The 111,441-nt window shown below is 41.0% G+C and overlaps 2 protein-coding genes and 3 non-coding genes across 11 annotated transcripts; 1 reads left to right on the forward strand and 4 right to left on the reverse strand.

Annotated features, from left to right (window-relative positions):
• The first annotated feature begins 2,545 nt into the window (after window positions 1-2,545).
• On the forward strand, window positions 2,546-76,755 carry mpp1 (MAGUK p55 scaffold protein 1). Of its 5 annotated transcripts, none has more exons than XM_060832690.1 (13): window positions 2,546-2,951; window positions 45,824-45,898; window positions 57,675-57,830; window positions 60,065-60,143; window positions 61,289-61,374; window positions 62,420-62,488; window positions 65,825-66,018; window positions 68,239-68,348; window positions 70,296-70,376; window positions 70,715-70,795; window positions 72,088-72,293; window positions 73,993-74,076; window positions 76,293-76,755. In XM_060832690.1, the coding sequence occupies exons 1-13, from the start codon at window positions 2,823-2,825 to the stop codon at window positions 76,467-76,469; spliced, it is 1,527 nt and encodes a 508-aa protein (XP_060688673.1). In that variant the 5' UTR covers window positions 2,546-2,822; the 3' UTR covers window positions 76,470-76,755. The 5 variants fall into 5 exon arrangements, with proteins under 5 accessions (XP_060688673.1, XP_060688674.1, XP_060688676.1 ...); XM_060832693.1 differs by lacking the exon at window positions 2,546-2,951 and adding an exon at window positions 16,708-16,766; XM_060832694.1 differs by lacking the exon at window positions 2,546-2,951 and adding an exon at window positions 16,953-16,973.
• On the reverse strand, window positions 2,647-98,466 carry dkc1 (dyskeratosis congenita 1, dyskerin). 3 transcript variants are annotated; one of them, XM_060832688.1, is made up of 16 exons: window positions 98,389-98,466; window positions 97,504-97,556; window positions 93,970-94,056; window positions 93,406-93,497; window positions 93,023-93,207; window positions 92,581-92,645; window positions 91,491-91,617; window positions 90,630-90,760; window positions 90,134-90,277; window positions 89,166-89,286; window positions 88,824-88,942; window positions 86,886-86,989; window positions 85,921-85,972; window positions 81,535-81,678; window positions 80,707-80,808; window positions 79,025-80,061 (listed from the first exon to the last, which is right to left on the reverse strand). In XM_060832688.1, the coding sequence occupies exons 1-16, from the start codon at window positions 98,402-98,404 to the stop codon at window positions 80,002-80,004; spliced, it is 1,602 nt and encodes a 533-aa protein (XP_060688671.1). In that variant the 5' UTR covers window positions 98,405-98,466; the 3' UTR covers window positions 79,025-80,001. The 3 variants fall into 3 exon arrangements, with proteins under 3 accessions (XP_060688672.1, XP_060688671.1, XP_060688670.1); XM_060832687.1 differs by having other exon boundaries at window positions 97,504-97,562; window positions 98,389-98,458; XM_060832689.1 differs by lacking the exons at window positions 79,025-80,061; window positions 80,707-80,808; window positions 81,535-81,678 and adding an exon at window positions 2,647-2,724 and having other exon boundaries at window positions 97,504-97,562; window positions 98,389-98,460.
• On the reverse strand, window positions 90,347-90,480 carry LOC132820561 (small nucleolar RNA SNORA36 family). The gene has a single exon (XR_009645222.1). It is a non-coding gene; the product is annotated as a small nucleolar RNA SNORA36 family (small nucleolar RNA).
• On the reverse strand, window positions 90,902-90,977 carry LOC132820559 (small nucleolar RNA SNORD83). The gene has a single exon (XR_009645220.1). It is a non-coding gene; the product is annotated as a small nucleolar RNA SNORD83 (small nucleolar RNA).
• LOC132820562 (small nucleolar RNA SNORD17) lies at window positions 91,854-92,093 on the reverse strand. Its single transcript, XR_009645223.1, has one exon. It is a non-coding gene; the product is annotated as a small nucleolar RNA SNORD17 (small nucleolar RNA).
• Window positions 98,467-111,441: the final 12,975 nt, after the last annotated feature.

Consider the following 111,441-nt stretch of genomic DNA (forward strand, 5'->3'; position numbering starts at 1 on the left):
TAGTGAATTTCAACATTATCTGCCAGTCTATGGACTCCAATATTGGCCAAGTGATTTCAAGAATAAATCAACACCAGCTACTTGCCAGACAATGAAGACAAGCTAACACTGATGTCATATTCAAAAAAGGGAATGTAAAATCTGGCAGAAAACTGTATTGTGGACCAATATCTGTAAATGCTCGAACATATATAACATTCACATATCATGAAGCATCTTGAAGCTCACAATATCCTGGTAGATAGCCACCAGCTGAAGCATAAAGACTGTTCATGACCTAGTTTTCAAGTCCTAAATTACTCACATGAAATATTATTTCACAAAAACCTTTGACAAAGTTTTTCATGAAAAGCTCCTATTTAAACTTCACTACTGTGGAATCAGGGAACATTATTAAATTGCATTTAGCATTTCTTTTCCAACAGAAGACAAAGAGTGGTGTGTGATTGGGAATTATCCTCTCCTGGAGATAACCTCTTCAGAGTCCCCTGGACAACTGTGTCAGGATGTTTACTCTTCTTTACACCCATAAATAGCCTTCTCAACAAGATATAAAAAAATAAGGTATGTCCGTTTGCAGGTGACTGCATGGTTTGCAGATCAGTGAAACCTCAAGATCGAATTAATTTACGGCAAGATAATTTTCTGGAATTACAAGAATGACAAGGCAATGTGAGATTCAATGCTAGATCATGTGCATTACCGACAAAATGATCCACCAGCAGACAGATAGATTCACAAACTTCATTTCACTAACAGTTTTCAGCAGGGATTCCATATTCACAACATTCAAAAGCAGACAGAGTTCTGAGGAGGATTTCTTGGTATTGGAAAAAAAATCTCAGCATCATAGCTTACATATATTTGCTCATCCTTTCATGGAGTACGCAACATGGACATGGGATCCTTATATAATATCCATTGCAAGAGTTATAAACAAGATTTGAGTGGTCCACAGACATGTAGTATGGGAGAAATGCCAATGTCACATCCTTAAAGATTTGGATTGGGAAAGTGGGGTGGTGGGGGGAAGCGTGTGGTGGAATAGCCTGATCATGTTTAAATGGTGGGAAAAAACAGGAACAATTACCTGGTGCCCTCCAATAAGGCAATCATCCAAACTGCAAAGATTCTAAGCATTTATTTCCTGCACGGTGTATCAACAATCTCTCTTCCCATGACAATCCCATAAAGGGACTAGCTGCCGATTACAGGAATCAGTCATGGCTCCATACTTAAAATCATCATGGCACACCTTTAGATCATTTACACGTTCAGTGTGGGTTTTCATTCCTGGTTTAGCAAGTGTTATCCAAGGAAATGTTTGGGGGACATGGATATTGTTGTGCTGACACAACTAAAACAGAAACAGAATGCATGGGTTGTCTCTCTAGCTTTGTATAGGCTCACTATATCAGTTGACACTCATTCACATTGTACTATATAGCCACTTGGTTTAAATGACAGTGTGTGGACCCCTTCTCTGTGAAACTCTGGCAGCTTAGAACCAGGAGAGTGTGTTTTATATATGGATGACGAGGAAGCTGATTGAAAGCAGTGATTTGAACTTTCTTTGTGTGTACTGGGGGAAGCCTCTCTACTCTGACTGGATAGATCAGCCATGAACACACCCTGAAATGGCCCATCAACATTGTCCTGGGATTCTAGCTAAATGGTTAAGATTCTGACTTTCATGGTGATACGAAGCTGCTGCCTGAGGAAAATTGTCTGAGGCAGGAATCTAACAGAGTGCACAGCTTTAGTTTGATTTCACATTCCTTCATCCAGCTGATTAGAGGAAAGCAAAGGTTCCCCTGATCTGTACTCAGCACATGACCTCTTATCCTGACTATTGACGCTATCATTGGCCTTGTTTACAACTGTCAAGAGTGAAATTCAGTGTGAGGGACAACAACATCAGTGGTAGCATATTGCCCGTCCAAGATTGGAATTTACGTTCCTATCACTTTATCGTCATAGTCATAGTTTATTGTCTTTCAACATTGCTGCTATCCTCTATCAGGGCACTGTCCTTTCTCTCAGGGCACGGCTGCAGTCTTTAACTGGGCTATTATTGCCATAGTCTCTTGGCGCTGTCTCTTTACTCACTCTGGACATTGTTAGGGATACTGTGAACTTTCAATTTTGTAAAAGTCATCGCTGTCCTCATTGGGGAGAATCATCAGCATTCATTTCTGGGATTGTCACTTGAGATGCTCACCATCCATTCGGTCACCTTCTTATTTCCTCACTATTTAGTAAGACCCTAGTGCCAGTGTTTGTACTCCTTATGAAAGTCCATTATTGTTGTTCCCTGTTCTGGTTCAAGCTGCATCTAGCTTTGTATATAAAAAAAGTGACGTGATATTTCAAAGATGTCAGCTGTACTTTAAAAAATTGGGCTGATTCCACCATCTGACGCTGTCCGGAATAAGTTCTTGCAGGGGTGTATCACAATTTCCCTCAAATCAATTCCGTACCTGCCCTTGTTTTGAGAGAATGTTCCCCTGTTCGGGAGATTGGTGCAGTCCAGGCGCGCTGTGACTCTGTGACTGAGAGAGAGAGGAAACTGGAAAACCGCTCACTTATAACTGCTTCAGGCGTGACTGAGGATTTGTTGTACCTATCACATTCCTTGCAATCTGTCATCTGAGCTGCACTTTAGACTCTTGTGTATCCAGGAAGGGGTATATCTCCCAGCTCCGCACAGCCAGCTCTCTTTCTTGCTTCCAGTCTGTCAGAGTAACAGGCTGCATTGCTACTGCAGCCTTCCAGGGGGACTCTTTTGAAAACACTGCAGGAGAACTGACAGCTACTTCACCATGACTCTGAAGTCCAACAAGAGCGAGCCCCTTGGCCCTTTCGCTGCCTTTGAGAGTATCAATAGTTGCCGGACCCCGCTGTCTGATCTGTACTTGGAGCAGCTACTGCAGAGCAAAGGCAAGGCTGAGGTGAGTAGTCTTCGCGTTCAGGCCATTTCCCAACAGCTCCCCTGTGCTACAAACTGTATTCCTTTATTGTTTCCAGACACCCAGAATCAACCCTTTTCCTGTCCTCATCTCCAGCCCGAGCCGCTGCTTGTGTTTGTGATGGTGGAAACAGAGCGTGTGCTGCTCGCCTTTCCCAGTCGGTTGGGTAATTCCCTGCTCAGCTGCTCCATTGGTCAGGGTTAAGAATAGCCTGCATCATTAAATTGCTGTGCAAGCGTGCTGTTGTGGGCTGCTCAGTGGGAAGCTGTTAGTGTCTCGGTTGAGACTTGTAGGTAGGTGATTGATCAGAACTGGCGTTCTTTCTGGTTGACAAACAGTAAATCTCTCCCAGCAGGAACCGGCAAATACAGTGGCCATCTCACTTCATTGTAGACTACAGAGTATGTACATTCACTTCCCTAAGAATGGTGTCAATGCGTAGACTGAGAAATAATCAGGGCTTGCACCCCTCAGCTTGGGCTGTCTGGATAAGTCAGAACTGATTTGGCTGAACTCCTGTCCCGGACAGAAGTAACACTGTAATATTGCTTATAATTCAAAGGTCAGAAAGTACTTGATCTTGGCTGAGTGGTCGCGCAGCCTCCTTTGTGTCAAACAATGTGGTCTCTGTGTCCGATACTACAGGCAAGAAGAAAAAAAGATTTACATGATAATTTACCTAGTGTTTTTCACTAATCAGAAATCTCAAAGAGCTTCTCGGTTGTTGAATGCTTTGAATGTGGTCACTGTTTTATTTGGAGGAATAGCACATAATCTAGGGGCTTGAATCTTTAGTACATTACCGGGTTCTCTCTTTTTTTTTCCGGATGATTCGTGCTAATCACAGCCTCCACTCTCTCCAGTGGTTGTAAACAATCCCATGGCATTACGCAGGGAGAATTCTCCCAGTGTTCCAGTCCAAATCTGTGTCTGAACCAACATCACTGAAAAACGGATTATTTCATGTTCAGCTGTTTGTGGAATACCAGTGTGCGCGAATTAACAGCAACATTTTCACACATCACAATTGCAATTACATTTACAAAACCTTTCATTGGCAGTGAGGCACTTTGGGATATCTAAAGGTTATGGAGGATGCTCTACAAATGGAGGATCTTGGATTGCTTCAAACTGAAGTTATCATGGTCACAGAAGTAACAAAGAATATTTATAAGTGGTGAATTTATGCAAATATAAGCCTGGTTGAAATGGAATACTGTCATCAAAATGATGGCAGAAACAACTGAGCAGGGTATAAAAATAATAGAGGAGCTGGTGAGTAAGAATAGTTTTGGAATGGAGTTGCACTGAGGAGATTGCAGCAAACTCTGAGGACTACTCATCCTTTGATTGTGGTCTGTCCCAGGGGTTTTGCAGATTAAGGCCAAATTGCTAGGAAACATTAAGATTTGTGGAAATTTAGGGTTCAGAATCTTAATCTTAAAGAATTGAGGATACACATCTGAATTATAAATGAACAGTGCGGTCTGTAGTGTAAAAGTAAGAAAATATCAGGAATGATGTGCATAATTTTCATGAAGAAGGATCTCTATGAGGGATATTCAGAATCCAATGGTTTAACAGTTCAATGTGATCCTGGATAAATGCTGACCAGGAGGGGCTCAGGTTTGGAAGTACTTATTAAGTTGCCATAGCCACAGCTGGCCTTGTATCATTGGACTAAGTTTTGGGGAGGGCAGGTTTGAAAATCAATTAGAATTCTTGCTTTGGGTCAGCTAAATAGCTGAAAAGTCTGCTGTGTGGATGCCAGGTGAGAGAAAGGGTGATTGGAATGTGATGATATCCAAGGGAAATGGCCCACTGACACCCAGTTGACCCCACAAGAACATTTAGATGTGAAAAATAAGGGTTGGGTAAACAAAAAGCAACAAACATCAAAATGGGTCTCATTGTAAAAATAATGTGGTCACTCCTTTATTGGTGTTAGTGGCCAGATTTGTTCAGTGTCTCTATCATGTATTGTAGTAGATCAAAGCATTATGATATTATGTAATAGTGCAGCTAAATTGTATGAGATGCTGTATTTTTCATACTTTAATTTTAAATGGAAGAAACATCAGCAGTGTTCTAATGCAGTAATGTGTTTCTCCTCATCAGAGTTCCCTCTGATTGGTTGATATTTAAAGCTGAAGATCTATCCACAATTGTTCTCCTGTGTAGTTGGAAAGTGCCAGGAATGAACTGAAGTTGCTACTTCTTTAAATTTGTTTTGCTCCAGCCCCACACATAAATCTGATATAACTCGTACAAAAGAATTAGGATGAGAAATTGGGAACATTGGGAACCATTTTAGGGTACTGCAATTGACCTTCATGTTTCAAATTGTGATGCTGCTCATCATAAAATCATAGAAATGTTGTGATGCAGAAAGAGGCCATTCTGCCCTTTGTGTTTGCACCAGCCTCTCAGTATGCATTATGACTTAATACCATTTCCTCCCTTTTGCATATATTTTTTCACATTTTTTCTGTTTAAATAATCATTTAATGCCCTCCTGAATATCTCAATTGAACCTGTCTCCATCGTGTTGTCTGGTACTGCAGTCCAGTCTGAAAACACTCACTCAAAATATTTTTCTCACATTTTTTCATAATACTTCACTTGTGGGAGTAATCCATCACGATCTAATTTATTAAATTTTTCCTGATTTTGAAAACTCCTTTATGGAGATTTCTAAGGATGTTGCCAGGGTTGGAGGATTTGAGGTATAGGGTTAGGCTAAATAGGTTGGGGCTGTTTTCCCTGGAGCATCAGAGGCTGAGGAGTGACCTTATAAAAGTATATAAAATCATGAGGGACATGGATTAGGTAAATAGACATGGTCTTTTCTCTGGGGTGGGGGATTCCAGAACTGGAGGGCATAGGTTTTACAGTGAGAGGGAAAAAATTAAATGTGACCTAAGGAGCAACTCTTTCACTCAGAGGGTGGTGCATGTATGGAATGAGCTGCCAGAGGAAGTGGTGAAAACTGGTATATCTACAATATTTAAAAGGCATCTGGATGGGTATATGAATAGGAAGAGTTTAGAGCAATATGGGCCAAGTGCTGGCAAATGAAACTAGATTAGGTTAGGATATCTGGTCGGCATGGACGAGTTGGACGAAAGGGTCTACTTCCATGCTGTACATCTCTATAATTCTATAACTACACTGTCTCCGAGGAGGACAATCCCAATTGCTCCAATCTATTCACATAACAGAAGTTTCTCATTCCTGGAAACTTTTGTTGTAAACCTCTTCTGCACTTTGACCTCTTATGCTCACGTAATCCTCCAGCTGAGGTTTAACCAGAGTTTTGTATGAGATCAGCATAATTTCGTAAGTCTTGTATCCACACTCCCAATAATAAAGCCCAGGATACTATATACTTTACAAACTTCCCTATCTACCTGCCCTGCCACCTTCAAAGATCCATGGACATATGCACCCAGAGCCCTCTGTTCTGCATTTCCTTAAGACTTACACTCTTATTTTGTATTGTTTGTCCACTTTGTTCCTACCAAAATGCATCACGTCACACTTTATTACATTAAACGTCATCTACCACCTATCTGCTCACTTCACCAACTTTTCTATGTTCTTCTGCAACTCTCTATTCTACTCCTCACAGTTTACAATACTTCCGCAGTTCATGTCATTTGCAAATTTGGAATTTTCCACATGCATATCAAGATCTAGATAATTAATAAAAGTAAAGTCATCAAAGTCTTGCCAGACCATTGGGCCCCCTTTCATTAGACAGAGAGGGAAAAATAACAGGTGATGATTTACCCAGAAGGTCACCACCTCTCAGTGAGAGGAGAAGTTGAGAATGAAAGTCCTTCATGTGGTTATTTAAAATTGGGAACATTTAAGGGAATTGTGTGTCAAATGCTGAAGGATATTTTGCTGACTGCAAGGCTCCTAGACAAACTAGGTGCTCCACGACATTGCAGTATTAAGTAGCCATTCCTCTTGGAATACAGCACGACTTAGAGAATGAACAGAGGTATAAAGTGCAAGATAACTGGAAGAGGACAGAACATGGAGAAGATGTCTCAATAGGAGGGCAGTATCCATCAAATCATTAGGAGAGCAATTTACCTTCCCGATTCACAGCCACTAACATCAAATACATTGTTTTCACTTCAAGAAGAGAAATCTCATTAAAATCTACACCAAGGACTCCAACCTCAGCGTAGGTCAAGGACCGCTTTACCAATGACTGTGAAGGAGGCCACAATTAACTTTTATATGCCTACCTCCATTCAGGCTGAAGCTGGAAATATTTTGGTTGTGTATTCTCTTGCCAGAGAGAAACAGGCAGAGTCACCACGCAGCTTTGTTAAGATTGTTAATTCACTGACAGTGCAATGTACCTTTGAACTGCACATTGCTTTGTGGACACCATTGTCAACACTCACACTGTACAAGAACCAATAGGGATTCCACTCTGTCAATGGCTGGTTGGTTTTATGACCATTGGCAGTGAATGATGCAGGTCAATGACTGGGACAGTTCATTCTCATACTGTGCCAATTACACTTGAGTCACCATGACAAACAAGATGGTAGCAACTGGCAACACAATGTTAAGTTCCTTTCCCAATGTTTCACACACAAGATGCAATTCGCACACACCAGTTTCTGCAACCAGTTAACGTTTATTAAAACCTGTACAGGCTAGGTGACCCCCTTTTACACTCTTTGCAAGCGTGCGAAGCCGAGTCAAAGTGGGGCCCTGAACAAAGAAAACACATCCCCTTTATACAGGTCAGTTGGTCATGCTCACAGATGTTCTGGCCACTTTCCCATAGTCACATGCCACTCAAAACTACCCCCAGCCTTACAGTCACATGTTACCCCAGTACAATGGTAGGATGACATTATCCTCGGAGATACAGCAAATGCTAATGCCCTAATTCTGCGGACTCGTTGTGCAGATGATTTCCTGACTCAGTTTTCACCAAGACAATGCAAGTATGACATACCTAGCTTCAGGGGATGGCTACAAAGCATTTCTGAATGTAAGATTGAATGATAATTTAATTTGATAATAGTAGGGGAGTAGTAGCAGATGACTGTCGAATTGGGGTGTGGGTGATGTGCATTCCTGTATGACTGTCATCCCCAACTACTTCCAATGTATTCAGTCGTTGCAGTTTAACACTTTGATGTAATATTAATGTCCAGAGAGATATTCCAATTTAATCTTTTAACGTTACACTATCACATTGCTGATGTCTCCAGTGTGCTACCTGTGCAGACATGTGCCACGTGCATTCAAAGTAAAACTGTGATCATGCAGCCCATAACCATGTTGGAAATCTGCTTCTGCTGCCTGGACCAAGCTCTTAAGCCCTGGGTTACTGAGCAAATGGCTTGTCAAGACCCATGGTGATCTGTTGTATGCCTTGTCACCAACTATTTGCTAGACTGAGGAGCTCGAGGAACCATGAAAGCCCCTTTCTAGCCAGGTCTTCCCATGGAGAATTCATCTGAATCAACCAATAACCACAACTCCAATTCCAGTTCTCCAACAGCCTCATACCTTATCTTCTTTCTGTCACCGACCATCACAGTATTTATTGACAACAATGTTAAACCAAAACCCATCACAAAATAAGCATTCCAAACTAGATTTATAAATAAAACCATACACGTTGCATCTCGAAGTAAATGATTTAATTTTATGCATTTTCTTGCCTGATGGTCTGATGCAGTACCGCACTGGTGGCTATTAGCAGGACTGGCAGAAAGCTGCTGATTCTCAGTGGGAGAGCCTGTAGAAAGGCTTACAGGATAATCTTGAGCAGCTGTAGACCAAGAAGGTTGAAAATGTGTTGCTGGTTAAAGCACAGCAGGTCAGGCAGCATCCAAGGAATAGGAAATTCGACGTTTTGGGCATAAGCCCTTCATCAGGAATGAAACCAAGAAGGCTCAGCTTTAGACAGAAAGGGCAAAGTGGCAGTAGTGGGGATTACAAATGCTGTCTGCCTGAGAGGGGAGCAGGTGTGTGCTGGATGGAGCCACTGCCACTTTCCTGGGGCAATTGCCTTAATCAGAGTGTGCTGGAGAACAGACTGCTGGCTTTGCTGTAAGACCCTGCACACCCTATGGGCAGCATAATCTCTGGCCCAAATGACAGCCATTGGAACTTGCACAGCAAAAAGCTGAGCTTCCACTGCAGCAATTGGACATTGGAGGCTGCTGTTTCTGCTGTAATAAAAGCAGAGATATCTGTCATCAGATGCTGCTTTGTAGTTGGATCCACATGTGTGTGAATGTAGTTGACCACCACTTCCACAATGGAAAGGATAGATTCCAACTCCCCTCAAAGCCCTGTGTAAAGTTAGTGCTAGACATGTTGTGGTCATTGACTTTGAGCACAGTATTTCAGGTAAGTTTCCTTATGCATCAAATACTTCTCTGTGAATACACATCACACCTCTTCTGTGTGAAGTCAACTTCAGCCTCTCTGTCATCTTCCCGTCCAGCCAATGCCTGGCTAGGTTGCAGTTCTTAGGCATCTGAAATGAGAAAGATGCAAGTTAAAATTGTTGTGCAGGAGAGGAGGAGGAGGGAAGGAAGAAGTGAGCTCTTATACTATCTGCAACTCATAAATCAGAAGAGTCTGTGGAATGAGGGTGAAGTGGAATGAGAGGAATTGGGTATGAGGATTCTGTCATCTTTGATAGTTCCAGTCCTGCCACTGGTCACAGTTATGAGTAGTCAAGCAAGAGGCTGGAAGAACACAGCAAACCAGGCAGCATCAGGAGGTGGAAAAGTCAATATTTTGGATATAACCCTTCTTCAGGACTGGAGGTGGGTGTAGGCAGAGCTGTAGCTAAAGAGGGGGAAGGGGGTAAGGTTATGGATGGGGAGAGGGGCGGAGTGGTGAATACAGGTGATGGGTACAACTTGGTTGGTCGATGGGAAGGATGAATCTGCATGATAGCTACAAGGAAGGGTCGGTCAAAGGAATGGAAGGGAGGGGAAGGGGCTGGAAAGGGAATCGGGAAAAGCGTGGGAAGGTTATTTGAAAGTGGAGAATTCAGTGTTGAGTTCTCCAGGCTATAGGCTGCCGAGGAGGAAGATAAGGTGTTGTTCCTCTAATTTGTGGTCTAATTCGCTATGGCAATGGAAGAGGCTGAGGATAGTCATGTCAGAGAGGGAGTGGGAAGGGGAATTGAAATGGGCGGTGACTGGCAGGTCAGGCTGGCCCTTATGGGCCCAGCTGCGATGCTCAGCGAAATATATGCCCTTAGTTGACATTTGGCCTCCCCAATGTAGAGAAGACCATATCGGGAGCACCGGATGTAGTAAACTAGGTTGGAGGAGAGGCAGGTGAACCTCTGGCTGGAGGTGAGGGAGGTGGTGTACCAGCAGGTTTTGCATTTTTTATAGTTGCAGGGGAAGGTACCTGGTTGGGAGGGGGGTGCTGTTTGGAGGGGTTCCTTGGGAGGGTGGCACGAACTAAAGAGTGATGAAGGGAATGGTCTTTGCAGAAGGCAGAGAGGGGTGGGGAGGGGAAGATGTTCTTGGTAGTGGGATCTAGGTGGAGTTGGTGGAAGTGTTTGAGGATGATCCGTTGGATGGGAAACTAGTGGGGTGACAAGTGAGGATTGTTATGTTTGGAGGAGGTGGGGTTTAGAGCAGTGGAGCGGGTAATGGAGGTGGTGTGGTGGAGGGCTGTCTGGATGACAAGGAGGGAAAAGCACGTTGTTCAAAATAGGTGGACATCTGGGATGCTTGGGAATGGAATGTCCCCTCGTCAGACGGAGACGGAGGAATTGGGAAAACGGAATGGAGTTTTTGCAGGATACAGGGCGGAGGAGGTGTAATCCAGGAAGTTATGGGAATCTATAGGTTTATATGTGGACTGCCATTTACTGTCGCTGCAGATGGAAATAGATGATCACAGCAATGGGTGTCCGATATTGGCCTGCATAGTTTGTCCATGGGAGTGAGGAGATGTCACCTTCTGGTTACCTCTTGTACCTTCAATTGGGTGCCACTTTGTCCTACGCAAGAGGGAGAGATGGTGCCACGCAAACTGTTTGGTTGGTGTAGTTGTCACACTTGAGTAGCTGGACGCATGTGCTATTTATGAGATGAGCGTGAACCTTATAGCAGTGTTAACTGAAGGTGAGGTGAGGGGTATGAATGCCGAGTATGCAACCTGAATAGTAGAAACTGCTGGCGTATGAGTGAAGAATGCGCGGTGAATACAGCAATATGTGAAGCTAGTGGTCTCGTAAGCAGCATATGGGTTTTGAAGATGCATTCATTAACCTAGACCACTCCTGCAAGGTTATTGAGATCACTTTCAGGGCTTATATACTGGCATTTTCCCCGAGGGATAACCCCTGTGTGGACATTCAACCATTTGTCTGAAGGCTATTGGAGGCTAAAGTTAATATTGGGACTAAATTTTGATAGAACCCAAAAAAGATCTCTGTTGCTAGTATGTCAAACGTTTAGACCCATCTCACTTTAGACTGTGCGTTTGGTTTGAGCTCTCAAACTGCTGTGAACTATGGTATCAAAATAGTATGAAGAAGCCAAAGCTTTGTGGATACTGAAAAAAAATTAAGTGTAGTTGTGAAATGCTGATGTATGTGGATTTGGTGCAGGAACTACCATGCAACCCTCCCTTCCTGCATTGGCTCCAACTGCAACATAAACATCACTTTCACACTTGCCACTTTTCTAACTTGGGCTGGCCCCTAGTATTGCAAAAATTGACTTCCTTGTGCTGAAAATGTTTGCCAGCAGGATGAGGAATGAATTATGTAGACATTACCAGCAGCAGATAAACCTTAGTCTGCTATGTACTGAACTAATAGAACTTTACAGATAAATCTCCTTTAAATTTTGGTATGGTGACTGCTTTCCATTTTTCAATTTTTGCTTGTTATAAGACATTGAGGTTTGAGATTGAGTTCAGACGATATCCCTAATGTGCTCCACAATTTATAGAAATTCAATATCCTATTTGGCACCATAAGCTCCTTGATTTAGATTCTGTTTCAGAATCTAAATTTAGATTACTGTAAATTAGCCAGGTAGATCTCATACATGTGTCAACTGAGAAAGAAATGGGGGATGGTTTGGTACTGGTGGGCATTCTTAGCTGTAGTATTTTTCACGCATGTTGTGCATTGGTGTTTCTAGATGGTTCCACATGGCTCAGGTGTCAATGACTTGAGAATAGTCCTGATATCTTCTTAAGAAGCATGGTCTAAGATCCACATCCTGATTTGTAATGTTTTGTTCTGATGTCTTAGTGTTCTCTCCAGATCCGCTTGTTCAATGCAATGAAAACTAGGAATCAGAAAATCAAACACTTTATGCTATTAGTAATAATTATAAGTAAGTAATTATAATTAATCATTACTCAAGTCATAGAACCATAGAATAGTGTAAGAGAAAAGTTCATCGCTGAACCCATTAAATTTGCATTGGTTCTTTTACAGAACAATCCAGTTGGCCCATTTCGGCATACATGTAATTGTTTCTCTTTTTAAGTATTGATCCAATTCCATTTGAAAGGCTATTATTGAACCTGTAGCTTTCTAAGCTGTAATTTCCACATTATAACTGCTTGCTGCATGACAAAGGTTTGTCCTTATATCATCTCTGATTTAGTTGTGTTTCACTTTTAATCTATGCCCCTCAACCATTGGAAATAGTTCCTCTTAATTTCCTCTGTCTGAACCTTTGATGACTTGAAACACCTTTACCAAGTTTCATTTTAATCTTATCTGCAAGTAACCTCAGTTTCTTCAGTCCATCACAAACCTGTAATGTGATACTCTTATACCCTCACAAACAACTTCATAACCATGTCAAGATGAAGAGCCCAGGTTTATAAATAGTTGGAGATTTTCCAATGTACTTATTATGGATTACATATTCTACGTTTTGATATCAGCTAACAAGAACAATGGGTCACATTGAATAAAGTTTATATTGTTGGAAATGCCTGAATTTATGCAACCCAGGAAGCTAGGTTCTTTCTCAAAATATATTTTTACATTTTCCTCACCCATGTGCAGATAGCATGACTAATGGTAGGTTGAATTAAACATGCCACAAATGTCTGAGGTTACATTGGCAGTACTTGCTATGAGTCAATTTAATCATAGAGTTATATTTGACTATATTAGTTGTAATTATACCTTCTGCAAGTCCATGTAACAGACAAGCAAAAGGAGCAGTAGTTAAGTTTGTTTTCAGGTTATCCCTGCAAAGATTGGGCATGCTAGAGTTGCAATGTCTCGTGAATTTATCAAGTGAGTCTTTAAACGATACAGTTCAGAGTTAGATTATTTTTGTTGTGATAATGGTATCCTATGTGCTCGAGAAGAGATTGTAGTACATGTTCCAGTGATACTTACTGAATGAATGTGTATGTGGATAGCAGGTAGGGAGAATCAGACATGTTTCTGATGTGAGAGTGTGTTGCTGGAAAAGCACAGCAGGTCAGGCAGCATATGAGGAGCAGGAAAATTGATGTTTCGGCTGGAGCCCTTCATCAAGAATTTCTGATAAAGGGCTCCGGCCCGAAATGTCAATTTTTCCGTTTCTCGGATGTTGCCTGACCTGATGTGCTTTTGCAGCGACATACTCTCAACTCTGATCTCCAGCATCTGCAGACTTCACTGTCTCCATGTTTCTGATGTGATAGTGAGAACTGCAGATACTGAGAGTCAGAGTGGGGCTGGGAAAAACTAAAGTCAAATAGCATCAGAGGAGAAAGGAGTTGACATTTCAGGTCGGAACGTCCTGATGAGTTTATCTCCAGATGGAGAACAAGAGAGTTTCTAAAACAAATCCTTGGGATGCTTCATTATTCATATCAAGGAATCCACTAAATGTGCTTTTACTCCTAGTGATTTATTTTTAAGGTTTCAGCAACACTGCCAGTTTACTTTTAAGACCATCTTTACAAGCATCTGGAATAGTGCCCTGTTGGGAGGACTGTTTTACAGCTGATTAATCATTCCTTGTGAAGAATCAGCCCAAGGAAAGGAAACAAGGGCAACATATTCACAAGAGATATACCTCAAACCATAAAAAAAGAAACACGCCCAATTTGATATGTATTCGCGCATTGTTAATTTTATTACAACAGATAGATTCTCATGTAAAGTATCCACCCCTTTATTATCTTTTAAATCAGCATTTTTTTGGTGGAGAGGTAATATTACAAGACCAGAAATCCAGAGGCTCAGGCTAAACTTTGGGGAAATGGGATCAAATCCCGCTATGGAAGCTGATGAAATTTAAATTCATTTGATAAATCTGGAATTGCAAGCTGATCTCAGTAATGATTACCATGAAACTATTATTGTTTGTTATAAAATTCCATCTGCCTCACTAATCTGCCATCCTTACCTGGTCTGGCTGGCATGTGACGTCAGATCCATATTAATGTGTTTGATGAGGTGGCTTGGTGGCTCAGTGGTTAGCACTGCTACCTCACAGCACCAGGGTCCCAGGTTTGATTCCAGCCTTGGACGACTGTCTGTGTGGAGTTTGCACATTCTCCCCGTGTCTGCATGGGTTTCCTCCGGGTGCACCGGTTTCCTCCCACAATCACAAAGATGTGCAGCTCAGGTGAATTGGCCATGCCAAATTGCCCATAGTGTTAGGTGCATTAGTCAGAGGGAAATGGATCTGGGTGGGTTGCTCTTCAGAGGGTCGGTGTGGACTGGTTGGGCCGAAGGGCCTGTTTCCACACTGTAGGGAATCTAATCTAATCTAATCTAATGTAATCTAATTTGGTAGATCACGTGGGATTCAGGAACAGCTAGCCAATTGGATACAAAATTGACCAAACAGAGGCTGATGGTAGTGGGTTGCTATTCAGACTAGAGGAGGATTTGTGCTGGTTCCACTGTTGTTCATCATTTATATAAACAATTTCGATGGGACTATAGGAGGCATAGTTAGTATGTTTGTAGGGGACATCAAAATTCATGGTATAGTGGACAGTGAAGAAGCTTATCTGAGAGTACAATGGGATATCGATCAACTGGACGAGTGGGCTGAGGACTGGTAGATATAATTTAATTTAGATAAATGAAAAGGGTTGCATTTTGGTAAGACGAATCAGAATAGGACTTGCACAGTCAATGGTAGTGCCTTGGGGAGTCTTATCGAACAGAGAGACTTAGAGGTGTGGGTACATAGTTCCTTGAAAGTGGTGTCACAGGTAGACGAGGTGGTGAAGAAGGCTCATCTTCATCAGTCAGAGCATTGAATATAGGAGTTGGGACGCCATGTTACAGCTGCACAAGACATTGGTAAGGCCAAATTGGGAGTTCTGCATACAATCCGGTTGCCCTGCCATAGGAAGGATGTTGTTAAACAGGAAAGGGTGAAAAAAAAATTTACAAGGATGTTAGCACAACTGGAGGGTTTGAATTAAAGGAAAGGCTTGGATAGGCTGGGACATTTTTCCCTGGCATGTAAGATGCTGAGAGGTGACTTTGTAAAGGTTTATAAAATTGTGAGAGGCATGGATAAGGTGAACAGCCGAGATTCTTCCCCCAGGTGGGGGAGCCTAAACCAAGAGGCCATATGTTTAAAGTGAGAGGGGCAATTTTTTCCACGCAGAAGGTGGTGTTTAAATGGAATGAGCTGCCAGAAGAAATAGTCGAGGTGAATACAATCACAATATTTAAAAGATATTTGGACAGGCACGATTTAGAGGGATATGGGCCAAATGCAAACAAATGGGATTAGTTCACCTGGTCGACGTGGACGAGTTGGGCTGAAGGGTCTGCTTCCAAACTGTTAAGACTCTATGACTTTTAACTGCTATCTGAAAGCCTAGTCAACCATTCATTTTGAGGGCAATTAGAGTGGACAAAATATACTGGCTCAGAGAACCCCACAGTAAAATGGAGACAGGAGCTATTAACTGCAAAAAGGTAAGTGTATTTTAATGCTCCTCCCACTTCCTCAAGTTAATATTCAGCTTGTGTTTCTCTTCTAATCACTAGCTTTCTCTTCCCTCAACTGCAATTAGCAACTTCCCCCAATGGCTCAGGTAAGTGCATTTTAATGTTCCTCCCACTTCCTCAAGTTAATATTCAGCTTGTGTTTCAATTCTGATCACTGGCTTTTTCTTCCCTCATCCTCAATTAGCAATCTCCGCCAACAGCTCCAGTTTATATCTGCCTCATAATCTCCCAGCTATCCCTCACTGAAAGCCATCATAGTCTTAGTTGGGGACTCTCTCAAAGGGAGCTTGCCTGTGTTATCTTGCTAGGAGAAAGTAAGGACTGCAGATGCTGGAGATCAGAGTCGAGGGTGTGATGCTGGAAAAGCACAGCAGGGCAGGCAGCATCTGAGGAGAGGAGAATCATCAGGAATGAGGCTTGTGGGCCAGGGGGGCTGAGAGATAAATGGGAGGGGTTGGGGCTGGGAGGAGGGTAGCTGAGAGTTTGATAGGTAGATGAAGGTGATTGATCAAGATTGGTTCAGCAAATAGGTGGGAAGGACGATGGACAGGTAATAGCTTGCTGCCAGTCTTCCAGCTCACCATTGGCTGGCTGTTCATTTGGCCAGAAAGCAGATGAACACATCTGTACCCCTTACCTTTTTGAGCTTCCTCACATCTTCCGTGCATATATTTCTAAGTTTAATATTGTGGCCAATATATCCAGCCTTGATGAGTGTGCTGATATTGCTAAAATGTATGTGTTTTATTGTCTCTATTGCAGTTATACAGTTGCTGATTACATGGGATTTACAAGTACAATGGAATGGTATTGTTGGACAGGTAATACTTTATTGAGTTGTATCCTTACTGTGCCAAAGCAATAACTCCAGATATTTTCATGAAAGTGTGCACTGTGCCTTATGTAGAAAGTAGTGAAGGACCTTCAGACACCAGTTGTATTTTTGGTTTAGGAGGAGCAAAGTCGGAAATGGAATTTCAAGTTCAGATTCCTGCCTCTAAGGTCTAAGATCTCCCTGGGTTACATAAGTAAGTATCACACTAAGCACATACAGTGGGCTGGATTTTCCATGGATTTAGGGATATTGAATTCAGGACCAAATGATAGGTCAAGCTCACACTTGCCAGTAGTGACATTGGCCCATTGATGTTCTGGGAGGTGACCTCCTAATTGCTCACTTCCTTGCTCTCCAGCCAATTAAAGACAACAGGAAGATTCTCAATGCTTTAGTCCCAGTCAGAAGGCTGGCAGTACTGGACCCTCAGCAACTCCCAGGAGAGGTGACCACTACTGAGTAGGTTAGAACTGCAAAGAGTACCTCAATTTATAGGCATCCTTTTTGGCCTGCACAATAATCATAGAAACCCACAGTGTGGAAGCAGGCCATTCAGCCCATGAAATCTGTACTGACCCTCCAAAGAGCATTCTATCCAGACTCACCCCATCCTGTAACTCTGCGTTTCCCATGGCCAATCCACCCAAACTGCACATCTTTGGTCAGTGAGCGGAAATCTGAGTACCCAGAGGAAAGCTAAGCAGACACTGGGAGAGTTTGCAAACTCCACACAGACAATCACCTGAGGCTGGAATCAAACCCAGGTGCCTGGTGCTGTGAGATAGCAGTGCTAACTCCTGAGCCACTGTGCCGCCCAGCTGAATGCTGAAATTGTTACAACTCCTGTGAGAGATCCAGGAACCAAAGTAACCAGGTTTACTGACTGAAGCCCAAATGAAGAACTTGACAACAAGTATTTTCTTTTTGTACCCTTTTATTGAATTAAGAACTCCTTACTGTAATATTAATGTAAATTAAATATCAATTAACATCAAGTGATCTTTTAAAAAACGGTAAATCTCATTTAAGTTTCACTACAACAAAGATATATGTTGCACAACCTCAAACATTCCACACGATCCCTGTGCAAATCCAGCACAATTTAGCTCTGCAGCTCCACAACATACTGTTCTTCATTCATGTAGGACTGGTCTTGAGACCTCTCTGACAGCAGTTTTGCCTGTACTATTCAAAGATGATTACCATCAACCGGGCACTCTTCTACAAACCCTCCCAACGTTTGGCTCACAACAATTTAATGATGTAGCTTTGCAGAATTCCTTTTCAACTGATGACTCAAAAATGCCCTGGTTCATAGTTTGCTCACTTCTAGGAAATCAACTAACTGTTTATCATCTTTGAGCTATTCGTACAGATTTCTAGATTTTGAACATTTTTAGCGAGCTCATACAGTCCCGGCAAGAATTCCTGTCTCCTTTTTAACTAACAAAAAAATTCACTTCTTCCAGATTTGCTCCTTTTACTTTAAATATTGTGCATTTCTCGCATTGCTTCAGTCTGCTTCTTCTTTGTTTGCATTTGTATGTTGATCACCTTCGCCCTCCAGGTCCTCTGTGTGCACCTCTCCTTTGTGTCTATAGGACACCATATCTTAACATTTCCTTTTAATGGTGTTGTATCCAGGCCAAATGGTGCTAACTCACAAGGACCAAGGAACTGATCTCTTTTAAAATTAATGTAAACGCTTGCACATCCTTTTCAAACATCCTTAAAAACTAAAGCTTCATAGCAAAATTAATGAAAAAACTAGGCTGACAAGATTATTTTGGGTGGAGGGGAAACCCCTCCTTTTGGATAAGGATTGGTTGCAATTAATGGCTTTATGCCCATGGCCTTTTCATTGGGACATAAGACCCTTGGCTACCTCTATTGTGCTGGAAACCTCACATGCAGTGTGCTAGTTGCCAAATGCGAGTGAAGACACAAAATCACCTCTAATTGGTACCTTTAACTATTTTAATTGACTGCTCGTTTCAGTGGAGACAGTAGCCAGTTAGATTCCCAAGCTGCTCCTGGAAAACATCCCAATGATGGGGAATGCATTGGATGGCCCCCTCAACATGGCTCCTCCATAATTTTTCCAACTCTCCCACCACTAAGCCTACTTCAGGGCCAGGAAAATTCTGCTTATTGTTCCTGGGTTCAGTCCTGCTGAAGAAGAAAGGTATGTGGGTGTGATGTAAGACAATATACACCGATCAACCTATTCTCTTAATTTGCTTTTTATGCAAGGTCAATCTTTTAAGCTTGTGGGCACATTAAGATTTTCTTTCTAAGCATATACAATCAATCAACATACAGAGTTGCATGTTTCATATTCCAGTTGATTCTTTAATTTGACTGACACAAGAAGTTATCATTCTGGTGAAGGGCTGAAAGGCATTTGATGCCTTTTGAAACTGTAACACAGTACAAGTCACGACATTCAGGACTTTGGGAGTGGTAGGGAGAGAGGGTGAGTAATAGCATTGCATTGCCCCTAAAAGAAAACAAAATGGGGGTTTGTCTAAGTTTTGGTTCCCTTAACTGTCCTGCCCTGTATAGACCTTGAGCCAAGTTGCCTTTCTTCTCTGGCCCGAAACGTCAAATTTCCTGTTCCTTGGATGCTGCCTAACCTGTTGTGCTTTAACCAGCAACACATTTTCAGCTTTCTTCTTTGAATGTCAATAATCACCTGCTGCCTGACCGGCTGTGCTTTTCCAGCACCACATTTTTTGACTCTAGTTTCTGATTCGCCAGCAGGTTGATTAATTCAGGCTGTGAATACATGACAATGATAACAAAAGTAATTTAAGATTTTAATGTCACCACTGATTAGAAGGAACCACAGTTGGAATGTCATAGAATCATAGAGATGTACAGCACGGAAACAGACCCTTCCATCCAACTCGTCCATGCCACCCAGATATCCCAACCCAATCTAGACCCACCTGCCAGCAACTGGCCCATATCCCTCCAAACCCTTCCTATTCATATACCCATCCAGATGCCTTTTAAATGTTGCAATTGTACTAGCCTCCACCACTTCCTCTGGCAGCTCATTCCATACACTTATCACCCTCTGAGTGAAAACTTTGCCTGTAAGATCTCTTTTATATCTTTCCTCTCTCACCCTCTAGTTCTGGACTCCTCCATACCAGGGAAAGACTTTGTCTATTTATCCTATCCATGCTCCTCATGATTTTGTAACCTCTATAAGGTCACCCCTCAGCTTCCGACACTCCAGGGAAAACAGCCTTAGCCTATTCAACCTGTGCCAGTATATTAGTCCCCTTCCAATTTAGGTGCAATCCGTCCTTCTTGTATTGGTCACTTCTACCCCGAAACAGCTTCCAGTGATCCAAAAATATGAATTCTTCTCCCATACACCAGTTCCTCAGCCATGCATTCATCTGCTCTATCCTCCTATTCCTGCCCTCACTAGCTCGTAGCACTGGGAGTAATCCAGACATTATTATTCTTGAGGACATCCTTTTTAAATTCCTGCCTAACTCTATGTAATCTCGCTTCAGAATCTCAACCTTTTCCCTTCCTATGTCATTGGTTCCAATGAGTACATTGACCTCCTGCTGGTCTTTCTCCCCGTTGAGAACATCCTGCACCCTCTCTGAGACATCCTTGATCCTGGCACCAGGGAAACAATGCACCATTCTGATTTTTCCTGCCAGCCACCGCAGCCACGTCTGTCTGTATCTTGGACTAGAGAGCCTCCTAATACAATCAATCGTTTGGAACTCGGCGTACCTCTCATTACATTACAGCCAGTCTTAATATCAAAAACTTGGCTGTTCGTGCTATGTTTCCCTGAGAATCCATCACTTCCTACATTTCCAAAACAGCATACTTGTTTGAAATGGGGATAGCCACAGAAGACTCCTGTACTACCTGCCTACCTCTCTTACCTTTCCTGTAGTTAGTCCATCTATGTGGCAATCTGAGACTTCAGTTTGATGATGGATTCTCACATAATTTTCACAGCAGGGTGTTCAATAGAAAAATAAGCACTGATTCGCAGTCTAAGTTAATGTTGTTTCATGTGTGATTTGAGGCTGTCGAAATTTGCATAACCGTTTGCACATTCCACATATAAAGTCATTTGCCCTGAAAGCACTTGACTCTGTCCTCCTTAAATGTTGCAGACCCTTGATCACAGAGATTTCTCAATGTGGGTCTGTCCAAAGTTGTTTTTTTTTCTCTTCCGTTTTTGGAATTCAAGCTCTGAAGTTGGTTTTCAGGTAGTCTTTGGTTTGCTCTGGTTTAGTTTTCAGAGTGCTGCAGTTTGCAGCAGTATGGAATAGCACCAATCAGAGTGAATTCTGAAGTTCAACTCAATTTGTGAAGCTGAATCAATTTGCAGAGATTTCTAATCTTCAAGAATTCACATGTGGCTATTTGCATGTTTTGTTTTGCGTATTTCTTTAATCTCGTGCAATCCTACAACAGCCCAAGAGTTGTGCTTTTTTAACCATATCCTCTGGGGAATCCTCCCATTCTTTTCCTCCATCACTGGAGGTCATAACTTTGACTACAAAAGCCTTGAGCTCCTGATTTCCCTTGCTAAATTTAGTCTCTTCACTCTCTCCTCCTTTAAACCTACACCTCCAGTCAAACTTTAGGTCACTTGTTCTTCTCTCCCTTTCTTTGCCTCTGTCTTAATTTTTTAACTGATTTACATTTCTGTTAAGTGCCATAAGATGAATTACCCTATGTTAAAGGTGCTGTAAAAATACAAGTTATTTTTGTTGTATAAATTGAAGATTATCTGGGAAGTAACAACAAGTTATGCAGAGTCTGTTGGCTGAATTGAGATTGATGCAAAAAACCCTTCTTGACTTGGTATTATGAAAAGGCCAATTGTGCTGTTTGGTATGAATGCTGATCAGTCAGCTCATTTGTAAATGATTGGTTAACCTTTGTGTGAAAATGTATCTCATTGTATTTCTCTTTCATTTCTAATTGGTACCGTGAAAAAGCTCAGTTTTCTTTTCTCTATACTGAATTTTGCTCAATTATTTCAAGTTTCTACATACACAGTTTTATCCAATATATGATTACTGATTCCATGACATGAAAGGTCTGCTAACTCTTTTCACTCACTTACAGATAGAAAACAATAAAAAGCTTATCACCTGTAAACTGGTTTCTGTTTCAAGCTTCATTTCTCTGTTTAATGATATTATTTGGGTCTGTGTTGCTCTCTCCCCTCATTTCAAGTCAGAAACAATTCATCCTGTACATTTTTTGCTTTTGTTTGGAGGTTATGAATCGTATTTATTGCCTGTGCTGGTGTCATGAGTGGGTTGACACAGCACCCAAGGGACATTTTAAGACTTTAAAGGCAATTGCTAAATTGGCTATAAATAGCATGCTCCCTTCTTTGAAGAACGTGAATGAGTATGTTTATGATGATTTCGTGACTTCCACAGTTACTATTTTACAGCTAACCCCAAAATTATAAGATCTGTTGAAGTAAGTTTCACAGCTGACCATAGTGGGATTGCTAACATTAGCTTCACTTGTCTAGACTCCATCATCATCAGCAGTCTGGAAAACCAACAAGTAAATCACAAAAGTTGCAGCTGTTAAGTACAGGCTGAGAAAGTTTGCGTGAAGTATTGGCAAAGCTAACTGGGAATACCACATACACTAAGCTTACATTATCTGTACATTCCTTTCTACAGTGCTGAGACCTGGGCAACATCTATTTTGCAGGAGAAAAGGCTGAATAATTTTCGCCTCTGCTGTTTCAGGCATATGCTTGCTATGTCTTGACAGAACAAACATAAAAATCACACAATACCAGGTTGGACTATAACCTGATGTTGTGATTTTTAACTTGATCCACCCCAGAGCAACACAGCACATCTTGACAAGGACAAGTTCACCAATTTAGAGATCCTGATGTGTCTTAATTCCAACAGCATACATTCATCAACATGATGACATTTGCACGCAGAGCCATGCTCTATAATGGATGAACACTTTATACCAAACACCTTTTGTACAGTACTGGATTATAACCTCCTGGGTGTTGTTCTCTCCATTCAAGAATGCCTGCAGGCAAGTTATGGTGAACCTTGATACAGCCAACTAGGAAACACAAACTAATGTAAGTTTGACTAAAAGGGCTTTGGGAATGGCCAGGAGGAATGGACAGTTCAACTGGCTGTGAAGAGGGCCCAGAGAAAACAGAGGTCAGTTAATCCTGGGCCTTCTCAGCCTAATGACTTCATATGTGTCAAGTACAGCAGGAGACTGCCATGGTGTTCCTGAGCCACACAATGAGCTTCAACATGAAGTTAGACTACCCCATGGTGATTATCATCTCACATGATGAAAGGCTACCAAAGAATGACTCCACTGCAAGTCCAATACCAGACTACTAAATGCAGCTCTTCCTCTTTGCATTCCACCTGAACATTCTTTATCTAGCTACTCTTAATTTATCTTCCTCAGTACTTCAAAACAGTGGATTTCCTCATCTCTCTGCCTTTCCCATAAACTTTTAAATCTCAAGTTTAGTGACATTCAATCACTACATTCTGATTTATCTTTTTTTCTTTCTTGCGTTTTTATTCCAGCTTAGTGTCATGGCTTGCATACACCCTTTAGTTTGTCAATAAGAGAAATTTTTCACCTTTGTACATTTCTTCATTTGTTACGCCAGTCGGCTGATCTACAATCCATCAACTCATGCATTAGTCAATCCCAATCATTAAATGATCCAGTCATTTGTCTGTGATCTTCCACTACTTTGACATGGCTAGCGATGAATGTCTTATGATTCTTTTCAGAAAAGCTGTTTTCCACATAATTATTGATGATTAAGGAAGATGGTCTGTCTAGTTCTAGATTAATCACAGTTTACAAATAATGGATCAATAGCCTTCAAAAAGCTGTATATATCTTGAAGTGCAGAGCGGCGTTAAAATTGCTGGGGACTGTTGTGTGTTTCTTTTGGCAATATTTCAAAATGCAATGAGCCTTGTCAGGATTGAATAGCTGAGCCACCTGTTTACTGGGACAACTAACATTCATTAGAAGTTATGTAGTTCCTGCTATGGCCTTTTGTTGTGTTGCTAGTACAGAAATGTCGAGTGCAAGTTGCTGTATTAAAGAACTTGCAATAACAAAGACAAGGTTGGAAATTGTAATATGTGCATTTGAGGTAGAGGAAGACGCCATGGGAAAGAGGTAAGGGCACTACAGGTGCTGGGGCCACTTTGTTGACGAGTAATCACTTGGATGAGGAAATTGAATCTAAATGAACTATGTGTGTGGATGACACAAAAATAGGTAGAAAGGCAAGTGGTGCTGATGACACAGGGTTTGCAGAGGGATATAGACAGGATAAGCCATTGGATTAAAAAATTGCAGATGTAATATAACATCAGAAAATGTGAGATTATGCACTTTGAGAGGGAGAATGGTGAAGCTGATTATTATTTAAGTGGATTAATTCTACAGAACAGAGAGATTTGGGAGTTCTCATGCATGAATTACAAAAATCCTGTGTTCAACTGCAGTAGATCATCGGGAAGGCAAATGGAATGTTGGCTTTTATGTCACAGGGAATGGAGTAAAACAGGGAAATTTTGCTTAAGCTATGCAAGGTACTAGTCAGACCTAGAATACTGTGAATGGTTTTGGGCCTCTTATCGAAGGAAAGCCAAATTAGCATTGGAGGGAGTTCACTAAATGGATCCTTGGTATGGAGGTATTTTCTTATGGAATTTAGAAGAACGAGAGGTGACATTATTGAAACATACACAATCCTTAGTGGACTTGGCAGGATGTTTCCCCTTTTTGGGAAAGGCTTGAACCAAAGGAGAAAATGTCAGATTAAGGGGTTGCCCACTTAGCACAGCAATGAGGAGGAACAACTTCTTTGACGGTAGAGAATCTGGGGAATTCTTTCCCACAGAAGGCTGTCAAGGCTGGGTCATTAACTATGTTCAATGCAGAGATAGACATTTTTAAATTGTTAAGGAATCAAGGGTTGTAGTGTCCAGGCAGGAAAGTGGAGTTGATTATCAGATTAATCATGGTCTCAATGAATGGCGAAGCAGACTTGATGGGCTGAATATCCTACTTCTACATATTATTGGCTTGTTCTTTTATCAGTGATAGATCTTGTCTCTAAATGCTTCATGTGACATTGGGGATAACATAAGCACTGCTGCACCAGATAAACAGCATGTTGGAAGCAAAATCACATAGTGGCTAAATGTCGTGGCCGAGCATAAAAATAATACTGCAATACTTACTGGTAGATATATGGAAAACCAACTGAAGAACAACAGGATAATATCAAAGACAAATATGCAGGTCCCTAGACAGGGTACTAACCAGGATGAAAACAGTTTGATTACAGTATATATTATTACAAGATGCAAGAAATTTTGAACAGTGTCTTATTTTAAAAATAAAAGGTCAAAACAAATACAAGCATACTAATTACTATAGATCTGTATGGAAGCAGAATATATGCTATACCTCTCTTTCTTAAAAAAGACTACTGACCCAATTTTTAAACAGGCAATTAAGTGGTCCTGAAATCAAGCTCCAAAGCTTTTGTAAAATTTAAATGCAGCTTTAAAACACTTAAAATGTGAGATTCTACACCAAGAGTATTTACCTGTGACCAGAACTCAATCAGTTCTTCCATTTTTTTATTCCAAATTGGAATGAAAATGAAAAGAAACCCACTCATCATCCTCACTTGTTTTTCGGGGTGAATTCTGTTGACAAGCAAAAATCTGCAACTCTTAAACTGCAAATCTGCAGTTCTTTAAAAGAGCATTAATAGGGAAAAACACTGAGAAACAGAAGCAAAATAAATGGAAAAGTAAAAATGGACAAGCAAAAGGAATAAAAGAAATAAACTCTTCATTGCATTCCACTTTTTTAAAAAAATGCAAAGACCAGCAAAGAGAAAATGGAAGACAATCACTTAATTATGGACTGGACATCCAGTAATACCCTTACTGAATTATAACTGTGCAAACAAGATGCACTGTTCTGTTTTCAGATCTTATGACAGATGATCTTAAGAAAAGAGGTCTGGAAGTTCTGTGTGCCATTTGCATGGAGATGTTTCACAGAATCAAGAAATCTGAGTTCAGCTTCAGAAAATCCAGAAAAGACCTAAAAGTTCTCCAAAAGCAGCTGAAGATTAGAATTCACTTCAGGATTAAGTGTTGCATCTTAAGGATGATCCATTCCCATTTACTGACCCTTCAAAGAAGCGTATGAAACACTTACTCAGGAGAAATTTCAAGCAGAACTGAACCACTGAAGTAAAGTGGTATGATCTGGAAGATCAACCACGACATAGATTGATGTAGCTCCATCAACTACACTTTTAAAAAAAGATGGCACCATAAGAGTATGCTTAGATCAAAGATACCCCAATTCTTCAATTTAGGTCCACATAAAGTACCAATGCTGGAAGAATTAAATCCAAAATTTTCTGGAGAAAAGTATTTTTCCAATCTACATGCAAAACACAACAGCTCCTAGTTTGTTCGTTTAGTAGCAGAATCCCAATTACTCATAACATTCAGATGTGATTTGAACCACACTGTACCTAATGTTTACCATTGGCATTTTTAGTTATCCAAGACAATATTCCAGCAGCACATGGATAGGATTGTTGAGAATTTACTTAATTATACTTGCGTTATTGATGATATTGCAGACATGGATAAGAACAAAGGCAGCATTTGGCTACAACCTTCATCTGCCCATGAAAGCAGGGCAATAATAAGTACTGGCCTTTAACAACATGATGTTCCAAGTCAGTGTTAGCCAGATAAACCTCCTTTCATATATTTACTCCATCTGTGGAACTTATCTAAATCCAGTTAAGATAGAAGGTTCCTAATGAAGGGCTTATGTCCGAAACGTCAATTTTCCTGCTCCTTGGATACTGCCTGACCTGCTGTGCTTTTCCAGTGCTATACTTTTTGACTCGGTCTTAGATAATAGCCAACCCATCTGGACAATTTGCAACATTGCCTTGGATTTTCAAATTTCTTCTTGAAATATGCTCTCAGCTTTTGTGGACAAAGTGCAGGTCCCTAGACAGGACATTAATCAGCATGAAAACGGTTTGATTAGAATATAAATTATTATAAGATGCAAGAAATGTTGAACAGTGCCTTATTTTAAAAATAAAAGGTTAAAACAAGTACAAGCATACTTGAGAGATTTGCTCAAGATGGATATCCCCTAAATATGGCAAAACACTCACCAATACAAGTTTGTTTCTCTCGGGTTCGATCAGCAAAATATTGCTTACTGCAACACCACCGTCCCAGGACAGTAATGATTGTTGAAATGGATGCATCACAAAAAGGTGCAGGTGTGTCTCTTTAAGACAATACCCTATTGATTTCATTTTGAAATCCCTGTCATCTGCACAAGCCAACTGTTCCAATATAAAGCATGCGGCATTATTACTTTGGCATTGTGGTTTCACAATGCTTATTTGGCAAGAAATTCACTGTTGAAATAGATCATAAGCTACTGGGAATGTGTTGGAACAAACCACTAATTCATACACTGTCGCGTTTGCAGCATATACTTGTCAAGGCACAAGGAGGGAGATGTAAACCAGTTACCAGGAAGATTTTGTCTGACACTCTGAGCAAATTACCCAACCTACACTATGATCAAGTCATTCCTCCGGATCTCTCTAGATGCTGATGCTCTCAACTAAGAAATTGAAGATGCTCTCAAGTTCAATCTGTTATCATTTGTCCAGAACCACTGAACGGTTGCAATCAGCAATTGCCAAAGATATGTAACTAAGAGTTGCCAAAGACCCTAATCCAGTAAAGCTGACCGTATGGAAGAAGCACTGAAGAAGATTGGTTCCCTTTAGCAATACTGAGATGAATTTATTGTCGCACAACAAACCATTTCAAAGGCAAACAAGTTCAAATATCAAAATCATTATGCTAAGATATCAAGTCCATGTTACACCACAGACAAAGAGATTTTAGACTCTCAAGAAGGCTAGCACATGAATTTGTGTACTGGCCAGGGATTAATTGGGACGTTCAGTGATTCATGAATCACATCAGTCCCAGCAGTGGAAGGAACCTCCACAAACTGTTCCATCCACTCCTTGGACAAAAGTAACAGCCCTATTCACAGAACACAGGGAAGTTTGCATCATTGTGAAATTGTCAAATTTACATTTATAGATTTTCCATATTTTGATGTTGCAAGACAATGGGCGTGACCTTAGGGCATAAAGATCTCATGCCCCATTTAACTGAGATCACTTGAAACATGACACACCACTTGAGGCCTATTGTTCTTTGTCACTCCTAATGGTAGCCCAGAAACCTTTTCTATACAAACATTACATTCATAAGTATATAATAGCTGGCTGTAATAAATAAAGTCACAGATGTACAGTATGGGAACAGACTCTTCAGACCAACTCATCATTGCCTACCAGATATCTTAAACTAATTTAGTCCCATTTGCAAGCACTTGGCCCATATTCCTCTAAACCCTTTCTCTTCATACACCCATCCAGATGTCTGTTAAATGTTGTAATTGTACCAGTCTCCACCTCTGGCAGCTCAGCCCAAAAACGCACCACCCTCTCTATGAAAAGGTTGACCATTAGATCCCTTTTAAATTTTTTCCCTCTCACCCTAAACCTATGCCCTCTAGTTCTGGAGTCCCCCACCCCAGGGAAAAGACTTTGTCTATTTATCCTATCCATGCCCCTCATGATTTTATAAACCCTTATAAGCTCATCCCTCAGCCTCTGACCCTTCAGGGAAAACGGTCCCAGCCTATTCAATCTCTCCCTACAGCTCAAATCCTCCAACCCTGGCAACATTCTAGATATCTGTTGAATTCTTCACTATCATGATATCCACATTCCGCTTTGTAAATTATAAGGGATAATGTAAGCATTGCCACATCAGTAAAAACACCCTGCTGGAGGTGAAAGCACATTGACCAAACTGTTAAAGACAGATGTTTCTTTAAGATATAACTTTATAATTTTGTATAGCGTACTGAAACTGTGAGCCAAAGAATTACAATGACAGTCAATAAATGTAAAATGTGAGCCAATGTTTAAATAAGGAACAAAATCAGACACTTACAGTTCATTTAATAACCAATACTTCAGGTTCCATTATTGCACTGTGATTGAACCTGGCCTTTTTGCATGTCTAATTAAAATGTTTGTTCACTGTTATCATAAACTGTGATCAATTCTGAGGTGAGCCTTGGGACATGTTCTGACCATTTTGATATCTGAATTGTGTTGTGTAAGATTAACATGTTTGCAGGAGTTGCCCTCACTGACCCTATCTTTTAAGGGAAGGAAGCTTGGTTAGAACTCTTGTTGTTTATTGTTTCCAGTGACCTTCCGTAGCAAAAGCTTTTGTGTGGACAAAGAATGAAGAAACCATTGAACTCAGCTACAATGTGATGCCTCTCAGTTAATTATTCTGTCTTTACATAAAGACGGACACCTAAATATTTTCTAAATCAACCTGTTGAGGGATGTAATTACACACTGTCGGGGAAGGTGGAACTTGAACCTGGGCCTCTTGGCTCAGAGAGAAAGATGCTATCGCTGCATCACAAGAACTTTCAAAGTCTGTCACTTAATTGTTAACGTTTTTTAAAAATTTTATCGATTTTTCTCACTCTCTCGCTCTCTCTCGCTCTCACTCTCTCACTCTCATCAACCTCTTTAGAAATGTTATAACACACCTCTGAAGCAGGTGGGATTTCAACTTGGGTGTCTCAGTCCAGGGGCAGGGATATTACCAGTGCAACTCTAGAGGACCAAATAGTGGACTCTTAGACAAAGTCATATATGCCTGCAGACCAGTCATTTTTAGTTGTTACCTTCACAAAAGGAAAGATTACCTGAATAATGAGTGAGTTTAACAAAAGAACAGAGATGTCACTATCATGAAAATTCCGATTGTTTGAGGAACTAAGGGATATTTATCTGGTTAATACCAATCCACAGCAAGGTGGAGTGGCTGGCAAAGTTCCATCACGTAGCCCCAAAATGATCCTAGGGGCTATATTTATGGCTTTACCTTCTTCAGTTATTTTACTTTAATGGCAGGTTTGGGTTGCTTGGTCATAGTTCCACAGTGTAACAAAGCAGCTACAAAAGCTTAATGGGATCTGGGTTTTGATTGATTTGATTGTCACTTGTACCCAAGAAGAATAGTGAAAAGCTTTGTTTATGAGCAGTACAGGCAGATCATAGTAAGCAAGGACATACAGATCATAGGATGAAAAATAATGTGGACAAAGTAAGGCATACAGGTTACACCACACAAGGTATGCACCAGACAAGGTCAATATTAACAAGATCAACATTATATGAAGTTAGAGGGTCCATTCATCTGTCTAATAATGGTAGAGAAGAAACTGTTCTTGAACCTGCTGTTATGTGTATTCAGCAATCACACTTTCTGCAGCTCTAAAGATTCTTTACCCCAAACCCTGCCAGTTTCCTACACACTGGGTTGCAGTTCATTTAGTGCGTAGTTCAGATTGTGTATGTCCTTGCACTGTGATTGCATCTCGCCTTTTTGCCTAATTAAAATGTTTGTTCATTTTAATCAGGTAACACAATCAAGTCTAAGGCGAACTTTGTTATATGGAGTTAAAATGTACTGACCTTTGACGTCTAAAAATAATTCAAATAGGCTGGGTCCTCTGAACTTTACACTGCTGTGAAGTACCTTCCTAACTGTCTGCCAATTTCTCAGAAGTAATCTTGTCGTCAGCAGCTACTAGGTATTTACAACAGTGAGATAAGGGCCCTAATGTGGAGTCAGCAACTGAATGTGTACTTAACATTGTTCCAGCTCAATAACACTCAACGCACAAGACTTCAGCAGGTCTGAGCAGTTTCATATTTGAGTGGAAGCACAACTATCGATATTGCAAGGCAGACAAAGCACTACGGAAACCTGTTTCATGTACAGGGTGGGTTACTTACTGTTCAATCTATGTTATAAAGTGTCAGTTTCATTCCGTTCAATTGATTGGTATTGTTATGGAGGGGGCTGTTGTATTTACAACAAACTGAGAATCATTCCAGAATATATGCCTTAGGGCAATGTTTCAGGGCAATTGAAGAAGATTAAATTGTTTTCATTTTAGCATCGGATTTTAATAGCTTTTTGGGAACACATTTTACAATTGAGTTATGTTTTCTGTGGTATATAGCTTTTCTTTCACCTGCATTCTGTGTCAATATTACTTTCTATGTAAATTTGGATAGATAGTGAGTTGAATTTGAATCCCAGAGGACAAGGGAGAGTGACTATTCTTGACATTAAGGCAATATTCAGCTTATACTGAGCCCTAGCAAAACACTAATGTCATTGCTGGCACACAGCAAGGTGGAGTGGCTGGCAAAGTTCCATCATGTAGCCCCAAAATGATCCTAAGGGCTATATTTATGGCTTTATCATCTTCAGTTATTTTATCTTAATGGCAGGTTTGGGTTGCTTGGTCATAGTTCCATAGTGTAACAAAGCAGCTACAAAAGCTTAATGGGATCTGGGTTTTGATTGATTTGATTTTTTTGTCATGTGTACCTAAGAATAGTGAAAAGCTTTGTTTATGAGCAGTACAGGCAGATCATAGTAAGCAAGGACATACAGATCATAGGATGAAAAACAATGTGGACAAAGTAAGGCATACAGGTTACGCCACACAAGGTATGCACCAGACAAGGTCAATATTAACAAGATCAACATTGTATGAAGTTAGAGGGTCCATTCATCTGTCTAATAATGGTAGAGAAGAAACTGTTCTTGAACCTGCTGTTATGTGTATTCCAACTTCTGTATTTTCTGCCTGATTTAAGAGAGCATTACCTGGATGAGAGGGGTCTTTGATGTTATAATTTGGAGGTGTTGGTGTTGGACTGGGGTGTACAAAGTTAAAAATCACACAGCACTAGGTTATAGTCCAACAGGTTTATTTGGAAGCACAAGCTTTCGAAGTGCTACTCCTTCATCAGTTAGCTAGTGGAGCAGGATCATAGGACACAGAATTTATAATAATAGACTAGGTTGTACGTTTGCTCACTGAGCTGGCAAGTTTGTTTTTAGACATTTCGTCACCATGCTAGGCAACATCATCAGTGAGCCTCTGGTGAAGTGCCTGTGTTCTGTACTGCTCTCCACCTATGTGCCTTGGTCCCTCAAGGTGAGTGACATCTTCTCTGGCTCCTCCTCTGATGCTGGCAAATGGGGTCCAAATCAATGTGTTCACTGATGGAATGCCGTGCTCCCAGGTACTCCCATGTGTGTCTCCACCCAGCCTGTTCCAGGATGGATGTGTCACACCCATCGAAATGGCAACCCGCCCCCCCCGCCTCGTCCTCATGCAAGGACACCAGTGATAATGGGTCATATCCCCCGGTGGCCAGCTGGTGCCTGTGCATCCTGATGGCTAGCTGGTGCCTGTGCATCCTGGTGGCTACCCCTTGCCTGTCTGTCTGATGTAGTGTTTGCTACAGGCAGAAAACTAGCCACCAGGATACACAAACACCAACTAGCCACCAAAAGAAATGACCCACCATCACCAGCATCCGCACACACAGACAATGAAGAACACTACCCCAACTGGGACATCCATCCCAGAACATGCCAAATAGAGACAAGCACGGGATGATGTCACCTACCTTGAGGGACCAAGACACACAAGTGGAGGGTGAGACTGAGCACCGGCACTTCACAGGAGGCTGACTGGTGATGTTTCCTAACGTGGTGATGAAACATCTGAAAACAAACCTGCCAGCTCGGAGACCGAACTTTTTATAACCAGATCTTTTATTATAAATTCTGTGTCCTATGATCCTGCGCCACTAGCTACCTAATGAAGGAGCAATGCTCCGAAAGCTTGTCTTAATGTTGGCAGCCTTTCCACAGCAACGAGATTTGTGAATTCACTCCATGGATAGGAGTTAAACTTCAGTGATGGTTTGGACTGTGCACACCACCTACTGTAGTTTTTACAGTCCTGGGCAGAGCAGTTACCGTACAGGCTGTTATGCACCTGGACAGTATGCTTTTTATGAAGATATTGGATATAAAAGCTTATCCTAAACAATTATAAAACACTAGTTTGACCCCAGCTGGAGCACTGTAGTACCATGGTGTGGGAAAGACAAGAACTTGACTTATTGTTCCTGATTTTTAGATAGAGTGTCATACAGCACAAACCAGACCCTTTTGGTCCAATTTGTCCATGCCAACCAAGTTTCTCAAACTAACTTAGTCCTATTTACTTGTGTTTGGAGCATATCCCTCAACCCCTTTCCAATTCATTGACCTTTCAATTGTCTTTTAAATATTCCGACAATGCACTGCATCTACCACTTCCTCCGGCAATTCGTTCCACATACAAACCATCTTCTGTGTGGAAAAAGTTGCCCTTCAGGTCCCTTTTAAATCTTTCTCATCTTAAAATTAAGCCCTCTAGTTTTGAACTCCCAACCCTAGGGGAAAAAATCTTTACTATTTACCTTATCTATGCCCCTCAAGATTTTATAAACCTCTATACGGTCACCAATCTCTTATGCTCCAGTGAACAAAGTCCCAGCTTATACAACCTCTCCTTATACCTGAATCCTCCAATCCCAGTAGCATCCTGGTAAGTCTTTTCTGCACCCTCTCTGAAATAACTCCACAGGACAAGGTCGTTTCCCTGGAGTGAGGGAAGCCAAAACTAGAGGGCATAGCTTTACGGTGAGAAGGGAAAGATTTAAAAGGGACCTAAGGGACAACTGTTTCATGCACTGGGTGGTGAATGTATGGAAACAGCTACCAGGGGAAGTAGTGGAGGCTGGGACAATTACAACATTTAAAAGGCATCTAGATGGGTACGTGAATAGAAACAGTTTAGAAGGATAAGGGGCCACATGTTAGCAAATGGGACTAGATATATTTAGGATACTAGTCAGCATGGACAAGTAGGACTGAAGGATCTATTTCCATGTTGTGTATCTCTGACTCTAGATATACAGCACAGAAATAGATCCTTTGGTCCAACTCATCCATGCTGGCCAGATATCCTAACCTAGTCCCATTTGCCAGCATTTGGCCCATATTCCTACAAACCCTTCCTATTCATATACCCATCCAGATGCCTTTTAAATGCTGTAATTGTACCAGCCTGCACCACTTCCTCTGATAGCTCATTCCATGCATGCGTAGCAGTATGGCTCTATGATTGATTGATTTTTCCTCTCTTTTTGTTGTAAATTGACTTTCTATTTAAAACTTGGACTTCCACTTTCAGCTTTAGCATTCATTTCCTCATGCTTTCATATGACAAATCCATCTTCAGTTGCATGAAATAACCCAACTATAGTTAAATGCAGAAAAGCAGTGAAGTAAGGCAAGGAGAGTATTGTTTCTTTCTTTCCAGAATAATGTGTTCTGAAAGCATCAGTCTCTAATGTTACCTAATGTCAAAATGCAGTTGTATTGAATTCTGAGAACCAGACAGGCTGCAACTAGAGAGATTGGATAGCTTCAGAGCATTCACAGAAGAGATCTGTGAAAATGCTTCTCGAGATGATGGATTACAGTAATGTGGAGAAGCTGGCGTTGTTCCCAGCAGTGAAAGTAAAAGGACTTTTTTTATTAACACTGGCATCTCCAAATCATGACTTTTTTTTATAGAAGTGTTTAAACAATGAAGGATTTAGAGAGAGCAAATGGAGAACCTTTTCCAATGGTGGCATACCACAGAACACATTTGAAATGATTAGTAAAATAACAAAAGGGATTGTGACAGAAAAATCTACCTTTTAAGCAGTCGTTGATAGTATTAGAAATGCTTTGCCTGGTAAGGGGTTGAATACAAATTAGCAGAAACCCTCAAATTAAACAAATACAGGGCAGTGGAATCAGAGTCAGTGAGTGAGACTAATTGGATTACTCTTCAAAAGAGCCAGCACAGATTCCATGGGTTGGGTGGCCTCCTTCTGCGCTCTACCTTTTAATCAATCTATGATGTGCACCATCTCCCATAATGAAGTACTCAGTCTGGTGCCTTGGGCAATATTTTGCAGTAGGTCAACAACTCGAATGTAATGTTTGCTCGGTTAAATATCAGGTAATGACCATCTTCAAAAAAGAGACTAATCATTTTCCCCCCACTCACTGACTTTAATGAGATTTTCACTATCGTCATCCTGCAATGACTAACTCGTATCCTGATTTCTCAAAGTCTTTTAAACCACTTACAGGGATCTAATCAGGAGGCTGCTGGAGGATTCACTATTTGTCTCTTGTTTGGATAAGTGCAACCATAAAGATATTCAAGAAGATCAATGCTACCGCAAAGTGTTTTTTTAGTTGGTGTCGTGATCAAAGGACTCTATAGCATTTCACTTCACCACCACCTCACTCTCTCTCTAGTTGTAATATCCTTCATCGACAGGATTCATTGTCGCTCATTTTCACAGTACATAATGTTATACGTTGGTATTTTCAGATCACATTGTTCTGTAATGACATGAATGATATGCTCCTTGTCTGTTGCCACTGTCTTTCTGCTATTTCCTGTAGTTAAATGGGTTATTTCATGCAACTGAAAATGGATTCATTGTTTGAACATGCATGAGGTAAATGAGTGCCAAGGGTGAAACTGAAATCCACTGAAAGTTCATTGACAACAAAGGAGGAAGGAAGAATAATGTTATAATGTATCTAAATTTAGAAGTAAATCTATATTAAACTAATAATTTCATGCATTAATCTAATGTAAATTCAGTCTATTCTTCCAATACACAGTAAGAAATTGATTGGAAGAATTTTTTTTATGTTTATATAATAGTTCAACATGCTCAGCCTTAAAACACTAAAAAGTTCCTAATTTATCTGGATATCATGATTCTATCCACTGAATATTAAATAACTTGGCTGCCAATTTATTAATTAATATAAAACATGAAAAAGACAATGCTGAAAAAAAACCATGATTTGAACAGAACTTTTGTCAAAAAATTCTGAAGTGAAGCTTCAACTTAACATTTCAAACCTAAAGTAGCAGGCTTTTATTGTGTTGAATGCTATTGGAATTAGGGATGGTTTGAGATCTTTGTTTACTGAAGCAAGTTGTATAATTTTGAGCTTTAATTATAGCAAACACAGTCCTTAAGAGTGAAAGTTGAAAATGTACAAATACTCAATAGGTCTAACAGCATCTGTGGAGAAAGAGGAGAGAGTTAAGGTTTTGAAGAAAAGTCTGGATGACTAAAGAAACTGAGGGTTTGGTTAAGGAAAAGAAGGAAGCATATGTAAGACATAGACAGGATAGATAGAGTGAATCCTTAGAAAAGTATAAAGGAAATAGAAGTATACTTAAGAGGGAAATCAGGAGGGAAAAAAGGGGATATAAGATAGCTTTGGCAAATAGAATTAAGGAAATTCTAAAGAGTTTTTAGAAATACATAAAGGACAAAAGGATAACTAGGGAGAGAATAGGGCCCTTTTAAAGATCAGCAAGGCGGCCTTTGTGTGGAGCCGCTGAAAATGGGGGAGATACTAAATGAGTATTTTCCATCAGTATTCATTGTGGAAAAGGCTATGGGAGATATAGATTGTAGGGAAATAGATGGTGATATCTTGCAAAATGTCCATATTACAGAAGAGGAAATGCTGGATGCCTTGAAATGGGTAAAGGTGGATAAATCCCCAGGACCTGATCAGATGTACCCTAGGATTCTGTGGGAAGCTAGAGAAGTGATTGCTGTGCCTCTTGCTGAGATATTTGTATCATCGATAGTCACAGGTAAGGTGCCGGAAGACTGGAGGTTGGCTAACGTGGTGCCACTGTTTAAGAAAGGTGGTAAGGACAAGCCAGGGAACTATGGACCAGTGAACCTGACCTCGGTGGTGGGCAAGTTGTTGGAGGGAATCCTGAGGGACAGGATGTACGTGTATTTGGAAAGGCAAGGACTGATTGGGGTAATCAACATGGCTTTGTGCTTGGGAAATCATGTCTCACAAACTTGATTGTGTTTTTTGAGGAAGTAACAAAGAGGATTGATGAGGGCAGAGCGGTAGATGTGAGTAAGGTGTTCGACAAGGTTTCCCATGGGAGACTCATTAGCAAGGTTAGATCTCACGGAATACAGGAAGAACTAGCCATTCGGATACAGAACTGGCTCAAAGGTAGAAGACAGAGGGTGGTGGTGGAGGGTTGTTTTTCCGACTGGAGGCCTGTGACCAGTGGAGTGCCACAAGGATCAGTGCTGGGTCCTCTACTTTTTGTCATTTACATAAATGATTTGGATGCGAGCAAAAGAGGTACAGTTAGTAAGTTTGCAGATGACACCAAAATTGGAGGTGTAGTGGACAGCAAAGAAGGTTACCTCAGATTTCAACAGGACCTGGACCAGATGGGCCAATGGGCTGAGAAGTGGCAGTTGGAGTTTAATTCAGATAAATGTGAGGGGCTGCATTTTGGGAAAGCAAATCTTAGTAGGACTTATACACTTAATGGTAAGGTCCTAGGGAGTGTTGCTGAACAAAGAGACCTTGGAGTGCAGGTTCATAGCCCTTTGAAAATGGAGTCGCAGGTAGATAGGATAGTGAAGAAGGCGTTTGGTATGCTTTCCTTTATTGGTCAGAGTATTGAGTAAAGGAGTTGGAAGGTCATGTTGTGGCTGTACAGGACATTGGTTAGGCCACTGTTTGGAATATTGCGTGCAGTTCTAGTCTCCTTCCTATCGGAAAGATGTTGTAAAACTTGAAAGGGTTCAGAAAAGATTTACAAGAATGTTGCCGGGGTTGGAGGATTTGAGCTACAGGGAGAGGCCGAACAGGCTGGGGCTGTTTTCCCTGGATCGTTGGAGGCTGAGAGGTGGCCCTATAGAGGTTTACAAAATGATGAGGGGCATGGTTAGGATAAATAGACAAAGTCTTTTCCCTGGGGTGGGGGGAGTCCAAAACTACAGGGCATAGGTTTAGGGTGAGAGGGGAAAGTATTATAGAGACTGAAGAGTAACTTTTTCATGCAGAGGGTGGTATGTGTATGGAATGAGCTGCCAGAAGAAATGGTGGAGACTGGTACAATTGCAATATTTAAGAGGCATTTGGATGGGTATATGAATAGGAAGGGTTTGGAGGGATATGGGCCGGGTGCTGGCAGGTGGGACTAGATTGGGTTGGGATATCTGGTTGGCATGGATGGGTTGGACCGATGGGTCTGTTTCCATGCTGTACATCTCTATGACTCCATGACCCTTGACCAAAATGTTAACTGTTAGCTCTTTTATTTATTTAAGATTTCAAGCATCTGCAGTATTTTGCTTGCATTTTACTGTACAACCCTGAAGAGTGAGTGTGTGACTGACTGTAAAATTAAATAGTTTAGATTTATTTGAATGGGAAGTGAGCTTTATACCGTATAGTAGTCTTTCACTACTGGTGCCTGAATTCCAGTCGAGCCTGTCAGAACCCTTCCTCTTGGTGTACTCCAAAGTCAAGAAGGGGGAACAGTTATATTGAACATAACACAATCTTTGTAAAACAAGGTTTAAAAATCTCCAACTTTCTCTGTCAGGATCAGTTTTAACCAGTGTCCAAGTATACATGGTCCAGGAGGAGTTACTGGATCACTTTTGGTGGGAAATTAATCTGACTGTCCTCTGATACTCAGGGTTAAGGAAGATTGTTGATAATGCTAAGTACAATTTTAGCAGTTACTTGAGATTGTTTGAAATTGTGTTTCTAGGGTTTATACTCTTAATTATTTTTGGTAAATGACCTGTCTAGTTGCCTTGAAAGGTAATTAGGTTGCTCTGGGCCCAGCCTGTCTCAGCGGAGGTTTTCCTTCCTCCCTCTGACAAAGTGCTGACTAGTTTGGTTGCTCTCTAATACTGCAGTAAACCTTTAAACCATGTGTCATATGAGATTGTTAGACCAGATTATTGCATAACGCAGTCATGGTTATGGGGATGAGTGCTGACAGATTGCAGTCAGCAATGTTGCAACGTAACACAACTTCTGGCTAATGTTCCCTCTGTTCATAGGACAAGTTTGCAGTATTCAAACTGATTGAGTTTGACAAATGTTTTGAAGGAGGGGAATTTGACTTATCTTGCCCTACAAGTGCCTTCTGTTCAATATCACTGCAATTACTTTGACAATTTAAACTGCACCAAAAGCACATAATATGTCCAAACTCTGGGTGCAACAATTAAAGGCTGGTTTCTGTCTTAGCTGAGCTCCTTGCTCTGTTAGCAATTACACGGCACAATTGCTTGGACTGATTCTCTCACCATCTCTGGTATCAGGTTTTTCCCCTCTCGCTTTTAAAGGCTTTACCTCATTAAAACATAGGAACGGATCTATACAACGCAGCTTCTTAGAATCTTCTGCCTTGTGAGTTTTGTGGTGTGCAGAGTATTTAATTAGATGGGATGATTGGACATCTGATACCTTAACTGGAATTAAGCCAGACTTCCTGCCCTGCCACCAGTTGAGGACTTTAAATGACCAATTAATGACACATCAATTGGCCAGACAGCTGATTTGTGATGCAGAGTAATGCTAGCAGCATAGGTTCAATTCCCACACCGGCTAAGTTTACCATGAAGAACTCTCCTTCTCAACATCTTTCCCTTGCCTGAGTCTGTGTCTGACTAAGAAATTCAAAGTCAGGAAAAGGACGTCCAGTTGAGCGCCACCACCTTGTCAACCCTGTCGGGCCCCTGCAGCCCACTCTCTCTATCACCAGCTTGTGGAACCCCTCCTGACATTTACCTGTCTGTGGCCTGTGTCACTAGTCAATCCTGGGTGTCCTATGCCTGTTGTTCTAAAAACCTGGCTGCTGCCAGATATGATAATTAGCAGCAAGGCACGTCTTGAAATATCTTGCAGTCCCTCAAGACTGTTGTGATTTGAAGATGCTGAGATTCCCATATGTAACTCCTTGTTTTGAAATGGTTTTGTTTTGTGTAGTAAAATTTCTTCCCTTACCCACCACAGAGTTTCACTTCTGATCCCCCTCATTTCCTGCAACAAAGAGAAGACCAGTCCCTTGGAGACTTCTAATCTCTTCTTCCTGGATCACAGCAACAGCTCTTTTTTTCCCCTAATGTAATGTGAACTCCTGTGAGAGGTACTAGGAACTGCAGTCTCTCCATGGGTTTCTATTTGACTTTGTCTGTTCTCAACTGTCAGCCCCAAAGTGACTTGAAGTCACATGGGTGTTTTGGAACTGAGATGTTTACCAAAAATCCACCCACACCCTTTCAGAACTGTTTGTTTCAGTCTGAGCTGATGGGATCTTTGAAAAGATAATCATCTTTCAAAAGTTCAGTGTTAATTACAGGAGTGAGATAACCGTGTTACAGTTCAAAGTGCAGGTCATTCTGATTTCGTTAACGCAAATTCACTGTAACGCGATTGACAAATTGGGAATGCTGTTTCTACAGCTCAAACATTTAACATGTGTGATGGCTATAATGTGATTACAGCACCAATATTTTAAGCACCGTTTCTAAAGCGTGATTTTTCTATAACTCCAGGGTTGCGCAAGAACGTAACCATCGCGTTATAGAAGAATGACTGTATTTTTATATCAGAATGTCAGGGAGTGTTATAGAGAACACTTTGAATTTATCAGAGGGGGTTACAGTGAGAGATGCAAGTATATCAGTAAGGTACGAGAGGTCATTTGGACAGTTGATGAATATGATCCAATAAAAATTTTGCAGATTACTTTGTATCCGTGTAATATCTCATTTAAGTAAAGAGGTCAAAGACTATCCTTGTCAGTTCTGAAATGAAACACATCTCCTTTAAAGCTGCGTCTAAGATCCAGACTTTCTGATTACCTATGAAACGATGGGGGTAATCCTATTAAACACTACCCATTTACCTGTCAGTGATTATTATACTATATATCGGTCTCCAGGCTGTTCCAGATCCTACCATCATAGGAAGCTGACTAAGAATCCACTCAGCATGGGTGGGTAAGGCAATAGAATGGAAAGTGTGTGGGTGAAGGGATAGAGAGACAAGTAGTGGATGAGAGGGTAGGGTGGGTTAGGAGTGTCTGGTGCTGGGTTTTGTTGGGGGGTGGTGGGGGGGTGGGGAGGAGGTGGATCGTCTGTCCATGAGAGAGGTATTCTTTTTAGCTGATGATCACAATCACATCTCTGTGGTGGTGAGTTGATGTGAACGATTGGTTGATCAGTCTCAAACTCAACCAAGAGTTGGAGCAGGTTTTAGTCCCTTTTTTATTGGCCAACAATAAGGTAAGTAACTGTAATTCTGAATTGCAGATTTTTCCAAAGTATTTCAGATGTTCAGCAATTGCCCAGTGGAAGTTTAAGCTTTCCAGTGTTGTAATCGCAGCTGACATTATTACTGGACAACTCATGAAATCTGGCTTGATAGATCATTTAAAAAAATATATTTAATGAGGTTGCCTATATAGAGTCATACAGCACAGAAACAGACCTTTCAGTCCCACCATTCCATGACCACCATAATCCCAAACTAAATTAGTCCCACCAGGCTGCACTTGGCCCATATCCCTCCAAATATTTCTTATTCATGTACTTATCAAAATGTCTTTGAAATGTTGTAACTGTACCCGCATCCATCACTTCCTCTGGAAGTTCATTCCACAAACTGTCTTTAAAAAAAGCTGCCCCTTTATGTCTTTTTAAAATCTTTCTCCTCTCATATGCCTTCTAGTCTTGAAATCCCCAACCCTAAGGAAAAGACACCTGCCATTCACCTTACCTGTATCCCTCATGATTTTATAAACCTCAATAAGGTCATCCCTCAACTTTCTGTGCTGCAGTGAAGAAAGTCCCACCTCCTTATAACTCAAATCATCAATTCCTAGCAACATTCTGGTAAATCTTTTCTGACCCCTCCCTAGCTTTAATAACATCCTTCCTATAACAGGATGATCAGACTGGACTCAGTACTCCAGAAGAGGCCTCACCAATGTCCTGTACAACCTTAACATGACATTCCAACCCCTATACTCAAAAAGTCTGAACAATGAAGGTAAGCATGTGAAATGCCTTCTTAGCCACCCTGTCTATAAGTGATGCAACCTTCGAAGAACTATGTTCCTGAACCCCTAGGTTCCTCTGTTCTATAACACTACCCAAGGCCTTACTTTTAATGGCGTAAATCCTGCCTTTGCATGTTTTACCTAAATGCAATACCCTGTATTTAACCAAATCTGCCACTCCTCAGTCCATTGATCCATTTGATCAAGATCTCTTTGTAATCTTAGATAATCTTCTTCACTATCCACTATATCACCAATTTTGGTGTCATTCACAAACTTACCAACCATGCCTTCTGTATTCTCATCTAAATCTTTTATATAAATGACAGACAAAAGTGGACCAGCACAACCTCCTGTGGAACACTTTTGGTAACAGGTCTTCAGTCCAACAACCCTCCACTACCACCCGGTCTCCTACCATTGAGCCAATTTTGTATCCAATTAGCAAACTCACCTTGAATTCCATGTGAACTAATTTTACCAATTAGCTACTATGAGGAACCATGCCAAAGGCTTTAGTGAAGTCCAAGTAAACAACATAAACCACTCTGCCCTCCTCAATCTTCTTGTTTACTTCTTCAAAAAAAAACTCAATCACGGTTGTGAGACACTATTTCCCTCACACAAAACCATGCTGACTATCCCTAATCATTCCTTACCTCTCCAAATATATATAAATCCTGTCTTTCAGAATCACTACCGATGTCAGACTTGTATGTCTATAGTTCTCAGGCTTCTCCTTACATCCCTCCTTCTTCAAAGGTACAACATTGACCACCCTCCAGTCATTCAACAATTTATCGATAGTTTTAGGTAACATAAATATTTCTGCAATAGGCATTGCAATTTCCTCCCTAACTTCCTTCAACGAGCAGCACAGTTGCACACTGTTTAGCATTGCTGCCTCACAGTGCCAGAGACCCGGGTTCAATTCCTGCCTCAGGCAACCGAATGTGTGGAGTTTGCACATTCTCCCCATGTCTGCGTGGGTTTCCTCTGGGTGCTCCGGTTTCTTCCCACAGTCCAAAAATGTGCAGGTTAAGTGAATTGGCCATGCTAAATTGCCCGTAGCGTTAGGTGTAGGCGTAAATGTAGGGGAATAGGTCTGGGTGGGTTGCTCTTCGGAGGGTCAGTGTGGACTTGTTGGGCCGAAGGGCCTGTTTCCACACTGTAAGTAAGTAATCTAATCTAATCAATGTCCTGGGATACACTTGATCAGATTCTGGAGATTTATCCACCTTTCACTGATAGACAAACAGACAATGCTGTAGATTTAGTTTAAAACATAAACTTATTATGAAAAAGCCATGAAGATAAAGTAGAAAAAGCTGAGTTATTTACATGTAATACAATTTTAAAATTTTCAAAACATGCAAAACAAATCCCAAGATCACCACTTTATAGTACTCAAACACCAGAGAGATTTCAGTTCTCTGTCGCATCCAAAGGTTTAACTTAACCTTATTTCTTTCAGTTCCTGGTCTTGAGAGTTTGGCAGCCTCTTCTAAGCAAACACTTCTGGATTGGAGTCACAGTCAGAGAAATGTACAGCATAGAAACAGACTCCTTTGTCAAATAATTCTGAAGTGAAGCTCAATTTAACATTTCAAGCCTAAAGTAGCTTGCTTTTATTGTGTTGAATGCTATTGGAATTAGGGATGGTTTAAGATCTTTGTTTACTGAAACAAGTTATATAATTTTGAGCTTTTCTGTTTTGTATATGACTGTATATATGACTGTGTAGATATACAGCATGGAAACAGATCCTTCAGTCCAACTCATCCATGATAGCCAGATGTCCTAACCTAATCCAGTCTCATTTGCCAGCACTTGGCCCATATCCCTCTAAGCCCTTCCTAATGATGTACCCATCCAGATGCCTTTTAAATGTCTTTTTGTACCAGCCTCCACCATTTCCTCTGGCAATTCATTCCATACATGCACCACCCTCTGCATGAAAACATTGTTACTTAGGTTCCTTTTGAATCTTTTCCCCTCTCACCCTAAACCTTTGCCCTCTAGATCTGGACTCCCCCCATTCATGGGAAAAGACTTGTCTATTACTCTATCCAGGCCCCTCATGATTTTATAAGTCTCTATAACATCACCCCTCAGCCTGTGTTGTTCCAAGAAAAACCGCCCTAGCCTGTTCAGCCTCTCCCAATAGCTCAAATCCTCCAACCCTGGCAACGTTCTTGTAAATCTTTTCTGAACCCATTCAAGTTTCACAACATCCTTCTGATAGAAGGGGGACAGGAGTTGGACACAATATTCCAAAGTGGCCTAACCAATGTCCTGTACAGCCACAACATGACCTCCCAACTCCTGTACTCAATGCTCTGACCAATAAAGGAAAGTGTACCAAACACCGCCTTCACTATCCCATCTACCTGTGACTTTGCTTTCAAGGAGCTATGAAGCTGCACTCTAAGGTCTCTTTGTTCAGCAACACTCCCCAGGACCTTACCATTAAGTGTATGTCCTGCTCTGAAATGTCCTTCCAAACTGCAGCACCTCGCATTTATCTAAATTAAACTCCATCTGCCACTCCTCAGCCCAACTTTCAACTAAAACCCTGGCACTGATGTAATCTATTTCTTAACAGTTCTAATCTGTTTTTTTTCAGGAGAGACTGTGCCATATTCTGACTTCCACCAAGACCTCTACACACTAAAACCTAATGCTCCCCAGTCTATAGGTTTTCCCTCTGAGCAAATTAAAAAATCCTGATCCTTCTAAACTGAAGCCAAAATAATGCTGTTCAGTGTTTACTCTGCCCATGAGTAAAACTCTCCCAATGCGAACAAATTCCTATTATTAACCTGGGGACTCCCAGTCTCATACAGGTTTATAAAAATAATGGCTCAAGAAATACTGATGAGTTAATCATTAAACCCCTTTTAGGGCGGCACGGTGGCACAGTGGTTAGCACTGCTGCCTCACAGCGCCAGAGACCTGGGTTCAATTCCCGCCTCAGGCAACTGACTGTGTGGAGTTTGCACATTCTCCCCGTGTCTGCGTGGATTTCCTCCGGGTGCTCCGGTTTCCTCCCACAGTCACAAAGATGTGCGGGTCAGGTGAATTGGCCATGCTAAATTGCCCGTAGTGTTAGGTAAGGGGTAAATGTAGGGGTATGGGTGGGTTGCGCTTCGGCGGGTCGGTGTGGACTTGTTGGGCCGAAGGGCCTGTTTCCATACTGTAAGTAATCTAATCTAATCTAATCTTAAACACGCTGATCAAAATCTCAATGCCACTCATTCAAAATCCAATTCCTAAAGTAAATAATATTAACTATATATGCAAATCACACACCTAATCTCACCTGGCCATTGCTGCATGGTCAATACTTTGGGACATCTCAGGACTTTTGAGAGTTCCCAATGCTTATCTTTCAGGCTATGGTCCTGTCTCTGACTATCTAGAGACTAGAAGATCTGGACCTAAGAAGTATTGTTGGCTGCAAAGTATGTGTGCATTGGTATATAGAATGGGGTCCACACAAGCCATTGATTTGAAACCACATTCATATAATGTGTGTCATGAATGTTCACTCTCCGAAGCAAAACAATTCTACACTAAAACTTGCATGCTGCTTTATTTGCAAAGTGGCAGTTCTCCAAAGCTTCAATCTTCTAATTTTTCTATTTGAAATATTAATGTTTTGTTGATTTTTATTGCACTTTTGTGCTGACTCATAACAGACACCAATGACAGGCTTAGATTCCAACTGATGAGTCTCCGTGGTTTATCTATTGCCTGGTGTCCCACTGTAGAGATCAATGGATTGGTGCCTAGATACTAAAGCTATGACCTATTTTCAGTCTGTGTCAGAGATGCACAACTACTGGACAATCAATGTGGGATGTAAGGATCATGTGTGTGTTAAAGCTACATAGTTATGTTTCTTTAATAAATGACTTCTTTTTGGTTGCTTTTCAGTTATTTGAGAAGATCAACATAACAATGGCCTCAAACACCAGCCCCTTGCTCACTAATGGAGTACACAATGAAGAGGTTTTTATGTTTCACTGAAGTTGTTTTACAAATGTGGTTTACATGACAGCGCCTGACATTATGAAATAGTGTTCCACTCTGCACAGCTTTAGTACACAGGCTCTTGAGAACTACACCAATTACAAATCCATCAGGTCACGGTTTATGTATTTACAAGGAAAGTAATTAGATTTGTGTGAAAGATCTAATGTAAGAAAAAAGAATCCTGCAGAGAATTGGCAGTAAAAGCATGGCTTGGTATTGAACAGTATTAGTTTAAATCAGAGGTTGAAATGATATCATTGACTTTGGTGCCTGTAAGTTAGGAAGAAGGAAATCATCCAGGTGGGTCATGTTTAACCTGACCCTCCTAGCAGAAAACTGACCAGAGCAGTCCCAGCCACTTGTTTTACAGCCTGCCTGATTCTACTAAAATGAGAGGTGAACTCTACTGGGTGGCTAATCTCCTTTGAGGCAGGTTAGTTTAAAATTATCCCTGTGGTTCCTACTCCAGTCATTATCCAATGGCTGTTCATGCCTTTCAGGTCATGTATATGTCAAGTAAGGGTAAGATTAGAGGCAACTGTAATGCCATGCCAGGGGAATAATTATCTTCTGGCACTTACAATCCATGGTTGTATATAAAGAATTGACATTTGTGCTCTACTAGAGGACAGACTGAGTTTGTGTTGTATCCTACCCTATGTTAGTGTGGATGAAAGAAAGAAGGTAAGAAAATCCACCATTCACCATGGTTACAGATGACACTGAACAAATGAAAATCACACCTGGCAGATTTGTATGAAGGGATTCCAGTTGATTTTGATGGGCAAACTTTGGAAACAAGGTACACAGTAACACTTCTTTAAAGAGTGTCTTCAAGTAGCGAGTAGCAATTTATTGGAAGCAAGCATAAGCGAGATTTTCCTGCTGAAAGTCATTTCCATCTCCATGTGGTGACTCCTTCACTGGTCAGCTGACACAGACTGTCAAACTGTCATGTAAACCATAGGCTGCAAATGCCTCACTATCGACTTCAAATCAGAAATATCCCACACTCGAATGAAATTTGATTGTGATCGGTTTGCAATGTCGTTGATATCTCAACATAAATTCAGAAAAATAAGTTTGAATCAGAGTTTACAGTGGTGGCTTGATAATCAGACCGTGTTTGATGCCCAAGAAGTGTAATCCCTGCTCCATCATAAACACTATCTCTCAAATATACATAATTTTATTGGGACTATTTTGCCAAATCATTTCCACTAATACCTAATGTAGGTATCTTTCTGCATTACTATTTAAATACCCACTGATTTATTGGGAGCAAGCATACCTAAGTAAGGAACTGCATCATAAACTAGCCTCAGTTCAAATAGAATCCCAACCTCACCATTAAGCCAGCAGATAAAGGGGGCGCAGTGGTAGTCTGGCACACTGACCTCTACACTGCTGAAGCCAAACGCCAACTCGAGGACACCTCTTCCTACTGCCCCCTCGACCATGACCCCACCCCCCATCACCGAACCATCATCTCCCAGACCATACAGAACCTCAGCACCTCAGGAGGTCTCCCACCCACAGCTTCCAACCTCCTAGTCCGGGAACCCCGCACTGCCCGGTTCTACCTCCTTCCCAAGATCCACAAGCCTGACCACCCTGGCCGACCCATTGTCTCAGCATGCTCCTGCCCCACTGAACTCATCCCTACCTACCTCGACACTGTCCTATCCCCCCTAGTCCAGGAACTCCCCACATACGTTCGAGACACCACCCACGCCCTCCATCTCCTCCAAGACTTCCGTTTCCCTGGCCCCAATGCCCCATCTTCACCATGGATATCCAATCCCTCTACACCTCCATCCGCCATGACCAGGGCCTCCAAGCCCTCTGTTTTTTCCCCTCCAGACGTCACCAACAGTACCCTTCCACCGACACTCTCATTCGCTTGGCTGAACTGGTCCTCACCCTTAACAATTTCTCCTTTGAATCCTCCCACTTCCTCCAGACCAAAGCGGTTGCCATGGGCACACGTATGGGTCCCAGCTATGACTGTCTCTTTGTTGGCTACGTAGAACAGTTGATCTTCCGTAATTACACCGGCACCACTCCCCACCTCTTCCTCCGCTACATTGATGACTGCATTGGCGCCACCTCGTGCTCCCAAGAGGTGGTTGAGCAATTCATCAACTTCACCAACACATTCCACCCTGACCTTAAATTTACCTGGACCATCTCTGACACCTCCCTCCCCTTCCTGGACCTCTCCATCTCCATTAATGATGACCGACATTTTTTACAAACCCACCGACTCTCACAGCTACCTGGATTACACCTCTTCCCACCCTATCTCTTGCAAAAGGTATTCCAATCCCTCCGCCTCTGCCGTATCTGCTCCCAGGAGGACCAAATTCCACCATAGAACACACCAGATGGCCGCCTTCTTTAGAGACCGCAATTTCCCTTCCCACGTGGTTAAAGATGCCCTCCAATGCATCTCGTCCACATCCCGCACCTCCGCCCTCAGACCCCACCCCTCCAACCATTACAAGGACAGAACGCCTCTGGTGCTCACCTTCCACCCCACAAACCTTCGCATAAACCAAATCATCCGCCGACATTTCCGCCACCTCCAAAAAGACCCCACCACCAGGGATATATTTCCCTCCCCACCCCTTTCCGCATTCCGCAAAGACCGTTCCCTCCATGACTACCTGGTCAGGTCCACGCCCCCCTACAACCCACCCTTCCATCCTGGCACTTTCCCCAGCCACCGCAGTAACTGTAAAACCTGTGCCCACACCTCCTCCCTCACCTCTATCCAAGACCCTAAAGGAGCCTTCCACATCCATCAAAGTTTTACCTGCACATCCACCAATATCATTTATTGTGTCCGTTGCTCCCAATGCGGTCACCTCTACATTGGGGAGACTGGGCGCCTCCTAGCAGAGCGCTTTAGGGAACATCTCCGGGACACCCGCACCAATCAACCACACCGCCCCGTGGCCCAACATTTCAACTCCCCCTCCCACTCTGCCGAGGACATGGAGGTCTTGGGCCTCCTTCACCGCCGCTCCCGCACCACCAGACACCTGGAGGATGAACGCCTCATCTTCCGCCTCGGAACACTTCAACCCCAGGGCACCAATGTGGACTTCAATAGTTTCCTCGTTTCCCCTTCCCCACCTCACCCTAGTTCCAATCTTCCAGCTCAGCAGTGTCCCCATGACTTGTCCTACCTGCCTATCTCCTTTTCCACCTATCCACTCCACCCTCTCCTCCCTGACCTATCACCTTCATCCCCTCCCCCACTCACCCATTGTACTCTATGCTACTTTCTCCCCACCCCACCCTCCTCTAGCTTATCTCTCCACGCTTCAGGCTCACAGCCTGTATTCCTGATGAAGGGATTTTGCCCGAAATGTCGATTTCGCTGCACTTTGGATGCTGCCTGAACTGCTGTGCTCTTCCAGCACCACTAATCCAGAATCAGTTCAAAATAGTATAATCTCGGCTGAGGCAACAGCGAGACTGCCACAATTGACCTCAGTGCATTTGTGATGTAGAGGAAGAGCAGGTATAATCAGTGATTCAATAATTCCTGTCGGCAGGTTATCTATTCGAGATGAGGATAGTTTGTGTTCAACTACATTTCTCAAGATGAAAGAGCCTCTGACAGAGTATCTAGGATGATGCATAAAACACACGAAATGGTCTTCATCCAAACATGCATTCCAGTAAGACTAGATTAGATTAGATTAGACTTACAGTGTGGAAACAGGCCCTTCGGCCCAACAAGTCCACACCGACCCGCCGAAGCGCAACCCACCCATACCCGTACATTTACCCCTTACCTAACACTACGGACAATTTAGCTTCGCCAATTCACCTGACCCGCACATCTTTGGACTGTGGGAGGAAACCGGAGCACCCGGAGGAAACCCACGCAGACACAGGGAGAACGTGCAAACTCCACACAGTCAGTCGCCTGAGTCGGGAATTGAACCCGGGTCTACAGGCGCTGTGAGGCAGCAGTGCTAACCACTGTGCCACCGTGCCGCCCACGAGTCAAGAGTCAAGAAAAATGTAAGCAGAGGCAAAGGATGGAAAATACTTCCTTTTCCAAATTTGATAGCTGTGGGATTTCAGAGTAGCTTCATCAGAATATTCAATTTAAATCTTAGGACCTATTCAGGTTACCTACAAGAGGTTAAATTGGCTGTATTAGATCATCGCTGAAAATGTGTTGCTGGAAAAGCGCAGCAGGTCAGGCAGCATCCAAGGAGCAGGAGAATCGACGTTTCATGATTTCTGAAGAAGGGCTCATGCCCGAAACATCGATTCTCCTGCTCCTTGGATGCTGCCTGACCTGCTGCGCTTTTCCAGCAACACATTTTCAACTCTGATCTCCAACATCTGCAGTCCTCACTTTCTCCCCTGTACTAGATCATCTTCAGTCAGTGATGGTCAGAATAACAAGCCACCCTGTCATATTAACATGTTAATGATCTGATTTGCATGGGACTGCATGAGTTCTGATTTTGGTCACTACACTTTTAGATGGCTGGCCTAGAGACTAGGTTGTAATGGTGCCCTTCCACCTATGGGATGCCTTGATGGAGCAATTTGACAAACCCTTGCAAATTGAGTTCCAGAAGTCTACTTAGACTAATCCTAAACAGAATTATTTCTACTTCCTGAAGATGGAGTGATGCCTGAGCAATAAACGTGATTGAAGCCCCTTTGACTCTGAAATACTGTTTTGAAAACTCAATGTGCTGTGTAGTTGGCACTTGAGAAGGTATTTTGTACAACGATGCTGTGTGCAGTATTCTGAGAATTGTTTTCACTATAAGCCTGTACAATGTTACTGAAACATGAACAGACAGATGCTTAACATGCCATTGACATTCTGTTATGGGTAATCCAAGATGCAGGATGGGAAAAGTCTTTGGCTGTAACAGGCTGCTCCTTTTTTTTTGAGGTAATTAGGTGTTGGAGGTGATTTCCTCAAATTCCAGGAGCAGCAATGACTGTTTTATACGCTGTTGAATAGTTTTGAAACTTTGGAGAAAAAAAGTCAAAACAACAGCATCTTTAAATGGGAGAAACAGACAAAAGCAGTACAAGGTGAGGTCAGTGCAAGAGAGAGAGAGAAAGAGAGAGAGAGAAACCCACACTGTTCCCTGACAGAGCAGTGAACCTGTTCAGTTACTGCCTTTGCTGTTTGAATTCATGTATCACTGGACATCGGAGTGCGTCTGGGAAAATTAACAAACAGTAGTAAAATTCACAACTGATGTTGGAGGAACCTGTTTGGGAAAGGTCACAACACAGAAACAGATAAGTGAATAATTTAAGTGTAACCTTATGGTCAGTCTGCAGTAGTGAGGAGAGTGGGTTCTTTCTTGATTATATGTTTTATTATGATATGTCTCTTGATTAAACTTAAAAATGTAAGACATAAGTATTAAGTTAGGCTGGAGCAGTGTTTTGTAGAGGAATAAGACAGTACTATTTTCCGGGTCTGTAGATTGTGAAGGAGCAAAAATGGCTTTTAGTAGAGTGATATGCTCTCCTTGTCGGATGTGGGAGTTTAAGGAGAGTTTATGGGTTACTGCGGATTATATCTGCAAGAAATGCTGTTGGTTGCGAATCCTATCAGATCAAATGGATTGGTTGGAGAGATAGTAAGAGACAATGAGAAATTTACAAGACCAAAGGTATGTGATGGATGGCAGTTATAGGAAGGTAGAAAAGTCGCAGATACAGACACAAAGATGGGTTAACTCCAGGAAAGGTAAGAGAGGTAGGCAGCTAGTGCAGGAGTCTTCTGTGGCTATCCCCATTTCAAATAAGTATGCTGTTTTGGAAAGTGCAGGGGATGATGAATTCTCAGGGGAACGTAGCATGAACAGCCAAGTTTCTGGTATTGAAACAAGCTCTAATGCAATGAAGGATACATCGGGTTGCAAGAGATCAAGTGTGTGAAGGGACCCTCTATTCCGAGGCACAGACAGACGTTTCTGTGGCCAGCAGTGAAAGATCAGAATGGTGTGTTGCCTCCCTGGTGCCAGGATCAAGGAAATTTCAGAGAGGGTGCAGGATGTTCTCAAGGGGGAAAGAGACCAGCAGGAGATCATTGTAGACATTGGAACCAATGACATAGGAAGGGAAAAAGGATGAGATTCTGAAGGGAAAGCACAGAGAGTTAGGCAGGAATCTAAAAAGGAGATACTCGTGAGTAGTAATATCTGGTTTACTCCCAGTGTTGCAAGCTAGTGAGGGTAGGAATAGAAGGATAGAGCAGATGAATGCATGGCTCAGGAGCAGGTGTATGGGAGAAGGATTCATATTTTTGGATCATTGGAATCTCTTCTGGAGTAGAAGTGATCTGTACAAGAAGGACAGTTTGCACCTAAATTGGGAGGGGACTAATATACTGGCAGGGAGATTTGCTAGAACTGCTTAGGAGGATTTAAACTAGTAAGGGTGTGGGGGAGGGGCGGGGGTAGGGTGTATGGGACCCAGGGCAATAGTGAGGAAAGAGATCAATCTGAGATTAGTACAGTTGAGAAAAGAAGTGAGCCAAACATTCAGCTCAGGCAGAGACAAAGCAAAGAACAAGGTAGGACTGATAAATTAAACTGCATTTATTTCAATGCAAGAGGCCTAACAGGGAAGGCAGATGAACTCAGGGCATGGTTATGACTGGGATATCATAGCAATTACAGAAATGTGGCTCGGGATGGAAAGGACTGGCAGCTTAATGTTCCAGGATACAAATGCTTCAGGAAAGACAGAAAGGAAGGCAAGAGAGGGACAGTGGCGTTTTGATAAGGGATATCATAACAGCTGTACCGAGGGAGGATATTGTTTAGATTTTTTAAATTATATTCCCTACAGTGTGGAAACAGGCCCTTCGGCCCAACAAGTCCACACTGACCCTCTGAGCAACCCACCCAGACCCATTTCCCTCTGATCAATGTACCTAACACTGGGCAAGTTAGCATGGCCAATTCACCTGACCTGCACATCTTTGGACTGTGGGAGGAAACTGGAGCACCCAGAGGAAACCCTCGCAGACACAGGGAGAATGTGCAAACTCCACACACAGTTGCCTGAGTCTGGAATCAAACCTGGCACCCTGGTGCTGTGAGGCAGCATTGAGACACTGTGCCGCCCCATTCATGGAATTACATACAGAGAATTTATTTGGGTGGAACTGAGAAATAAGAAAGGGATGATCACCTTATTGGAATTGTATTACAGGCCCCCTAATAGTCAGAGGGAAATTGAGAAACAAATTTGTAAGGAGATCTCCGTTATCTGTAAGGGAAGGTGCAAAACTTGACCTACTCTTGAGAAATAAGGCAGGGCAGGTGACTGAGGTGTCAGTGGGGAAGTACTTTGGGGCCAGCGACCATAATTCTATTAGATTTAACATAGTGATGGAAAAGGATAGTCCAGATTTAAAAGTTGAAGTTCTAAATCAGAGCAAGATTAATTTTGACGAAATCAGCTGGTGCGTGTATTCAGGCTTCTGTATCTTCTCTTGATGTTAGAGGTTGTAAAAACTTTGCCAGGGTGGGATAGATCTTTGAGAATGCTGGCAGCCTTTCCTTGACAGTGGGCCTGGTAGACGGATTCTGTAGATGTGAGATGAGGTTGGTCATTATGATTGTCTGGACTGAGTTCAGTTGCCATTCCAGGTAGTGAGATATCTAGACAGAATGCTCTCGATGGCGCACCTGTAAAAGTTGGCAATCGTATTTGCCATCATGCCAAATTTCCTCAGCTGCCTGAGGAAGAAGCGACGTTGTTGGGCCTTTGTAACCAGTGTGTCCACATGAAGAGTCCAAGAAAGCTTGTTGTCGATGACCACTCCCAGGAGCTTGACACGCCACTCGTTCCACCTCTGTGCTGTTAATGTGTAGGGGTGCATGAGTAACACCCTACTGAAAGTCAATAATGAGTTCCTTGGTTTTGCCGGCTTTGAGAGCTAAGTTGTTCTCAGTGCACCATTTTTCCAGGTCTTACACCTCCTGTCTGTAGTCTGTTCATCACCATCTGAGCTTCGACCACTATGCAACAAAGAGGATTGATGAGGGCAGAGTGATGCACATGATCTCCGTGGACTTCAGTAAGGAAATCTACAAGGTTCCCCATGGGAGACTGATTAGCAAGGATAGATCCTCAAAGTTTGTGAGAAGATTTTTAGCTCGGGTACTCATTGTTGGGGTTCTGTTCGCCGAGCTGGGAATTTGTGTTGCAGACATTTTGTCCCCTATCTATAGATCCCATAGAATACAGGGAGAACTAGCCATTTGGATACAGAATTGGCTCAAAGGTAGAAGACAGAGGGTGGTAGTGGAGGGTTGTTTTTCAGACTGGAGGCCTGTGACCAGTGGAGTGCCATAAGGAAGCTGGGCCCACTACTTTTCGTCATAACAGGCATAGTTCGTAAGTTTGCAGATGACACCAAAATTGGAGGTGTAATGGACAGTGACAAAGATTACCTCAGATTAAAACGGGATCATGATCAGATGGGCCAGTAGGCTGAGAAATGGCAGATCGAGCTTAATTTAAATAAATGCGAGGTGCTGCATTTTGGGAAAGCAAATCTTAGCAGGACTTGTACACTTAACGGTAAGGTCCTATGGGGTGTTGCTGAACAAAGAGACCTTGGAGTGCAGGTTCATAACTCCTTGAAAGTACAGTTGCAGGGAGATAGGATAGTGAAGAAGGCATTTGGTATGCTTTTCTTTATTGGTCAGAGTATTGAGTACAGGACATTGGTGAGGCCACTTTTGAAATACAGAGGAACCTCGATTATCCAAATATCAATTATCTGAACTTTGGATTATCCGAAGGGGATCTCAAGGTCGCGATAGAAACATTACGTCAAAGAGCTGCTTCAACCCTGATCGCCTCTTTTGTTTACAGGTACAATGATTAAAAACGAACTCGGCTCACTGCTGCTGAGAACAGTCCTGGACAGTCCAGGCACTGTCTCTAAATGACTGACCTCCCACCCCCTATTCTCTCCCCCCACACTTTTTCCCTGGAGTTCTACATAGGTGTGAACCCTAACCCCCCCCTTCCCTAGATAATCTCTCCAACATTGTCCTGTAAAGGGCAAAGGTGGAATCTGTCAAAAAGTTGCAGTAAAGGGTTGTGTGTGTGTGTGTGTGTGTGTGTGTTATTTGTAGACTTACCCCACAAAGGCAACAGCAGTTTTACTGTTGATGTACAGTCTGGCTGCCCAGGGGTAGTGAGGGTGGCGGGGGGGGGGGGGTGTGTGTGGATAGGGGTCAGACGTTGGTTGGGGGCGGGGGCAGGGGCAGGTGGCATTTTGGGGGCCTAGTCTCTTGAATAGGGAGCAGACTTCACAGAAAACTCCAAGCCTTAGAGGAAATCAATTAACTGAATAATTATCTGAACAAAATAATGCCCGCCCATCTCGGTTGGATAATTGAGGTTCCTTTGTATTGTATGCAATTCTAATCTCCTTTCAATTAGAAAGATGTTGTGAAACTTGAAAGGGTTCAGAAAAGATTTACAAGGATGTTGCCAGGGCTGGAGGATTTGAGCTATAGGGAGAGGCTGAACAGGCTAGGGCTGCTTTCTCTGGAGTGTTGGAGACTGAGAGGTGATCTTATAGAGGTTTATAAAATCATGAGAGGCATGGATAGGATAAATAAGCAAGGTCTTTTCTTTGGGGTGGGATAGTCCAGAACTAGAGGGCATAGGTTTAGGGTGAGAGAGGAAAGATATAAAAGAGACCTAAGAGGCAACTTTTTCACACAGAGGGTGTATGTGTTTGGAATGAGCTGCCAGAGGAAGTGGTGGAGGCTGGTTCAATTGCAACGTTTATAAAGACATCTGGATGGGTATATGAATAGGAAGGGTTTGGAGGGACATGGGCTGGGTGCTGCTAGATGGGACTAGATTGGGTTGAGATATCTGGTCAGCATGGACGAATTGGACTGAAGGGTCTGATCCATGCTGTACATCTCTATGACTCTATTTTAAAACCGCTGCTTACTTAGTGAAAATAAATGGCTTTAAATAAAGGAAACATTTAAGCTTTGTCTTCTACTATCGTCAAGCTATGATTTATCCCAAATGGATCTTTTTGTTATCTGTTGTGCTGTCAAGCAGCAACACGCCAAATTATCAGGCCTGGGCTGGTATTCTAGTTGAAGCCTGGCTTACTTCACCGGAGTGACTATTTGGCGGGGAGATGGGGGGGGGGGGGGTGGGGAGGAACAAAAGTGAAAGAATTGCTTCAGCTCTAGCTGACTGCATTTATCCAAAGGATTGACCAGAATAGGATCACATTCTCACCTCATGGAGTCAAAGAGTAATACAGCATTGAAATAGGCCCTTAGGCCCAAACTGATCCATGCTCATCATGGTCCCCTCCTCTAAACCCATCCCATCCATGTACCTATCTAAATGTTTTTAAAATTTTGCTATTGTACCTACCTCAACCACTTTCTCTGGCAGCCCATTCCATAGACATACTACTACCTGCATGAAGAAGTTGCCCCTCAGGTCCTCCTCAAATCTTTCCTCTCTCACCTCAAACCTACGTCCTTTAGTTTTCAATTCCCCATTCCTGGGAAAAATACTATATGCGTTCATTTTATCCATGTCCCTCAATTTTATACACCTCAAAAAAGTCACCCCTCATTCTCCTATGTTCCAAGGAACAAAGTCCTATCCTGGCCAACCTCTCCCTGTAATTCAGGCCTAATAGTCCTGGCAACATCCTTGTAAATCCTCTTTGCAATCTTTCTAGTTTAACTATACCTTTCCTTTAACAGGCAGACCAAAACTGTACACAATACTCCAAATGCGGCCTCATCAATACATCTGTAACATAATGTCCCAACTCCTATACTCAGTGCCTCAACCAATGAAAGCCAGCATGCTAAATGCCTTCTTCACCACCCTGTATACTTCTAACTACTGCTTTCAAAAATCTATGTACTTGTACTCCGAGATCTCTCTGTTCCATAATACTCCTCAGGACCTTACAATGTACTGTATCAGTTCTACCTTGGTACCTAAGTCTTAACCAATTTTGGCTCCGTTTACTGATGACATCTGAAATTTTGTCCCAGGATCATAACAAATGGGGAAACTTCCAATGATTTGCCACTGAATGGGAATGTAGCCATGCCTAATGATGTGGGGAATGGCTGGTGTAGATCAAAACTCAACATTTTTGAATGGTTTTTACAATGTAGTCAGAATCAGTAGGAGCTTTTCTTCTATTTTTGAAATTAATTAGTGTTTAAGAATGGAAAGGTTTCAACTATATTTCATGGCAACAGAACTATTAAATAAAGGTAACAGGTGGAAATGCTGCATGGTGCAATATTCAGAGATTTTACACTGTGTGAAGTGAGGACTTACATACAAAACAATCTGATGAGATATGATTGCCTTTGACCTGTTAGTAAACTTGTTGTGTCATTGCATAAACCTACTGACAGCTCCATTCAAAATGTAACTATTCTTATTTTATGTATAGATTAATGGAAGGACCAATGTATTTGGGTAACAATCTGAATTGTCATACAAATATCTTCTCTTTCTAATAATCTAGACAAAAAAATACCCAAATATATTGGGGAAATGGAGGCTGGTATATGATGGAAAATTGTGGAGAAAACACTTGAAAGAATTTTTTAAAAATCCTCTTATATAAATAGGCAATGGGGTTCCATGTGGGAAAATTTATTTTCTGTGTTGCATATACTTAAAGTTATTTTTATTTTCTTAGGGTTATATGTTGACGTGCAATACTGCCCAGGAAGTCTACAGTAATGGCAGTGCTAACTCGTCTCCTTACATGAATGGTAATAGTAAAGAGCACGAGGCACAGAATGTCAAGAAAATCCAATTGGTTACATTCCAGAAAAGTACAACTGAACCCATGGTATGTCAGCTTTCTTGGAATGATGTTAATCTATTTTCCCTTTTAAACTTCAAATATACAGCTTAACTTCAATGCAGCTAAACATTTTGCATTTTAGCAAGACAACACTAGGCTAGTTCAGCACCCACCAGATACTTAAGCTTTAGTATCTGACTGTATTCCCTTCCTGCATTTCCTGGCAAGACCCCTCCAGCATCTTGTACTGCTGGTGCCCTTCTCTCCAGGTTCCTCCATAGACTTCCATCTCCCTCTTTTTTTAAAAAAAATTGATTTTCCTGCAGCTTTGCATTCTCCCTTTCACCATCTACTCTTTCAGCATTAGCCTCTTGGGCAGTTCTTCCTCCTTCTACTTACCACCAAATTTCCAGAGTCTTCAGGCATTTTCCATACTGGAGAATTTCATCCTTTCTTTTCCATCTTGACTGTTGTATCTCTGTGACGTTGCTTTCAGACCCCTTCCTTAATCTCTGCCTGGTCTTGTTCAGTTATGGCTACCAATTGTAAAGTGCTTTGGAATGATAATGTTCTATAAATGCCATTTTGTTATCATTCACACACTGATTCTCCCAGTGGGGAGGTAATGGAATAGCAGTATAAAACTTCACCAGTAACCCAGAGGCTTAGGCTAATGCCTTGGGGATCGAAGTTCAAATTCCATGTCAGATGGTGGAATTTAAATTCAATTAGTAAATCTGGAACATCAGGATAATCTCAGGAATGATAAACATGAAACTATCATTGTTGTAAAATCCCATCCGGTTCACAACCGTCCTTTAGGTAAGAAACCCTGCTGTCCTTTGCTATTCTGGCCAAGCTGTGACTCCAGACTCCTAGCAATGTGGTTGACTTTTATTTGGCCTCTGAAACAGGCTAACAAGCCACACTGTTCATTGGTAAATAGGGATGGGCAACAAATTTGCAATGATGGAATAAAGTGGCCTTGCTTCATTTGAAAGCAATGGCAGTAATAGATGGACAAGTAACCCTGGGTACAATTCAGCCTGATTGTGTTCTCAATCATACACCTACCTGTAAGAATCCTAGACAGTGGTCCACTTTGTTAACCCTGTATAATCCTCACTCTTTTTTGGTGAAAAGGGCACTGAGGTCCCATCTCTTAGAATGGCAAATTTCAGAGTGGGAACTTTGTGTGGTTATAAGGATTGCTTTCACCAAGTAAGCCATCAGGAGACCCTGTTCAGCTCCTCAAGTAATGAAACTGAAACTGACTGTATGTGACTGTTGCGGGACGCTTGATTCAACTGGCTAAAAGGCAGAGCTGCCAATCACAATAGAACTATCACAATAACGCTCCCCCCACCCCGGTTCTTCAATTCGTTGTAATTTCAAACTATCTACGAAAGATTATGTTTCAGTTCACAATTTTAGGGATTGCTCATGAGAGGTTTCTAGGAATTTAATTGTAAAATATTAGCTTTGAGGTGCAGCGTGATAGGGGTATTTAAGCTTGGGTGGTTTGAATTGATCAGGGAGGGAGGAGGCAGGCCTTTGAGTTGGGAGACAAAGGGTGAGCTTCGTGGATGACGAGTCAATTGAGGGGGTTGGAGGGGTCAATTGGATGAGTTATCAGACATTGGAGGGAGCCTGTGAAATAGGATCAGAACTTGAAGGGAAGGCTTGTAGTCCTTAGAGAAGGAAGAATTGGTGTTTGGAGGCTGCGGCATGAAACAGATGGCAAATAGTTGGGGAAATTGTAGTGGAGAAAGGTCATGGAGGGGGGAAGGAAGGTTCCAAAACCACAGGCTACTCGCACAGAAAGGCAACACTAGCCAAAAGATAGATGCAAAGGTACTCTTGTCCTGAGTCCATCTAATCCTCAGCTGGATAAAGCTGCCATGTTTCCTTAAATTTGCAAAATCTATCTGACCAGAGCTTAGGTGGAAAACCTGAACACCAATGAGACTAACAGCCCCATGATCATATTTAAAATTGTAACTGTGCCATCCACGTACCTTGCTACCTCAGTTATAGCCAGAAATGGGTGAGATAGAGGTGGGTTTTGGTCAGATAAAAAATGTTTGAGAATTTAACTCTTCACCTGATGCATAGCCACCTGTTTTTTAGGTTCAAATTCAGTCTCTTCAACAAAAGGCAAGGGCATGTGCTCATTAATGTGGTATATGAATAAATATTGTTTATATTTTTCGGTCAGTTTACAAATTCACACACTAGCAACTTGAAAAGACATTTAATTTCACTTCTTATATCTGCAGGGAATTACTCTGAAACTGAATGACAAGGGACGCTGTGTTATTGGAAGAATCCTGCATGGAGGGATGATTCATAGGCAAGGTGTGAAGGCAATACGGATGGTTCCCTTTCTCCCCAAGACTGGTTCCATCTCCATCATGTTAAAAATTCAGACCAGATTTTATATATTAACATTTCATGGTTTTCTCCTCCTCTTGTCTCTTTTTGCTGTGTTAGAATGCTCCGAGCACTGGAGCAGTCTGCATTACCTTGTTTTAGTGGTGTAGCTTCATATCCTGACAGTGCGGCAGGCAGTTCCACAGCTGTGCCTGGCATTCACTTACTGAGGTTAGGATTCAAAACCCTGGTTGATTTTCCTTCCGTCCGAAATTGGGTTTATCATGATTTTTAATTTTTTTTTAAAAACTCACCTACTGTTGACCTGAGGTGGCTAATCTCGCCTCAGCAACAACTTTATCTCCCGGTGGCACCACTGACCCTTCAGGGCTGCCAGTGCTCTGAGAGGCACCAAAGCATGAGGAGCTCACCGCTGTCTTTAATTGCACTGTGGGACCACTGAATGCCAGTTCAGAGGCTGCATCTGGGCGGGTTGCAAATGCCCACCCTGTCTCGACCCCAGGCACCCAGATATGGTTCTGACTCTGGAATCACTTTTCTGTCCTATTAAAATTCCATTCATTAACTTCTCCATGGATCATGCCAGACATCCCCTGTATATCCAGCATTTGCTCTTTTCATTTCACACTTGCAGCATCCACTGTACCATCCTTTTGTACCACTGTGAAACATGATGACGCCTGTTCTCTCATACCTTGTTTTTTTGTACGTCCTAAGCCAATGGTAGACAATTACAACATGTGTACCTCACTGAAAAGTGCATTTAACTTGCATGCATCACAGAGTCAAGTAATTCACTGTCAGGTGGCATTGGCTACAAGCCAATTGCTGCATGTAGGTTGGTAAAATGCAGCCCTCCTGCCTAAGTGAAAGCAGGTTTTAGCACAGCATCTACTGTAGTGGCAGGAATGCATAACCTACTATCTTGGTTAAAAGCAAGTTTAAATGCAGTTTTCAGCTCTGCATCTTTTGAAGTGAGTGGGATAGTGTCTCACTGAAAACTATCATACGTGGTAACAGAGCACAGCCCTGCGTCATGAGTCTCTGTGGTCCTCAAGTGTTTTATTGCCCGATGATAGTGAAAATGTATTTATTACTTAAACCAACAGGCTCACTCCATGTTGGTGATGAAATTCTGGAAATAAATGGCAAGAGTGCAGCAAATCAGACAGTGGAGCAACTGCAGTCGGCCCTGGTAGGTTGTAAGCTCTGTAGAGTCCACTTCACTTCAAAACAAACTCTCAAACATTTGCAATAATTAAGCACAACAATAGTGTAACAGAGTTATCGAACTGACAGGGTAAATGTTTCCTCTGCCTTTTTAATGTATTTGGTGATGGATTGAATTTGATCAGACTCAATTAAAATTGTTTTTGGGGGGCCGGTTTCAGAATTTTGTTACATTCATTTTCTACCGGGTACCACCAGATAGTGAACAGCATCCGAACTTCGATGCTCCTTTCTCTTCTTGCTCATCCGAACCATTGCACTAACTCGGTCATTCTCCTGAGATCATCTCAACAAGATGCCTAGCGTATCAGTAGAAGTATAATTAGTAGAAGTGGGCAGCACAGTGGCTCAGTGGTTAGCGCTGCAGCCTCTCAGTGCCAGGGACCCGGGTTCAATTCCCACCTCTTGTGACTATCCGTGTGGAGTTTGCACATTCTCCCCAGTGTCTATGTGGGTTTCCTCCCACAATCCAAAACATGCAGGTCAGGAGAATTGGCTATGCTAAAATCCACTATAGTGTTAGGCACATCATGCAGGGGAATGGGTTTGGGTGGGTTACTTTTCGGAGGGTTGGAGTGGACGTGTTGGCCCGAAGGGCCTGTTTCCATTCTGTAAGAAATCCATTCTAATCTAACACCCCTGCTGCTATAAAACTGAACATAAAGGTAAATTCTTGATGGGAAACAAAAATAAAATTGATTCTATTATTATAGATCACAACAGATTGGACACCAACAATAAAGGACATTAGGATAGATGCACGATAATGTGTTGAGGAACAGGCAATGAGCAATTCTGCATAGGAATATATGAAAATATAATTCAGTGACAAATGGACACCAATGTATCACAGTATGACATACAGTAATTGCAGTTAGCACTTTGTAATGAATGCACTTTGAATTTATATACACTCACTGCTTATCAGCTTGCTTGTAAGCAAATCAATTTGTCTCACCTTGTTTGAGTGCAAGTGATCATTTGGGTAAACTTTTTTATTTGTTTTACAGAAAGAAATTATGGGGACCGTCACCTTACAGGTTCAGTCCAACTACCACTGCAACCCTCCATCCTTTGAGGTGAGCGAGTTCACGATATTGCAAACCATGAGTGGTATGCTGTTGAAGGAATGTTGACATATTGTACTAGGTACAAATCCTTTTGCAATATTAGTCTTAAAGAAGAAATAATGGATAAATGTAACACTGGTTCACAACAAAATGATTTGGATGTAAATATGGTTAGCAAGTTTGCAGATGACACCTAAGTTGGTGATGTAGTGGACAGTGAAAAAGGTGTCAGAGTACAATGGGACCTTGAACAGATGGGTCAATGGATCTAGGAATGGCAGATGGAGTTTAATTTAGATAAATGTGAGGTGTTGCATTTTGGTAAGGCAAATCAGGGCAGGATGTACACAGTTAATGGCAGAATCCTAAAGAGTGTTGCCAAACAACGAGACCTAGGGGTGCAAATACATAGTTTCTTAAGTGGGATTGCAGGTAAATAGGGTGAGGAAGAGGGCATTTGGCATGCTTGCCTTCATTAGTCAGAGTGGATAAAGTGAGGTCTGCAGATGCTGGAGATCAGAGCTGAAAATGTGTTGCTGGAAAAGCACAGCAGGTCAGGCAGCATCCAAGGAGCAGGCGATTCGACATTTCGGGCATAAGCCCTTCCTGAAGAAGAGCTAATGCCTGAAACGTCGAATCCCCTGTTCCTTGGATGCTGCCTGACCTGCTGCGCTTTTCCAGCAACAGATTTTCAGCTTCATTAGTCAGAGCATTGAGTATAAGATTTGGGGTGTCATGTTGCAGCTGTACAGGAATTGGTGAGGTCACTTTAAGAATACTGCATATAATTCTGGTCATCCTTCTATAGAAAAGGTGTTGTTAAACTTGAAAGGATACAGAGAAGATGTACAAGGACTTTACCAGGGTTGGAGAGTTTGTGTTATAGGGAGAGGTTGAAAAGGCTTGGATTTTTTTCCCTGGAGCATTGAAAGTTGATGGGTGACTGTATAGATTTATATAATCATAAGTGGCATGAATATGGTGAATAACAAGGTTCTTTTCCAAGGGTGGGGAGTCCAAAACTAGGAGGCATGGTGGACTGTGAAGAAAATTATCTAAGATTACAAAGACACTTTGATTAATTGGATCAATGGGCTGAGGAGTAGCAGATGGAATTTAATTTGGATAAATGTGAGGTATTGAATTTTCGTAATTTAACCAAGGACAGAGCCATGGGTCATTGCTCAGACTATTGAGTCTAGGAGTTGGGATATCATTTGAGGTTGTACAGGACATTGGTGAGGCCTCTTCTGCAATACTGTGTGTAGTTATAGGAAGGATATTATTAAACTGAAGAAGGTTCAGAAAATATTTAAGAGGAAGTTGCTGGGAATGGAGGTTTGAGATATAAGAATAGACTGGAACATTTTTCACTGGAGCATAGGTGTTTGAGGGATGACCTTTTATTGAGGTATATAAAATTTAGGCACACAGACAAGTGAATGATGAAGGTATTTTCCCTAGGGTGGGAGAACTCAAAACAAGGAGGCATATTTTTAAGGTGAGGGGAGAAAGATTTAAAAAGGACATATGGGGTAATTTTTGTTTTTATACAGTGGTTTGTGTGTGATATGAACTACCAAAGGACATGGTATAGTTACAACGTTTCAGAGAAACTTGGATAAGTTCTTGAATAGGAATGGTTTGGAGGGATATGGGTCAAGGGTTTTCCATGCTGTATGATTCTATGGCTCACTATCACACCAATTCAATGGACATAATAACTGAACTTAACCAAAGCTGTGGATAGGTTTATCACTGTGGTAGATATGAGACTTTGTTGTTGAATTGAGTGTTTCTTACTGGTTTTTGCTTCACAGGCTAAATGTTCTAATCAATCAACATTATGAAAGGTGAATATTGCCTCAAAATTCTCATCTACTAGATGCTGTCATTCCTTCCATTTCATCCCGTTGGTCCCAGAACTGTAGTGTTACTGTTGCATATCACAAGCCACTTTAACCATTGCTTCTAGCTTTTTTTTAAAAAGAGGCTATTTTAGTATTAACAGGACCCTTTTAGTTAGTAACATACATTGCCTCGAGCAACCCCTTTATTATTATAACTAAGTTGATTGTTCCTATCAGGATTAACTAATCGATGTGCACCATTTTGTGGATTCTGTTGAATAATATTGATGAGGCTGTCGTAAATTTTTAAGATTTAACTGAAATCTGCAGTTAAATGCAGGAATCCAGAAATGGCTGTCAGAGATATTATGTTCTTTCACAATAGGAACATGGTATGTTATGGTATGAACTTGGTGTCAAAACCCTTAAGGTCCACACTAAATATGACTAAGAAAGTTGGAGTTTTAAAAATGTAACATGGGCATTACTACTGAACAGCCTCTGGGCCTGAACAGATCGTTTTACAAAGGTGAATTGCATTTCCTCAGAAGAAAATGTCTCACTTTGCATGGCTTAGCAGGAGCTTGCTTGCTTGAAGAACCTTGCTGTTGCTTGCTCTGTTCAAGCCATTAAATATTCCCCAAACCAGAAACTGCACTGGAACAGAAGGCAGCTGAGAAGAAAATGCTAGTCTGTGAGAAATAGACCCAGGAAAAGTTATACAGCAGCAAAAGCTGGGATGTAAGCAAAGGATGCTGCGGTCACTAACACTAACTCTTCTGCTGAGAACAGTTAAACTAGATTACATTAGATTACTTAGTGTGGAAACAGGCCCTTCGGCCTAACAAGTCCACACCGACCCACCGAAGTGAAATCCACCCATACCCCTACATTTGTCCCTTACCTAACACTAGGGGCAATTTAGCATGGCCAATTCACCTGACCTGCAGGTCTTTGGATTGTGGGAGGAAACCAGAGCACCCAGACGAAACCCATGCAGACACGGGGAGAACATGCAAACTCCACACAGTCAGATGCCTGAGGCGGGAAATGAACCCGGGTCTCTGGTGCTGTGAGGCAGCAGTGCTAACCACTGTACCACCGTGCTGCCCACCGATCAGATCAGAAAGATTAAATCTATACTCTATCGACCAGCATTGATCAACACACTAAAAATACTAAGGACTCTAACTTACAACATTTTGAGAGGAGTTAGTGAATCAAGAACATGCATTTAATTAGTATTTAATGAACGAATAAATTAGAACATTTAAGTAGCAATGTGTTGTCAAAATTTTTCTGTCTGCTGTCTACATTAAGTTGAGGCGAAGATGAGATCAGCCATAATCATATTGGATGGTGGAGCAGGATCAAGGGGTTGGATTTACCTATTCCTGCTTCTACTAGTTACATTCATATGCCCAAGGACAGTTTGGGTGTGCAGTGATGAAATATTACCTATTATGAATTTACATATTTTACTTTTCTTTTCCAGATGTACATGCGAGCTCAGTTTGATTATGACCCAAAGAAGGATGATCTGATCCCCTGCAAGGAGGCTGGGTTGAAGTTTGAAACTGGTGACATTATTAAGATAATCAGCAAGGATGATCCCAACTGGTGGCAGGGTACTGTGGAGAACTCGAGCAAAGTAACTGGATTAATTCCTTCCCCTGAACTGCAGGAATGGTATGCACTAACCTTACCAAAACAGAAAGAACCATCTGTTGGAAACAGATGGGTGGTGTAACACAATGATAGAATTAGATAATGACTTTAAAGTAGTGCTGTCTATCCTGTTCGAGCAATATGCCAAGGTGAATGAGTAGGCCATGTTTGTTTAAAATGTTTTTGAGTTGGACAAACACCACAGCTCAGAAACTAACTTGTTAATTGGAATCACTTAGTTATATTAGTTTTACCTTTCCTTCTAGCCTCTTGCTTCACTTATTCTATTGCACTCTCTTCCCTCTTGGATGTGTCTCTCTCTCTTTTTTGGTTTCTGTACTTGCGCACTTTTTCTGGCTTTCTAGTTTTCCACTGTCTCATAGGGTGAGACAACTGCTAACTAAGTGTCTCTTGCTTTCTAATGCTACTTCTTGCACTCCTATCTTTTTGACTCATTCTCACTTCTGTGCCTTGTTGTCACTGTCACACCAGGTTTCAATATTGGCAGTATATCCATTTTTAAGATGAACTGTAGGGTAAATTGACCACTGTAATAATACTATTAGCTACAAGCTTTTTTTAAGCAAGTGCATGCGAACCTTTGTTTCCAATGGTATCACGAAGAAAATGTCTCACTTTGCATGGCTTAGCAGGAGCTTGCTTGCTTGAAGAACCTTGCTGTTGCTTGCTCTGTTCAAGCCATTAGATATTCCCCAAACCAGAAACTGCACTGGAACAGAAGGCAGCTGAGAAGAAAATGCTGGTCTGTGAGAAATAGACCCAAGAAAAGTTATACAGCAGCAAAAGCTGGGATCTAAGCAAAGGATGCTATGGTCACTAACTCTTGTGCTGAGAACAGTTAAGCTAGCACAGATCAGAAAGATCACAGATCTCACAATGATACAATTGCATTTGGAGGAAGAGTGAAGTCGTTATCACCCTAATGCTGCAGTAAAAGCCTGTTTCATTCCCATAGACTGATTACTTTTTTTCAAAAACCTCTTTTAAATTAGCAGTTCTTCATAACACTCAAGTTTGAGAAGTGGGTTTGACTTTGAGAAAGAAATTGGGCTGAACTCCTCACCTATAAAGAATAGTTTTACTTTTATAGCAATTGAAAAGGCTAATGGAATGTTGGCATTTAATTTGTACTTTTAAAATCATCATCAGGCCCTTACAACAAAATGAACACAGCATGTGGAGTCTTTTAACACAGGAAAGCTGCTGCATTGCAGCCAAAACACAGTTCTAGCTGAGCAGGAGAATCTTGTCTTAAGTGCCTGCCATAGACGTAATGAAGGGATTTGCACATGGTCGATCAACCTGTTGGCTGACGTATGAAACACACCTTCCTTGGGTACCTCCTGTACCACAATATTTGAGATGCTGGATACAAATAGAAGGAACTGATAGTTCACTTGTACAAAGCCTTGCACTGGCCTAACCTGGAGAACTGTACTAGATTTAAATACTACACCTTAGGAAGATGATGCTGGCCCTGGAGATACATTGCCAGGATTTTTTAAGGATTGAAATAGAATTATAGCATGTATTTCTTAGAGTTTATAAAGTCAAGAGCTAGTCTAATGTCAAAAATGACAACAGAATTTTGATATCGTAAATTCAAAGAGGTTTTTTTTCATCTGGTGGAATCTTAAACAAGTGGTCACAATTATCAGAATTAAATCTAGACCATGCAATGAAACCAAGTAGTATGGTCACACACAGTGAAGGTAGTGGATATCTAGAATTCGGTACCCAGAAGGCATGTTAATGATAGCAGTTACATTTATCAGACTGAAATTAAGAGTTTTTAAAAATGTGAGGATTTTAAAAGGAGAGATGTAGCGAGGTAGAGAAACAAAGGGACATTCACAGCATTGAAAACCAGGTAAGGACATTAAACAGTTGGTTCAAAATCCACAAAGCACTCTATAAATTGAAACTCCATCCATGAATATTTCCTTTGTTCAGTTTATGGACCATTTGGGGAAAATCATTTTTTTGTTCATTACATTCACAAGCACACAATGTTGGTCTCATTATTACTTCAATTATATATGTTTTAAGTTTGTTACTATTTGTGAAATGATAGTGATATGAGAGCAACTGATAGGACTTCTGTTGTAATGATTTCAGTTTCTTAGACATGTACATTTGTCCCAGGAATTGAAATTGCTAAAATATAGATTGTGGCTTCACATTCTTAATACTGTTCCTTGTTTACTTATACTATTATAGGAGGGTGGCCAATAAGAATACAGCTAACCAAGATGTTACCTCAGGCTGTGGAATGTTTGGGAAGAAGAAAAAGCAGTGTAAAGACAAATATCTGGCCAAGCACAGTGCAAGTATGGCTCCATATCCCTCTTTATCTGACATCGTTGGTAAATGTTCAGTGTATACAGTACTGGGAAATCCCTTTTCACCCTTCTGATCAAGGAACATAGTAGGCTGTGTGGGATCTAAAGAACAAAATAATGAACAAGTGAATGTTGTACATTGAAAGTAATTTTTTTAAGGGATTTTATTATTTATTTTACTGTTACTTATGTGGCCAGCTTGCCTTTAATCAATGTGAATTTGGTTTTACTGCTTCAAAACTGGGCCTGGCCACTGTCCTGAGCTGAACCATACGAGTTCTCTCTATTATGATCTAAGCTTAGCCTCCTCTCAGTCTCTGCAACACTCAGACGGCTACTTGATTTCCAGAATATCACATGCTTCAGTTTATCTGATGTGGAATTCCTCAACTATTCCTATCTTACTTCCAGCCTAACTATTCACTGCTCTTGACTGGTCTCTTACCTCTGAACTCACCCGAAATTCTGCTGCCATACTTAAATCATACCAATCCCACACGTCAATTAACCCTGTTCTCACAGATTTACTTTGGATTCTGATCCAATAGTGCCTCAATTTTAAAAATTCCACATCCTTAATCTCAATAACATACATTGGTTCACCCCTGGTGCCACGTCTCTATAATCTCCTCCAGTCCCACAACCCTTCAAGTTCTTGAAATTCTGGCCTTTTGCAAACACCTAATTTGATTTGCGCCACATTAGTGACCATACCTTCAACTGAGTGAGCACAATGCTGTGAATGTCCCTTTGTTTCTCTACCTTGCTACATCTCCTTTTAAAATCCTCACGTTTATCTTTTGGACCAAGCTTTTGCCCACTTGTCTTAACTTCTCCTTACGTGGCTCAACAGATTTTGTTTGATAGCCCCAATAAAAGATCCTAGGAACATTTTACTGCATTGAGGACGCATGGGATCAATTAGCTTAGTGGGTTAGATGGCTACAGTATGGTGTTGATAGCACGAGTTAAATTCCTATATTTACTATAGGTAGTTTATGTAGATCTATCCTGAGCTGAAAATGTGTTGCTGGTTAAAGCGCAGCAGGTCAGGCAGCATCCCAGGAACAGGAAATTCGACGTTTTGGGCACAAGCCCTTCATCAGGAAGATTTACTACTATGAAGATCTATCTCCTTGCTTGAGCCCCTCAAGTCATATAACCACCTATCAATCTCTGGTAGACATGCCTTTGGTAACTAGCCATAGTCTGTGATTGACCAAAGATATCACAGAATTAAAAGCTGCTATTTCTGCAATGTGCAATGGGATTCTATTACTATCCTGATCCTGGTTTCTTTTAAATCTGTCCATGCCTCATTCCTTCCTATGATCTGTTCTACCTTCAAAAGCCTCCAAGATACCAGAGGTGCTCTAATTTTAGCCTATCAAAAATCCCTAATTTTAATCTCTTCCCCCATTGTTGGAACCTTCAGCTATCAATATTCTTAGCTCTGGCATCCCTTTCCGAAACCTCTGTGCCTCCCTTTAGAGAGTTTTTCGAATCCAACTTAGTGTTTTTTTTGTTATCTGACCTAGTAAATCCTTATGTTGCCTAGTGTCAAATTGTGCTTTAACTGTTAGTACTTTAGATGTACTAAAATGTCCAATGTAAATACAAACTATTTTTGAACATGTAAAAATGGTATTATCTAAACAGTGATGCTACAATGTTCCGTATGAACACTAAGAACGTGCAGCTATGGAACAATCTGTGGCATATCATGCAAGCAACAAAGAGGCAGTGTGCACAAACGCATAGCTGTGCAACAATTTTAAAGGGACCATGCACCACACAAATAGCCATAAAGAAAATCGCAGTAAAGAAAAAGAAAAGCAAGCAGTGATCATTGATTTCTTGTTGCTACAGCAGTGACAGCTGTCATTTAATTATAGTTCAAATTTACTACTGTTGTCTTCAAATGTTTCTCCATAGTCTTTGATCGACTGGATCTTGTCTCTTATGAAGAAGTTGTACAACTCCCTGCATTCAACCGAAAGACCCTGGTGCTTCTTGGTAAGTATTAGTGGTTAGCACCAACTGAATCACATGATAAATCGTAATAGTTGGAAAGCTTACAATGCCAAGAAAACTACAATGGTCTAGAAGAATCTCATTGGTACATCTGATAGGAGAGACTCACATCCCGTCTTATGTACAGTGGTACTTTTTCATATCAGATAGCATATTGGATCATGTGAGAGTATACATTATGCCCAACTGGCGCACACCAATTTTGTTTCAATATTATTACAATAACCACTAGGACAAACACAAAAATGAGAAAACACACTTAAGCATCACATCTGCTAAGTTATCAGTGTACTAAAATTCATTGTTTCATTTATTTGCAGGGGCTAGTGGAGTGGGTCGGAGTCACATCAAAAATGTTCTAATTACTAAACATGCAGACAAGTTTGCTTATCCAATTCCTCGTAAGTGTTGTCTAGGCAGCTTCAAAAGACATGATATTACTGCTGTTCATGAACCAATTTCTTTCCAATGTCAAATCATATCTGCTGTTTATTGCATCTATGTACTGTACACTTCTCAATCAACTAGCTCATGATTTAAGGCTTATAGCTAATTTCTTTACCATCTGTTGCAATCTTTTGATTTTACAGAACTGTGTTTTATCTCAACAAATTGTAGCAATTTTTGTACATAAAAGTAAACATTACAACATATTTTTGAGTGAAGTTATTGAAATTGTAGAATTTTGTCACTGTATTTGTTGTATTTCAATAATCTTGACAATCAGTTCATTATATTTTCATTCTTGGATTACTTTAATATTTGCTGAGAAGTTACAACTTTGCTGTGATACAGTCCCTAGAACTGTTGTTCTTGCTATTGGACACCTAAAAATTGTGCCTCAAGATCTAACAGTAAATTAGAAATGATCAGTGTCCTGTATTCAGAGCATCAACAGTGAATTGCAATGATCTGCCAGGTGCTCTACAAGGAGAGATGCTTCACCCAGTACATCCGATATACCACCAACCACAACAGAAAGATACACAGACTACAATACTCTTAGGTTAAACCACCGAGGAGGACTCTTCAGCTTCGAATTTTATTTCTTTATTGCAGAACATCTAAAACTCTATCCACATGACTAATCACTGAGGAGATATTCAGTACTCTATTTGTAGTACTCTTCAATTCAAATTCCTTTACAGGTTTAAAGGTCACAAAGTAATACATCCCTAGAGACAGATGCATCTACCAGAGAGGGTCCAGCAAGACTGTACATCTACAAATTGCTGAGGGAGTCAATGAATACAGAAGTCTTACTTTATTGGAAACAAACTAGTGTGGTACCTATTTTCAAAAAACAAAGGTGATAAAATATACCCAGGTAACTACAAACTCACTAGATGAACTGAATAACCTCTCTCCCACTGCTAACTTTGTGATCTTTGAGGCTTCACCATGGGAGAAGGACATTTCACTTTATTCCCCATAACAACCCAAATGGCATTGTCAAAAGGAACTCTTCATACAAAAGTTCTGCAACTTGATCCAGAGTCCAACACACTGAAAATCATTTAAAATGCAAAATTATTGGCTAGCTTGCCCTAATAGCAGTGCATCAAAAACAGATACTTTAAAAATCAGCTGATAACTTCAATCTGACCAATAAATACTAATGACTACTTCCTGCCCTTTCCCAGCCCACAAAACAATAAAAGAAACCTAATATAATATGCTCTTCCTCTACTAGATACTTCCAGGTCACCAAAGGAAGATGAAGAAGATGGAAAGAATTACTACTTTATTTCCAATGAGGAAATGGTGAAGAACATTACAGGTAATGAATTCCTAGAGTATGGAAGCTTCCAAGGGGCCATGTTTGGAACAAAGTTGGAGACAATCCGCAAGATCAACCAAAGCCAAGGCAAAATTGCAGTGGTGGACATTGAGCCCCAGGTACGTCCTAATTATGTGGTTGCTTCCTCAATATTTTGGTGACTGATTGAAAGACTTCTCTCAAGAATAAATATACTGTCACCGACACTTTCCCCAGCTGACATATTAAACTCGGCCCTGTCTGTACACTATATAGACTCCATGAAAGTAGATAAGACTGCAATAAGTTGTACAGTTATGTAGTTTGGCAGCAGACTGTACAATCTGACATGAAAGCAATGGGAAAGCAGTTTCCTATTTGGTAAGTACTTTTCCAGCTAACAATAGTATTTTGCAGATGTATTGAATTTATATGTCTATTCTCCTTCAATGCCTGACTAAATAAATCCTATGCAGGCATTAAAGCCATATTACCTATTAGCAAATAGGAAGTCAAATGCCTCAATGCAGAAATTTATATAATTCCCTTTCATATACTGTCCACATTGAATAGAAAATAGAGTTGAGAAACATATCGGCCATGATAGAATTGTAGAGTACACTTGATGGGCTGAATGGCCTAAATCATTGTCATTTTATGGCGTGGACGTGTCATAAGCAATCAATTTTTCAGGCGACAGCAGCAAAAGACCCTCTACACAGTAGGCTTCATGTATTTTAGACTCATAAGTGCAATGACACCACAGTGGGGTATAGTTAATATGGAGAACTGTGATAAAACAAATATGTAAACAAGCTTGAAGAATGTATCTATAATTAGAAAAAGTCAGTCGCAATATAAATTGTGATGGGGTACTTTGTCACACTTCCTCAAAGATGAACTATTTAGAATACCACTAGAACAACACGATCATGCCTGTCTGAACTAGCTGAGGTTTTTGGTTTGGTAAAAGTAGTAGGACTGAGGGGTGAACTGAGAAATCTTTAAGATTTAGGAAAACACAGGATAAGATGGCATTGAGCTGTTTACAGAGGAAACAAGAACTCTATTGTAAATAGAAGACTCTATCTAACAAACAGTGGATTTAGGGGAAAAAAAACCTTCTCACAGGATGGTTAGGAAATGAATCTTCTTACAAGTAGTTAAGGTGACAATCAGAAACCTGTTTAAGGATAAGACATGAAGCAGAAAGAGAGTGTTTTGAAGGGATAAGATGATAGAGAATTGGAGGAATGTTAAGTTGAGAATTAAAATGTGGAAGGATCTGTTGGGCCAAATGGAGTGCTGTAAATACTCTGCAATTTAATGTAACAGAAGGAAGGTGGAGGATTACCAGATAAGAAACCACTAAAAACAAACTAGACTACAGGCTGAAAAGGATGAGATCAGTAATGTTTCTCACAAGGATGGTTGAGAGATAGATTCTCATCTGGACACTAGAGAACCCCCTATTCATCGTTATGGCAGCATGGGAGGGCAACAAGGTTTTAAGTTACACATCTCATCAGAAGGATGTTACTAATAAAATGTGCAGCACACCCTCAATTGTAATGAATTGTTAACCCAGCACTGGAAGGGCCTTAGATCCACAATTTTCTAATTGTGTGGTGATCTGACACCTTGTATTCAGATTTTACTAAGTAATTTCAATTGACTTTTTTTCTCCCCCAACATGCACACCTAATGACTCCCTCTGTGCTCAGTTTCAATCATATTACATCACTCAACATGATTTTGCATAGCATTACATTCTAAATAGTCAGGTTTTGCAATATTAATGTACTGTACTAATAATACATGTATACACTCTAATGGCAGGCCCTAAAGGTTCTCAGAACAGCAGAATTTGCACCACTGGTGGTATTTATTGCTGCTCCATCTGCTGCTCAGCCAGGGAATCAGGTAAGGATTGTATTGAACTTAGCTGGCTAAAATAATAAAATCTGTTGGACATGGTAATGTCTCATTGAGCGCGAGTAAAATCAAAAATCAAGTTTGTTCCAGACAAAGATTTTTTACATTCAAACAGTCAGGTTGCGTGGATCTCAGTAGCAAAAATGGAATTTGTATTCCCATTCTAGAGAATGGGAAGTCACAGATTAATATTATTTTAAAATACACAGCCATAAAAATACAAACATTGAAATAAGTTTTATCAATATGTCTGAGTTAGTGCAGAGACCCCGCTAGTGATTGGCGTCCCAGCTGCACTCCACACGTTCTGTAGTTCAGTGTTTTTAATATTTAAAAAAATCAATATGGAGATGTGCAGAAAGAAAACCAGTATGGACACTGAGTGGGCTAAGAGGCTGAGCAGACAACTCTGGCTGTAATGGAGTTCAGCCCAAGAGGCCATAACAGACTTGACATAAAGCTTTGAATGCAACCTAACAGTAATTTGAGCCACTACAGAGCCAGCTACCATAGCAAAAGTAGGAAAGGAAAACCTTAAGGAAAAAGTAATATTCATAAGGAGAAAACAAAGCTCAATTTTAACCCTGCAAAGCAAGAAATCCCGATGAGCTAACATATACAGGTCAAAGGTTTGCTCTCACAACACAACCATAAGGGATCACGAGCAGAGACCTTACAAGGGCAATCAAGGTGTCACATTGTGTCTGTTGAATTTTGTCTGTTAACATGGAAAAATCCATAGGAGATTTCTGAATGGCATGGATTAAGTAGTAGATTAATCATGTAATATTTCATAAAAGCAGACTTACACAATCTAACAGTACAGAACATAGTGCTCCTGTTAAGTCCCATTCTAAAAAGCATCATACATTCCCAACTCACTCAAGGCAATAGTTCAGGCTGATGGCTAAATGTTTGTGCAGAGGTAGGCTTTTGGAACCGTAAGGGGAGAGCATCATTGTGTTTTGCTGGAGGGGGGAGATTAGGATCTAGGCAGCTGACATCGTAGACACTGCATGCAGGAATTCAAGGGTATTTAGATTAGATTCCCTACAGTGTGGAAAAAGGCCCTTTGGCCCAACAGGTCCATAATGACCCTCTGAAAAGTAACCCACACAAACCCATTTCCCTCTAACTAATGCACCTAACCCACGATGGGCAATTTAGCATGGCCAATCCACCTGACCGGCACATCTTTGCTCTGTGGGAGGAAACCCACGCAGACATGGGGAGAATGTGCAAACTTCACACAGACACCCGAGGCTGGAATCAAACCTGGGTCCCTGGTGCTGTGAGGCAGCAGTGCTAACCACTGAGCCACCGTGCTGCCCCACAAATATAACGAAAGATGGTGAGACTGAAGTTACAGAGATGGGGAGTGGATAAACCATTAAGGAACAGGCCAAAGTAATACCACATGGCTCATATAGTAAGGAGAAAGTGAGGACTGCAGATGCTGGAGATCAGAGCTGAAAATGTGTTGCTCGAAAAACGCAGGGCAGGCAGTATCCAAGGGGGAGAGTCGACGTTTCGGGAATGAGCCCTTCTTCAGGAAGGTTTCCTGAAGAAGGGTTCATGCCCAAAACGTCGACTCTCCTGCTCCTTGGATGCTGCCTAACCTGCTGCACTTTTCCAGCAACACATTTTCACCTCATATAGTAAGGAACAGGACTTGTTGATATTTAAAACAGACAGCACGTTGGATATCAAGTTTCCATGGAGTAGAATGTGGGCAGCAGCAAGGATTATGCTGAAAGAGTTAAGTCTACAGGTAACAACAAAACATGGGAGGCTTATGGCTAAAGTATAGAAGTGGGGTGGAATCCAGAAATGTAATGGATGGGGAAAGTAGGTAATTTCTGTTTTTCCATCGCCAAGGTGGACTACAGCTTACTTAAGTAACATATAGCACATGCTATAATAACAAGATACTTGCATGATAAAAATAGATCGCAATCATTTGTGTTATTATAGTTGGACAATCATGGTAATTTCCGACACTTTCTAGAGACTGTCACGGCCAGGTTTAACCTTGAACCAAAAGGTGGGAGATATAGCAGTAAAATTCTTAACTATTCTCTGGGTTAGGTGAAATTGATTATCTTTGGGACATCACAATTTATCACATCTTGAAACACATTTACTTCCATTAGTTTCAGTGCTAAATTGAGCACATCTTTAAAGCAAACTCTCTTTTCTTTTAGGTTGAATCTCTTAAGAAAATCCAAAAGGAATCAGAAATGCTCCAGCACACTTATGGACATTGGTTTGACCTGACCCTGGTTAACAACGAAGTTGAAGACACAGTGCATAACCTGGTCGAGGCAATTGAAAGTGCATGCACTACAGCACAGTGGGTTCCAGTTTCATGGGTCTACTAGTCAAGATAGATAGACACAGCAAATTGAATATTCATGTACTTTCTAAGAAATCATTTAATCGGAGATCAGAAAGCAGTTTGAAGCCTGCCATTTTAAACCAAAACATGCACATTAGCTTATGAGAGTACATTTCACCTGCAAGTCATTCTCCATACTTTCACTTGTTTTATATTACAAAAAACAAGGACTGTTTATTAATGGGATATTTACAAAGTTCTTCAAAACTTTTGAAATAAAAAGACAAAATGCTGGAAATACTCAACTTTCCAGCACCCATTGTACCTTGTTTTAATTTTCCTTAACCTTTCATTCTTCCTCGTTTAAAAGCATATTTGACCTCTCTCTATTTTTATCCCAGTAAACTAAACAACCTGCTGATTTGTATATTTTCATACCTCCACCCAATGCAATAAGGCTTTGTTGAAGTGATCATTGTATGTAGTAAGCTTCTAAAACCATTTTAATGAACAAAAAGTACTATGTCTAGACAGATATGCATGAATGATGAATCAAAACTCATGGAAACCTACAACTCCAACCAAGCAGCACAATTGTTCAAATCACCAATAATAGGAACTAATACTCCTGCACATGAGTGATTATACAATGTATTAACAGGGATCACCTCCTCCATCCAGCTACACTATGAAGAGAACATCCATGATACAGCAGTTCAAACTCTGATGGTGCTTAGGTCACATGAAAATTAATTCCAGAATATCGTACCTGGAATTATTTCTACCGCATGAGCTACATCTCACTTCTCATGTCATGTCATTTAATTTTTTGAATTAAGTTGCCTTCATAGCAGCTTCACAGTTCCTGTAGCAACAGTAAATGGGTGAATAAATACCATATTTGAACTGTACCGGAGTAGATTGATGACAGACATTTCTTCATTGTTTTGTCTAGCATTTCGCTTCTCCATCCAGCAAACCAACGTTAATGTCTCAGAGAATAAATTATCAAATTCTCCAAATTCTGACAAAGTTTTAGGTGCTAAACATTTAACCACTTTTAGAGTGAAACATCTTGTAGTGCCATGTAGTTGTCTCATTCAAATGAAAATGTTATTTGAATAAAAACATTTACCTACTCGGTGAATTGCAGGAATAAATGATACATTGTGTTGAGTGGGGTGAACATCGCAAGTTTCTGGAATATTCACATACCTTCCGGATTGATTCATGATCATAGACTGAAACTAGCTCCATCTCCAAGCAACTGTGAAGGCCAAACCTTGTACACATCAACACTACAAGGTGGCTTATACTCTAGTGCAGTGACCTAAATGACAACATGGAGAATAATATCCAGTGATTACAATTAAGACTGGTGTTTATAGGGAGCAGAGCTCAAAAAGAAAAGCCTCCTGTAACTGACAATAGGACCAACGATCTGCAATGCTTCAATGACCTTCCTTCCATGTCAGAAATGGAGCACAGTTCACGACCCCTTAGATACCGAAGCAGCCCATGATCAAATGTGACATCAGAACAATATCGAGGCTTAGATTCACAAGTGACATTTGTGCCACAGAAAGAACTATGTCCAATAGGAGACATTCTAACCACAGCTTCTTGACATTCAATGGTGTTATTGTTACTGAAGCCTCACTATCAACATCCCTGGGGGAGCAGGGGTTAGCACCAACTAGGTACTCTCAACTGGACTTCCCATAAATACAGTGGCTACAATAGCAGATGAGTCTGATGGAATATTCCTCACTTGCCTCGATCAATGCAGTTCCAACAACACTCAATGCCTGACACTGTCCAGGACAAAGCAGCCCACTTGATTAAGACCACATCTACAAGCATGCATTCCCTCCACCAATGACACTCACCAGTATCAGTATTCACTATCTACAAGATACACTATAGAAAACTGCCTGCTCCTGAATCTAGAAGGACAAGAGCATCATCACCTCACAAGTTCACTTCTAAGCCACTTACCAGCCTGACTTGATTTGCATTAACTCACGTGATACAAAAACCCATAGCTGGCATCTACTGTTCCTTCACTATTGCTGGGTTAAAATCCTGAAATCCCCTTGCTAAAAGGTATTGAGAGTTTGCCCACAGTACATGGACTACAGTGGCTCAAAAGGCAGCTCACTACTGCTTTCAAGGGTAAGTAGCGACAAGCAATAAGTGTTGGCCAGCAAGTAATGTACATATCTGAGTAAATAGAATAAGTTGTCAACACAACTAAGGCTTGTAGTGGAATCACAGACAGAATACATTAAAGATAGAAGAGATCATTGCACATGCAATTACAGAATCTGAAAACAAATTAGTGAATCTGTTAAGGACGGTCGTCAAAATGGATGACATTTCGGAATCAACTCATGTCTATTTGTGCAAACACTGTTGTGGACCAGCCTTTTGTAAGAAAATATGGCATAAACTATTTAATAAAATATCCTCAAATCTATCTGAATGTAGCCCATATGCAGCACCACAAAGATTAAAGTCTTTACTGATTTTCCACATCTATATTCCACTGCAAGAGAACAATGAAGCTTCGCCTTTTATACAGACAAGAGCAACAAGTATAAAGAAGCCATTTATTTTTGTTTAAAAATAACAAAAATCTATAACAATTAACATACCTGTACAGTTAGATGTGCACTTGGCTCAAACTAGTCGAACTCAAACCACAGCACATCTAGTAAGGCAAAGTTTAATGGGCTTTAAAAATTGTCATTTTACTTTCATTACAATGTACATAATCATAATGTGACAAATCAGTAATATAAAAATATTCAGAATATTCACATTGGAATAACCTCCAAATTCAGCCCATTTGAGGGAAATCTTGCATTATGGATGGATGCAAAAGTCTTAACTGTTCAGACTCTCCTGATTAAATAAACCAACTTTGGGAGGAGCAGTAACCTGCTACATTTTTCAACAAAAAGTTAAGATGTCATTAAAACTGAATGACAAACCAATGAGTCAGGAACACAACACTGGCTAATTCAGAGCAATTGTAATGTCAACTTATAACTTTTGCCATTAAGTTTCCATCCAGGTACAAGTGTTATAACTATAACCCTAGTCAGTGAGGCAGGTTCTAGATCAATGTAGAGTTGCCTCACTACCTCAATTTCCATTACAACCAATATTGTACATGCCCCTTGCAGAAATGAATCAACATCATATTCAATATTCACAAAGTGGCAGCGCTAGCTTTATATTAATTGCTGACAACCTGCTAAAACATCTGGTTTTCTGCAATGAATACTTTTAAAACAGAATTGGAGCAATGCACCTTTGCTGGAGCCTAGCTATGAACATGATAAACAATTTGTGAATATCCCTTGAATAAAATCTTCACAACAGGATAGCTTGGGAGCAAAAACCTGGTAATAAAGATTGAACAAGTATGGTTCAAACACAAATCAATGTATCTGATCACTGGTTCGAAATGAGGTGGTGCTTTTGCATCAAAATCTGTCATGGTTGAACCTTCCTCCCTCTAGATGCCAATGAAAGATTGTTGAACTCAGATGTGGTGAGCGACTCCATCACTCGCCTGACTCAATTTTTTCCTTTTTCTTTTTCTTCTTTTTAGAGCTTTCAGTGTTCTATGGAAGATCAATTATATTAGTAAACAAATAAAATGGGTGCAAACATCAGTACACTATTTAGCAACATAACTGTTTGCAGATACTGGTGATGACTACCACCTACGCCAAATAAATAGCCAATTATTCAAAAGGATAACAAAAATTAGCAAAGTAACACAGCAGTAGCATTTAGATTTCAGGTAAAAATCTTAATGTGATAAGACACATTTCAGAGAAGAAAGTTTGATATCCCCTACACAGAACAGAAATGGAACGATTTCAAAATACTACTCAATGACAGCAAGAGCCATTTCTGCACCACAAAAGACATACTACTTATGAAACAAAAATACACACCAGGGACATTGCTGTACCTCAAGTCAGACAGCAAGCTAAACATAGTTAAAGTTATCAGGAAAATTGACGTTTTGGGCAAAGGCCCCTTTATGAGGAAAGGCTAATGAGGGGCTTTTGCCCAAAACGTCTATTTTCCTGCTTCTCTGATGCTGAGCTTTTCCAGCACTATATTCTTGACTCTGATCTCCAGCATCTGCAGTACACACTTTTGCCTAGCAAACTAAACATATTCAGTTGCTTCACAATAACGCAAGTTAAATAAACCTATGAGAATAATTATTACTGAGGGCTACTGGCATCACTTACCCCAGTCCCAGATTCTCCAATTTCTTCCTCTTTTTTCTTTTTCTTCTTCTCCTTCTTCAGTGTCAGCAAGGTAGGCTCTGCATTATCACTTTCGGGTTTAACCTGTATAAAATAAAAGACCTGTAAATGTAACCTGAAAGTACACATGAAGCATTCAATGCAGTAAGTCGGTAGAATTACAGTTGAATGTATCCAAATTTAAGAATTTACTAGAAGTAGTGAGAATAGCAACTCCCTGTAATGAAATGGCAAGTACTAGACTGAAGATAACAAAGTCTTCATACATTACTTCTAAAACCACAGATCCAGAAAAACATTGCAAATAAAAACAACCCTGCTTATAATCACTTGAAGCTTAACTTAAGAATTACATAAAATTAATTTTCATATCTCTAAAGAAACATGAAATGTCAATTATAATTGACCTTCTATAACTATGGGTTGCACAGTAGCTAGCACTGCTGTTTTAGTACCAGGGTTCAATTCCAGACCTGTGTTGCGTTTATGCAGTGTGTGTGTGGTCCTCTTGAGTGCTCCAGTTTCCTCCCTCAGTCCAAAAAGATGTAGGTTAGGAATGGCAATGTTAAATAGTGCCCCATTGTATCCAGGGGCATGGGCTAGCCATGGTTAAAAATCTCATGCAGGGTTACACAGGGGAGAATTCTATTACATGATTTCTTGTTGGCAAATGATTTAAACACTGTCAAATGTGGATACAAGGCTGTTGAGGTTTCTCCCAAATGGAGTCAAATTTATTAATTCAATCTGGGTCAGCAGAATACACAAGGAGTGATCTCTATCTCTTCAGCACATTATATGAACACTTACCTCTGTTTCTTGTAACAACTTTTGCTTCTTTTCTTTCTTCTTCTTCTTTTTGTCTTTCTTGCTCAGTTCAGGCGTCAATTGATGTGTTGTAGGGGTGGAGGAAACTGCAGGTTCATCACTTTCACTTTCACTCTCTCTCTTTCTCTGAGAATGCATGCAAAATGACAGCAATGAGTGAAACCAATTCTATGACATCAGACAGAGAATCGGGGAAAGCAAACTTGAAAGGGTTCAGAAAATATTTACAAGGATGTTGCCAGGATTGGAGGATCTGAGCTACAGGGAGAGGCTGAACAGGCTGGGCTGTTTTCCCTGGAGTGTCAGAGGCTGAAGGATGACCTTATAGAGGTTTACAAAATTATGAGGGGCACCGATAGGGTAACTAGATAAAGTCTTTTCCCTGGGGTCAGGAGTCCAGAACTAGAGGGCATAGGTTTAGGGTGAGAGGGGAAAGATATAAAAGAGACCTAAGAGGCAACGTTTCCACCAGAGGGTAGTACGTGTATGGAATGAGCTGCCAGAGGATGAGGTGGAGGCTGGTACAATTGCAACATTCAAGAGGCATTTGGATGGGACTATGAATAGGAAGGGTTTGGAGGGATACTGGCCAGGTGCTGGCAGGTGGGACTAGATTGGGTTGGGATATCTGGTCGGCACGGATGGGTTGGACCGAAGGGTCTGTTTCCATGCAGTACATCTCAAAGACTCTATGACATCAACTAATGTGCATGCATGTTCAAGTCTTCTACAGTCACAGGGTAAACCCACAATGTATGGTAACGGTGGCCAAAGCCTTCAAAACAGAAACATACACTGGTTACTTAAGCCTTAAGCCCATCATACTGCTTGGATTAAGACTTTCATTGAAGCATACAAAATTCCAACAGGGTTGGACAGACTGTATGAAGGGCTGATGTTACTCCTGACTGGTTAGAATAAAAGACCCACAATCTCAGGGTAAGGAGTTGACTGTTTGGGATTGAAATGAGGAGAAGCCTTTTAAATAACAGAATTCCACAGGTTTACTATCCTATCACATAAGATACTGGACACCAAGTCACAGAATATATTTAAGAATTAAATAGACAGATTTCTAGATAGTGAAAGCATGAAGGGGGGAAAGCAGGAGTACCATGTTGAAATAGAATCAGCAGAATTCTGCAACTGTGTTCTAATATACTCAGTCTGAGGTAATATAGTTTCTGCATTCATACAATCTAGTTATCAAGAATTTTATAAGTTGCAATGAGATCTACTTGCATTCTTTTCAAATCTATAAAATACAGATTGTCTCTCCAAAGTATCATCTCAGGAATTAGCCAGGAGAACCTCTTCTGCACTCACCCCAGAGCAAGTGTATCCACCCTTAGGCAAAGGACCAAAACTGTACACAAAGCTCCATTTGAGTGTCTCAAAGTTCTAAGCAATTGAGGACTTGTTTCCTGCTGTTAATCAAATCTTCAGTGACAAGACCAACAACTTCCTGTACACTAGCTTTCAGTAAATAAGATACAAGGTCACCCAGGCTCCTGTGGGCAATGCTGATGTCCAAACTCTAATCTTTGAAAAAATACTTTGATAGGAGGAATGGAAGTGCAACCTGGACAATCTCAAACTGATCTACATTATGTGTTCTTGCCCACTCACTCTGCCCACCCAACCCCTTCTGAAATTTCTTTGCCCTGTCCAAAGTACTAATAATTGTCTCACTAGCAAACTTAGAAATATTAATTTGGTCCCCATAATTCAGCATTGATATAGACTGCACCCACCTACCTCAAAGCCTACCAACTTAAGAGGATTAACCTAATTTTTGTGATACCATAAATTTCAGAATTTGTAACTGTTGAAGGATTGAAAGAATCAGCAATAACTCTTTCTGGAAAAACTGAGACGTAAGGAACAAGGAGAAACTTTTAAAAAGGAATCAAAAACAACAGGTCAATTAAGCAATCCTGGAAAGAAGTCAAAGTAACATAAACAAGCTTATGATTTAGTTGTAAGCATAACAGGTGTAGTTAATAAGTTTGCAGGGATGCCACCAAAATCAGATTACAACAGGATCTGGACCAGATGTGCGAATTGGCCGAGAGGTGGCAGTGGAGTTTAACTCTGATAAATGCAAGGTGCTGCATTTTGGGAAAGCAAATTTTAGCAGGACTTATACACTTAATGGTAAGGTCCTAGGGAGTGTTGCTGAACAAAGAGACCTTGGAGTGCAGGTTCATAGCTCCTTGAAAGTGGAGTCGCAGGTAGATAGGATAGTGAAGGCAGTGTTTGGTATGCTTTCCTTTACTGGTCAAAGTATTGAGAACAGGAGTTGAGACGTCATATTGCAGCTGTACAGGATATTGGTTAGGCCACTGCTGGAATACTGGTCTCCTTCCTATCGGAAAGGTTTTGTGAAACTTGAAAGGGTTCAGAAAAGATTTACAAGGATGTTGCCAGGGTTAGAGGATGAATGCTATGGGGAAGAGGCTGAACAGGCTGGGGCTGTCTTCCCTGGAGCGTCGGAGGCTGAGAGGTGATCTTACAAAATCATGAGGGGCATGGATAGGATAAACAGGCAAAGTCTTTTCCCTGGGTTAGGGGAGTCCAGAACTAGAGGGCACAGGTTTAGGGTGAGAGGGGCAAGATATGAGAGAGACTGAAGGGTCGTTTTATGCAGAGGGTGGTATGTGTATGGAATGTACTGCCTGAGGAAGTCTTGAAGACTGGTATAATTGCAACATTTAAGAGGCATTTGGATGGGTATATGAATAGGAAGGGTTTGGACAGATATGAGCCAGGTGCTGGCAGGTGGGACTAGATTCAGTTGGGATATCTGGTCGGCATGGACGGGTTGGACCGAAGGGTCTGTTTTCATGCTGTACATCTCTGTGACTCTAGTAGCTAAGCTGAACTGTTGAACATAAAGTAGTTATGTAATGTTACTGTTTTTGATTAGGTCAGCTATTTATTAAGAAGGGCGGCACGGTGGCACAGTGGTTAGCACTGCTGCCTCACAGCGCCAGAGACCTGGGTTCAATTCCCGCCTCAGGCGACTGACTGTGTGGAGTTTGCATGTTCTCCCCGTGTCTGCGTGGGTTTCCTCCGGGTGCTCCGGTTTCCTCCCACAGTCCAAAGATGTGCGGGTCAGGTGAATTGGCCATGCTAAATTGCCCGTAGTGTTAGGTAAGGGGTAAATGTAGGGGTATAGGTGGGTTGCGCTTCGGCGGGTCGGTGTGGACTTGTTGGGCCGAAGGGCCTGTTTCCACACTGTAAGTCTAATCTAAAAAAAAGAAATCTCAGACAAAGTTAGCTTTTGGTAATTTACATAGAACATTAGTTAATCTCCAGTGTTCCATTATTAAAATTCTTCAAAAATCCAAGTATTATTTGCTGATTAACATATCTAACCTGCTAGCACCATTCCCAGAAATTTCCAATAGGTTTATCAAGTTGATTCTATTTTCACAAATCCAATCTGACTGTCCAAACAGACCATTATTTAAGCATTCATTTATCACATGCTTCAGAACAGATTCAGTATTTTCCTTTCAATTCATGTCAGGGCACCAGATCTGTAGTTTGCTATTTTCTATTGCCGCCCCTTCTTAAATAGGGGTAATGGTTGCAGAATTCTAACTTGCACCTGCTACCTCTAAAGCTACCTCTTTCAACACTGACATATAAATTAGTAGAGGCAGTCGCTAAGGATTTATCAACTTGCACTTCCATGTCTGGTCATGCATTTTTTTTGCTAATGCTAATTTAGCTCAATTCCTCATTCTAAACAAACCCCTTAGATTTCTTATTTCTGGACAATTTCTTACATTTATATCTGTGAAAATACAAGGCAAATAATCTATCCCAATGAGTTCCTAAATTATGTTTGCAATTTCAGATTATCTGGGCCACTTTTCTCCATGTCCAAAGTGAATCAAAGTAGATAAACATGCAGATAGGAAATTAATCAAGTTAGTAACAGCCTGAGGGGTGAAAATAGTGACACAGGAAGAAATTACAAAGAGGCAACATTTGATTAGACTGGACCACTGACTACCCAAATGTATTTTAAGGGGGATGTTCAATACGCTAATGATAAAGACTAAAAATAGAAATAAATATGACATTACTCCATCTCTGTGAACACTAAGCATGTTGCACACCATTCGCTATATTTCCCTAAATTTGCATCACATAAATTTGCCTACTTCCACGCAACTCTTGCCCAATAATCTAAACACGGAGACCAAATTGTAACACTGACTGTATTTCCTTCAGAGGAAAACCGTAACACATTGGAACATAGTCACTGATTTTTATACGTCTTGTTGAGGTTAAAACAGTGTCATGGAATGCTGTTGTTCAGCACACCTAATTCCAACTCTCAATAGCACTTACCTTCACTGGTTGCGTTTGGGTTGCATCATTAGGTGCTGTTGAACTTCCCCGGCTAGAGAAAAATAATTCAGTAAGCATTACAAAGAGATGTCAGATACCTGCATCAAACACTCAAACAGATTACTTTCCTTTACTCCCATTCATTTACAAGTTCATGCAACCAGAAAACCAAAAAAAAAACTGCATTAGTTTGAATGTGTTAGGAAGTGCTGAATCCAACACAATCTTAAAGTGGGTTGGAATGAAAATGCAACTCCATTTCCTCTTGCAGACTGACTCCTTCTAAAGCCACAACAGACTGAAAAAGGATAACTGTCTGCTATTACACAGCTCAGTAGAATTTTAAAAGAAATTCTAACCAAGCTAACATTGTACATTGACTTTGGATGTCAGTCATAGCAGAACTGGCAGCGCACTTGTACCTCAAGCAAACAATAGTGGATTTAATTCCCACTCCAAAAAACAAATCAGGCATCAGTCAATATTGAAGGGACTTTCCAATTATTGGAAGGGACATCTTTTACAGAAAATGGTCAACCAAAGCCTCATCTGATCCCTTGGGTTGATGTAAAAGATCTTGGTAAATGTTATCCCTCAAGCAGCACCTTTAAAACAGATCACACCATTTTCACATTATCATTTGTGGGAGGCTGCTTAGCACAAATTTACTTTTGCATTTCCTACTTTACAATGGCTATGCTTGAAAGGTACATTTTATTGGCTATAAAGCATCCCTAAAAATGCAAAATTATTTTAAAACTGTTTGACCCACATTAGATAAACAATCGTTTGGGCTTGACAACAGGCACGACACACAGCTCACGCAGTCTGTACCATCCAAGATCAAAAATAGCTCATATTAATGTGCCACCTACTGGTAAAGCTAATATATTACGTCTGCATGACGGCATAGAATGATTTCTGACCGAACTCTCAAGCTCTCAATTAGAAAACAAAGTCCTTACGTATAATCTATATAGTCCTTCTTCCACGACTCTGGAGTACTTCCATTCGGTTTGCCATGTTTATCTAACAAACCCTGCTTAATCATCATTTTCTTCTGGCTTGCCTTTAAAATAAAAAAAAAGTAGCTACAATTTTTGTTTTACATCCAGCATTAGTTGAACAGAAAGTCAACACAAATTTTAAACTGGCCAAAGTCTTTAACGTTCCTTGCCATTTAAATCAAACACTCAGAAGTGATTGCAATAATTTCCACTGGACTTCATGAATACGAACATGGTCTCTTACCTTTTCTGTAATTATAGACATGACACAATTTCAGCTGTCTTTTAATACAATTTATTTTCTATAACTTACACCTAGACAAAATTGAATAACTCAACAGCAAGGGTAATTAGGAAGAGAATAGGACCAGTCAAAGACCAGCAAGGCCGACTATGTTTAGAACCAAAGGAGATGGGGGAGATACTAAACAAGTATTTTAGATCCATGTTTACTGTGGAAAAGAACATGGAAGATATGTAGGGAAACAGATGGTGACATCTTGAAAACTTTCGATATCACAGAGGAAGTGGTGTTGGATGCCTTGAAATGACGTGAGCTTAAGAGGTATAGTTAGTAAGCTTGCAGATGACATTAAAATTGGGAGGTGAAGGAATTGCTGGAGGACAGCGAAGGTTACCTCAGATAACAACGGAATCTTGATCAGATGTGCCAACAGGCTGAGAAGTGGCAGATGGGAGTTTAATTTACATGTGAGATGTTGTATTTTGGGAAAACAAATCTTAGCAGGACTAATACACTTAATGGTAAGGTCCTAGGGAGTGTTGCTGAATAGAGAGAGCTTGGAGTGCAGGTTCATAGCTCCTTGAAAGTGGAGTCACAGTTAAGTAGGATACTGAAGGCGGCGTTTTCCTTTATAGGTCAGTGTACTGAGTACAAGAGTTGGGAGATTGTATTGTGGCTGTACAGGACATTGGTTAGGCCACTGTTTGGAATATTGCGTGTAATTCTGGTCCCCTTCCTATCGGAAAGATGTTGTGAAACTTGAAAGGGTGCACAAAAGATTTACAAGGATGTTGCCAGGGTTGGAGGATTTCAGCTATAGGGAGAGGTCTGATAAGCTAGGGCTGAGTGGTGATCTTTATAATTTTATAAACCTCTAAGGGGCATGGATAGGGTAAATAGTCAAAATCTTTTCCCTGGGTCGGGGAGTCCAGAACAAGAGGGCATAGGTTAAGGATGAGAGAGGAAAGATATAAATGAAACCTATGGGGCAACTTTTTGTCACAGAGGCTGGTGGCGTGTATGGAATGAGCTGCCAAAGGAAGTGGTGGAGGCTGGTATAATTGCAACATTTAAAAGGCATCTGAATGGGTATACGAATAGGAAGGATTTGGAGGGATATGGGCCAGATGCTGGCAGGTGGGACTAGATTGGGTTAGGATATCTGGTTGGCATGGATGAGTTGGACTGAAGCGTGTGTTTCCATTATGTACATCTCTATGGCCTGCCCTGCCTTATTTCCCAGAGATAGGTCAAGTTTTGCACCTTCTCTCGTAGGTACATTCGCATAGTGAATCAGAAAATTGTCTTGTGCACTAATTCCTTTCTATTAAACCCTTAACACTATGGCAGTCCCCAGTCTTTTAAAGTTAAATCCCCTACTATAACCACTCTATTGCTTTTACAGATAACCGAAACCTCCTTACAAATGTGTTTCTCAATTTACTACTCCATGCAGCTACTGCTGCCTGAGCCTGCAATCTCAAACTATTATTTTTCAAAAATATTGAGTATGGCCAATGGTTATTCACAAATGGCCAAAATGGTTGTTCACACTTGGTCACAGTTCCATGCAACTACTTCTGTTTGCAACCCCACTGGGTTTGGAAAGCTTTGCTCTAGATCCTATGCAAATTGAAACAAATTTGGCTTACCTTTGGTCCCAGGCCCCACTTACGTGGGTATGTATCCCGTTCCATGATCACTCGTTTAATCTTTGCTACAACACCATGGTCACATGTTGATATTACTGCTGTTGTCATTAATGCAATTGCTGCCATATAAAACAGATAGAAACAAAGTGTAACATATTGAGCTTCTGCACATCACTTTTAAAACACTGAATTTATACAACACAATTACGCTGCCCATGATTTGCATCCAGAAACAACGGATAACAAGGCAGTTCATCAAACGTAGATTTTAAAGAATGATTGGACATGAAGCAATTTCCAAATTATCCCAAAAAACGTAATTTTAATTTTAAGTTCTATTACCAATACAAATGGCTTCGCCCTTTGTTGTCACAACAACGATCTCCTGGTTCACCTCAATTCCATCTTCATAACGCAGCAGACCTGGAAGCATGATCTTGGCACCATAACAAATAGCATTTACCTAGAAAAAGAACAAATCATTTAAAGATAAAGTCTAGAACAAAAGTAAGTGGCTAACCAAGTTTCAAATTTTGGAGAGCATATTACTGTGGTTAAATAGTTCTATTAAATGAATCAAAAAGATGTTCTTTAAGTTCAATGCATACAAAGGAGTTCCATATTGAAAATAAGTAGGTTCAGCACCCTAACTTCACATCAATTAGAGACAGCTCAATAAGAATTGTTGGCCTTTCTTGGAGAATGTTATGAACTAACGTAGTTTCACAGCCATTTACAATCATCACAATCCCAACCATAAAACAAACCGCAATTATAAGCCAACATGTTCCATTCTGCCCTCAGGAGTTTTAGTGAAGTTACATTGGCTATGTATGTCCATAATAAATGTTTGGCTGGAAGCATACAGGATCAAAAGAAAAAAAGTTGAACACTTTTTGTATAAAGGTCTTCACCTTTTAACAAAATGTATTCACTCCTGAGATTTGGGTGTCACGAGGTGGCCAGCATTTACTGCCCATAACAAGCCACCCTCGAGAAGGCAGTGGGTAAGCTGCGTTCCCGAACTACTGCAATTCCTGTGCTCTAGATTGACCCACAATGTCCTTAGGGAGAGAATTCCAGAATTTTTGACCCAGCAGTGAAGGAACAGCAATACGTTTCCAAGTCCAGGTAGTGAATGGACTTGCAGGTGGCAGTGTTCCTATTTATCTGCTTACCCTGATTTCCATCGATTCCAATATTGCTAGGGCTCCTTTGTTCAATTGTGCAGTTTAAACTGACTAAATTGTTAATAACTGCTAGGTAAGCAAAGTATTTCCAAACATCACGCTTTATGCTTCTGTACTTACTGCACTATCTTTCATAACAAGCCTTTTGTGAGTCACCAACAGTTTTTCAAGGGGATAGATGACACGACGGAGATAGGCCTCATCCTTGTTGTGATCGTACTGCCACTGGGCATCCAAAACATCATGCATCGTTACCATGTTATCCTGAAGTTTTAAAGCAAAATGTAGCACTCAAGTTACCGACACAAACATAAAAGGATTTCCAAAAAAAAACTGTCAAGCCAAGAGTGCCCCTATGAGGGCACATATTGCCATCAAGTGTAACAACTCCAAGGCTTTTCACTTTTCCAAAGTTAAATTACCAGTGCAGGAGCAAAGTAACCTGTACTGAACTCAACACTTTGGGATCAGCTAGAATTTAAGACAATAGAAACATTAGGCATTGCATTACACGTTTATTAAAATATGCTACCACGGTTGTGATAACCAAACTAGAACCAAGAGATCACTTCAGGCAATTCAAATGTTCCCTAATGTAATAGAGTGGCATTCCTACCATTTCACTGTTTACACCAGATCGTACTCTTCTCAGTTCCTGCATTTGACCTCCAACTCCAAGCAACAGGCCAAGATGTACACACAGTGTTCTGATATAGGTCCCTGCTTCACAGCTCACCCAAAAAATTCCTAGAAACAGACATGAAAGCAGTAGAGGCTATATACAAATACTATTATATTCAGCAAGGCAATTTTAAATCTGGTTAAATGAAGAAATTGCTACACTTGCACCGCACAGCATACAACATCTAATAACAAGCCAAGGTGCATAGCCATCAGTCAAGGGTGATAGATAGAAGTCATCTTTGCACAGTGTGCTAATGTCATCTCTGTAGCATCATGTGGCTAGAAAGCAACTTGGCAAGTATGAGCTCCCTTTATAAACCAACTGCTTTAGACTGGATCTTTTGAACGATACATCACTTTGGGGATGACAGTCACATAAGAAGATGGGAAACTTCACTGTTCCTGAAACATTACCTGCCTAAACGCATTTGCTGCTGTTCAAGTGTCTCCTGGATAATATCTTAGAGGCTAGAAGCATGAGCATGTCCCAAGCATGCTAAATTCCCACTTTACATTCACCCATTACCAGTGCTCTCTAATCTATTTTAGCCCTAGTCTAGCAATGTCACAACATGAAAATTCTCACATAGGACTTGTAAACCTCCACAAGCTTAACTCACTCCCCATATCCCTTCAATGTGCATAACAAAAACTTTGCTTACTCCAACCTTATTCAACATGGGGTATCAATAATCTTCTGAGGCAGAGAAGTCCCACAATTCACAAACTTGTGAAAATGTTCACTAAATATGCAATATAGCTGTAAATGGTTTAGATTGCCACAAATACTCACCTAACCGTCTCTCTGGATCATACTCAACTAGTTTACTACTGTAGACAGTCCGGACTCTTAATTGTCTCTTGACAGCAGCAATTAGAGGTGGACGTTGGAATAAGGCTCCAGTCAACATCTCCAAGCCCTAAATGAGAAATGCACGAAGGTTGACATAACAGTGCTAAGCAAGTCAAGTATAAATCGACAGATATAATCATTCCATTAAAATTAGTTATTCATGAAATTGAAACTAACTTTGAATTTTTGTAATACAACACTGAACTACATGTTAAAATCATAATAGTTCATAACTTGAAATTTTAACCACAATACCTCTAACACATAGCCAGGAGTTAAGACTAATTAGAACTATTTATGTACGTGATCAGATTGCATCTTTCATCTTAGTAGAATTAGATCCCAAAAGGATTCAAATCCTGCCAAACCATCTCACATCCACATACACCCAATCAGGGACCAGTAACTTCTCAGCAGAACGCCAAAAAATTACATGGCACAAGATAAATGTATTTCACCTAGAGCCTTAAACAAGACTCAGTGTGCTGCGAAGCAAGTGGTTAGCATCACTCGGCGAATGGATAAACTTATTCATCATTTCACGTACACAATGAAGCACTGAACAGATAAAACCGGAGACAGAATAAGCCAATCTTGGAATAGAGATGAACAAACACTATCTTCAACAGCACAACTTTGGGATTAGCACAGATCAAGTAATTTGTTCGCGTCACTTGAAATATGCTTGCGTCCCTACCTCCGTGTCAACTGTCAGCTTGGGCAACCTGAGAAATACTATAATAAGAAACCCGCACTACTCCTACAACTTCCATATATCATTCAATTTTGAAAGTTAATTTACACATGGTGGGTAACACTGCCTTATGCCAGTATTTATTACCCATCCTTAATTGCCCAGAGGGCAGCAGAGCCAACCACATTACTACAGATCTAAAGTCACATGTAGATTAGGTAAGGACAGCAGTTTCCTTCCCTTTCCTCAAAAGCCCTGCAGAATCTTTAATGAAGTAACTTGAAATTTTAAGTTTGGAAGAACCCTAATAAGACAAAACAATACAGGCCTACTTACCCGGCTAAGCTGATGTTCATTTTCAATAGCATTGTGCAGCCGAACAATTCCCACGTACTCTTTGCCTACAATTAATAGCACAAGAGTCGTCAGGACAGGCCACGTCAGTTACTGTATCACAAACTGTGATATCAATGAGCATCAAACAGAAGCGGTCCCTTATAAAAATTGCATTGACCTGATAGTAATTCTTTAGTGGGATTAAGACATCCTAAATTCTTCATAAATAACAAATTCAAGCGAAGCCATGTACAAGCATTTTGCTGCACTGCGGCAGAGAGCAATGAAAACAGCATTGGTTTCAGATCAATTTGAGGTTTCAATATCAGATGAAAATGAAAAAGTTAGATTAGCGATCAAACTTAATGCAACATATGTGATTTTTCAAAAAGGCAGAAGTAGTATGCTGCAACCAGACAGGTTAGTAAAGGAAGCCACTTACCAGCACTCTGCTGGGATTTGACTAGCCGCGTTGCTCGTTCTATACAAACAATTAGACACCCTGTCACTTTGGGATCCAACGTTCCACTGTGACCAGTCTTTTCCACCCGGAGAATCCTGCGTATCCACGCCACAACTTCATGCGAAGATGGGTTTGCTGGTTTATCAAGGTTAATAAATCCTGACCTGCCAAAATGTAACTTGTATCAATGTGCCTTTTAGTGGCCATGAAAGATCAACAATTATTTTACGTTCTTTAATTCCTTCTAAAAACGTCACCTTTCTTGCCCCCACCCCACTATCAACAGAACATTTCATAAACAGACAAGGCAGCTACAACACACTAGCTTCCCCATAATGCCTCACCTTGGATTGTAAACATACCTTACGTATTCAGAAATTTCCCTTTTAAGTGGTGAGCAGCCATTTGGAATAGGAGTGTAGTGTGTTGTCCGTACATTAAGTTTGTCAAAATTCTGTAAGACAAAAGATTGGACTCAAAGGACTTGCTCGTATGTAGCTTCAGGCTTCAATCTGTTGAACACTGCACTAATATATATGTAGCAAGACCTTGCAACTCACACGATCTTTCAGAGACATAGATGAAAACTAAATATTGACCTTAACATATGGAGAAGCATCATCATTTTTTAAAAATAATGCTAGGGAGCATTGGAACTGGCAAATTTAGTCTAATTTCATAAACACAATGTTTTTTTTAGTGTCTTTTAACTTGACTGGATTACTTAACTGTTTGAAGTTGGAACCCAATGACCTCCTGCAGGTCAGATAAGATACAGCATTTCCTCAAATCAGGGTAAGGAATTCTATTTCACGTGCAAACAAAATGAGCATAAACAGATATAAACATGATAATAACACATTCACAAACTATCTGTAGATTAATACATAATTTATAATCAGAACTGCGCATTTAAATGAGATTACCTTTAGCAATAAAGGCCAATGAGATGTGTCTAGTTTCACAGTTTTTGTCTGTGGTTCGATTAGAAAGTCTGTCTCCTGTTGGATGCTCTGGAAGCATAAGAAAGAGTGCTGACTTTCAAGTGCCATTAGCATAACATACTCCCTCCACTACCAGCAGTACAACAAAACACTTTGCCTAACACAAGAGCTGCCATCTACATCAGGTCAAATATGTTACACATATTCTGGTATTATGATATAAAAACAGAAAATGATGGAAACACATGGCAGTTCCAAGTTGAGGAACAGAAACTCATCTTTAACTTGAGACTTTACAGTCTTCTCTGTTCACTATAGAATTCAACCATTTCAGATTATATCTTTTTCCTCAATTTTGTTTCTGTTCATTTGTTGGTTTTGGCTTTCTATATTTGTCTCATGCGTTTGGACAGTAGTAACGGAGAAATTTACACCTCATCTGGACCCATGCTCCTTTACTATATTCTTGGCTTTTACATCATTAAATTTTGATTTACAATCTTTCCTGCCTCCAGCTCATCCTCCTCCCTGCTTTACACTCCTACATTTAGCAATTCACACTTCTCCCTCTCAAATCTGCTTAAGTTTTCAACCAATAAAGCTAAACCCATCAATGACAGTTTTATAAACATGGATAGTCAATGACATTGGCAAGGGTACTTATGATTCATTACAATAGGTAAATGAATTATAGCAGTTTGAACAGCCGCATAGCCTTTGCCTCCAAACCTAAAGCATTCTGGAAACCCCAGTTTAAACTGATCTCTCTTTGTAGAAAGCCTCATGTTCCACATTCTGTTTCTCGCAATGCAAAGTTAAAATTACAGGAAAAAAAATATTAGCATCAGTTATTTATTGTTAATGAAAAGTTTCCCTGAAAACTATAATTTTCGAAAAACACCTTGTTAAAGGCTCAATGACTGGAAATATTGCAAATGCAACAACTTCAAGAATGGAGGGAGGATGAAATCTGGAAACAACTGTCTAGCATCCAGCATTTAGGACATAGCAGAGATGTGTGCAAGTTTTGAGTTATAAAGAAAGGCTGGAATGCTGGGACATTTTTCTCTGGAACATAGGAGGTTGAGGGGTGATCTTAAAGTTTATAAAATCATGGGGCGCATAGATAAGATTAATAGCAATGTCTTTTCCCTAGGATGGAGGATTTCAAGACAAGGGACATTTTTAAGGTGAGAGGAGAAAGATTTTAAAAATACGTTTTTTTTTAAAAAAAGAGGATGGTTCACAATTGCAATGAATTTTCTGAGGAAGTGATGGCTATGGACCCAATTACAACCTTTAGACAAGTACATGAATAGAAAAGGCTTGGAGGGATTGGCCAGGAGCAGGCAGGTAGGAATAGTTTAGTTTGGGATTATATTTGGTATAGACTGGATGGATTGAAGGGCCTGTTTCCGTGCAGTACGATTCTAAGACAGTCCTGCCTTTTCCAAATTCTTGAGTTCCCTCATTAATTACATTCAAAGTTAAAAACCACACAACACCAGGTTATAGTCCAACAGGTCAATATGGAAGTACTAGCTTTTAGAGTTGTTCCTTCATCAGGTAACTAGTGGGGCAGCATCGTAAGATATAGAATTTATAGCAAAAGATCAGTGTCATGCAATTAAAACAATGTACTGAACAAACCTGAATTGCTGTTAAGTCTTTCAACTTTTAGAATGGGTTTCAGTGTTTGGGTCATTAATATGTAAATCCCAGAACTTATCTTAAGTCACATTATTTTTAAAAAGTGACATCTCAGCTCAGACAATATATTAAAGGTGTGAGGTTAGATTCTGTCTGTATCCCAAACTTGAGTTTGACTGGTACTATTCCCAAAGTAGGAATTGATAAAATGGAATGTGCTTTTTGAGCAAACACAAATTCAGCCCACAGAGAGCACATGTGTATGTGAGGGAGTGGGGGGGGGGAAAAGAGTGTGCGCGTGCATGAGTGTGAAGGAGTATAAGCCTGTCAGAGGATGCGTGCATGGGCGAGAGCATAGAAGGTGTATGCATCTGAGAGTGAGAGAGAGTGTGTGTGTGAAAGTATATAGTGTACTGCAGTCACCTGTAGTGTGACATGAACCCACGGTATAATTCTGTGTCTTATGATCTTACCCCACTAATTACCTTATGAAGGAACAGTGCTCTGAAAGCTAGTATTTCCAAATAAACCAGTTGGGATGTTAACCTGTTGTATAATTTTTGACTTTATCCTCCCCAGGCCAATAGCAGCACCGCGACATCAAATATATCCAAGGCCATGAAAGACATTTTTAATGGCTTGGCCCTCCATATTCCAGTTTCACCACCCTCAATGAAACAACCCCTTTACATCTACTCTGCCAAGAAACATATGATCCAATGACATCACCGCCCATTTTCAAACTCCAAATCCACTGAACCTCGCCCCATAAGAAAGTGCCCCCATACTCACGATGCCAAGCTAACGACCCTTTCCTGATATATCGTCAACACCAATACATCTTTTCCTTAGATAACAGGGTTCAAACTGGATCCCAATAGCTTGCTTAGTTTTACCAAATGTCTCTATATTTATACTCCATTCTCTTTGATACGAAGACCAAAATTCCATTTGCCTTCCCTTTTATCTGTTGAACTTTTTGTGATTAAGTCATGACAAGATTCAAATCCCTGTGTTGCAGATCCATGCAGTATTCCTCCACTGAAAAATTTTTAATCCCCGTGTTTCTTTGCAAAATATATAACCTAATTTCTTACCATCTGCACGTTTCTGCACACATTTAATTGCTCTACAGACTGTGTCATCCAAGTCATTTATAGATTGTAAACTGTGGACCCAGCACTGATCCCTATGGGGCACAGTGGTTACAGCTTAACAGCCTGAAATCCTTATCGCAACACTGTCTTATATTAGTTAGCCAACTCTTTCCTCATGCTAACGCATGACACACAATGCTGTCGCCACTCATCCTATTAAGTAGCCTTATGCACAATACCCTATTGATTAGGTTTGGAAAATCCAAATATCAGTGCGTTTATTGGTTCACAACTGTACCTCCACAAAAAATTTAATTCGATGCCAGTCCTGAATATCCCTTCATGATCTCATGTCAAATCAATTTGAATTTAACATGCATTTCTAAAGACCTTTGCTTTAGAATCAGCCTTTTCCAATTCCAGATGTTAACCCAACTACATAGATATCAGTTTTTTTTTGTCTCCATCCCTCTTTGAATAAAAAAGCTGTTATATTGGCTTTTATCCAGTCTCACCCAGGACACTTCCATGGTCTAAGCACTCTTGGAACATGGCTGCCAGTGTCTCCAACATCTCCTTTAATACCTTATGATGCTACCCATCATAACCAAGAGATTTATCAGCTTTTAGTACCACGAGCCTCCTTGCAGAGACTGCATTTATGTCACCCCCATCCCTCTCAAATTTTGCTCCTTGCTTCACTTCGTGCACAATTTCAGACAGTAGCAGAAATTCAATTTTGCACTCCATGCAAGGGTTAAATACTTACCCCAATTCCTTCCCCGCTTTTCTTCCTTTGCTTCTTCTGTTTTTTAATAGCTGCTGCAACTGACAAACAGACCTGGTTAGAATTCTTCTACAAAACTGAAGATTCTCATGTCACTGGATGTCCAGTAAAGTTGGTCAAAATGCATGCGCTTATTAACACTTTGAGACATACAATCAAAAGAAAGTTACTATTGGTAGCCATGTGGCTATTCCCTCAGTTATATAGTGTGGGGTGACCACTAAGCCAGCGAAAACAAGGCTGCTGGCCACAGTCATCCGGGTTGGAGTTTACATGAATTCCGGACTCTCTGTGTAAGCCACCCTCATGTAGAAGGATGATGTGAATTCAACGCGAGGCAGAAAATTCCGCGTGAAATTCGTTGAGACATGACAATGCACACGCTGGTTGGAATCGCATGTCGCACCCACTACAGCATTCAGTCTCAGAAGGCAGTTTGCCGACCACGCGCTGCACAGGAGCCCGCACTCGGAAACTCGTGGCGACGGCAAACGGCCAAGCGAGCTGCCAGGCCCCGGTGCTCGGCGCCATGCGGCCCAGCCACGTGTCCAGCACCCAACACCGCTCGTGACCCATTCCCAGCCAGAGCCCAGGGAAACGCGGGGGACCCCACCCCCACCCCGGCCCGGCCACCGAGTGACCGCGTGCACAGATCGCGGGGGGACTGGGGGTCAGCTGCAGGGGCGCGAGGAAACCCCCAACTACCAGGCCACGGCGGCCAACTCCCTCCCTTCCACCTCCCCCCCCTTTCCAATGAGATGCAATGCCCTCAAGCCACCGCGATGCCAGCTTCACTCCTCCCTTTAAACGAGCCCGCAAACGCAGATCGTTCTCTGCCGCCCTATCACATCCGACGCGGGCCTTTACCGTCGCCATCCGCCATCTTCTCGCGCTGACCACCAAATGAAGGAGCGCGCTCCACTCCGCGCGTGTCAATTAACGTCCCATCCCAGAACGCACCGCAATGCGCATGTCAATTACACGGGGGGGGCGCGCCTCGGACAGGTCGGCGCATGCGCAGTGCTGGCGCTAAGAAGATGCTGTACAAAAGAAAAGTACAGAAAAAATTTCAGCAGGCCAAATTTCAGATTTTGACTTATTTGTCAGACATCCAAATTTTTAAACACAAAGTCACGGCAAGAAAAGATTTTTCGAAGTTTGGAACGCAGGAGAAATTAGACGCTGAATGATTATGGTGCATGGCAAAGGTGAAAATGAGTCGGAGAAACATGGTCAGTGTGGTGGAGATGTAAAAACCATGATTGCTAGCAAATGCTCTTGGGTAAAATACGGGTAATGTTTATAAATATCGTACAATTCCTAACAGCGTGGAAGCAGGCCATTCGGCCCGTCAGTCCACACCGACTCTCCTAAGACTAACCCAGACCCCAATCCTATCCTTATTTTCCATGGTCAATCCAACTAAATCGTATATCTTAGGACTGCAGGAGGAAACCCGTGCAGACAAGGAGAATGGGCAAAGTCTGCACAGGCAGTCACCCCAAGCTGGAGTCAAACCTGCAACCCTACTGTTGCAACACAGCATTGCTAGCCACTGAATCACTGCTGCCCATTATGATCTTTACATGCTGAACTCGAGGCCAGAAGGTTGTAAACTGTCTCAATATTTGAGTTTGTACTTCTTAAACTCATTTTAAGCTTCATTAATTGTCTAAGAGGCACAGTTCAGAGAGATCAGAGTGGAATAGGGCGAGAGAATTAGTTCTGTCCTCACTTTACAAAAGGTTTCCAAGAACTCTCCATTTGGTTCCATTATTCCTCTATGGATAGTTTAAATCAATTTATTGCTAATCTACCTACGACATGAGGAAGGATGCTTGTAGTGCAGTGGCAGTGTCCCCACCTCTGAGCTAGAGACCCAGGTTCAAGTCTCATTCATTTATTCCAGAGTTGTATTACGACATTTCCAAACAGGTTGATGATAAATATCTATCTAGGATATGCTGATTACCTTCTAATCCAGAGGCACCAACTCTTGGCAGTGTACCATATCTTTATTCTTTGGCCTAACAAAGGACATGGAGTCAGAATTCACCATTTGAATTCAGATTATCAAAACAGCACCCGAACTCAGCACATAAACTGCACTCTGCTTGCTAACAACAGACAGGAGACTGCCAACCAACAGGGACTGCACGGTGGCTCAGTGGTTAGCACTGCTGCCTCACAGCACCAGGGTCCCAGCCTCGGATGACTGCCTGTGCAGAGCTTGTACATTCTACCTGTGTCTGCGTGGATTTCCTCCCACAGTCCAAAAATGTGCAAGTTAGGTGAATTGGCCATGCTAAATTGCCCACAGTGTTCGGTGCATTAGTCAGAGGGAAATGGGCAGCAAATGTGCTGCTGGTTAAAGCACAGCAGGTCAGGCAGCATCCAAGGAACAGGAAATTCGACGTTTCGGGCCGGAGCCCTTCATGCTCCAGCCCGAAACGTCGAATTTCCTGTTCCTTGGATGCTGTCTGATCTGCTGTGCTTTAACCAGCAACACATTTTCAGCTCTGATCTCCGGCATCTGCAGACCTCACTTTTTACTCAGAGGGAAATGGCTCTGGGTGGGTAACTCTTCGGAGGTCAGTGTGGACTGGTTGGGCCAAAGGGCCTGTTTCCACACTGTATGGAATCTAAACCAAGAAGCAGGAACCGATAGTGCTGCTAACATCGTTCTCATCATCATTGGTCTCAGTTTTTCAGCATGGAAAGGGCCGCTTCAGCCAATTGTGTCAATGCCAGTATTGACAATTTTGGTACAAATTAGTAAGAGAAACATTTATAATGTTAGCTACTTATTCATAGAATAAAGTAGAAAAATAAAGAAATAAGAATTTACATTTAAAACTTTAATGTTAACTAGAAAATAAGGAATGAAGTTAAAAGTTATTGTGACTCAAGTCACAATTTATTCACCTTAGTGACTGCAAACCAACTTTGGCAAGCGTCGTAGTTTTTGTGCACTTTTGCTGAAGTTAACAATGAACACTTGCAATAGATACTCATCCATCTCAACAGAATCAGTACTCAACACCAGCACAAGTTTCACATTAAAGTCTAAAAGAAAAACATGTTCAATTGAAATGGCCGAAGGGCTTTTACATAGAGAAAAAAATAACTATGCTATATTATGGGAGTGCAATAGAAGCAAAGAGGTGGAGAATACTACAAAATACCAAATTGAAAATGTTTTGAGGTTTAATCCTGTAGTAGTATTTGGGTCCTTGGTATCTGTGGGGCTACACAGCACAATTTCCTGCTCTTGCCTGAATGAAAAAAAAATTAACAACTTTGTCTCCAATTTCTACCTCTCCTTTTCCTTCTTAAGGTTCATCTTCACCTCTTCCCTTTCTCAACTTCTGAATTCCTATTTTCTCAAATGAATTACTGACCAACATTCACTACTTTGCCACTGGTCTCATACAGGTATCTCAAGTACCTTTGCTCCCACCCCAGTCTAAGAGCTGTTATTCCCTTTTTGAATTCTTTGTGCTGTCATTTCATCAGTTTTAGAATTGAGACACGAGCAGCAGGAAGCCACTCAATCTTTTGATCCTGCATGGTTAGCCAGGAACATCAGGCCTGATCTATTTCATGTCCATCAGTAATGTTGAATTTATTTAAATTCGCCATTCATATATTGCTGAGGGTAGGAAAATTCCAGAAGATGCATAACACTTCATATAGTGAAGAAATTTCTCCATCCTAACTCGTGGTCCCTTCACATCAGATCGTGAACACCTCTCTTTCTAGATTCCCCAACCAAGGTTAAAATGTCCTCCAAACGGCTACACTATCCAAGTTTCGTAAGCATGTTAAACATTCATTGTTACATACAATCAAAGGGGTAGACCATTCAACTCAAGCCATTTCAAAAGATTATGACTGATCTCATTGTCATCTCAAATCCACATTCCTATCTATCCATGATTATCTTTCATGCCTTAAAAATAAAGACACTACTTTCACCTTCTTAAACTGAAAATTCCAAAGGCTTGTGACTTTTAAAAAAAAATTGCCTCCTTTGTTTTAAATGGGAAATAACGTACTTTTAAACAGTGACCCCTAGTTCTAGAGCAACTCATTCTTCTAAACTGCAGGGTATTTAGACTCTTCATTCTCTGCTCATTCCAACAGACTCTGGTGTGTCTGTTTTGTTCAGTATAGAAAATAGGAGCAGGAATAGTTCATTTGGCCTTGCAAGTCTACTCCACCTTTCAAGTCTGTTCTACCATTCAGTATTATCATAGCTGATCACCCAACTCAATAGCTGTATATGTTTCCCCCCCAATCTCCTTTGATCCCAAGTGCAAAATGCAATTCTTTTTTGAAATCATACAATGTTTTCACCTCAATTTTCTATGGTAACAAATTCTACAGGCTTTTCACTCTCTGAGTGAAGAAGTTTCTATTTAACCAAGTACTAAATGGCTTTCCCCATATCCCTAGACTATGATCTTTGGTTCTGAACTTCCCTGCCATCAGGAACATACTTCCTGCATCTATTAAGTCTAGTCCTGTTAGAAACCTACAAAATTCTATGAGATTCCCACACTCCTGTGAATATAATTGAAACTGATTCAATTACTCCCCATGTGTTTTATCCCACCATCCATCTGGTAAACATTTGCTACACTCCATCTATAGCAAGAGCATCCTTCCTGAGATGAGGAGACCAACATTGCAACAATATTCCAGGTGCAGTCTGACCAAAATCCTGTATAATTGCAGCAAGACATCTTTGCTCCTGCACTCAAATCTTTTTGCTGTGAAGCCTAACATACCATCTACCTTCTTTACTGCCTGTTGCATCTTTTTGCTTACCTTCAGCAATTGGTCTAAGGGGACACCATGGTCACATTGCACATTCCTTCTCTTAACTTATAGCCATATCAAAGCCATCCCATCCACCAAGGCCACTTTAAAAGTATTTTTAATCAATCTGTTGGAATATATGACATGTCTGGGGTAGTTAGGATTTGATCACTGTCCTTCTGGCTGAAAGGTAGGGACTTTATCACTGTACCATAAGATCCTCTCCCAATACAGTACATCTTGGCTAACAAAATCAAAAACATGCAGAATATTCATAGTGTGGCCTTACCAATGAACTGAATAGTTGTAGTAGATTTCTTTATTCTTGCATTCCAATCCTTTTTTAAACTAACAATATTTGGATATCTACATTATTTTCTGTACCGAGAAGTTAACTTTTTGACTAGTGTACAAGAACATGTAGCTTCCCTCTAAATAAAACTGTAAAAGACTGGGAAATATTGTAAGATTTCATATTTTTTTCCTAAAATGATTAGCTTCAACTTATCTACGTTATATTCCATCTGCCATATTCTTGTCCCCTCACTTAACTTGTCTATAAACACGCTTGTGTCTCTCTCACGACCTACTTTCACAAGAAATTTTATAACTTTACAAACTTGGATGCATTGCCCTGATCCTCCATAATACATTATTATGGATTTAAATACTTGGTGTTCTGATCCTTACACCTTCCTATGAGTGACAGCTTGCCAAAAAATGAAACTCATCTACTTAGTCCCATATTTTTGCCAAAATATTACTCAATCCCCTGGACCCCACTTGTAATAAAGTTGTGAGACACCTTATTGAAGGCGAAGATGTAGATCCCAGGTGGTAAATCCTCATCTCTCCACTTTGGTCATTCTATGACCACACCATAAATGTGAAGACATGGATCAAATTAATCCAATTCAATGGCAGCCAAAGACTGCCATGCTTCCTCTTCCAATGCTGGCAATTTTGATCTTTATCATCTCCTCCAATGCAAGGGGCTTGTTTGATGAGCTTGCAATATGGAGATAAACCCAGGCGGAACGTTCAGAGACTTTAGCAGCAGTTGGTTGGTAAGGAGGACCTGAAAGTGTCCTTCCCAGCGAGGTTGAGGCCCTGGAGTGTTCATTGTAATAAAGTGTAAACCATTTCCTCCTTGCCCAAGTATATACAAAGTACACATAATCAATTAAAATAGGCAGCAAAGAAGAAACACAAACTAATCTAATAGGGGTCACCCATATTCCGGTTTAAGTATCAAGGGAGTACCTTATTTGAGGCCATAATTTGTGCTGTTCAGCAGAGGCTTCCCCCGTGATTTCTGCACCTTACTCAAGTCTGGCATACCTGTCCTTATACTGTGTCTAACCGGTACCCAGTGGGATCAGAAGTTTGGGGTGTAAGGCTGCCTGCTTGGCAGCTGCATCTACTTGTCGAGTACTTTAGAAACAGTATCAGTTTCCTCAGCATGAGCCAAACATCTTGCCAGATTGATTGGATAAAACAGGATTACTATTACGCTGCCCCCTTGGGGGTTACAAGTCTTCAATGTTCCCACAAGGCTACAAAATCGTGGGTCATACTAAAAGTACAACGAAGAGTCAGTGTATACAAGTAGATTTTCCTTTTGCTAGGAAGCATGTCAATTTCCCACGTCAGCTCCAAGGTAACATTAAAGACACATCACTCCCCAGTGGCCACATTTCAACAGTTAAAGCAAGGGCCAGGCATTTGTCCCTGGGGGTTTTGCTGTCTTGTTGCCAGACTCAAAGGTGAAATGCTTGGGCCTACCTGTCTCCATTTTCAGGATCCCCTCAGGAAAAGGTTGTCTAGCAGGTTGTTGGGTGGGTATGAGGTAGGTTCCACCCCCAGTGGGTATCCTGGTTCCAATCAACCCTATCAGGGCTGGTATATGGCATTTGGAATCACGAGGGTGTTGGATATAATTTGTTTTACCTGTAACTTGCATTATGGTTCAGTCCAGTTCTGGCCATCCCAATAGAAAAACCTCATTTGCGACTAGAAATTCCTGGACTGGTTTGTACTGTTGGCCTGGATCATATCAGTGACTCCAGGTGGAAAACATTACAAAAGCATAGGGTTAAACAAAGACAATTGAACTTCTTGATTATTGTTCAATTGTGTGTCACTTCCGTCAGATAGGCACATATTTCAGTATTGTAACACAAGTCATTCGTATTCAGGTTACTCCCAGAATTTCACTGCATTTACATTCGTATCACTCTTGGACATATTGAGCAAAGTGAGCCAGTTTGATCTTCCAGTCAGGGGCATGCTTCATTAACATAACTATTTCCCAGGATGGGACCCGGTTTAGGATGTCACAGGCCACTTATCCCCATGATATCAATCAGCTATGAAGACTGGATGCTTCATTTTCAAAAGAAGGAAAAGGCTACAACAAGTGGGTGGTTTAAATTAAGGCTGGGGACAAATAGGAGATGTTAGGGTATACAGGAACAAAATCCCAATCCTCAAAAATAGTCGGTATGCCAAACATTGGCTTGAGATTCTGAACAGAGTTCTTTATTTTACAGTATTGTTGCTTTAACCTTGTTTATATATTCCTCAACCTTAGTGGCCTTACACATTTCTCACGTCCCTTTTTTTCATATACCCATTCACAATCACCTCCCCAGCTTTTGGGAGTTCCATATCTACTACTCAAATGAAAAAAAATACTTGTAACGTCCAAATAATGGCTGAATCCAAAGACACAAATATTATCCATAGGATATTCATTTGGTTACATGATTTATCACAACCTGATGTTGAATTAAAATTTCAACTGTCACGGTGGGAGGGGACTCTCTCAATAAAGCTACGCTGGCACATCATAATCAGCAACGAAACACAGCAGTCTTAAAATTAAGTGAAAACAAACAAGTCTGAAAGAAAAAAGATTATAATGTTGTCTTCCTCCGTATTAAATGGATTTGAAATTGAATAAGGTTGGCTTTCATGTAAGGATAAAAGAGATTAGTTGGAAACCGACAGTCAGACAGTCATGGACTGTAAAAAGAATAGGAATTAATATTCCATCTCATAATGACTGAAGGATCTTTACCCTTAAAAGAAATCATGTTATTTTTCCAAAGTGCAAATCAAATCCAAAACAGTCCTGGATCTCAAGCTCCAGGCAACAAAACACAACATTTAATCACCAATAAGCAAATGTGCATTCAAACCGAATCCGAAAGGGTTAAACTTTCTGCAAGCTGCAGGCTGTCTCACAGGCGCACACACACCCACCATATATATCTCAGTCTTTTTAGTTAAAAATCACACAACACCAGGTTATAGTCCAACAGGTTTAATTGGAAGCACACTAGCTTTCAGAGCAATAGCGTGCTTCCAATTAAACCTGTTGGAATATAACCCGGTGTTGTGTGATTTTTAACTTTGTACTGTTCGCCGAGCTGGAAGTTTTTGCTGCAAGCGTTTCGTTCCCTGGCTAGGGAACATCAGTGCTATTGGAGCCTCCTGTGAAGCGCTGCTGTGATGTTTCTTCCGGTATTCTTCCGGAAGAAACATCACAGCAGCGCTTCACAGGAGGCTCCAATAGCACTGATGATGTTCCCTAGCCAGGGAATGAAACGTTTGCAGCAAAAACTTCCAGCTCGGCGAACAGAACCACAACAACAGACACCCGAGCTACAAATCTTCAACCAGACTTTAACTTTGTACACCCCAGTTCAACATCGGCATCTCCAAATCAGTCTTTTTAGCTTGGGAATTTAGACTCATGAGCCCTGGCTGTGGCACATTGTTGATTAACCAAGTATGCAATAATTGTACTGCTGGTCAGCTTTCTTACTTTAACACAACAGGAACAGTGGCCACCCTCCATATTTCATAAACAAAGAACAAACACCAAAATGAACAGAAAAAAAAAGCGGCAAAGCAAGATACACCAACTCAAACAGATATGACAGGTACAATGAACAAGGCGAATGAGTAGCCAACCAAGGAATGTTTGACTAGAGAAAAGGGATTATTTTGTGAAAAACTGGTGATTTGTCCTCTGCCTCTTGCTTGTGGTGGAGGATGACTGTTATCAGGAGGTTTACCCCAAGTGTCATGGAAGTTCTGAATGTAATTCTTATGAAAACGTCCTTGGTTCCCCTGTGTGGCCTCTCTAGGCCAATTAGTGGTCCAAAAGGAGGGGACTGCTGCAAGTAAGGCAGTTCGAGTCAGGCAGTCATGAGCCCAATGATATAGGCTGTTGCACTTAAAACAGGCTGGACGGATGTCTAGAGTGAATCCCTCTGCCATACTCATGACCGTGGCCTCGAACGGGTGCAGAGCACTACTACGATACATGGGTAGTTGTTGAGGTGCCTCCTCTTGGATACAAATTCTGATTTTACATGGATTGGTGATCTGTCTTCACTCTGCTGTTTCCACAAGGCCTTAATACAATGATGGAGTTGGTTAGGGATGGTTTCAACCCAGTCTCGATTGTTTGTTTTGACTGCTGTGACTACAGAGGGCAGCAGGCAGCTTAATAGCATAGAATTATACTGAGCATAATAGCATTTAAATTCCAAGCCCGATCGCTGGAATAGGACTCACAACATTCTCTAAAACGTTCAAGGAAGTCTTCACCAGACTCCTTATTTTTGAGGCGAAGTTCAAGGATGCAAGTCAATAGGTTTTGCTAGTATGGCAGATCCAGCAGCAACGGTATCATCTTGTCCTTGCTGATCTTGGGCTACAGCATCAGAGGGCAGTAAAATTATTGTGACCAATACGTTCAGTAAAATGGCCATATTCAGAGCGGGTCAGGACTTGTTAAAGAAAAGCCCAAAGATCCTGGGCATTGCCATCATAAACTTTAATTGTGGCGTTTTTAAAACAAAATCAACAAACTGCTGAGGAGTCTTGTGGCAGTTCAGTACATTACTGAGAATGGACATAATTTCATGTGATTTCCAGGGACAGTAAATAGGGATAGTGGCATCTTGACCAGGAGCGACAGCCTGTGTTCAGTAGTTCTCTCATAGGGAACACACCTAATGTGGGTGCTTCATCTTCCACATCCTCAGAAGAGGATTTTAAAAGGGTTTCCAATTGCTGCACGAGTTGCTCCTTAGAGGATTGGTGCTGTTTCAATTTTCACTGACTGCAAGTGTTGTAAGCAAACAGCGTCAGTGAACTGGGGAGGGAGTGAGGGAACAGGAGTGGCTGCAGCAGTAGGGTTGGTCTTAGGTCGACCTATCAGTGTCTGTTTGCTTATCAGCTACTAGTGACTTCTTTTGTTTCTGTTGGCGTTTTGCTGGAGCACATTCATTTTTCAGAACCTCAATAGATTCCATGGCACCATCAGCAGTTAATTCATTTCCAATTTAGTGGCATTATCCTGCCATGTGTACAAAATTGATTCTTTGAGTTTCATCTCAATATTGTCTCCATAGTCTAATTAGTTCCTTTATCTTGGAATTCATGTTCCTTTGCCAAATCATTTGTTGGGCTGATTTGATCAACTGAATACTTTTAGGGCCACCTCGTGGCCACTGCTGATCACCCAATGCTATATCTAAGGTGCCAGGAAGTTTCCAAATGGCTTCAGATTTTTCCAAGAATTTGTCTCACATTTTTACCAACGGTGAAGACGGATCTTCTGTCTTATCTATGTGATTCCCCATCTTTAAACACACTTCCTTTAATAGTTCCAACTCAAAAATCTTAATTATCCAACAGTCATTCGACACACAACAATTTACCGACTTCCACAGATCCTCCTCGGCTTTGTTTTTGGATCCATTCCTCAAGTCTGTCCTTAGATGTCACTCTCCCCCTGTTGTGTGTTTATAATCTCTCGCTGTCCTTTTTTTGTGGAGTTCTCAACTCCGTAAAGGTCCTCGACCCCTCTCTCTCTCCTGGCTCTTTCCAAGACCCCTTTTCGGGCTGGACTAGGACAATAGACAGCGAGGGGTCAGTTCAGCCACCTCTTGAATGAGAGGTAAACCAAAAGGATATAAAATACTCACGTCTGGCTAGCCGAATTCCTCAATACTTAATACTGAAAGACTCAAGGCTCTTACACACTGTCCCATGATCCGTCCATGCCGAACCAAAAGTCACGGCACCATAGGAAGATATAGATCCCAGATGGGACCTCTCAGTTGAGAGATCGGTCAAAAGAATCAACGGAATGCAGTCTGCATAAAGCAGGGTTATCAGTTTAATAAGGCAGCCCGGCACAGATTTGTCCAGCAACACAGAGGTTAAAGCTTCTGTGTTCCGTGGTGAAATTGCATAATTACATTTGAAAATTAAAAATCATTTTGTAGGGTTTTTAAGAGTCAGCACAGCCTTAATTACAAGAAAAGACCAATTAACGGTAATAAGGTATCATGATTGACAGCAGGCTAATTCAATGATATTTCCTGGGAAATGGTTCTTGTTTTACATAGATCATCATCTCAAGACAGCAATTTAAGGTTAGTTTGTGGTCACTTAGTGACTTGTGATTCATTTTATGAAAACTCCATTGTCTAATTTATCTTCTAATTCAGTAACTCAGCAAGGCAGTAAATCAGGTTCGAAATGTCAAATCACAACTTGAAGCCATTTTGTTGTGTTATTTTAAATTGAAAATCCATTTTGTTGTTAATAAAAAACCTACATATATTTGCTGCTTCTGACAACAGCCTAAATTCAAATTTTAAATCCTCAAAGGCTTTCTGAAAATTAAGATACTACATTCTCTAGTTCTCAGTATATAGACAGTTACAATTTTTAAAAAGTTATAATAGTTTGAGAAATCTTTTCATTTTCATAATTCTATGGCCACGCTACCCAACCTTATGTTAGAACATTGCTAATAATGGATCCCAGCATCTTTGCTACTATGGTATAAAACTATTTGGCCTATTCAATTCTACTCCAGTTTTTGAATAGAAGGATTGTATTTATGACCTAGATTTAATATTTTTGCAATTTCCTTATTTACATTAAAAACTTTGTCTCAAAAGACAAAAAAAGTTTCTGCATTGCCAGAAATGCGTGGGTTGGGCTTTAGGACGGTACTAGTTTATAACATTCTAATATCCAGAACTGACCAGCAATAAAGCATGGAACATGAATATTACTCAAAAGTCATATGACACCAGGTTATGGTCCAACAGGTTATTTGAAATCACAAGCTTTCAGAGCACTGCTCCTTCATTAAAAGTAAAATCTGGAATTCGGAATCTACTGACCACCATGAAATCATTGTCGATAGTCAGAAAAATCCATCTGGCTCACTGATGTCTTTCAGGGAAGGAAATCTGCTACCCTCACCTAGTTTGGCTGACATGCGACTTCAGACCCACAGCAATGTGGTTGAATCTCAATTGCCTTCTGATAGGATGTAGCAAGTCATTCAGTTGTACCCATTGCTACAAGGTCTCAAAGAAATGAAAGCATTCGGATTACCAGGCAACAACCTAGGCACCAGAAAAGACAATGGCAGAGACAGCCCTGTCAACCCTGCAGAGTCCTACTCACTAACATCTGGAGGCTGGTGCCAAAGTTGGGAGAGCTGTCTCAAGTCAAGCAACTAGTCAAGCAACAGCCTCATGTAGTCACACTCAGATTCAAAACGTACAACGTCCCAGATACCGCCATCACCATCCCTGGATATGTCCTGTCTCACCACAGGACAGATCCAAAAGAGTTGGCGGCGCAGTGGTATACAGTCATGAGGGAGTTGCTTTGAGAGTCCTCAACATTAACTTCCGACCCCATGAAGTCTTGTGGTTCCCTCCATCATAAGGTCAGAAGTGGGAATGTTCACTGATGATTGCACAATGTTCAGCACCATTCGTGACTCCTCAGACACTGAAGCAATCCATGTCCAATTGCAACAAGATCTGGATAATTTCCAGGCTTGGACTGACAAATGGCAAGTAAAATTTGTGCCACACAATTGCCAGACCATGACCATCACCAACAAGAGACAATCTCACCACCGCCCCTTGACATTCAATGATGTTACCATCACTGAATTCCCATACTATCAACATCTTGGGAGTTATCATTGATCAGTAACTCTATTGGACTCACCACATAAATGCAGTGGCTTCAAGAGCAGATCAGAAGCTAGGAATACTGCAGCAAGTGACTCACCTCCTGACTCAAGGCCTGCCCACCATCTACAAGGCACAAGTCAGGACTGTGATGGAATACTCCCCACTTGCCTGGATGAATCCAGCCCCAACAACACTCCAGAAGGTTGATACTATCCAGGACAAAGCAGCCCAAGCATCCACTCTCTCCATCACCAACCTCAGGAGCAGCCGTGTGTACTATCTACAAGATGCACTGCAGAAATTCACCAAAAATCCTCAGACAGCACCTTTCAAACCCACTTCCATCTAGAAGGACAAGGGCGGCAGATAAATAGGAACCCCACCACCTTCAAGTTCCCCTCCAAACCACACTCATCCTGACTTGGAAATGTATCACCATTCCTTCACTGTCACTGGGTCAAAATCCTGGAATTCCTTCCCTAATGGTGTTGAGAGTCAAACCACAATTGGTTCACTGCAGGTGCTCAAGAAGGCAGCGCACCACCACCTCCCCAAGGGCAAATAGTGATGAGCAATAAATGCAGCCAACCACACTTACATCCCACAAAATGAATAAACAGAATAAATAAAAAAAAATGAAGACATCACCTGACGAAGGATTAGCACTCCGAAAGCTTGTGATTTCAAATAAACCTGTCAGACTATAACCTAGTGTCATGCGACTTCTGACTTTGTCCACCCCAGTTCAACACCAGCATCGCTACATCATGAATATTATTGTGCTTCAACTAGGCTTTGCATAAAATCTTATCCATAACAGTGGAGTTGTTAACAGTCATATAAAATGATCAAGGAAAGAAAAGCCCAGATATATAGAATACAACTGAAATAGATGTCTTTCCTTTTGTGTGTGCAATGTAGACAACTGCAATGTGCAAGTTGGGACACTGCATGGCAAACGGCAGCCAATTTTAACTTAAAGCATTATAAACTACAAGTGCTGTTAAACTCAGCAAGTTTTGAGAATATTTGTAGCTCAGATTGAGGTCTTGGATGTAGG

Source organism: Hemiscyllium ocellatum, chromosome 11 (assembly GCF_020745735.1).
Source record: "Hemiscyllium ocellatum isolate sHemOce1 chromosome 11, sHemOce1.pat.X.cur, whole genome shotgun sequence".
NCBI lineage: Eukaryota > Metazoa > Chordata > Chondrichthyes > Orectolobiformes > Hemiscylliidae > Hemiscyllium > Hemiscyllium ocellatum.

Excerpts from the sequence above, each read along its gene's own strand:
- dkc1 (XM_060832687.1), bottom strand. Across the intron at positions 91,618-92,580 it reads ATGAACATCAGCTTAGCCGG|GGCTTGGAGATGTTGACTGG; the intron begins GTAAGTAGGCCT and ends TTTCTCATTTAG. Across the intron at positions 81,679-85,920 it reads CCCAAACGCAACCAGTGAAG|AGAAAGAGAGAGAGTGAAAG; the intron begins GTAAGTGCTATT and ends ATGCATTCTCAG.
- mpp1 (XM_060832690.1), top strand. The coding sequence starts at position 2,823 with ATGACTCTGAAGTCCAACAAGAGCGAGCCCCTTGGCCCTTTCGCTGCC. Across the intron at positions 68,349-70,295 it reads TCTGGCCAAGCACAGTGCAA|TCTTTGATCGACTGGATCTT; the intron begins GTATGGCTCCAT and ends GTTTCTCCATAG. Across the intron at positions 70,796-72,087 it reads GTTTGCTTATCCAATTCCTC|ATACTTCCAGGTCACCAAAG; the intron begins GTAAGTGTTGTC and ends TTCCTCTACTAG.